We start from the raw sequence: 126,590 nt of genomic DNA, 5'->3' as shown, positions 1-126,590 counted from the left end.
TCTCCTTGCAGTCCAAGGGACTCTCAAGAGTCTTCTCCAACACCACAGTTCAAAAGCATCAATTCTTCGGCACTCAGCCTTCTTCACAGTCCAACTCTCACATCCATACATGACCACAGGAAAAACCATAGCCTTGACTAGACGGACCTTTGTTGGCAAAGTAATGTCTCTGCTTTTGAATATGCTATCTAGGTTGGTCATAACTTTTCTTCCAAGGAGTAAGGGTCTTTTAATTTTTAATAAGTAGTAAATACCAAGATAGTAAGAGGAGGAAATTAACAACAATAAAAATGAAATAAGAAACAAAAATAACCCCAATAAATACATATTTTTGTTGCCTGCCAAGTTCCTCTGTCCTAGGGATTTTCCAGGCAAGAATACTGAAACAGGTTACCATTTCCTACTCCAGGGGATCTTCCTGACTCAGGGATCAAACCTGAGTCTCTTGTGTCTCCTGCATTGGCAGGTGGGTTCTTTACCGCTGGCACCACCTGGGAAGAGAGGTAAAGCAACCCACAAAACAAAAATGCAGAGAAGAGAGGGAAAACTCTCGGTTCTGGAGTACTTCCATGGTGGCCCAGTGGCTAAGACTCTGCACTCCTGAGGCAGGGGCCCAGGTTCGTTCCCTGGCCAGGGAACTAGATCCCACCTGCCTCAACTAAGACACGACACAGCCACATAAATAAACACATTAGAAAGTTTGGAAGCTAGAAAGCAGAGACTGGCACATGACTGACTTAGACTCCAGATAATCCACACAATAAGCCAATGAGGAAAGCTGAGAAACTCAATTAAAACCTCTAACTGGATTGAACCCCTGAACCACAGCCTGAACCACGTGACCCACCAGCAGCCACAGAGCAGCAAAGTCCCTGGCTACCACAGCTCTCACTCCACAAACAGTGCCCTGGTGGTGGTGGGATCTGCCTGCAGCAGCAGCCAGGTCTCGGAGTGTCCCAGATCGCACACTATAATCAGGGACTGGCAGGCCCGGCAATGGCACCAGCAGGAAAAAGGCTATGCCTCCCTGACCTTCACCAGTGGCCAAAGGAGAGCCAGCCCCAGTATCTGCTGCTGTGGACATCAAGCAGCAGGCAAACTCAAGAAGTACATCCTGCCCCAACAGATGGCACCAGTCAGCACTGAGCAGGAGCCGAGCAAAGGACAAAGCTGACCACAATGCATGACAAGGATGCAGAAAACTAAACTGTCATTGGAACGGAATCTACAAAGGCAGACAGAAACCACTGACTAACGTGGTGACTGCCTGATAACATTGAAGATTAAGTGGGACTGAGAGTGCCCTCACAAAATAACCAAAATGGAAGAGTACCATAGAAAATCACTTGTCATACAAAGATGCAGGAAGACCACTGTCCAAATGAGAAAAGATAGTCAACTGAGGCCAATATGGAGATGAATCAGATGTTGGAATTATCTGACAATGATTTGAAAGCAGCTGGCATAAAAACCCAGATGGTCAATACTGAAATCAGATTGATTATATTCTTTGCAGTTGAATATGAAGATCTATACAGTCAGCAAACACAAGACTGGAGCAGACTGTGGCTCAGATCATGAACTCCTTGTTGCCAAATTCAGACTTCAGTTGAAGAAAGCAGGGAAAACCACTAGGCCATTCAGGGGTATGACCTAAATCAAATCCCTTATGATTATACAATAGAAGTGACAAATAGATTTAAGGGATTAGATATAATAGCCTGAAGAACTATGGACAGAGATTTGTAACACTGTACAGGAGGCAGTGAACAAAACCATCCCCAAGAAGAAATACAACAAGGAAAAATGGTTGTCTGAGGAGGCCTTACAAATAGCTGAGAAAAGAAGAGAAGCAAAAAGCAAAGAAAAGGAAAGATATATCCATCTGAATGCAGAGTTCCAAAGAATAGCAAGGAGCAATAAGAAAGTCTTCCTCAGTGATCAGTGCAAAGAAATAGAGGAAAACAGTAGAATGGGAAAGACCAGAGATCTCTTCCAGAGAAGGCAGTGGCAACCCACTCCAGTAGTCTTGCCTGGAAAATCCCATGGATGGAGGAGCCTGGTAGGCTGCAGTCCATGGGGTCGCGAAGAGTTGGACACGACTGAGTGACTTCACTTTCACTTTTCCCTTTCATGCATTGGAGAAGGAAATGGCACCCCACTCCAGTGTTCTTGCCTGGAGAATCCCAGGGACAGGGGAGCCTGATGGGCTACCGTGTATGGGGTCGCACAGAGTCAGACAGGACTGAAGTGACTTAGCAGCAGCAGCAGTAGCAGAGGTCTCTTCAAGAAAATCAGAGATACCAAGGGAATATTTCATGCAAAGATGGGCACAATAAAGGACAGAAATGGTATGGACCTAACAGAAGCAGAAGATATTAAGAAAAGGTGGCAAGAATACACAGAAAAACTACACGATAAAGATCTTAATGATCCAGTTAACCATGATGGTTATGATGGTTAACCATGGTTAACCATGATCACTCATCGAGAGCCAGACATTCTGGAGTGTGAAGTCAAGTGGGCCTTTGGAAGCATCACAACAAACAAAGCTAGCGCATGTGATGGAATTCCAGTTGAGCACTTTCAAAGCCTAAAAGATGATGCTGTGAAAGTGCTGCACTCAATATCCTAGCAAATTTGGAAAACTCAGCAGTGGCCACAGGACTGGAAAAGACAGTTTGCATTCCAATCCCAAAGAAAGGCAATGTCAAAGAATGTTCAGAATACTGCACAATATTCTCATCTCACACGCTAGTATAGTAATGCTCAAAATTGTCCAAGCCAGGCTTCAACAGTTCAACCATGAACTTCCAGATGTTCAAGCTGGACTTAGAAAAGGCAGAGGAACCAGAGATCAAATTGCCAACATCCACTGGATCATTGATAAAGCAAGAGAGTTCCACGAAAACATCTAATTCTGCTTTATTGACTACACCAAAGCCTTTGACTGTGTGGATCACAACAAACTGTGGAAGATTCTTCAAGTGATGGGAATACCAGACCACCTCACCTGCCTCCTGAGAAATCTGTATGCAGGTCAAAAAGCAACAGTTAGAACTGGACATGGGACAATGGACTGGTTCCAAATTGGGAAAGGAGTACATCAAGGCTGTATATTGTCACCTTGCTTATTTAACTTACATGCAGAGTACATCATATGAAATGCCAGACAGGATAGAGGACAAGCTAGAACTAAGATTATAGGGAGAAATATCAATAACCTCAGATATGCAGGTGACACCACCCTTATGGCAGAAAGTGAAGAGGAGTAAAGAGGCTCTTGATGAAAGTGAAAGAGGAGAATGAAAAAACTGGCTTAAAACTCAACATTCAAAAAACTAAGATCATGGCATCTCGTCCCACCACTTCATGGCAAATAGATGGGGAAACAATGGAAACAGTGACAGAATTTATTTTCTTGGACTTCAAAATCACTGCAAATAGTGACTGCAGCCATGAAATTAAAAGACGTTTACTCCTTTGAAGAAAAGCTATGACAAACTTAGACAGCATATTAAAAAGCAGAGACATTACCAACAAAGGTCTGTATAGTCAAACTATGGTTTTTCCAGTAGTCATGTATGAATGTGAGAGTTGGACCATAAAGAAAAGTTGAGCACCAAAGAATTGATGCTTTTGAATACTGGTGTTGGATAAGGCTCGAGAGACTTTTGGACTGCAAGGAGATCAAACCAGTCAATCCTAAAGGAAATCAGTCCTGAATATTCACTGGATGGACTGATGCTGAAGCTGAAGCTCTAATACTTTGGCCACCTGATGCGAAGAGCTGACTCACTGGAAAAGACAATGATGCTGGGAAAGACTGAAGACAGGAGGAGAAGAGGACAATAGAGGATGAGATGGTTGGATGGCATCACGACTTGATGGACATGAGTTTGAGCAAGCTCCAGGATTTGGTGATGGACAGGGAATCCTGTCGTGCTGCAGTCCATGGGGGTCACAAAGAGTCAGACACTAATGAGTGACTGAACTGAACCGAACTGGCATAAAAACACTTCAACAATCAATTACAAATTATCTGGAAACACATGAAAAAAGTTTCAGCAAAGAAAAGCATTATAAAAAACGAATCAAATGAAAATTGTAGAACTGAAAAATACAACATCCCAAATTTAAAACCTCACTGAATAAACACAACAGTAGATTGGAGACGACAGACGATAGAATCATTGAACTTGAAGACAATCTGAACTACGGAGTAGACTGAAAAATAATAATCAGAGACTCAGGGACCTGTGGGTCTATAATAAAGGATCCATATAATCAGGGTTAGAGGAGCAGAGGAAGATGTGGGACCAAAAAAGATAATCAAAGAAATAATAGTTGAAAATCTCCCAACCTTGGTGAAAGACATAGACCTATAGTTTCAAGAATCAGAGAGAATCCCAAATATGAGAAAAAAAATAAATCCACATCAGGACACATCACAATTATACTTCTGTAAACTAAAAACAAAGGGAAAAAATTGAAAAAGCTAGAGAGAGATAATGTACTATTTATAAAGCAATAGCAATTGAAATAACAGTGGATTTCTGATTTCTCTTCTGAAACCATGGGGCCAGAAGGAAGTGGCATAACACTTTTCAAGTGCTAACTGTAAACTCTGAAGTGTAAATCTGTTGAAACTATCCTTCATAAAAGAGAAGGCAATTAAAAAATTCTCAGATAAAGGACTTCCAAGAGAATTTATTGCCAGCAGACCTATTCTTAAAGAATGGCTAAAAGGGAATTCACTAGAAAGAAAGGAAACTCATGACAGAAGAGACTGGGCCCTCAGAAAAGAAAGAAGAATGATACAATTAGTAAACAGAAGTAAACACAATAGATGATCCATTACCACTTGAGTTTAATTATATTTTATGGATGAAGCGAAAAAGTGCTATAATGTTTAATGTATTGACAGTATAACTTTAATGGGGGGCTTTCTTGGTGGCTCAGCTGGTAAAAAACCCACCTGCCAATGCAGGATATGCAAGAGATGTGAGTTTGATCCTTAGGTTGGGAAGATTCCCTGGAGAAGGAAATGGCAATCTTCTCGAGTATTCTTGCCTGGAAAATTCCATGGACAGAGGAGCCTGGCAGGCTACAGTCCAGGGGGTCAAAAAGAGTCAGACATGACTAAGCGCACATGCACACACACATATTGACAATTGCTTTTAATGTAAATAGTCTAAATACACCAATTAAAAGACAGACTTGGGGGAAAATACAGATTTGGAAGAGTGGATTCAATTCAGTTCAGTTCAGTTGCTCGGTCGTGTCTGACTATTTACGACCCCATGGACTGCAGCATGCCAGGCCTCCCTGTTCATCGCTAACTCCTGGAGTTTACTCAAACTCATGTCCATTTGAGTTGGTGATGCCATCCAACCATCTCATCCTCTGTTGTCCCTTTCTCCTTCCACCTTCAATCTTTCCCACATCTTTCCCAGGGTCTTTTCAAATGAGTTAGTTCTTTGCATCAGGTGGCCAAAGTATTGGAGTTTCAGCTTCAGAATCAGTCCTTCTAATGAATATTCAGGACTGATTTCCTTTGGGATGGACTGGTTGGATCTCCTTGCAGTCCAAGGGACTCTCAAGAGTCTTCTCCAACACCACAGTTCAAAAGCATCAATTCTTTGGCACTCAGCCCTCTTTGTAGTCCAACTCTCACATCCATACATGACTACTGGAAAAACCATAGCCTTGACTAGACAGACCTTTGTTGGAAAAATAATGTCTCTGCTTTTTAATATGCTCATTGCAAAGAGATCCAACCAGTCCATCCTAAAGATCAGTCCTGGGTGTTCTTTGGAAGGAATGATGCTAAAGCTGAAACCCAGTACTTTGGCCACCTCATGCGAAGAGTTGACTCATTGGGAAAGACTCTGATGCTGGGAGGGATTGGGGGCAGGAGGAGAAGGGGTCAACAGAGGATGAGATGGCTGGATGGCATCACCGACTCAATGGACACGAGTTTGAGTGAACTCCGGGAGTTGGTGATGGACAGGGAGGCCTGGCGTGCTGCGATTCATGGGGTCACAAACAGTCGGACACGACTGAACGATTGAACTGAACTGAACTGAACTAGGTTGGTCGTAACTTTTCTTCCAAGGAGCAAGCATCTTTTAATTTCATGGCCGCAGTCACCATCTGCAGTGATTTTGGAGCCCCCCAAATTAAGGTCCATCACTGTTTCCATTGTTTCCCCATCTATTTCCTATGAAGTGATGGGACCAGATGCCATGACCTTAGTTTTCTGAATGTTGAGCTTTAAGCCAACATTTTCACTCTCCTCTTTCACTTTCATCAAGAGGCTCTTTAGTTCTTCTTCACTTTCTGCCATAAGGGTGGTGTCATCTGCATATCTGAGGTTATTGACATTTCTCCCGGCAATCTTGATTCCAGCTTATGCTTCATCCAGCCCAGGGTTTCTCATGTTGTACTCTGCATATAAGTTAAATAGGCAGGGGGACAATATACAGCCTTGATGTGAAAGTGAAGTCGCTCAGTCGGGTCCAACTCTTTGCGACACCGTGGACTGTAGCCCACCATGCTCCTCTGTCCGTGGGATCTTCCAGGCAGGAGTACTGAAGTGGGTTGCCATTTCCTTCTCCAGAGGATCATCCTGACCCAGGGATCGAACCCAGATCTCCCACATTGTAAGCAAGATGCTTTACTGTTTGAGCCACCAGTGAAGTCCTCCTTTTCCTATTTGGAACCAGTATGTTGTTCCATATTCCATGTCCAGTTCTCACTGTTGCTTCCTGACCTGCATGCAGATTTCTCAAAAGGCAGGCCAGGTGGTCTGGTATTCCTATATCTTAAGAATTTTCCACAAACTATGGAAGAGTGGTTTAAAAAATAATAACTCAACTCTATGTTCTTTATAAGAAATTCACTTCAAACATGATGACAGAGTAGCTTCAAAGTAAAAAGATGGAAAAAATATCTCCAAACCCAGATGGCTTCACTGCATTATTTTACCAAACATTCAAAGAATTGATAAATGATTTTAATCTATTTCAGAAAATAAGAGAGTTAGGACACCTTCCAACTAATTTTATGAGCCTATACTATTCTGATCCCCAAATCAGACAAAAATAGCACAACAAAGAAAACCACAGATCATTATTCCTCATAAATTTAGATGCAAAAATCCTCAGAAAAATGTAGCAAATTAAAGAATATATAAAAAGATGATATACCACAACGAAGTGGGGTTTATCTTTCCAGTTATAAAGGTTGGTTACATATTTCACAACCAAGACTGAAGGTCATATGAACATTTCAAATTACACAGGAGAAACATTTCACTAAATTCAACAAGTTCATCATTCATGATAAAAATTCTATGTATTCCATTAAGTCCCATAAAAAGGACTTAGTATCATAAAGAACATTTACAAGCCAACAGAGAGCATCATACTTAATGGTGTGACTTTCCCCATGAGACTGAGAAAAGAAGGCAACAATATCTGCTTTCACCACTCCTACTCAGCATAATACTGGAATTTCTAAACACTGTCACAAGTCAAGGAAATGCCAAAAAAAAAAAAAAAAAAAGACATCCAGATTGGAAAGAAAGAAATAAAACTTTCTCTACTTGCAGACAACATGCTTGTTTATGTTGTAAACTCCAAGGAATGTATAAAAACATCTAGAAATAATAAATGAGTTCAGAAAGATGGCAGGATACCAAGTTACTATGCAAATTTATTTCTATAGCTGATGACATTCAAGTGGAAACCAAAATTAAAGATACCACTTAGAATTGCTCTAAAGAAATGAAACAGGTATAAATCTAACAAAACATGCCCAAGATCAATATGTAAAATTTATGAAATGCTGATAAAGAGACATAACTTGTTCAATATGTGAAAGATTCAACATAGCAAAGATGCTAATTCTTCTCAAACTCATTTACAGATTTACCACAATCCTCAACGAAATCTCAACAAGATTTCTTTTTATAAATATAGAAAGGCTTATTCAAAATTTTAGATGGAAAGGCCCTAAAATAGCCAAAACAAATTATAAAAAGAAAAGAGGGAGTAATCATTCTTTTAAATGTGAAGTGTTTGCTACTAGCTACAATAATATTAATAGTATCATATTAGCAGAGGGATAGTCATATAGATTAATGGAACAGATAGAAAATGAAGAAATAGATCTATACAAATTTGTTCATCTACTTTTAACAAAGGAAAAAAAATCATTCCAGTGAGAGAGAGAGAGGGTTTTCAGTAAATGGTGCTAAAGTAGGTACCTATAGCAAAAACAAAAAAACCTTAAACTAATCCTTCAACTTTATACAAATTTTAACTCAAAATGGTAAGTTTTCACAAGTATATAAAATGTAAAACTTCTAAAAAAAATAGGATAAAATATTCAAGACCTATTAGGCAGAGTTCTTAACCAAAAGTATGATTCCTAAAGGAAAACTTGATTAATTGAACCTTATACAATCTAAAACTTTTGCTCAGCTATTGACCCCATTAATGAATATGAAAAGACAAATTACGGACTAGGAAATATTTGCAAATTACATATTTGACAGAGGATTTGTGTGTGGAATTTACAAAGAACATCTCAAACTCAAGATTTAAAAAGACAAACAATCTAAATTTTAAAACAGGCAAAAAATATGCATAGATGTTTTATGAAATAAGATATGCATATGGAAAATAAGCACATGAAAAAGCATTCAACATCATTAGGAAAATGCCAAATAAAACTGCATACCAAATAGAACTACACTCCATTCATAATTACAGAAATAAATACAGTAATAACACAAATGATGGTGAGGATGTGGAGAAACTGGATCCATGATTAATTGCTGCTGGGACTATAAAATAATACGGAGTAATATAATTTTTGTAAATGATATCTTGACCCCTTTTTGATGCCCTGGCTAGAGGTTGGTCAGTTTTCCTTCTTGAACACCCAATTATGCCCAAACTCCCAACTATTGATTTACTGGGCTCTCATTCACCTAACCATTATTTGTTGTTTTTGCTGTCAGTCACTAAGTCATATTCAACTCTTTGCGACCCCATAAACTGCAGCACGCTAGGCTGCCCCTGTTCTTCACTATCTCCCAGAGTTTGCTCAAACTCATGTCCATCGAGTCGGTGATGCTCCTTCTCCTTATGCCTTTAATCTTCCCCAGTATCAAGGTCTTTTCCATGAGTTGGCTCTTTGCATCAGGTGGCCAAAGTATTGGAGCTTCAGCATCAGTCCTTCCAAGGAATATTCAGTCTTACTTTCCTTCTAGGATTGACTGGTTTGATCTCCTTGCAGTCCAAGGGCCTCTCAACTGTCTTCTCCAGCACAATTCCAAAGCAGCAATTTTTCAGCGCTCAGTCTTCTTTATGTTCCAACTCTCACATCTGTACACAACTGGAAAAAAACCATAGCTTTGACTATAGGGATCTTTGTCAGCAAAGTGATGTCTCTGCTTTTTAATATGCGATCTAGTTTTGTCATAGCTTTTCTTCCAAGGAGCAGGTATCTTTTAATTTCATGGCTGCAGTCACCATCCACAGTGATTTCGGAGTCCAAGAAAATAAAATCTGTTCCTGCAGCCACTTTTACCCCTATTTGCCATAAGTGATGGGACCAGATGCCATGATCTTCGTTGACTGAAGGTTGAGTTTTAAGCCAGCTTTTTCACTCTCTTCTTTCACCCTCATCAAGAGGCTCTTTAGTTGCTCTTCACTTTGTGCCATTAGAAGGGTATCATTTGCATATCTGAGGTTGTTGATATAGCTCCAGCAACCTTGATTCCAGTTTGGGAGTCATCCAGCCCAGCATTTCACATGATATATACTCTGCAAATAAGTGACAATACACAGTCTTGTCCTGCTCCTTTCCCAATGTTGACCCAGTCCATTGCTCCATGCATCTTTATTGGATTTTAACAGTCTGCAGGGCGTGCCTCTCGCCCCTATGCTGTGACCTTACTCCTGGCAGGCTGGAGCCTGATTCTTCTCTCTACCCTGGTTGGAGCACAGGGCCTTGGCCACTAGTTAATTAATGCGCCGTCATGCAAACATAATCTATCAGCTCAGTCCTTTCTCTGCTCATTTTCAACCACCACCTTAATAGAACATCTTGATCTTTGAACACATCTCAGGACAGTTACATCCGGCTAGGATCCCACAATTGTCCTTGAATTTACTGGACTGAACGATCAATTATGGACTGAAACGGGCCATTAACTATTATTTTCTGTATATCTGAGGCCAGAAAAATCATTCACGACTAAATGTCTTGTCTTTGGAGAGATCAACATACTGGCTAAGCTCAAAAGTCTGAAAGCCTGTCCTGTCTCCAAGAAACTGACAGGCCAAATGAAAGGGAGGAAGATCAAGGAAAAAATGAACAGCCTGAGACCGAAAAAAAAAAAGAAGAAAAAAGAGTTAGTTGGAAATAGTAGGAGCGTTAAGAAGATGATTAAGTAGAAACGACAGGCAGTAACAAGCGAAGAGAGCGAGAAGAGAACTCAGACCCTGAGAGGCGGGCACTGGTCACTGCGCCCCAGAGCCCGGGACAGGGAAGAGAGAGGGCGGGGCCTGCGGAAGCGGCTAGCGGAGAGCGACCGCCCCGGATGCTGAATGGTCGCGCCCTGCGGCGGTGGCCAATGGGCGCCCGGGATGTTGGAGCGGCAGCGTCAGTCGCGGCGCTCTCTCGCTCGCTCGCCGCAGAGGGGGTGAGTTGGGGGAGGGGGACGGCGGCCGCCGCCATGATGCTTGTTTGCTTTCAATGAAAACAAGGGGGACGCGGAGGAGGAGGAGGCGGCGGCGTCGGTGGCGGCGGCGTCGGCTGCGCGGAGGCGAAGGCAGCGGAGGGTGCAGCGCAAACGGAGAGGCCGGAGGCCGAGAGGCCGAGAGGGCGTAGTGGCAGCTCGTCGAGGAGGCTGAAGCGGGCGGCTGACGCGGTGGATCTCGGAGGGGGAACAAAGAGCGGCGGCTAAGGCGGCAGAGGAGCGGCGACGGCGGCGCTGCAGCTGCGGGCGGGACTGGTATGGTGGTTCCACAGGTCAGACCCCGCTGCACTCACAGGGAGGAGGCGGCGGCAGCGGCGGAGGAAGGCGGCGCACCCCAAGAGGTGAGCGAGACCGGCCCGAGGCCCAGCCGGGCGCTGCTCCTCGCACTGGCGGCGCACGGGCCGCTCGCAGTCGTGTCCCGGGGACCGTAGCGCGGGGCACTCCAGCGAGAGCACCTTAAGTTTTGTGGGCGGCGGGCCTGCAGCTTGGAGGAGATGGCGGCTGTTGAGGGGTCCCTAGATGCGCGGCTGTCGCGATCCCGCTGATTCCGGGACCGCGCCCCCGCGCAGAGTCCGGGGCTGAGGGGTGTTGATTGACGGCGAGCGTGGGGGCGCGCAGGGGGGTGCCGGGGTTGCAGGGAATGCCCTGGCTCTCGACTCTGGCTCTGGTCACTCGCAGGAGGAGAGTTGGTGTCTTGGGACTCTTGGCCAGGACGGGTGGCAACTTTGGAGAAGTGGCAGTGTGGGATTGCGCGAAGTGTAGTATGGAACTTCGCAGTTACCACAGAGCTGGAAACTGTTTCCCTCAAATGTGTTTAAAATTAAGTTTTAGGCAATTATCTTTTTTTGGGCGGGGGGGAATGGATTGGGAGGATGGGAATGGCATGGTTAAAGAAGCCCTTAGCAGCAGATGGAGAGATTAGGATATTGCTGAGGACTCAGAGATACAATTACTTGAAGCTTTTATGTTTAAATAACCTAAATCTTATCTTTCCTCTTTTTTCTAAGTACCAGTCATTATTTTCTTCGGAAACTTTTTTTCTTTTGACTCTTCTTCTGTACCTTTCTTAAAGAGCTTGCTAAGCAATGCCTGTGACCGTTTCTTGAACTGTTAACTGTAAAAGACCGTTTTGTGAATGGTCGTTTTGCTTGTTATTTTTGGATGTGTTATTGTGCTAAACTGACGTTTAAATAATTTCCTTGAATATGAGTTCCCATATTTATTTCCAGGTGGATTGCCTCATTAGTGGCAGTGCAGAATCTTCTTGTCTCTTTGTATCTGGGGATTTTATTTTTGCGGAGGAAGAGAGTGAATATGAACAAGAGAAAAATAAAATGGCATATAATACTTTGTGTTTTTCTGAATGCACTAGAGTTTATCACCCCAAAACAGTTTTGTAGGCTATAGGACCTGTGTCCATTGATCAAGAGGGTTTGAAGGCTTGTTTTGTAATTGCTATCAGAGTAATTATTAAAGTCTTTAGAATATGATGACTTTTAGAATAAAATTTGCTTAATATTTTTAGACCAGTGATGTGGTCCAGTCGACTTGCTGTAAACAAAATTTTTGAATAGCTACTAATGAGGAAACAAACTTAGAAAGGTTAAAGCGACTTGCCTAAGACATTACAGTTAAGAAGGAAAGGACCAGGTTTTGTGTAAGTGTGAGAGCACATGAGAGTGATGTACTTGCCAAAGATTAATTCTTTGGGGAGGGCTGCTGCTGCTGCTGCTGCTAAGTCACTTCAGTCTGACTCTGTGCGACCCCATAGACGGCAGCCCACCAGGCTCCCCCATCCCTGGGATTCTCCAGGCAAGAACACTGGAGTGGGTTGCCATTTCCTTCTCCGGGGGAGGGCAGAGTGTGTTTTAATAAATGGAAGTTATTTGAGATAGTTGAGTCTGATCAGTTTCAGTAAGTGAAAAAGATAGTTAATGAAATGGTCAAAAAGTGAGGATGTGACAAAAGACAAAGTTTCTTGTGAAGTTAAGAAGATTTTGCATAGTTTCAGAAGTGTCTTCATCAGTGGTATGTGTTAATAGATGAAGAAACTCTTCTGAATGCTTGTTTGTAGGGATTTTCAGTTTTCTTAGGCCTTGGTGGCAAAGTAAAACTTCTCAGACTCTTGAATAGACATGAAGTTGGTTATAGAACTTAGTCCTGACTACAGATACTGGCATTTGCTTCTGTACTTGTGGTTTATAAATAATGTATTTTGGTTAGTGCTTAGACATTCCGCTGTGTCCATATTAGCCTTTTTTTTTAATGTTCTTTAAAGCATGAACCTTTTTCATATTGTAGTGCAGCAGAAAGGGGTAATATGTGTAAGGCATACTGGAATAAATGGTCAAGGCTGCTCACAACTTGTAGCTTTTGGGTCATAAAGCATGAGGACTCTTTAGCACCCTTGTAACTTTCTCATACTTAAGGTACTGGTTGAAAAACTGCTTTTAAAGTATTTATTTGCATATAAGGTGGGGGCTCATTTAGGCTGCCTTAATTTTACCCTTCTCTGGGCTTTACCTCTCCCTCATCCATTTTTATTGTCTTGGTTACTTATGTGCAAGGAATAGTATATGCTGGACATAGTGTTGGATCCTGAGAATTAAAAAGTGAATAATAGTTGCTGTCTTCTTGTTTCTGTAGTCTTAGTAGGTGTACAGAGGCTGTGGGAGAACAGGAGAGAATGATTAAAATTTGTAGAAGGTGTGGGAGCAGTTTACAGAAAATAACATGGAATTAGGTTTGTCAGGCTGGGGAGACAGGTCATTTCAAACGTAAGGAACTCTGGGTGCATTGAGATGCCAAATGTTGGGGTAAGGCCAGTGGTGACATGTTACTGAAAAGGAGAGTGACTGGAGATGAGCCTGCAAAGGTATATCCATCCTCGATTTTGAAGACCCATGCTTATTAAGCTAAAAGTGAGGTTTATATCTTTATCCTATAGCAAAGGAAAGAGCGAAATATTTTTCAGAGGGGAGCAATGTGATTTAGAGATCATTTAGGCATCAGTGTGGACAACTAAGTGGAGGCCCTACATATAAGAAAGTCACATTTGAGATAGTGGAAGTTAGTGAATCTGAATCTGTTTTAAACTTGGATATATAGGGTATTTTGTTTCTGTGATCCCTTTTGTAGTGGGCTTGAGGACTCAGTTCAGTTGCTCTGTATTACAGGGTAATTGAAAATGTTTTGAAAATTAAGAGCATTCAAAACAATTAAACCCATATAGTGGTACTGTAGGCAGGCATTCAGGCTTTCAGAACTTGTCTTCTCAGTTAGGCTGAGGCAGATTGTAGTAGTTAAGCTGGAAAAATCAACCCTTTGCTCACCAGAAGTGAAATCCACCAAGCTTAAAGGTTATGGCTATCCTGATGGTCTGTGAGGATATGGACTGTAAGCATTTTGTGAAATTGGGTGGAGGACAGAATTTTCCCTTCTGTATGGTGGTGGTGGTTTAGTTTCTAAGTTGTGTCTGACTCTTGAGACCCCCATGGACTGGGGTTCCTGCCAGGTTCCTCTGTCCATGGGATTTTCCCAAGCAAGAATACCTGAGTAGGTTGGCATTCCTTTCTCCAGGGAATCTTCCCAACCCAGGGTTTGAACCCAAGTCTCCTGCGTTGGCAGGTGGATTCTGAGCCACCAGGGAAGCCCAGAGCAAGATACAGGATCCTAAAAGTCACCATGATAGGCAGAATTGTGCAGTAAAAACTATAGGCCTTTTGGGAAAAATGGTACTGGAACACAACAGTCAAAACATTGTCAGTGACTTTATTTTTTTAAAAAGGAACCTGATAAAAATGGTAGCATAGTTTTAATCCTAAATGATTAAGGAATACATAAATACCACAGGTGCTGGAGAAGACTCTTCAGAGTCCTTTGGACAGCAAGGAGATCAAACCAGTCAGTCCTAAAGGAAATCAACTCTGAATATAGATTGGAAGGACTGATGCTGAAGCTGAAGCTCCAGTGTGAAGCTGATATGAAGAGCTGACTCATTGTGAAAAGACCCTGATGCTGGGAAAGATTGAGGGCAGGAGGAGAAGGGGACAACAGAGGAGATGGTTGGATGTCATCACCGACTTGATGGACAGGAGTTTGACCAAACTCCTGGAGATAATGAAGGACAGGGAAGCCTGGGGTGCTGCAGTCCATGGGGTTGCAAAGAGTTGGACACAGCAGCTGAACAAATACCATGATAAATGTGTCACTTTACCTTGAAAAAGACCTGGTTTGCTTGTGGAAATGGGCATGAGAAGGGTTGCTGCTTGTGCGTTATTATAAAGTGATGGAAAGAGGGTTACCTGAAATCAAATGGAATGTTATAATAATACCAAATGTGGATAGGTGTGGCTCAGCATATGTGTTCGCACAGACTGAATTGATGGAGCTGGTGTTTTCAGGTGTGTGTATTTTGTAAATTTCTATGTAGCTCTGTTCAGCCAGGGGCAGGTTTCTACCTTTTTCAAGTGTTTTTCTCAGACAAAATCGTATGTAAGCAAATGGGAATTTTGTGTTACGCTTTGGAACAGATTATTTTCAGAATAAAAGATACAGCAGAACTAATTACACTTCAACATAGTATTTTAAAGTAGTGCTAAAACTCACTTCCAAAAATACCTGAAACATGCTATTGTAGACTTGCTACTGTAATCGGGATGGTTGGAAAGTGTCACTGACTCAGTGGACATGAATTTAGGAGATAGTAGAGAATGGAGGAGCCTGGTGTGCTTCAGTTTATGGGGTCGAAAAGAGTCAAGACAGCGACTGAACAACAACAACAGTAGTAGGGCTTATGCTTTTTTGTTTCAAGTGGGCTTATAATGGTGCAGAGAGAAAAACAAATGAGCCAATAAAGTGCTCATCAGGTTACATGAGGAATACACAAAGTATTTGGGGGATGCTAAAGAAGGAGCAGAGGCTTCCCTGGTGGCTCAGTTGGTAAAGAATCTGCCTGAAATGCAGGAGACCTGGGTTCAGTCCCTGGGTTGGGAAGATTCCCTTGGAGAAGGGAATGGTTACCCACTCTAGTATTCATACACGGAGAATTTCATGGACAGAGGAACCTGGCGAGCCGCAGTCCATGGGTTCGCAAGAGTTGGATGTGACTTAGCAACTAAATCACCACCACCAAAGAAGGAGCATCTAATTCTGCTTTGGAAACAGGGGATTCATCTCAGAGGTCTTTGGGCTGAATTTTGAAAGTTGACTAGAGGTTTGTTAGACTGAGTGGGGCATTTCAGTGGGAAGAAAGAGCATGTGCAAAGACAAGTTACATACAACTTGGACTGTGAAACAGGTTGCAAAGATGTAAGGGACAGGTGGAGTTGCCAGAAATAGTCTGTGAATGGTCTTAGGCTCTTTCTTAAAGTGTTGGGATGTAAGTTTGTATATAATAGGGATTCATTGAGAGTTTAGGTGGAGGGGGTGGGGAAATTGTGTGTGTGACATACTTTTTCAGGAGGCATAGTAAAAATGTGAAGGCTTGATAAAGAGGGTCAAGAGACTGGGGTCAGAAAGTCCTTAGGACTTCACTTAAGTCCTTGTAAGAGAAATACTCTAGAATTGTTAAAGCCTTCATGATTTTTATGGTCAGCATTTTGTGAATGATTTTCTGTCTTAGTTTTCAGGGGGAAAAAGGACTAGAGGGTCAAAATTGATTTCTAGTATATTAGAACTTCCCACAATGATTGTATGTATGACTTAGCAGCTAGAATAAATGTTGAATGTCTCAAAAGGCCAAAATTGCAATGAGATATGGTGTGGTCACTCACGTAGAGCCTGACATCCTGGAGTCTGAAATCAAGTGGGCCTTAGGAAGTGTTACTACAAACACTAGTGCTAGTGCTAGTGGAGGTGATGGAATTCCAGCTGAGCTATTTCAAATCCTAAAAGATGACGCTGTGAAAGTGCTGCACTCAATAAGCCAGCTAATTTGGAAAACTCAGCAGTGCTCACAGGCCTGGAAGAGGTCAGTTTTCATTGCAATCCCAAAGAAGGACAGTGCCAAAGAATGTTCAGACTACTGTACAATTGAGCTCATTTCACAATGCTAGTAAGATGTTGCTCTGTATCCTTCAAGTAGGAACTTCCAGATGGACAAGCTGGATTTAGAAAAGGCAGAGGAACTAGATATCAAGTTGCTGACATTTGTTGGATCATAGGGAAAGGAAGGGAATTCCAGAAAAACATCTACTTCTTCATTGACTATGCTAAAGCTTTTGACTGTGTGAATCACAGCAACTGTGGAAAATTCTGAGAGAGATGGGAATACTAGACCCCCTTACCTGCCTCGTGAGAGACCTGTATGCAGGTCAAGAAGCAACAAAACCTTACATGGAACAACTGACTGGTTCCAGATTGGGAAAGGAGTATTGTCACCCTACTTAAATTGAACTTATGTGCAGAGTACATCATGCAAAATGCCAGGCTGGATGAATCCCAAGCTGGAATCAAGATTACAGGGAGAAATATCAACAACCTCAGATACACAGATGATACCACTCTAATGGCAGAAAGTGAAGAGGGCTATAGAGCCTCTTGATGAGGGTAAGAAGAGAGTAAAAAAGCAGGCTTAACACTCAGCATTCAATAAACAAAGATCTTGGCGTCTGGTCCCATCACTTCATGGCAAATAGAAGGGAAAAAAGTGGAAGCAGTGACAGGTTTTATTTTCTTGGGCTCCAGAATCACTGTGGATGGTAACTGCAGCCATGAAATTAAAAGACACTTGCTCCTTGGAAGGAAAACTATGACAAACTTAGACAGCGTTTTAAAAACAAAAATATGTTGCCAACTAAAGTCCATATAGTTGAAGCTGTGGTTTTCGCAGTAGCCGTGTATGAATGTGAGAGTTGGACCATAAAGAAGGCTGAGTGCTGAAGAATTGATGCCTTCGAATTATGGTGCTGGAGAGTCCTTTGGACCACAAGCAGTTCAAACCAGTCAGTCCTAAAGGAAATGAACCCTGGTGCTGAAGCTGAAGCTCTGTCTTCAGCTAGAGCTTTGGCCTCCTGATTCAAAGAGCCGACTCATTGGAATAGAGCCTGATGCTGGGAGAGACTGAAGGCAAAAAGAGAGGAGGGCAGCAGAAGAAGAGAGAGATAGAGAGCATCACTGAGTCAGTGGACATGAATTTGAGCAAACTCCAGGAAACAGGGAAGGATAGGGAAGCCTGGCGTGCCACAGTCCATGGGGTCATAAAGAGTTGGTTGCGACTTAGTGAATGAAAGACAACAAAAGGGGATAGCTATAATAATGTGATCGTAAGAGAAGGAAGAGCAATTAGATGATTGAAAATCTGGCAAAAGATAAGAGATGAAAAGGTTTCTGTTGGCAGCCATCATTGTTGGATTGGTTGTTGCTTGTCTCATGCTACGAGAAAAGATTTAGATTTAATACCAGTGGTTGGCTTGCCTTACCTTTTTGATCTCAGTGATGTTTCACCACACAAATTTTGACTCAACTCTCTTCATATTAGTTGGCATTCAGCTTTGTTGATTAGATCATAAATCATGATTGTCTTAATATATTCTTTTGCTCTGTACTTCATATTTGACTTAAAATATAGAAATTAAGATTTCTACACTAAGAATTTGTATTTTAAATTGAAATTTGTGGATGACCTGTATTTAGTGTACCTTTGTAGTTATATTTTGAGTTGATTTATTGAATTGAATTTGCTAGTATTTGACCATTTTTGACCTTCAACATTGGTAGTTTTTCCTGTGGTGTTGCAGTACACTCTCACTTCTGTCTGTATTTTATATTCAATCATGTTATTAGGCCCAGGCCCATGGTTAGAATTGCATTTTATCAGCAGTCTGTCGTGGTGGTTGGTGGTTTAGTTGCTAAGTTGTGTCTGACTCTTGAGACCCCATGTATTGTAGCCTGCCAGGCTCCTCTGTCCATGGAATTCTCCAGGCAAGAATGCTGAAGTGGGTTGCCATTTCCTTGTCCAGGGGATCTTCCCAACCCGGGGATCAAACCTACACCTCCAGCATTGCAGGCAGATTCTTTACTGCTGAGCCACCAGGGAATCACCCTTAATAGCAGTCCAGTAAACTCTTACAGGCGGTTGGTTATTGACTGGGCACTGCAGATACAGATGGGTATGCCAGTCTTCTCCTTTGAGAAATTAGACTACTACATCTGCTGTTTGACTCTATTTGAAGGATTATTTTATCATAATTTAAAAATCTTTTTTGCAGACGTTTTACTGGTTGTTTTAGTTAAACCAATATGAATTGAAAGTGAGAATTGTTAGTTGGTCAGTCGTGTCTGACTCTTTGCAACCCAATGGACTGTAGCCTGCCGAACTTCTCTGTCCATGGAATTTTCCAGGCAGAATACTGATGTGGATTTCCATTCCCTCCTTAAGTTCATTTTCATTCTCTGTGAGACAGGGATTTAAGGAATTGAGATTTTGGGATGCAGGAGAAGGTAGCTACTGAAACCTTAAATTTTTAGAAATACCACTGCAATGTTATTTGCCTTTTTCATTCTCATTCTCTTACGAGTATACTGTGTAGTTTTTCATAGACTGACAGATGTGTGTGATATCCGATAAATGGAATTCAGAGTAGACAGGCTGTCTTCCAGCATATTAGACCTTAAAGATTTGCGAAAATGTGAGACAGTGTCACTCTTCTTGCAAAATTTTGCTTTGTTTTTGAAAGTAGTTGCTTTTCATTAAAATGCTGTGGTTAACATGTGCTAGGTTTATTATATTTCTTGAGTTAATACATGCCGGAGTCCAGCTCCAGCAGCCAGGGAATCAGCCTGAAGAGATGAGTGGTGTTGGCGGAAAGTGATGCAGCCTCTGACTCAAGGTGTGGGACTGCCTGCATGTTTATTTCAAACTTCAGGTTTTCTTTTATACTTTGACAAAGCATTAGGTCAGAGGTTTGACATTTTCAGTTCCCCCTCACCCAGATTCTTGTCTCATTGTTGCCCTTCAAACAGAGTTCCTGCTTCAGCCGTGAGACTCGTGTTTACCTGTGATTACATTGTAACTCATGCTTATGTCTGGGTTGCATACCACATTCCTCAGTTTATTTCTTATCTTTCTAAATCCTGCTTGCCTCTAGTATCTTAAGCTCACTATCTCCTAAAAAGGCTTTTAGCTATTAATATCTCTAAAATTCCTAACTATAGTAAAATAAGCTAACACTACAACATTCCTTAAACTTTTAGCTTCTAACTATTCTGAATTATTCCTAAACCCTAAACTCAGCAAATTTCCGTTGCCATAAACATTCCCCTCACAAACAGGTCTCAGATAGCAATTCTTCCCATGGCCTCGAGCTGCGGCCTATGTGCTCATCCTGGGACATTCTTTGTAAAGATCCTTGAACAAATGTCAGTGGTTACTTTATGGATTATTTTCTGGGCACAACTGCAGAAGGCTTTGTGCTTTCTCATGCTTCTCTCAAGAACAATAAGCTCCTTAACAATTTTCCAGCCAGCTCAACCTAAGAAAGGAAAAAACAAGTCAGAATCACAAGACCTAACTCCTACATCCCGAGACCGTGCCTGTGGGACGAGGAGAGGGGATTGGGGCCGTGCCTCCATTTTGTCAGTAATGCCTAACGCGCCTCCCGACAAATACACTTTTAAATTCCTTAGTTCTTATTTCTAATACAGTAAATATTGATAGATAGAACTCACATACAAAAGGTCTTTGAGGGGTCTGGTGGAGCGCAGGGGGCATGTGAAGACCACGAGGCAACTGGGAGCGGCTGGTTCCCCAGCAGTGCGCGCCTCGGCTGGGCCGGGAGCCGTGCCAGTCGATGCCCCCAGCAGAGCAGGGTCCGCCTCCCTCCCAGAAATCAGCTGACCGGAGCATGACCAGAGGGCATACCGGATCCACCAGAGGCGCTGCCGCCTGCGCTCCCAGGCCGTGGGTGAAAAAGAAAACACGGCCTCGCTTGGCCCGGAGCGAAGAGGTGGCCCGGAGCGAAGAGGTGGTCCCGAGCGAAGAGGTGGTCCCGAGCGAAGAGGTGGCCTGGAGCGAGGAAATGGCTGCAGCCGGGCTCAGTATGACCGTCACCCACAGCAATGAGAAGCACAGTCTTCAAGTTACCCCACAAGAAGGCAGTAGTGAGCCAGTTGTCCAAGATCTGGCCCAGGTTGTTGAAGAGGCTACGGGAGCTCCACTGCCTTTTCAGAAACTCATATTTAAGGGAAAGTCTTGAAGGAAATGGAGATGCCATTGTCAGCACTTGGAATACAAAATGGTTGCCGGGTTATGTTAATTGGGAGAAAGAACAGTCCAGAGGAAGAAGCTGAACTGAAGAAGCTGAAAGATTTGGAGAAATATGTGGAGAAGATAGCTGACCAGCTGGAAGAACTGAATAAAGACCTTGCTGGAATCCAGCAGGGTTTTCTGGCCGAGGGTTTGCAAACTGAAGCTCTCTGCAAACTTGATAGGAGAGTAAAAGCCACGATCGAGCAGTTTATGAAGATCTTGGAGGAGATTGACACACTAATTCTGCCAGAAAATTTCAGAGACGGTAGAATGAAAAGGAGGGGTTTGGTGAAAAGGATTCAGGCCTTCCTAGCTGAGTGTGACACAGCGGAGCAGAACATCTGCCAGGAGACAGCGACTGCAGTCCACAAACTTGGCCCTCGCTGACTGAGCTGAGGTGGAGAAGGCCGTGCCGCGCTGAGGAGCAGCCCCACCAGCTCTGCCATCTCTGGAACAGAAGGCACCTGCTTTCCCCAGGGCTGCTGGGGGCAATTGGCCCATTGCCTTTTCCTTCTCTTAAAACCTGCTCTCAGTGAACAAGTGTTGTCTGTACAATCTTGAGCCTCCTGTCAGCTTCTCGTTCTGTCTCTGTGGATCTGTGCTGTCCAGCAGCCCACCTTGTCTGGAGAGTGCCCCCATGACCAAGTCTTCCCAGCTGTGGACCTTTGGATGCTTTCTTTGGGCTGGTGAGAACTCTTCTGTATCCTAAGGTAGTTCTCAGTTTATTGGCCCCAGACCCATGAGGCCTTTTTGTGCTTATGATCCCATAAACCTGTCTGTGTAAACCAGAATCACCAGGTGCCGGGGGCCAGCGTGAGGAACTCCGCCCATGGCAAAGGTCATGAGGAAGGAGGCTTGGCATACGCAAAGGCGTGATCAAGCCTCAGGAAACCCCCTGTTCCCGAGCATCTAACCCCAAAACCAGAGTCTGTTTTATACTCTCACCTACACCTCTGACTTTACGGGGGGCTCTCCCCCCATAACCGTTTCTCTCTGAGAAGGAGTAAACGTGCAGCTCCAAGGCAATAAAAATTCTTGGGCATGACAAGAGTGTTTCAGCTTACGGACTCCTCTGAAGGTTATCTAGCCCGCCTGTATAGGTTCGTCCGGCCACTTGTGGTTGCTTACAGCCTCCCAACCTGAGAGGCACTAGATGTTTTAGACTTACTAAAGGCAAATTATTTTGGGGAGTTAAAATTATTAGTATAGTTGGTTAGGAATTATATTGGTGAAGGGTCTCTTCATTTGTTGTGTCAATAATTGCTGCTAATTCCCTGCTCTGGGTGGGACAAGGATGTCTCAGGTCAAACCTCTCTGCTGATAGACTAGCTTGTGTGACAGGATTATCCTTACTGCCGCCACTAGGCACATAATTGTTTACTACCTCTCAACCATAAACAGCACAGAGAGTTTTGGAGTATTTTGAGAGTCTTAATTAGCATAGGACTTTTTCTTCTTGTTGAGTCAATGATTGCCGCCAGGCCTTCATATCCTTAGGTACCTGGGAATATATTAATCAATGTATTTGGAATATAGCAAAGGAAATATGGTAGTTTTTGATGTTAGCAATACTAGACTTTTTGAGTTAATGGATTTTCTCTTTTGTAATAGATCACTGTACTTTGTTATATATCACTGTGTCCTTGCTGTGTAAAAATGTAGCTTTATCATATCTTAAGACTAAATAGATCTTAAGGGGAGCATTGGTGAAAGGATTTTCATTTGTTGGGCTGATGTTTGCTGCTAAATCTCCATGTTCCCTACTCTTATAATGAATATAACTAGCATATGGGAAGAAATAAGTATTAACCTTTAAGCATATAGGAGAAATAAGTATTAACCTTTAAGACTAATCATGGTAACCTTGGGTTAAATAAATTCCTTTCTTGATTGTGACTCACTACACCCTCATCCTATAGGAATATAACTTTATTTGGAGGGTGGTGCCTGGTTTAAGAAAAAACACCCTTGGAAGAAATAAGTTTTTTTTGGTTATCAGAAAGAAAGGATCATAAAATGTAAGCAGGTCTCACTCATGGCCAGAAGATGATGTAATATCCCTAAGACCTTTTTTTTATATACATTTATGTGAACACCTGATTTTGACAAAGGTCAGGACTGCTGACCCCCACGTGACTCTGTATTCATCCCTATGTGTAACAAAAGGTATATAAGCAAACCCAAAAATAAAGAAATCGGATCAGTTTCCGGAAAGACTGATTCCCCCATGTCGCTTCTTTCTTGCTCCCGTTTTTCTGGCTGAATTCCCATCTGGAGCATGGATGCTATTCCACGTAATCCAAGTTATTCAGCCTCTTTTTCTCCACTGATCTTCCTACTACACTATCCATTTCTAATCTCTCTATGTCTGTGATTAAATATGTATTTTTCCAAAGACGCCGACTCCGTCCCCACCTTCGAATCACCCTGGATCCACCGGGGCTGGACCCCGGCAACCAGGAGCCCGTGTCTGGTGAAGAAAGTCTGGAATGGGTCAGAACAGGTAGCCCGAGTGTCTCTCATATGACCTGATTCTGAAACAGCTGGCTGGTTGTGGGTTCATGACCCTATCCTCAGCTCCCAGTGACCCTGATCAGCCATAGGTCATGAGATCTCTGGTTCATTCCTGGAGTGGGGCTTGTGGTTGACATATGGACTGCCTTGCTCCCAAGCACATCTCTAGAAGGTTGGAACCCAGAGTTGACTAAGTCTCTGCTTGCAACCAGGTCAGACCCTGGCTTACGAGGGGCAGTGAGGGGCCAGAGTGAATGCAGCAGGCAGGTAGTGAGGGCAGCCATAAACCTCTCAGGAGTTCCTTCAAAGGCATTGTTACGAGCCATCCCCTTCTGAGATCTACATTTTCTTCAAGTTACTTTGAGGTTGTTTCTGTTTTGTGGTCCTTTCCCCCTTCATTTGTTATTTAAAAAATAAAGCAGTTTATATACACACCAGCAAGCAGAAAAAAAAAAAAGGTCTTTGAGGTACCTGAGTATAAGGATCCTGAGATGATAGCATTTGAGATCTGCTGTCTTAAGTATTAGGCAGAGTTTGGGAGTGGAGAACATGAGTGAAGAGTAGTTTGTAAAGATGATATATCTGAGAAGGCAGCTCAAGGACTCATGGTCTTAGCAACATAATATTTGAAGAATGAACCCAGAAGATCTTGGTTTCATCAGTGACAGAATTCTAGAGCTGTATGAGGCATTGGTGTACAGCTTGCAACTAGATTTTCCCAGGTTCAAATCCTAGCTCTACTATTAGGTTGGTGCAAACATAATTGCGGTTTCAGACTGTGAATCATTATAACTAGGCTGAAACACAAATCTTTATTAATCAAAATAGGAACCATTACAATCCACACATTTTTGCCAATAAGAAAAAGGTTTTGTTTATTCCTGTAGCATAAAAATCCATGCTTTGCGTTTTGAAAAACTCTTGGAAGTTTTTCCACCTGCTGGTTGTGGAAGTGTTTTCCCGGGAAAAAGTTGAGATGCCTGAAGAAGTGGTAGATGATTTATGAGGACAGGTGAATATGGCAGATGAGGCAAACCTTTGTAGCTCAATTAATTCTTCAGCTTTTGAAGCATTGGCTGTGTGATATGCGGTCAGGCCTTGTCATGGAGAATTGGGCTCTTTCTGTTGACCAGTTCTGGCTGCAGGCCTTGCAGTTTTTGGTGCATCTCATTGATTTGTTGAGCATACTTCTCAGATGTAATGCTTTTGCCCTGATTCAGAAAGCTGTAGAGGATTAGACTGGCAGGAGACCACCAAGTTTGGCTTTGGGAGAAGCTTTGGAGCTTTTTGGTTCAACCACTGTCGCCAAGTTGTTGTATAAAATCCACGTTTTGTTGCACGTCGCAATCCGATTGAGAAATGGTTCATTGTTGTGTAGAATAAGAGAAGGTGACACTTCAAAACTGTGATTTTTTTTTTTTTTTTTAATTTTCGGTCAGCTCATGAGGCACCCACTTACCGAGGTTTTTCATCTTTCCAATTTGCATCACATGCTGAATGACTGTAGAAAGCTGGACACTGAAGTCTTCGGCAACTTCTTGTGTAGTTGTAAGAGGATCAGCTTCGATGATGGCTTTCAGTTGGTCGCTGTCAGCTTCGGATGCTTCTGATGGCTGGCCACCACACTCCTCATCTTCAGGGCTCTCGTCTCCTTTGCAAAACTTCTTGAGCCACCGCTGCACGTATGTTCATCAGCAGGTCCCCAAGCCAAATGTGTTGTTGATGTTGAGAGTTGTCTCCCCTGCTTTACAACCCATTTTGAACTTGAATAAGAAAATCGCTTGAATTTGCTTTTTGTCTAACATCTTTTTCATAGTCTAAAATAAATATAAAATACATAGAAAGTAATGTCAAAAGCAAAAAAAAAAAGGCAAGAAATGGGTATTAAAATGATGTATAACATAATCATATTTATTTAAGAATATGTTGCAATATCAAACAGCAAATTTCAACAATGCTGAAACTACAGTTACTTTTGCACCAACCTAATACTAACCAAGTGTGTGTGACTTTGGGCAAGTTACTTAAATGTAAGAGCCTCAGTTTCCTCATCAAAAGTAAACAGAGGATAGTGTCTACTTCATGGGCTGCTATGAGAATTAAATTGAGATAATACAAGGAAATTATTGTATAATGGCTGAAGCACAGACTTTTGGATCAGATTTGAGTTAAAATCTCAGTTGTGCCACTAGTACCTGTGATCTAGGCAAGTGACTCTCTGACCTTTCCTTTCTTTATGTATGGAGAGTAGTAGTATTTATTTGCAGGAGTTGCGAGGATTAAATGGCATCATGGATGTGAAGGGCCTGCCAGTTGGTGAGTGCTCAGAGCGTGTTAGCTGTTGGGTGCCTGGTGCAGAGAGTGGTGGATAGGCATCCAGCAGTTGTGTTGTTACTGCCGCCTGTTTGAGGTTTGCTCTCATTTTGCTCTAGTTAATGTCACTAAGATCATACAGTTTTTACCTTTAAGTTTGGGCTTTCCTGGTGGCTCAGTGGTGAAGAATCTGCCTGCCAATTCAGGAGATGTGGGTTTGGTCCCTGGGTTGGAAAGTCTCCAGAGAAGGAAATGGCAACCTACTCCAGGACTGTAGCCTGTTCCCATGGACAGAGGAACCTGGCAGGCTACAGTCCATGGGGTTGCAAAAGAGTAGGACACGACTTAGCAATTAAACAACAACATTCACTGAGCACCTGCTATTTGCCAGGCTCTGAAAATATAAAACTATTTAAAATGTAAGTGCAAGGATCCTATAGTAGAGTAGGTGAATGAGATGTAAAAAAAAAATGAAGGTGGAATGAAGGTGGGGTTAAAGAGGCAACATTAGAAATACCTTCAAGATTCAGAATAGCTCAAAGCAGGAAATTATAGACTCCTGTGTTGGTGAGGAATAGGGAAGGAGTCCTAAATTAATGTTTGTAAAAGGAAAGGTTTGTAGTGTGATTACACTGTTGTAAGATTTCTGTTTGCACACCCCCCTCCCGCCCCCGTAGGTTAAGATCCAAGATCACGTGATTACACTGTTGTAAGATTTTTGTTTGCACCCACCCTACCCCCACCCCGTAGGTTAAGATCCGAGATCATGTACATATTTCCTGCGTATTCTTTTTTCCCAGCACCTGACAGAGTGCTTGAAACAGAAGCAGAAGGTGCTTAGTAAATACTTGCTGAATGGATGATTCTGTAAAGAAAGCTTCCTTAAGGAAGCATGATTCAGCTGTATTGAATTGCCTTTTTAAAAAAATTTTTTTTAGTTTTCTTTGAAAACCTGATTTTGAGTTTGAAGGAAAGAATGTTTAGACCACTGTATTAGTGTAACATGCTATGGACGTCCAGACACAGGACGCTGGGAGATAACAATTGGACTGATAAATGCTGAGTAAATGTGTGGTGTGCAGAGGAAAGAGGAGTGGATTTGTGCCTTTGTTGGGAAGGGCTTACAGGGGCTCTGATGTTAACTTGAGTTGCTGTGAAGGGGATGAGTAGGAGTTTCGAGTGAAAGTTGGTGAAAGGATTAGGATGTATCATTGAAAGATTGTCTTCGAAGAAGGTATGCTTTGATCAACTTCGGACTTGATAGAATGATGCATGTGTAAGTGGCTGAAGATGAGTGAGAAAATAGTGGCCTAAATCCAGGTTGTAAAGGACTTTGATGTTAGGGTTTTAACTAACTAGGTAGGCAGAAAGGGCCATGTTAGATTTTTAAGCAGGAGAGTTACATGGGCAGGCATCAATCAGGAAGATCCAGAGAAGGTTGTTTAAAAGTTGTAGCTGATAAATGAGGGTGTGAATTAACTTTAACAGCTGTGAAAATGGAAAAGACAGGTTTAGAAGTCCTGAAGAGGTAAACATCAGAAAAATTTGTTAACACCTAGTGAAAATTTGGATTGGAAAAAGTAAATTGGCACCAAGGCTGGTGGCACTACCTTTCGTATATTCCCTAACTTATAGTTCTTTGAGGAGCCTGATCAATAAATAAAAGGATCTTTCTTTGGGAAATGAGTCTGTTTCTCCTTTTTGCCCTTGTCTGCCTTTCCTCTGCCCCACTCACTCTTTTTCTTTGTGTTTCTGAAAGAAGTAAAATACCAAGAATGGAGGAGAAAATGTAACAAACAAGAAAAGGAAAAGAACTTACTGTTTTGGCTGTAATTTGAACTTGGTCATTTGTAGTGATATGGATGAACCTAGAATATGTCATACAGAGTGAAGTAAGTCAGAAAGAGAAAAACAAATACATATTAACATGTATGTGTGTATATATATATGTGTGTGTGTATATATATGTGTATATATATATATGGAATCTAGAAATATGGTACTGATGAACGTATTTGCAGGACAGGAATAGAAACGCAGACCTAGGCAGTGGACTTGTGGACGTGGGGAAGAAGATAGTGGGACACACTGAGAGGGCAGCACTCACATGTGTACATGGCCGTGTGTGAAATAGACAGCTAATGGGGAGCTGCTGTGAGACCCAGGAAGCTGTGCTCCATGCTCTGTGATGGCCTAGGGAGTGGGGCTGGGGGCCCTGGGATGGAGGCTCAAGAGGGAGGGGATACATATATACTTAAATCTGATTCATGTTGCTGTACAGCAGAAACTGATGCATTATAAAGCAATCATACTCTAATGAAAAAATAAAAACATTGGCTATGACTCAGCCTTATTTCCCTTGGGGGAAAAATCTGGCCATTACAATTAAATTATTTACCTTCAGAGTGTCTTTTAACACGTTTTTACACATTGCTGCAGTAAAATCTCATAATAATTTATTAATATTTCCAAATATGAACTAGGTATTAAATGTTTCTCCAGCTGTCTGCAGAATGTTGTTTGTTGCAGACTTGTGGATCATTCATTACAGCTCATTATATACATCTCTTCATTCTCTTCAAATCTATAATAGTTCTGACCCCAGCTTGTTGAAAGTAGCAGACCAGTTATCCTGGAGAAAGTCCTTCATTGCAGCTGCTGCTTTGGTGTCATCTAGCCAGTTGCTCTGGGCTTCCCGGGTACCTCTGCTGGTAAAGAATCCGCCTGCAGTGCAGGAGACGCCAGTTTGATTCCTGCGTCAGAAGTTCCCCTGGACGAGGGATAGGCTATCCACTCCAGCGTTCTTGGGCTTCCCTGGGGACTGAAACGGTAAAGAATCCGCCTGCATTGCAGGAGACCTGGGTTCGATCCCTAGGTTGGGAAGATCCCTTGGAAGAGGAAATGACAACCCATTCCAGTATTCTTGCCTGGAAATCCCCATGGACAGAGGTGCCTGGCGGGGTACAGTCCATAGGGTCGCAAAGAGTCGGATGTGACTAAGCACAGCACAGCCAGTTCCTCCAGTTCTGAAAAAGGTAAACATTATTGGTGTGCATTTCATGTTCTCTCAGATCAAAAGACCCACAGTATCTGGTTCTGCCCCTTACTAGTGTTGAGACGATTGATGAAGAGGTAATAGTTTATTCCTCTCTTGAACATTTTCTACCTTATAATCAAAAAACACCCTGGGTGGTGGTGTTACCTTAGCATTATGCCAGTGCCAGTGATTCATCCCAAGGTTTTAACTCAGTTTATAAGTCTCTGTTCTAGAAAGGCTCACTGGGAATTATGAAATGATGTTGTTTTTATTCTTCCATACTTCATTTGTTGTCTTTCTTTTGTAAAGTAGGACTTTTTTTCACCTGGGCCATTTGATGACTGAAATAGAGTGCCCATTGAAAGGATAGACACTTAAATCTTTTTCTTTAGTACTAAATTTCTTAGTTTAAAAGCTACCTCAAATGGTGGCTGCCTTGCAGTTAGGGACCCCCCCCCCCATCCCTTCCTCTCTCCTCCTCCTTTCACTTCTCTGTTACCCTTTCTCCTGTGTATGTTTAAGCCATTTCATAAAGTCTTTAATAATGTAAGCATATCTTTCTGACTGGTAAATAATGTCCTGCATTTCTTTAAGTTAAATAATTATTCTAAGATAATGAAAAACTATTCCTCTGAGGTCTAGCTCAGGAACAGATTTTATGCTGCCAGGATCAGTAATGATGTTTGGTATTGGATTGGGGAAGTTGAAGATGGACTAGTCTGGGGTTATACACATGCTCACTCTGGCCTAGCTATTTTTTAAAAGTCTTGTAATTTTCTTTGGCAGTTTTCCAGTCAATTTTGGAAACCTTTTACTCTTTTCAGATAGTAATCTGCAGCGACATACTGTATTTTCTAGAGAGCAAGATCTGCTTGTTGAGTTCAAAGTCTGGGGAAAAATCCTGAATTGTTTGTGTTCTTAGGCCCTTTTTACTACCTAGTTCCCAATACTATGTTCTGTTGGACGCCGATAAAAGTGGGCGGGGTTGCTTAGTGGGCAGATTTACTTCTCTAAAGGGCTTGATTGTCCAGCTTGCTACCATTTCTTTTGTTTTTATTTATTTTTTACCATTTCTTTTATTCTGTCATGTTCTTTTCACACTCTCAGGGATTTGGAAGATAAAGATTGTGCCTCTTTCAAGTTTAAAGTGATGTGCTGTCGCTTAAATTTTAAGACAACCCATCACGTGTCTTGAAAACTCCGAAAGGGAGTGGCTGGCTGCCTAGGCAGAAATCATGACTTTTGATGGAATGACCCCAGGTCTAGGACCTGGATTTCAGATTTCAGTTCGTTAATACTTTTATTTATTCTCTGAAGCATGATTGAACTATGGACATTGATTCACACTAAGCTCGCCTGAGATTGGTAAATTAGACTTCTGAACTTTCACTAAGAAGTCAAACGATTAATAACTTGAAGGGAACCCTCTTAACTGTTGGTGGGAATGCAAACTGGTATAGCCACTGTGGAGAACAATATGGAGATTCCTTAAAAACCTGAGAATAGAACTGTCATATGAACCAACAGTCTCACTGCTGGGCATACACACTGAGGAAACCAGAATTAAAAGAGACGCATGTACCCAAGTGTTCATTGCAGTGCCGTTTACAATAGCTGGGACGTGGCAGCAACCTCGATGTCCATCGACAGATGAAGAATAAGGGAGCTGTGGTGCGTACACAGTGGAATATTGCTCAGCTATAGAAAGGGATGCGTCTGGGTCAGTTTTAATGAGGTGGATGAAATTGGAGCCTATTACATGAAGTGGAGTAAGTCAGAAAGAGAAACACCAATACTGTATATTAACACATACATATGGAATTTAAAAAGGCGGTAATGATGATCCTATATGCAAGGTAGCAAAAGAGACAGATATAAAGAACAGACATTTAGACTATGGGAGAAGGAGAGGGTGGGATGAATTGAGAGAATAGTCCTGAAACATGTATATTACCATATGAGGAATAGATGACCAGTGCAAGTTCAGTGCATGAGGCAGGGCACTCAAAGCCAGTGCTCTGGGACAACCCAGGCGGATGGGTTGGGGAGGGAGAGGGAGTGGTTCAAGATGGGGGGACACGTGCACCCATGGCTGACTCATATCGATGTATGGCAAAAACCATCACAATATTGTAAAATAATTATCCTCCAATTAAAGTATATTAGTTTAAAAAAACAGCTCATAGGACCAAAATACTAGCCTTAGCTGAAAAGAGCAGCTTATCATTAAATTCTATTTTGAAAAGCCAGTGAAGATCAGATGGTTGCTTTGTAAGTAAAATCTAGTCAAAACAGTGGCATTTGAGTGACCCAGTACTTTGGCCACCTCATGCAAAGAGTTGACTCATTGGAAAAGACTCTGATGCTGGGAGGGATTGTGGGCAGGAGGAGAAGGGGACGACAGAGGATGAGATGGCTGGATGGCATCACTGACTCGATGGACGTGAGTCTGAGTGAATTCCAGGAGTTGGCGAACAGGGAGGCCTGGCATGCTGCGATTCATGGGGTCGCAAAGAGTCGAACATGACTGAGCAACTGAACTGAACTGAACTGAAGGACTCTTAAGGGATGTTGTCATTAAGCTCTGGTCGCCTTTCACAATGTTTTGTTATTACTGGTATATTCATACAATTCACAGTGGGCACTTGCTTTGCCAGCTTGTCCTCTAGGTGGAACAAGAACAGTTCTTGACAGTATAGCTCTTTGTTAGGTATGTTTTGTATTAGTCTAAAAATTTCAGTCATTGTTTTTCTATTCTGGAGAAATCAACATGTAGGAGAACAGCTTTATTAACAATATTTAACAAAACAAAAGCCAGATATTCTGTTTCTTGTGCAGGTGACTGGTCTCACTGTTTACTTACCTTCTTCAAAAAGGGATTACCCACCTCTTCCTGTGTTTTGGCTACATAGTCAAAACCATTTTTGTGTTTGAAAAATAGCTCTAGTTCTCATCAGTACAGAAGCAGCATAACATAATGAAAGTAGCGAAAAATTAGCTCGTTTCCAATTTTTTACTGTGTAAAATATACATGACGTAAAGTTTACCGTGTTAACCATTTTAAGTGTAGCTGTCAGTGCTTTAAATACATTGATGCTGTGCAGCGCTCACTGTCATCCTTCTTTGTAACTCCTTTCTTTTTGTAAAACTAAAACCTCAAACCCATTCAGCAGTAACTCCATTTGAGGTAAGTAATTGCTGACTGGCTCACTTTAACTTCATATGACAGTGGATTTTTCTCCAGCTTTGTTTAGCTGTGTAGATAGCCAGAGTAGATGTTCAGTTCAGTTGCTCGGTTGTGTCCGACTCTTTGCTACCCCCATGAACTGGAGCACGCCAGGCTTTCCGGTCTATCACCATCTCCTGGAGCTTGCTCCGACTCTTGTCCATCGACTCGGTGATGCCATCCAACCATCTCATCCTCTGTCATCCCCTTCTCCTGCCTTCAATCTTTTCCAGCATCAGGGTCTTTTCCAGTGAGTCAGTTCTTCTCATCAGGTGACCAAAGTATTAGAGCCTCAGCTTCAGCATCAGTCCTGAATATTCAGGATTGATTTCCTTTAGGATTGATTGGTTTGATCTCCTTGCAGTCCAAGGGACTCTCAAGAGTCTTCTCCAACACCACAGTTCAAAAGCATCAATTCTCTGGTGCTCAGCTTTCTTTATGGTCCAACTCTCACATCCATATGTGACTACTGGAAAGACAGTAGCTTTGATTAGATGGATCCTCGTTGGCAAAGTAATGTCTCTGCTTTTTAATATGAATTTTAAAATAACCACAAGCAAAATGAACAGTAGTCCCAGTATCAGCTTAGATATAATTCTTCCAATTTGTCTGATTCTCAGAAATGTTTTTTACACTTAATTGGTCACATTAGACCCAGATGAGGTTTATACATTGCTTCTGATTGCTGTGCCTCATAAGTCGTTTAATATCAGTTTCTTTTTCCTGTCATTCATTTGTTGAGGAAATTGGGCCTTCTGTCATGTAGAACTTTCTATTGTCTGCATCTGGCTGGGTGTATTCTTGTGGCATTATTTTAGAGTTAAGAAAAAAATTTTTTACTCATAGTAAAATATACATAGCAAAATATACTGTCTTAATAATCATTTTAAGTGTGCAGTTCAGTAGTGTTAAGTATATTCACATTATTGTGTCTTATGTTACTTTTACCATATTCCTCTGTCTCCCTTACTTGGTGTAAACTGGTTTTCCAGATCTAGAGAGGCTTATTTGAATTCAAGTTCAGTCTTATAACTTTTTTTGGATGAAGGGGCAAGAGTATACGTAGTTTTGACATATAAGTCTAGTTGTCCTAATACTGAGATGGATCCTTGGGATGAGTTCTTATAGCCTGATCTATTTAAATTTTTTCCATTGGGTATTTTTCACCTGATTTCCATTATTAGCCATTAATGGTCATCCATTTTTTCATTAGAGGTTGTGAAATAGTGGTTTTTCTCATTATGTAACCTTCTGCATTTACTAGCTAGAATTCTGTTAAGAACATTTCCTCAACTAGTTTCTGCCAGGAATGTTGGATAAATGCTTGATTCTTTCCCTTTATTTTCTAACTTCAGGTGACAGGGTTTTTTTTTTTTTTTTTAATCAGAGTTTTGGATTCATACAGTTTAAAATTGATCGCAGTCTTCCTTTTGTTGTTCAGATTGTCTTATCTTGGCCAGTGGGACCTCTTCAAGCTAACTCCTATGCCCTTCACACAGCTAGAGCATCTTTCTTAGTGTCCAGGCTTGATTATATTTTTCTAGTCCCATTCTTGAAATCTTCCATTTCTCTAAGGAGTTCCTACTTTGTTTTGGTGGGAAATTGTGTTTAGAGATCGTAATATGGATGTCTACTTTAAAAAAATACGTTATTTTCAGCTATTTGACTCTTTCAAATATTGATTGGTTTCTTTTCTTGATTCAACAGGCATGCCCAAAGAAAAATACGAGCCCCCTGACCCTCGGAGGATGTATACAATTATGTCCTCCGAGGAAGCAGCAAATGGAAAGAAATCTCATTGGGTGGAGCTTGAAATAAGTGGTAAGACATACACGGCTAAATTTATGGTTTGGAAGTTAAGATCTAGTAATGCCAATACACAGGGGAAGCAATGCTGTATGTTACCAATGCTGATTTGTCTTAGAAACTGAAATGTTCAGTAGAAAGAACATGGTTTGAGTCAAAATTCAGAATCCATTCATTGCTTATTTTCTCACTGTCAGTGTCCTTTTATAAAATGAAGATGATAATATCAAAGATGAAATGAAAATAGCATATGTAGTGACTAGTATACAAAAGTTTGTTCTGTTCCTTCATTTTCTGGTGACGTAGGGTAGGGATTTTTGTGTTATCCTGTTACAGGTTTCCACTGAGATGAGGAATGTCTGTTCTGCTGTAGATTCTGGGATAGATTTGTTTCTCCTTATTTTCTGAATTTGTGTTTCAGTCTGAGTCTCTGGGGACAGCCTTGTTCAGAAACACAAAATCTTGAAAGTTTCAAGCAGCTCTCAGGATTCCCTTCTACCTTTAATGCAAGTCTTCAAAAATATGGCCAAGGGATGTGATTGCGTCTTAAGGCAACCAGGGTTAAAGAAATTTTGTGTTCATGTTGTCCTAACATGCCTCCTCATGCTTTCCTTCTAGTTTTTCTTGACTCTTGCTTTCTGAAGTAATATTGACCAAATTTTCTTTTCTTGAGCCTGGCTGTCCTTGATATTTTTAGAAGTTTAATGCAACAAACATACTGAGTATATGCTATGTGTAAAACATTTTTCCAGGTGCTGTACTAGGCATATGTAAGATATATAGATGGGGGAAAAAAAAAGGTCTGTTTCATTCTGAAGCTTTTGGCATATTACGGAGTGAGAGGAAGGGACTATGCCAGTGTGAGTAACTAATAGACAAAATATAACTGTCAAGTCTAAGTAGAAAAGTGCTATACAGAAAGCAAAAGGAAGTAGTGATAGTAGCGTCTCTCCCTTGTCAGCTCAAAAGTTCTGATTAATTACTGAGTAAACCTAAACCCCCTCTTCTGCACCCATGGTAGAGGTTGGCACCTACACGGGTCTCTCCTGTTTTCCCTCTTCCAGTTTCTGGAGTGCTGGTGTAGAGTGGTGGGACAGTGAAATTTCTCTCTTTTTTTGCCTGTCCTGTCAAATTTGATTTTCTCTGTCAGAGAGCCTTTGAAGCATAGGCAATTACCTCTCCAACTTCCCCTTTTAATTTCTGCAGGATTGGTATTTAACTATATTTTTCTTTTTTCAGTCCGTATTAGCAGTTTTTGAATTACAAGTCGTTAGCTTCTAGGAAATTTGGATAATGTAGAAAGTGTTCACTTAGGTCAGTGAGGTTATATCTCTGAGGTGAAGGGGACTTTTCTCTGTCTGCTCACTCTACTTCATGTTGGGAACTTATTGGCAATTTTGAGTCATTGTTCTCTGCTTACTCTGAACTTTGGGAAGAAATCTGTGTAGAAGATAGGAATGAAAATGAGAGATTTTCCTTCAAAATAGCATTCTTAACAGTTTTATCTTTACCAAGTGTTGTGGAGGATAAGCTGTTGGTTGAATAGGTGTGGTGGAACAAGACTTTGTAATTAACAAAACCGCTATCAGGAAGGTCACTTTATCATGTTAATACATGAACATAAACTGCAGTGTGTAGAAATTTTCAAGACTGAATTCATTTCATGCTAAGATTAGGGTTATTTCAAGGCTAGAGTTGTCATGTATATACTCTAGCATTCCTTAAGATCCTATGATACAAAATTCTAGGGATCTGAGGTCATTGAATTCTGGACCTGAAATAATCTCATATAGTTTTCTGCTTCTGGGGAGATGGGTGGTTTGATCCTTGTGCCATTTGGAGGTAGCCAGATCATCAAAGAAGGCCATTTTTTTAATGGTAAAATGAAACACAGATAGAGAAAACCCCAGAAGCATATTAGTGAATTATTTTAAGGCCAGAAACCTAGTAATACCCAGGTAAAGAATTAGAAGTTTTCTGATCAGTCCAATAGGCATGAAACGCATGTGGCTACTGAGCAGTTGAAATGTACTTAGATTAGTCCAGGGCTTCCCTCGGTGGCTCAGTGGTAAAGAATCCTCCTGCCAGTGCAAGGGCCATGGTTTCCATCCTTGGTTTGGGAAGGTCTCACATGCCTTGGAACACCTAAGCCCGTACACCACAGCTAGTGGGCCTGTGCTCTAGAAAGCATGCTCTGCAACAGGAGAAGCCACCACAGTGAAAAGCCTCTGCTTGCAGCAGCTAGAGAAAGCCCATGTGCAGCAAGGACGATCTAGCACAACCAAAACTAAATAAATAAATCTGAAAAAGAAAAGAAGTGTCCTTAGTCCAAACTGAGGTGTACTCTAAGTATAAAACATATGCCTGATTTCAGAGACTTACACAAAAGAGATGTAAAACCCTTTGTTAATAACTTGACATTAGTGAAATAATAGAAGATTAAATAAAATATTATTTTACAGTTTAAAAAAAGGAATTAGAAGTTTTCACTTTTCCCAGAACCCCTTCCACACCACAGCCAAACACAATCCCTTCCCCACTGCCCAAAAGTAACTGTTACCCTAACTTTTATAGTAATGACTTCTTTTGTTTCCTTACAGTTTTAACATCAGGTTACATAAGGCTTGCCTGGTAGCTCAGATGGTAAAGAATCTGCCTGCAATGCGGGAGACCTAGGTTTGATCCCTGCGTTAGAAAGATTTCCTGGAGGAGGGCATGGTGGTATGGCAGTACATCTCCAGTATTCTTGCCTGGAGAATCCCCATGGATGAGGAGCCTGGCGGGGTTGCGCAGAGTTGGACACAACTGATGACTAAACACAAGTGTTAAGAGTTTAGTGCTCTCCTTTTTATTTGATATGTCTTAATTTACATGTTCCCCATCCATCCTTTTCTTCACAGTTTATCTGTTGAACTTCTTGTTACCCTGCAGTATGTATTCTCCTGCATGCAGTTCGAACTGTTTTTCATCCATATTAGCAAGTAGGATGCAGAGACTTGATCAAGAGTTGGATTTAAGACCCTTGACAGGACTGAAGACTGCGTTATGTGTGTGGTATTATTCTTTTTCTTTAGGAGGCACATAAGATACACAAGCCTTCTTTTCTACTGATCTTCAGTGTCTAGAGCCATTAATTCTTTGAAGGTTGCAAAATAGTGATAACTCTTTTTTTTTTTTAATTAGATGAGGTGTATAAGAGATACTTTCCCTCATCTTAAATTTTTATTTTATCTTGGGCTTCCCAGGTGGTGCTAGTGGTAAAGAACCTTCCTGCCAATGCAGGAGACACAAGAGAGGCTTGATCCTGGGTTAGGAAGATCCCCTGGAGGAGGGCATGGTGACCCATTCCAGTATTCTTGCCTGGAGAATCCCATGTACAGAGGAGCCTGGCGAGCTGCAGTCCACAGGCTTGCAAAGAGTCGGACATGACTGAGTGACCTATGGTGCACACAGTTGATTTACTGCCTCATTTACTAATTGATTGCTCAAGGTATAAATTTGTATAGGAGAGGTAGAAAAGAATGCTTCTTTCTTTCCTTTTATTTGCGAATTTTCGGGATAACCTGTTGTCCTTTGAAGGTGACCAATCAGATTTTTAAAGTTTCATTTTTAAAGTATCCAGTGGTTTAAGAATCTGACTTCCAATTCAGGGAATTCAGGTTTGATCCTTGGTCCAGGAACTAAGATCTCACATGCTGCAGGGCGACTAAGGCCTTGCGCCACAACTACTGAGCCGATGTGCCCCAACTGGAGAAGCCCCCATGCCACAGTGAACAATCCTGCACGCCACAGCTGAGACCCTACAGAGCCAAAAGTAATTAAAGAAATAGAGTATGTTACTAACTAGTATATTTGGGTTTCAAACACATGCCATGAGTTGTCATTATTTCTCTTTATTTTGTTGCTTAAAATTGTCCTGTTTTGCCGTAGGCTTGATGGCAGTCAGATTTTTTTTCATTATTCAGTTCAGTTCAATTTCCCAGTCATGTCCTACTCTTTGTGACCCCATGGACTGCAGCATGCCAGGCTTCTCCGTCCATCACCAACTCCTGGAGCTTGCTCAGACTCACACCCATTGAGTTGGTGATGCCATCCAACCATCTCGTCCTCCTTCATCCCCTTCGCCTTCTGCTTTCAATCTTTCCCAGCAACAGGGTCCTTTCTAATGAGTTGGTTCTTCATATCAGGTGGCCTGAGTATTGGAACTTCAGCCTCAGCATCAGTCCTTCTAATGAATATTCAGGACTGATTTCCTTTAAGATTGACTTGTTCGATCTTGCAGTCCAAGGGACTCTTTGAGAGTCTTCTCCAACCTCACAGTTCAAACACATCAATTCTTCGGGGCTCAGCTTTCTTTATAGTTTATTATTATTATTTTCTCTTTTTTGCTTAGATGCCCAAAGAATTTTTTACCCTTAAAGTTAGTAATTTTTACTTGAATATATTTTGGTGTTGGTTGTTCTACTTTGATATTCTTATGTATAATATGCTCTTTCAATGTGTAGTTTGAGTTTTTTCTCTTTCAATTTCAGGGAAGTTTCCTTGAAATTAAAATAGCTTAAATAGCTTTAGTGTTTGTTCTGATTCCTGTCTTCACTTTTTCTTTCAGAGAGATTTATTCTCTGAATTTGAATATTTACATATTTGTCTCAGAATCATTTTTAAAGACAAGAGTACAGTAAGTTCACTCCCTTACTGTCGTACCATTCCTTTACATGTACAGTCTGACACTCGTTTAACCACCATCACAATTACAATATGGAGTGATTCCATCACTGCAGGAAACTTCACCCTGCTCCGTTTTAGGCAGACTCTCCCGCCACTTTCAGCCCCTGCTAATGACTGAGTCTTAATTTTTTCTTTTTGACTAAACTGTATTGGGTTCATAGCACCTTTGATGTAAAGTACAATGTATGATCCTTCCACTGTCAACATCCCCCACCAGAGTGGTGCATTTGTTACATCCATGAATCTGCTTTCGCACCCAAAGTTCGTAGTTTACATTAGAGTTCACTCTTGCTTTTGTACATTTCTGGGGTTTAACTTCAGTTGCTCAGTCGTGTCTGAATCTTTGCGACCCCATGAATTGCAGCACGCCAGTCCTCCCTGTCCATCACCAACTCCCGGAGTTCACTCAGACTCACGTCCATCGAGTCCGTGATGCCATCCAGCCATCTCATCCTGGGTCGTCCCCTTCTCCTCCTGCCCCCAATCCCTCCCGGCATCAGAGTCTTTCCCAATGAGTCAACTCTTCGCATGAGGTGGCCAAAGTACTGGAGTTTCAGTTTTAGCATCATTCCTTCCAAAGAAATCCCAGGGTTGATCTCCTTCAGAATGGACTGGTTGGATCTCCTTGCAGTCCAAGGGGACTCTAAAGTCTTCTCCAACACAACAGTTCAAAAGCATCAATGCTTTGGTGATCAGCCTTCTTCACAGTCCAACTCTCACATCCATACATGACCACTGGAAAAACCATAGCCTTGACTAGATGGGCCTTAGTTGGCAAAGTAATGTCTCTGCTTTTGAATATGCTATCTAGGTTGTCATAACTTTCCTTCCAAGGAGTAAGCATCTTTTAATTTCATGGCTGCAGTCACCATCTGCAGTGATTTTGGAGCCCCAAAAAATAAAGTCTGACACTGTTTCCACTGTTTTCCCATCTATTTGCCATGAAGTGATGGGATCAGATGCCATGATCTTTGTTTTCTGAATGTTGAGCTTTAAGCCAACTTTTCCACTCTCCTCTTTCACTTTCATCAAGAGGCTTTTAGCTCCTTTTCACTTTCTGCCATAAGGGTGGTGTCATCTGCATATCTGAGGTTATTGATATTTCTCCCAGCAATCTTGATTCCAGCTTGTGCTTCTTCCAGTCCATCGTTTCTCATGGTGTACTCTGCATAGAAGTTAAAATAAGCAGGGTGACAATATACAGCCTTGATGTACTCCTTTTCCTATTTGGAACCAGTCTGTTGTTCCATGTCCAGTTCTAACTGTTGCTTCCTGACTTGCATATAGGTTTCTCAAGAGGCAGGTCAGGTGGTCTGGTATTCCCATCTCTTTCAGAACTTTCCACAGTTGATTGTGATCCACACAGTCAAAGACTTTGGCATAGTCAATAAAGCAGAAATAGATGTTTTTCTGGAACTCTCTTGCTTTTTCGATGATCCAGCGGATGTTGGCAATTTGATCTCTGGTTCCTCTGCCTTTTCTAAAACAAGCTTGAACATCAGGAAGTTCGCAGTTCATGTATTGCTGAAGCCTGGCTTGGAGAATTTTGAGCATTACTTTACTAGCTTGTGAGATGAGTGCAATTGTGCGGTAGTTTGAGCATTCTTTGGCATTGCCTTTCTTTGGGATTGGAATGAAAACTGACCTTTTCCAGTCTTGTGGCCACTGCTGAGTTTTCCAAATTTGCTGGCATATTGAATGCAGCACTTTGACAACATCATCTTTCAGGATTTGAAACAGCTCGACTGGAATTTCATCACCTCCACTAGCTTTGTTGGTAGTGATGCTTTCTAAGGCCCACTTGACTTCACATTCCAGGATGTTTGGCTCTAGATGAGTGATCACACCATCGTGATTATCCGGGTCGTGAAGATCTTTTTTGTACAGTTCTTCTGTGTATTCTTGCCACCTCTTCTTAATATCTTCTGCTTCCGTGAGGTCCATACCATTTCTGTCCTTTCTCCAGCCCATCTTTGCATGAAATGTTCCCTTGGTATCTCTGATTTTCTTGAAGAGGTCTCTAGTCTTTCCCATTCTGTTGTTTTCCTCTATTTCTTTGCATTGATCGCCGAAGAAGGCTTTCTTATCTCTTCTTGCTATTCTCTGGAACTCTGCATTCAGATGCTTTTATCTTTCCTTTTCTCCTTTGCTTTTCGCTTCTCTTCTTTTCACAGCTATTTGTAAGGCCTCCCCAGACAGCCATTTTGCTTTTTTCATTTCTTTTCCATGGGGATGGTTTTGATCCCTGTCTCCTGTACAATGTCACGAACCTCATTCCATAATTCATCAGGTACTCTGTCTATCAGATCTAGGCCCTTAAATCTATTTCTCACTTCCACTGTATAATCATAAGGGATTTGATTGAGGTCATACCTGAATGGTCTGGTGGTTTTCCCTACTTTCTTCAATTTAAGTCTGAATTTGGCAATAAAGAGTTCATGATCTGAGCCACAGTCAGCTCCTGGTCTTGTTTTTGTTGACTGTATAGAGCTTCACCATCTTTGGCTGCAAAGAATATAATCAGTCTGATTTCTGTGTTGACCATGTGGTGATGTCCAGTCTTCTCTTGTGGTGTTGGAAGAGGGTGTTTTTTGGGGGGTTAGACAAATATATAATGACATGTATCCATCCACCACTGTCACATCATACAAAGTAGTTTAACTGCCCCAGAAGTCCTCTGTGCTTTCCCTGTTCATTCCTACTTCACTCTCCCTGAACCCCTGATCTTTTTACTCTTGCCATTGTTTTGCCTTTTCTATCCTTGGGATCAAACAGTGTGTAGACTCTTAGATTGGGTTCTTTGACTTAGTAATACGCATTGAAGTTCCTCCGTGTGTTTTCATGGCTTGAAACTTCATATATTTTTAGTGCTGAGTGATACTCCATTGTCTAGACAGATCACAGTCTGTCCATTCACCTGCCGAAGGACATCATGGTTCTCTCCAAGTCTTGGCAGTTATGAGTAAAGCTGCTGCAGATGTCAGGTTTTTGTGTGTGTGATGTAGGTTTTCAACTCCTGGGTAAACGGCAAGGCGCCTGATGGTGAGAATGTTTAATTTTTTTTAAAAAATGCCAGACTCTTCCAAAATGGCTGTATTATTTGGCATTTCCACTAGAAATGAATGAGAGTTCCTATTGCTCTACATCCTCTCCAGCATTTGATATTGTTCTGGGTTTTGTCCATTATAATGGGTATGTATAGTGGTATCTCAGTGTTATTTTAATTTTCATTTCCCTGATGATAAATGATTAAGAGCATCTTTTCACATATATATTTACTGTGGAGATACCTTCATTGGCAAGGTGTCTGTTCAGGCCCCCCCCCCTTTTTTTTTTTAGATTTTTTTTAAAAAAATTATTTTTAACTGGAGAATAATCGCTTTACAATATTGTGTTGGTCTCTGCCATACATCAGCATGAATGAGCCATAGGTATACATACATCCTCCTCTTGAACCTCCCTCCCTCCTCCCACCCCATCCTGCCCCTGCATCATACAGCAAATTTCCATTGGCTGTCTGTTTTACATTATGGTAATATATGTGTTTTCATACTATACTCTCAATTCGTCCCGCCCTCTCCTTCCTCCACTGAGTTCGTAAGTCTTTTCTCTGTCTGCAGTCCTTTGCTGCCCTGCAAATAGGTTCATCAGTACCATCTTTATTAGATTCCAGATATATATACATTAATGTACAATACTCTTTCTGTCTTCACTCTATATAATAAGTACTAGATTCAGTCATTAGGACTGATTCAAATGTGTTCTTTGCTGTGGCTGAGTAAAATGTCATTTAATTTAGATGACCATTACTACTGTAGGCAAGGATCCCTTAGAAGAAATGGAGTAGCCTTCATTGTCAACAAAAGAGTCTGAAATGCAGTTTTGGGGTACAGTCTCAAAAATGACAGAATGATCCTGTTCATTTACAAGGCAAACCATTCAATATCACAGTAATCGAAGTCTATGCCCCAACCACTAATGCTGAAGAAGCTGGAGTTGAATGGATCTATGAAGAACTACAAGACCTCTTAGAACTAACACCAAAAAAATAAGATGTCCTTTTCATCACAGGGGACTAGAATGCAAAAGTAGGAAGTCAAGAGATACCTGGAGTAACTGGCAAATTTGGCCTTTGAGTACAAAATGAGGCAGGCAAGGGCTCACAGTTTTGCCAAGAGAACAGACTGTTCATATCAGATACCCTCTTGCAACAATACAAGAAACAACTCTATGCGTGGACATCACCAGATGGTCCATACCAAAATCAGATTGCTTACATATTTTGCAGTTGAAGATGGAGAACCTCTATACAGTCAGCAAAAATAAGACCTGGAGCTGACTGTGGCTCACATCATGAACTCCTTATTGCCAAATTCAGACTTAAGTTGAAGAAAGTAGGGAAAACGATAAGACCATTCAGGTATGACCTCAATCAAGTCATTTGTGATTATACAGTGGAAGTGACAAATAAATTCAAGGGATTAGATCTGATAGAGGGCCTGAAGAAATACAGATGGTGGTTTGTAACATTGTACAGGAGCTGGTGATTAAGACCATCCTCAAGAGAAAGAACTGCCAACAGGCAAAATGGTTCTCTGAGGAGGGCTTACAAATAGCTGAGAAGAGAAGAGAAGCAAAAGGCGAAGGAGAAAAGGAAAGATATATCCATCTGAATGCAGAGTTCCGAAGAATAGCAAGGAGAGATAAGAAAGCCTTCCTCAGTGATCAGTGCAAAGAAGTAGAGGAAAACAATAGAATGGGAAAGACTCGAGATCGCTACAGGAAAATTAGAGATGGCAAGGGAATATTTCATGGGAAGATGGGCTCAGTAAAGGACAGAAACGGTATGGACCTAACAGAAGTGGAAGATATTAAGAAGAGGTGGCAAGGATACACAGAAGAACTGTATAGAAAAGATCTGAATGACACGGATAACCATGATGGTGTGGTCACTCACCTAGAGCCAGACATCCTGGAGTACAAAGTCAAATGGGCTTTAGGAAGCAGGAAGCATCACTATGAACAAAGCTAGTGGAGGTGATGAAATTTCAGCGGAGATATTTCAAATCCTAAAGGATGATGCTGTGAAAGTGCTACACTCAACATGCCAGCAAATTTGGAAAATTTGGAAGTAGCCACAGGACTGGGAAAGGTCAAGTTTCATTCTAGTCCCAAAGAAAGGCAATGCCAGAGAACGTTCAGACTACCGCATAATTGCACTCATTTCACATGCTAGCAAAGTAATGCTAAAAATTCTCCAAGCCAGGCTTTAACAGTAGGTAAACTGAGAACTTCCAGATATGTAAGCTGGAATTACAAAAGACAGGAACCAGAGATAAAATTGCCAACATCCATTGGATGATAGAAAAATCAGAGAATTCCAGCAAAACATCTGCTTCATTGACTACACTAAAGCCTTTGACTGTGTGGATCACAACAAACTGTGGAAAATTCTTCAAAAGATGGAAATACCAGACCACCTTACTTGCCTCCTGAGATATCTGTACGCAGGTCAGGAAGCAACAGTTAGAACCATACATGAAACAAGTGGACTGGTTCCAAATTGCGAAAGGAATATGTCAAGGCTGTATATTGTCATCCTGCTTATTTAACTTATATGCAGAGTACATTGTGCAAAATGCTGGGCTGAATGAAGCTCAAGCTGGAATCAAGATTGCTGGGAGAAATATCAGTAACCTCAGATATGTAGATGACACCACCCTTATGGCAGAAAGTGAAGAGGAACTAAAGAGCCTCTTAATGAAAGTGAAAGAGGAGAGTGAAAAAACTGGCTTAAAACTCAACATTCAGAAACAAAGATCATGGCATCTGGTCTCATCACTTCATGGCAGATAGATAGGGAAACAGTGGAAACAGTGACAGACTATTTTTGGGGGTTCCAAAATAAGTGGAGCTGGTGAGTGCAGTCATGAGATTAAAACATGCTTGCTCCTTGGAAGGAAAGCTATCACTAACCTAAAGAGCATATTAAAAAGCAGAGAGATTACTTTGCTGACAAAGGTTCATATAGTCGAAACTATGGTTTTTCCAGTAGTCATGTACAGATGGGGAACTGGACCATAATGCTGAGCGCTGAAGAAGTGATACTTTTGAACTGTGGTATTGGAGAAGACTCTTGAGAGTCCCTTGGACCACAGGCAGATCCAGCCAGTCCATCCAAAAGGAAATCAGTCCTCAATATTCATTTGAAGGACTGATGCTAAAGCTGAACCTCCAGTACTTTGGCCATCTGATGTGAAGTAGTGAAGTGAAATCGCTCAGTCGTGTCCAACACTTTGCGACCCCATGGACAGTAGCCTGCACTAGGCTCCTCCGTCCATGGGGTTTTCTAGGCAAGAGTGCTGGAGTGGGTTACCATTTCTTTCTCCAGGGAAAAACTGTCTAATTGGAAAAGACCCTGGTACTGAGGACGATTGAAGGCAGGAGGAGAAGGGGACGACAGAGGATGAAATGCTGGATGGCATCACCAACTCGATGGACATGAGCTTGAATAAGCTCCAGGAGTTGGTGATGGACAGGGAGGCCTGGCGTGCTTCAATTCCTGGGGTCGCAAAGAGTCAGACTCGGCTGAGCGACTGAACTGAACTGAAAATGTCATTGTGTCTGTATACCACAGCAACTTCTTTATCCATTCGTCTGTTGATGAACATCTAGGTTGCTTCTATGTTCTTGTTGGTTTTCAGTCACTAAGTTATGTCTGACTCTTTGTGATCCCAGGGACTGCAGCATGCCAGGCTTCCCTGTCCTTCACCGTCTCCTGGAGTTTGCTCAAACTCATGTTCATTGAGTCAGTGATGCCATCCAACCATTTCATCCTCTGTCTCCCCCTTCTCCTCCTGCCCTCAGACTTTCCCAGGATCAGAGTCTTTTCCAGTGAGTCAGCTGTTTGCATCAGGTCTCCAGTATGGGAGCTTTAACTTAAGGTTTGCATGGGTCCTTCTAATGAATACTCAGGGTTGATTTCCTTTAGGAGTGAGTGGTTTGATCTTGCCGTCCAAGGAACTCTCAAGAGTCTTCTCCAACACCGCAGTTAGAAAGCCTGAGTTCTTTGGCGCTCAGCCTTCTTTTTGGTCCTGATACTGAGTCCAAGCTCAATCTGCTCATAGCAAGTCAGTGAAAATCAGATGAGGTATTGGGACCAGGAAGATGGCTGCCTACTGCCTCAAAAAAAACTATCATGTTGGGGCCTGGATATCAGATTCTTTTATGGATCAGGGATGCGGGGAAGGGAGGAAACAAAAAGATCGTTTCATTCCTGCAAATATCTCTTAGAATGGCAATACTCAGGTAGGGGGATATATTAGTTTCACTTTTTCACAGTCATTTCATGGGTAGTATGAAATGGAATATTGCCTGTCATATCAACAAAGATGCCACATTTATCTGTGATTCCGGCCTCTCGAATTGTGAATTTCTACGGCAAGCCTGTAAGCAGAAAATGAAGGGTGCCTCGTGCCCATGCCTCATGCTGAGCCATTTGCCACACAAATGATTTCAGTTGTCACAGTCCTTCACATGTGGGCTGGGTCAGGTTATCTTCCTGAGGCGCACCATTATGTATGCTTAATAACAAAACGGGTTAAAGTCACAGAAGCTGTTCCAGTGTAAATTCAAAATTAACCCTTCTTGGTTACAGTCCAACTCTAGCATCATTATGTGACTGCTGGAAAAACCATGGCTTTGACGATCCAGACCTTGTCAACAAAGTAATGTCTCTCCTTTTTTAATATACTGTCTAGGTATGTCAGAGTTTTCCTTCCAAGGGCCAAGCGTTTTTAATTTCATGGCTGCAGTGATTTTGGAGCCCAAGAAAATAGTCTGTCATTGTGTCTGTTTTTCTTCCTATTTTCTATGAAGTGATGGGACTGGATGCCATGATCTTAGTTTTTTGAATGTTGAGTTTTAAGCCAGCTTTTTCACTGTCCTCTTCCACCTTCACAAGAGGGTATTTAGTTTCTCTTCCATGGCCTAGCTGTATATAATAGTGCTGCAGCAAACATTGGGATACGTGCCTCTCTTTCATTTATGGTTTTCTGAGTATATGCCTGTAAAGGGATTGTTGGATCATATGGTGTGTTTTACTCCTGGTTTTTTAAAGGAATCTCCATACCGTTCTCCATAGTGGCTGTATAAGTTTATATTCCCACCAACAGTGCAAGAGGGTTTCCTTTTCTCCACTCCCTCTTGAGCATTTATTCTTTGTAGATTTTTTGATGATGGCCATTCTTTGATTTGCGTTTTACTAATAATAAGTGATGTTGAGCATCTTTTCATGTGTCTGTATGTCTTCTTTGCAGAAACGTCTGTTTAGGTCTTCAGCCCATTTTTTGATTGGGCTGTTGGTTTTCCAGATGTTGAGCTGTATGAGCCTTGTACATATTCTGGAGATTGATGATTAGTCAGTTGTTACTTTTGCAATTATTTTCTCCCATCCTGATCTTTTAATTTTGTTTATTGTTTCCTTTGCAGAAACTTTTAAGTTTAATTAATTCCCATTTGTTTATTTTTGTTTTTATTTCCATTACTCTAGAAGGTGGATCAAAGAGGATCTTGCTGTGATGTATGTCAGAGAATGTATTGCCTGTGTTTTCCTCTAAGAGATTCATAGTTTCTGGCTTTACATCTAGGTCTTTAATCCATTTTGAGTTTATTTTTCTGTATGGTGTTAGGAAGTGTTCTTGTTTCATTCTTTTACCCGTAGCTGTCCAGTTTTCCCAGCACCTCTTATTGAAGAGACTTTGCCCATTTTTTAATTGAGTTGTTTTCCTGTTGAGTTTTAAGAGTTCTTTGTCTAAATAACAGTCCCTTATCAGCTATATCTTTGCAAGTGTTTTCTCCCAGTCTGGCTTGTCTTTTCATTCTCCTAACAGTCTTCCATTGAGCAGAAGTTATTTTAATGAAGTCCAGTTTATTATTTCTTTCACAGATTGTGCTTTTGGTATTATATGTAGTCATTGGAGAAGAGTGAAACAGAGACCAGAAATAGACCCCCATGAATAGACCCCCATAAATACCAATAGACCCACATAAATATGTAGTCATTGCAAACTCAAAATCATGTAGGTTTTCTCCTGTGTTGCTTTCCAGGAGTTTTATGGTTTTGTGTTTTATGTTTAGTTCTATGATCCATTTTGAGTCAGTTTTTATGAAGAGTGTGAGGTTAGATTTTTTTTTTTTAACTCCTGGATGTTCCAGCATCTTTCATTGAGATTACTTTTCTCTATAGTATTGCCCATGCTCCTTTGTCAGAGATCAGTTGACGGTATTTATGTGGGTCTGTTTCTGGGTTCTTGTTCAATCTTTTGCCAATACCACAGTCTTGATTACTGTAACTTTATAGTATTGAAGTCAGGTAGCATCCAAATTTTATTCTTCAGTTTTATGTTGGCTATTCTGTATCTTTTTCTCCTCTGTATAAACTTTAGGATTAGTTTGTCGTATCCACAGAGTAACTTATTTGGCATTTAGAAGTCTTATTTATGTTCTTTTATCATTTCTTAATACCTTACAGCTCATTTTGAAATTGTAGGTGATAGTTTTTGGGTTGTGTTTGGTATATTTTTGTTGTCTATAGGGAGTTTTTCCTGCTCCATATATATATATATATATATATATATATATATATATATATATGTTTTCCTGTTCTTTATATATGTTTTTCTTATATAATTTTTAGAACTATATGACAACTTTTACAGGATTTGACCTTATAACTTCTGTTCATTTTTATTTAAATTTAATTTTTATGAACTTTTAGGTGTGATTCAGAATAGTCTTTCTAACTTTAGAGCTCCTCCTCCTGTGTTTTTTGTTTGCAGAGTGTTCACAATTGTGGTAACGTATTTTATTCTCTGAAACTTTCTGATTCTGTTCCCTGGACTTTTCCCCCCTTTATTTCTTTTATACCTGTCCTACTTTATTTTATTTCCATTTTTTTGAGCTTTTCTTTCTTTTTTCTCAGTGTGAGGCCTTGGCTGGTCAGTTTGGAGAAATTCTGGGGCCCAGGCTACTGTGAAATGAAATTATCTTCTGCCATATCAGTAAACAAGAAATGTCACAGCAGTCTGCAATTTCGGGCCTCCAGATGTGAGTGAGGGCTCTCAAAACAGAACACAGGGCAGTCCAGGGCCAGTTGCTGCCTTTTGCCTGCCCTGTGTGGTGATTGCTGAGGCGCTCAGGGGAATGGAGGCAGCAGCCATCCCCACTCCTTAAGGTGAAGGTGAACAAGGCATTAAGGATGTAAGCAATCAGGAAACTGGATTTGGCCGCAGATAGCTGAGGTGCATATGACAGGAATGAATTCAGTGAGCCCAGAAGCTTGCATCTTCCCTTACAGAGAGGAATACCAAATTCCTTAACTCAGTATCTGAGTTTCCTTACCTTGCAGTAATCTTTGATGTTCAGACTGCCTGCTCTCTTTGTTGCAAAGACTGAAATGAAGTGATTGAAGTGAAGTCGACGCTCAGTCGTGTCCGACTGTTTGTGACCCCGTGGACTATAGCCTGCCAGGCTCCTCCATCCATGGGATTCTCCAGGCAAGAGTACTGGAGTGGGGTGCCATTTCCTTCTCCAGGGGATCTTCGTGACCCGGGTCTCCCGCATTGGAGGCAAACGCTTTAACCTCTGAGCCACCAGGGAAGCCTGTTTGTTGCAAACTTTGTTGCAAACTGACTCCTCCTTCAGCTTCTTTGGAGCAGTTTTCTTGGGCTACAGAGATGCTGCCTCCCAGGATTGGAGTCCTTAACATTCCCGCCAATAAAATAACTCTCTGCTTTTTATTTTTCAGTAAACACTGCTTTCAGGCTTACAGTGGGCACTGTGGAGTAAGTGTCCCTAACTCATTCCTGAGTTGCAGTAAACTCTTCCCAGTTGTGATACTGTGGGTGGGTGAAAGTGTCCTCTTTAGATCTCCAGAGCTTTCAATCTGTGTAGTCTCTCCTCTTTGGTGCTTTGCCCTGTCACCTGTAGCCACCTTGGCATCTTTGGACTCCCAGCATCATCTCTTCAATTTTCATAATATTGCCAGGCTCCATTTGGCAATGTACTATTCCTTGTACTACCTTGGAAACTGTAGCAGTAAAATGGAACAGACTTAAGGGCTCACCTTGTTTTCCGTCTCATCAGAGATCACTGTCCTGTGTTGCCTATTGTCTGTCCAGTGCCTGAAACACAATATCTCATATATTTGTCCGGTTTTTTAGTTGCTTTAGGTGGGAGGGTAAATCCAGTTCATGTTACTCTATCTTGCTGAAAATCAAGTCTGTCAGTTTTTTTTTCTCTTTAAGATTGTGTTTGGTAACTCCAGTATCTAAATCTCCTGGGCGTTCTGCTTTGTTTTTTCTCTTTTTCTTCTGTTTTTCATTTGTTTGGTCTGACAATTTTTATTAAATAATAAGAATTATATGTTAAATGGTAGAATAATTTGATGGTCTGGATGGTATTCTCTTTCTTAGGAGTGAATTTTCTTTTTAGTTTGTCAGACAGTTCTGTAAGAAGTGACCTTAATGTAATCAGGGATTCATTCATCTCATTTAAACTTGGTGTTGGCAGTGGTTTTAAGAGTTGACTTACTGCAGAGTTGCCCCTATTCCATTTATAGATGCCAGCTGGAATCTTGATGGTTAACAGAATCAAGTTCCTCAGTGGTTCAATTCCTGTTTTGCATTCCCAGCTGTGTAAGAGGACTTAACGTTGTGCTCAACACTTCACCCTCCTGGCCCCAACTTTGATTTCATCTGCTTGCTTCTGCTGCTTGTGACTCAGTGTATTCTTTTGGAAGTAATGTGGTGGGATGTGTCTCCCTCATTACTTCTGTATTTGCTTCCCTTTTCTCCAGGTTCTTTGTCTCTCATGTCTTGCTGCCTCTGTAGTCCTCCATTTCTTTTAAACTCATATTTGTGGTGGTTTTCCTCTTTTTTTACTTAGTTTTTCTTTTGCCCAGTGGGATTATTGGTCAGCAACAAATGACTCTCATTAGAGTGTTGGAAATGCTCTCAAACGGTGTTGCAGGAATAAAACAGAATTGAAAATGGCTCTGCAAGGTGGTCTTTACTTCTGCAGAAGGGTGTGCTGCAGACTCAGGCCTGGGAGCAAGCACACCAAATGGGAAATCCGCTTGGTCTATTCCTAAGATGCAGATTCCCTCCCCTGGCTCCTCATAGACTGAGGACCACAGAGTTTTACAGTCTTTCACAGACATTGCCTAAGTTTTTTAGTAGACAATTGATAACTGTTTTCCCCACGCTTTTAGTTCTTTGCGCATGTCCAGGATAAAGCCCGCAAACTTAGCCTGACAAAATGTTCTTATGAGGAAAGAGAATCAGGACTTGAAAAGAGGAAAGGCTTGATGCCGAGCCACCATTTAGGAATCTTATTCGCAAGCCGGCTATTTACCTTTCTGTTCAGCTATTCTAAGAGTGAAGCACTTCTTTATTTTTTATACCTCTCCTTTGATAGAAAAGACCATAAAGTGAAAAGTGAAGTCACTCAGTTGTGTCCGACTCTTTGGGACCCCATAGACTGTAACCCCACCAGGCTCTTCCATCCATGGAATTTTCTAGGCAAGAGTACTGGAGTGGGTTGAAATTTCCTTCTTCAGGGGATCTTCCCAACACAGGGATCAAACCCAGGTCTCTCTCATTGCAGGTGAATACCATCTGAGCCACCAGGGAATCCCAGAAAAGACCATAACTTTCTTAAATAATTGGAAACAAATACAGACGTGTACTAATTTGAAAATTCTGCTTAAAGAATCTGCAGATACCAAACTTCTTTCCTGTTTCTCATTTGGTGGTGGTCTTACTGTTTTTTCATTGTGTGGGGTAACACTGGTTACCTGTATTTAGGTACATCTGTAGCCCAGAATAACTGCTTATTCCAGGCTCTCGAGGTAGCAGTGTAGGGCAAGGACAATATACGGACTAGAACTGCTCCCAGGAGTCTTCCAGGAAGTAGAGCCTTAAATCTGCACTCCTTGGTAGTCATTAAATGATCTTAGAACTAGGTGACCTGGCTGTAGGTTGCATATCAGTCTTAACTACTTTGTGACATTTTCCAGCATTTTGAAAGCTTGAGTTTATCTTGAAGTTAATCTCTATTCAGACTTAACTGTTTTCCACTGGAAAGTGATAGACCATGTCTCCCAAATTCTGAATCAAATACTTCTGATTAAAAAAAATTTTTTTTTAATATTATTTTTGGGTCTTTGATAATGTGGTAACTTCAGAGTCAGGTAGCTTTCATTATGTTATCAGCTTGTGCATGCCCACCCTCTGGACAACCCTGGTGTCTGCTGTATGGAAGTTCATAGTGGGAATGGGTAAACAGGAGAGGAGGGAGACCCAAGTAGATACAGCAGATACTGAATGGTGGCTCTGAGGCCATCACTAGAATCACTTATATGTCACTCATTCATTTATTGAAACTTTGATGGGACAGAAGATTTTAGTAATCCAGCAGACTGTAGGAAGAAATTCCTTCAAGAAGGTACTTAATCAAACCTTGATAAATACAAGGGAGAAAGCTTGAACTGTTTGTCATTTTTAAGATTGTCTTAACCAGGAATCACAGAAAGCATCCTTAAAATAGCTGACTTTAGAGTTAATGATATTAGGAGAGAGAGGAGTTAACAGCATCTCAGGAAGAGGAGACATGGAGAATATAAAATACGATGGAAGTCTCTGATCCCCCTGTTATACTCCTAGAAATCACAGGCACGTGACCATTCAAATATAGCTTTATTAATTTCTTTTGCATCCTTTTAGAGTCCCTCTGTGTATATACAAAATAAGTTCTTGTTCCATCCCTTATTTTTAACTCAAAAGGTGTAGTACATTATATACAAACCTGCACTGTGCTTTCTTTTAATGTAACGTGTTTTAGAGAGATTTCTTAACACGTATATAGATAACTCTCCTGTATGTTTTAAACTCCATAATATTCTGTCACATGTGTACTGTAATTTCAGTGTTACGGTACTGATGTCTGACAAACAGTGCTGTAGTAAATATACTTGTAGATGATTTTGTATTTCTGCTAATAAATCTATAAGTCAAAGGGTATATGCATTTATAATTTTGACAGATATAACGTAATGATTGGATGGGAAGAAGAATAAAACAATGATTTCTTACTCTTTCACTATAGGAGTCAAGTGTAAAAGTGAAGCATGCAGTTAAAACTGTAAAGAATCTAAGCTTTAATGTTTTGTAGAACTTAGCTTAACTATAGAGGGATTTTAGAAAATCTTTTGTAGCAAAAGAAAACAAAGTTTGAAGGTCTGTATTTCCATTATTTTTTCATTTTTTCTTTTATTAAATCAAAATTAAAGAAGCTTTCAGTCCATTTTCATTGCTTTTTATATTAACATATTAATGTGATACAATGGTAGTCATGCTAGGTGATAGAACTTTGGTTTTTTAAAAATGATGCTGTGTTACCATGTGGTAGAGCTACTTAGTGTTAGTTCAGCTCAGTCACTCTGTTGTGTCCGCCTCTTTGCAACACCGTGTACTGTAGCTCTTAGTGTTAGAGCACAGACTAAAACGTAAGTCCCCTGACTTGAATGCATCATTCTTTTCCTTTTTTTTTTTTCTTTTTCAGATATTTTAAAACTTTCATTGTGTTTTTTTTCGTTTTTTTTTAAAATATTTTTTTAGTTTTTTATTTTCTAAATTTTAATATCTTTAATTCTTACATGCGTTCCCAAACATGAACCCCCCCTCCCACCTCCCTCCCCATAACATCTCTCTGGGTCATCCCCATGCACCAGCCCCAAGCATGCTGCATCCTGCGTCAGACATAGACTGGCGATTCAATTCTTACATGATAGTATACATGTTAGAATGTCATTCTCCCAAATCATCCCACCCTCTCCCTCTCCCTCTGAGTACAAAAGTCCGTTATACACATCTGTGTCTTTTTGCTGTCTTGCATACAGGGTTGTCATTGCCATCTTCCTAAATTCCATATATATGAGTTAGTATACTGTATTGGTGTTTTTCTTTCTGGCTTACTTCACTCTGTATAATTGGCTCCAGTTTCATCCATCTCATCAGAACTGATTCAAATGAATTCTTTTTAATGGCTGAGTAATACTCCATTGTGTATATGTACCACAGCTTTCTTATCCATTCATCTGCTGATGGACATCTAGGTTGTTTCCATGTCCTGGCTATTATAAACAGTGCTGCGATGAACATTGGGGTACATGTGTCTCTTTCCATTCTGGTTTCCTCGGTGTGTATGCCCAGAAGTGGGATTGCTGGGTCATAAGGTAGTTCTCTTTGCAATTTTTTAAGGAATCTCCACACTGTTCTCCATAGTGGCTGTACTAGTTTGCATTCCCACCAACAGTGTAGGAGGGTTCCCTTTTCTCCACAGCCTCTCCAGCATTTATTGCTTGCAGATTTTTGGATCGCAGCCATTCTGACTGGTGTGAAGTGGTACCTCATTGTGGTTTTGATTTGCATTTCTCTAATAATGAGTGATGTTGAGCATCTTTTCATGTGTTTGTTAGCCATCCGTATGTCTTCTTTGGAGAAATGTCTATTTAGTTCTTTGGCCCATTTTTTGATTGGGTCGTTTATTTTCTGGAATTGAGCTGCATAAGTTGCTTGTATATTTTTGAGATTAGTTGTTTGTCAGTTGCTTCATTTGCTATTATTTTCTCCCATTCAGAAGGCTGTCTTTTCACCTTGCTTATAGTTTCCTTTGTTGTGCAGAAGCTTTTAACTTTAATTAGATCCCATTTGTTTATTTTTGCTTTTATTTCCAGAATTCTGGGAGGTGGATCATAGAGGATCCTGCTGTGATTTATGTCTGAGAGTGTTTTGCCTATGTTCTCCTCTAGGAGTTTTATAGTTTCTGATCTTACATTTAGATCTTTAATCCATTTTGAGTTTATTTTTGTGTGCGGTGTTAGAAAGTGATCTAGTTTCATTCTTTTACAAGTGGTTGACCAGTTTTCCCAGCACCACTTGTTAAAGAGATTGTCTTTACTCCATTGTATATTCTTGCCTCCTTTGTCAAAGATAAGGTGTCCATAGGTGTGTGGATTTATCTCTGGGCTTTCTATTTTGTTCCATTGATCTATATGTCTGTCTTTGTGCCAGTACCATACTGTCTTGATGACTGTGGCTTTGTAGTAGAGCCTGAAGTCAGGCAAGTTGATTCCTCCAGTTCCATTCTTCTTTCTCAAGATTGCTTTGGCTATTCGAGGTTTTTTGTATTTCCATACAGATCTTGAAATTATTTGTTCTAGTTCTGTGAAAAATGTGGCTGGTAGCTTGACAGGGATTGCACTGAATTTGTAAATTGCTTTGGGTAGTATACTCATTTTCACTATATTGATTCTTCCGATCCATGAACATGGTATATTTCTCCATCTATTAGTGTCCTCTTTGATTTCTTTCATCAGTGTTTTATAGTTTTCTATATATAGGTCTTTAGTTTCTTTAGGTAGATATATTCCTAAGTATTTTATTCTTTTCATTGCAATGGTGAATGGAATTGTTTCCTTAATTTCTTTTTCTACTTTCTCATTATTAGTGTATAGGAATGCAAGGGATTTCTGTTTGTTGATTTTATATCCTGCAACTTTACTATATTCATTGATTAGCTCTAGTAATTTTCTGGTGGAGTCTTTAGGGTTTTCCATGTAGAGGATCATGTCATCTGCAAACAGTGAGAGTTTTACTTCTTCTTTTCCAATTTGGATTCCTTTTATTTCTTTTTCTGCTCTGATTGCTGTGGCCAAAACTTCCAGAACTATGTTGAATAGTAGCGGTGAAAGTGGACACCCTTGTCTTGTTCCTGACTTTAGGGGAAATGCTTTCAATTTTTCACCATTGAGGATAATGTTTGCTGTGGGTTTGTCATAGATAGCTTTTATTAGGTTGAGGTATGTTCCTTCTATTTCTGCTTTCTGGAGAGTTTTTATCATAAATGGATGTTGAATTTTGTCAAAGGCCTTCTCTCAATAGATGCAGAGAAGGCCTTTGACAAAATTCAACATGCACAACAACGCAAAACCTGTGGGGCACTATACAAGCAGTGCTAAGAGGAAAGTTCATAGCAATACAGGCATACCTCAAGAAACAAGAAAAAAGTCAAATAAATAACCTAACTCTACAACTAAAGCAACTAGAAAAGGAAGAGTTGGAGAACCCCAGAGTTAGTAGAAGGAAAGAAATCTTAAAAATTAGGGCAGAAATAAATGCAAAAGAAACAAAAGAGACCATAGCAAAAATCAACAAAGCCAAAAGCTGGTTCTTTGAAAGGATAAATAAAATTGACACACCATTAGCCAGACTCATCAAGAAGCAAAGAGAGAAAAATCAAATCAATAAAATTAGAAATGAAAATGGAGAGATCACAACAGACAACACAGAAATACAAAGGATCATAAGAGACTACTATCAGCAGTTGTATGCCAATAAAATGGACAACGTGGAAGAAATGGACAAATTCTTAGAAAAGTACAATTTTCCAAAACTGAACCAGGAAGAAATAGAAAATCTTAACAGACCCATCACAAGCACGGAAATTGAAACTGTAATCAGAAATCTTCCAGCAAACAAAAGCCCAGGTCCAGACGGCTTCACAGCTGAATTCTACCAAAAATTTCGAGAAGAGCTAACACCTATCCTCCTCAAACTCTTCCAGAAAATTGCAGAGGAAGGTAAACTTCCAAACTCATTCTATGAGGCCACCATCACCCTAATACCAAAACCTGACAAAGATGTCACAAAAAAAGAAAACTACAGGCCGATATCACTGATGAACATAGATGCAAAAATCCTCAACAAAATTCTAGCAATCAGAATCCAACAACACATTAAAAAGATCATACACCATGACCAAGTGGGCTTTATCCCAGGGATGCAAGGATTCTTCAATATCCGCAAATCAATCAGTGTAATTCACCACATTAACAAATTGAAAAATAAAAACCATATGATTATCTCAATAGATGCAGAGAAGGCATCATTCTTTTCTACATCACACTGTGGTGGTCATTTTATTTTCAACTAACATTGTCATCTTTCTCTCAATTTTTGTGTTTTTCCTAATACTTAGTTTTTGTCTTCCCATTCTCCAGTTCTAGGCTTTTTACCTTGAGCTGTAATCTTTTGCTTAAATCATATGTGTTTAATTTGAACAAGCTGCATCTTTCTGTTGCTATTAGGACATGAATTCCTTCACACGAGAGTTCAGCGATGTGTATATATACCTTCGCGATTGCGTTTTCCTTTATGAGCTGAAATTTTTGTTAAATGCTTGGTGCATTAAGTTCATTTTCTCCCTCGCCAATCCTGCTATTTTTAAACTAAGCATTATTACTGTATTTAATCTGCCAAGTGTTTTCCTTAGCACCCTTTGTGTTATTTTAATCTGGTCTCTTTCCTTCCTTTTAATCCAATTTGCAAATCTTAAAACTGAATCGTCCTTTTGTAAGCTTGCAGTTTCCCTTGCTAGAAGCCTGAAATCCTAGTCTTGAACGTCAACAGGAGTTTTGACTGGAGAAAAATTCAAATTACCACCGTTTCCAATTATAGTTGCTTCTCATTATTCACTGTAGTCATGTTCTGTATAACTACCTCAATTAGCAAATACTGAACTGTTACTCTCAGATGGAATCGTTAGGTTCCTAGCAACCTCTGGTGGTAATATTTCTGTCAGCTGATGGTACATAAGCTGTTTGATGTGTGTTTCTATTTAAAGACAACTTTTTTAATGTATGTTGTCACTCATTAACATTAAACTCATGACCAGCAACACTGTAACTTGTGCCTGAAGGAAGCTTATCTAAGGCATATCATACAGCCTTGTGTTTAGCACTACACTTAGGGGCTGTTATCACTCATAAAGCAAAAAATGCAAAAACTGGCAGCAAATAGTGACAAAGATAACTTGTTCACATTGTGAGATCAGTGACAAGAAAGAGTATTGCCTGTTGGACCTCAGCTGGAACCTTAGGCAACTCCAGTTTTTACTACTCTGTGCTTATTTGTGAATGACTATGAAATTGTAAGAATTGATTTGGCAATTAGAAATAAATTTGAAGTGAAGTGAAAGTTGCTCAGTTGTGTCCATCTCTTTGCAACCCCATGGAGTGGGTAGCCTTTCCCTTCTCCAGGGGATCTTCCCAACCCAGGGTTTGAACCCAGGTCTCCCACATTGCAGGTGGATTCTTTACCAGCTGAGCCACCAGAGAAGCCCGAGAGTACTGGAGTGGGTAGCCTATCCCTTCTCCAGCAGATCTTCCTGACCCAGGAATTGAATCAGGGTTCTCTCCATTGCAGGCAGATTCTTTACCAGCTGAGCTATCAGGAAAGCCCAGGGAATAGGCAGATTTGCAAATACAGAATCCAGGAGTAATGAAGCTCAGCTGTAATACCTGATTCTTCTAAAATATTAGAGTTTCAGTCAAGATTTCTTCCTTGATTGATCTCAGTCTGCAAATGGGAGGTAGTGATTTCTCTGTAGATAATCCTAATTATAACACCCAAAAAAGGTGTCCTTTTCATTATAGGATACTGGAATGCAAAAGTAGGAAGTCAAGAAACACCTAGAGTAACAGGCAAATTTGGCCCTGGGGTATGGAATGAAGCAGGGCAAAGGCTAATAGAGTTCTGCCAAGAGAATGCACTGGTCATAGCAAACACCCTCTTCCAACAACACAAGAGAAGACTCTACACATGGACATCACCAGATGGTCAACACCGAAATCAGATTGATTATGTTCTTTGCAGCCAAAGATGGAGAAGCTCTGTACAGTCAGCAAAAACAAGACCAGGAGCTGACTGTGGCTCAGATCATGAACTCCTTATTGCCAAATTCAGACTTAAATTGAAGAAAGTAGGGAAAACCACTAGACCATTCAGGTATGATCTAAATCAGATCCCTTATGATTATACAGTGGAAGTGAGAAATAGATTTAAAGGACTAGATATGATAGACAGAGTGCCTGATAAAGTATGGATGGAGGTTCGTGACATTGTACAGGAGACAGGGATCAAGACCATCCCCATGGAAATGAAATGCAAAAAAGCGAAATGGCTGTCTGGGGAGGCCTTACAAATAGCTGTGAAAAGAAGAGAAGTGAAAAGCAAAGGAGAAAAGGAAAGATAAAAGCATTTGAATGCAGAGTTCCAAAGAATAGCAAGAAGAGAGAAGAAAGCCTTCTTCAGCGATCAGTGCAAAGAAATAGAGGAAAACAATAGAATGGGAAAGACTAGAGATCTCTTCAAGAAAATTAGAGATACCAAGGGAACACTTCATGCAAAGATGGGCTTGATAAAGGACAGAAATGGTCTGGACCTAACAGAAGCAGAAGATATTAAGAAGAGGTGGCAAGAATACACAGAAGAACTGTACAAAAAAGATCTTCACGACCCAGATAATCACAAGGGTGTGATCACTCACCTAGAGCCAAACATCCTGGAATGTGAAGTCAAGTGGGCCTTAGAAAGCATCACTACAAACAAAGCTAGTGGAGGTGATGGGATTCCTGTTGAGCTATTTCAAATCCTGAACGATTTGGAAAACTCAGCAGTGGCCACAGGACTGGAAAAGGTCAGTTTTCATTCCAATCCCAAAGAAAGGCAATGCCAAAGAATGCTCAGAACTACCACACAATTGCACTCATCTCAGACGCTAGTAAAGTAATGCTCAAAATTCTCCAAGCCAGGCTTCAGCAATACGTGAACCGTGAACTTCCAGATGTTCAAGCTTGTTTTAGAAAAGGCAGAGGAACCAGAGATCAAATTGCTAACATCTGCTGGATCATCGATAAAGACAAGAGAGTTCCAGAAAAACATCTATTTCTGCTTTATTGACTGTGCCAAAGCCTTTGACAGTGTGGATCACCATAAACTGTGGAAAATTCTGAGAGAGATGGGAATACCAGACCACCTGACCTTCCTCTTGAGAAACCTATATGCCAGTCAGGAAGCAACATTTAGAACTGGGCATGGAACAACAGACTGGTTCCAAGTAGGAAAAGGAATACGTCAAGGCTATATATTGTCACCCTGCTTATTTAACTTATATGCAGAGTACATCATGAGAAACGCTGGGCTGGAAGAAGCACAAGCTGGAATCAAGATTGCCAGGAGAAATATCATTAACCTCAGATACACAGATGACATCACCGTTATGGCAGAAAGTGAAGAGGAACTGAAAAGCCTCTTGATGAAAGGGAAAGTGGAGAGTGGAAAAGTTGGCTTAAAGCTCAACATTCAGAAAACGAAGATCATGGCATGCGGTCCCATCACTTCATGGCAAATAGATGGGGAAACAGTGGAAACAGTGTCAGACTTTACTTTTGGGGGCTCCAAAATCACTGCAGATGGTTATTGCAGCTATGTAATTAAATGACGCTTATTCTTTGGAAGGAAAGTTATGACAACCTAGATAGCATGTTAAAAAGCAGAGACGTTACTTTGCCAACAAAGGTCCGTCTAGTCAAGGCTATGGTTTTTCCAGTGGTCATGTATGGATGTGAGAGTTGGACTGTGAAGAAGGCTGAGCGCCGAAGAATTGATGCTTTTGAACTGTGGTGTTGGAGAAGACTCGAGAGTCCCTTGGACTGCAAGGAGATCCAACCAGTCCATTCTGAAGGAGATCAGCCCTGGGATTTCTTTGGAAGGAATGATGGTAAAGCTGAAACTCCAGTCCTTTGGCCTCCTCATGCGAAGAGTTGACTCATTGGAAAGACTCTGATGCTGGGAGGGATTAGGGGCAGGAGGAGAAGGGGACGACAGAGGATGAGGTGTCTGGATGGCATCCCCCACTCGATGGACATGAGTTTGGGTGAACTCCGGGAGTTGGTGATGGACAGGGAGGCCTGGTGTGCTGCAATTCTTGGGGTCGCAAAGAGTCAGATACGACTGAGCGACTGAACTGAGCTGAACTGAATTATACCTAATCTCTTTGCTAATCATCTCTTTGTTTTCAGGGAGCACCAAGGAGATTCTTTCTGTTTCCTGGTATTTAGAAATTAAGAATTCTCGGCACTTTAGAATGAATTTGCCTATCAAAACAGAGCTCTTAAGTTAGACGGGGATAATCCCAGTGTTTCTCAAGTCACTATAAACTGCTTAAAATTGAAGGCAAATTTTTGAGTGCTCATGAGTATGTTCAGTTTTTATAGAAAATTAAATAGATATCATCAGAACTTCAGAAGGTCTGTATTCTTTGAGCTCTGTCAGAAAATTAGGAACCTTAGTTTGCTGAATAGCCTAGTTCTGTCAGTAGAGATTTACCTTTCTCTGCAGTATGTTGCATTCTTTTGCTTTTATAACTGTTGATCTTTAAACCAACATTTTTTCCCAAATGGAGTACTGTAATGTTTTGAAATTTGCTTTTTTCCTCTTTTTTTGGTGACCATCTTTCCATATCATTATATAGCTCTACCACATTCTCTTTAATAGCTGCAGCATATCATTGTGTATATGAGTCATAATTTAAGTATACTCTATTAATGATCATTGGTTATTTCACATTTTTCCCTACTACCAATAGTATATATTTCTTGGTATTCTTGAATATATTTTTATAAGGTAAACCTTTAATTGTAGAATTGTGATAGGGCAAAGAATATTCAAAGTTAAAATTTAGTAGCTATTATTACAAGATTGGTTTAAAATATGGTTGTATTTTTCCCATAATGAATGTGTGTTTCCCTCTTAGCCTTGCCAGTACTGGGTATTAATCTTCTTATTTTGCTATTTGCATTGATAGAAATGTTTTATTTAGATTTGTATCTCTTTTATTACTGGAACTTTGTAAAATGACTGACCCTTTGTTTTTTATTGATTAAGTTACTTGTTCTTATCTGTTGTTCATTTTCCTATTGCTGATTGCTATTTTGATTATGGAGCTCACATAAAAAAATCCCGAGGTTGGGAGCTTTGTCTTATTACCATTCTGTTTCCACACCATACTAGTCACTAAACGTTGGCTGAATTAATGGATGTTGTCTCTTTAGCTGCCAAACATGTTGGCAACTCCACCATATACAGTTGAGCCTTGAACTTGCCTGTTTGAACTTCATAGGCCCACTTAGGTGCAGATTTTTTTCAATAAATGTGTACTACAGTACTACACCATCTAAGGTTGGTTGAATCTGAACAGAACTGCACATTAAGAGGACTGGCTGTAAGTTATGTGTGGGGGACTCCGCATTGTTCAAAGGTCAACTGTAGAGGTTGTCTCTTCACTTACCTAGGACTCCTTTCATCTTTTTCAGCATTCTTTTGTAGTTCTTAGTACACTTGGATTCTGGGTTGCTGTTGTTGTTGTTGTTGTTGTTTTTGGTCAGATTTGTCCCTAAGTGTTAACATAAGTTTGATAGATAATTAATATGTAACTGTGGATAATTCTTCAAGAGATGGGAATACCAGGCCACCTTACCTGAGAAACCTGTATGCAGGTCAAGAAGCAACAGTTAGAACCGGACAACGGACTGGTTCCAAATTGGGAGAGGAGTATGTCAAGGCTGTATATTGTCACCCTCCTTATTTAACTTATATGCAGAGATCATCATGTGAAATGCTGGGCTGAATGAATCACAAGCTGGAATCAAGAGTGCCAGGAGAAATACCAAAAAACTCAGATATGCAGATGATACCACCCTCCTTTATGGCAGAAAGTGAAGAAGAACTAAAGAGCCTCTTGATGAAGGTGAAAGAGGAGAGTGGAAAAGCCGGCTTACAACTCAACATTCAGAAAAACTAAGATCATGGCATCCGGTCTCATCACTTCATGGCAAATAGATGGGGAAACAATGGAAACGATGACAGATTTTCTTTTCTTGGGCTTCAAAATCACTGCAGATGGTGAATGCAGCCATGAAATTAAAAGAGGCTTGTTCCTTGGAAGAAAAGCTATGACCAACTTAGTAAGCATATTAAAAAGCAGAGACATTACTTTGCTGAGAAAGGTCTGTCTAATCAGAGCTGTGGGTTTTCCAGTAGTCACGTGTGGATGGGAGAGTTGGACCATATAGAAAGCTGAGCACTAAAGAATTGATGCTGTTGAACTGTGGTGTTGGAGGAGACTCTTGAGAGTCCATTGGACAGCAAGAAGATCAAACCAGTCATTCCTAAAGGAAATCAATCCTGCATATTCATTGGAAGGGGTGATGGCTGAAATTGAAGCCCCAGTCCTTTGACCACCTGATGCAAAGAGCTGACTCATTAGAAAAGACCCTGATGCTGGGAAAGATTGAAGGCAGGAGGAAAAAGGGATGACAGAGGATGAGATGGTTGGATGGCATCACTGACTCCATGGACATGAATTTGAGCAAGCGCTGGGAGTTGGTAATGGACAGGGAAGCCTTGCTGTGCTATAGTTCGTGGGGTTGCAAAAAGTTGGATACGACCTAGCGACTGAACTGAACTGAATTGTAAATGCTACAGTTTTAAAATTTCAATTCCTCATTGTTCATTGCTAGCATGCAGATATACAGTAGATATTTTTGTATATTGATCTTTGCTGTACAACTTTGTTAAAGTCACTTACTGGTAGCATTTTTATAGATTCCATAGGATTTTTTTACATATATGATTTGATATTTGCAAATAAAGATTTTTATATCTGCCTTTTAAATTTTTCTTGTCTTGGAATAGCTAGAACCTACTATATAATGTTGAATGGTAGTGGTGAGAGTAGATATATTTGCTTTGTTTCTGACCTTAGGGAGAGAATTTATTTCTTTATCACTAAGCTTCTTGTAGGTGTCCTTCATCAAGATTGAGGAAGTTCTTAGTTTACTGAGCATTAAAAAATTTTTTTTCGTGTATGAGGATTTATTTTTATTAAAATTAAAATTCTTATAGAGGAAACACGCTGTTTACAGTTATTGTATGATATTGACTATAATCTCTGTGTTGTGCAGTCCATCCTTGTGGCGTTTCACACAGAAGTTTGTGCCTCTCACCCCAGTATTGCCCTCCCTTCCCACTGGTAGCTGCTAGCTTGTTCTCTGAGTCTGTGAGTGAACCACCTTTTTATTATTACACTAGTTATATGTTTTTAGATTCCACATATGAATGATAGTGTACAGTATTTGTCTTTCTCTGTCTGACTTAACTCACTTAGCTCAATACTCTCTAAATCCATCCATGTTGTTGCAAATGGCAGAATTTCATTAATGGCCAAGCAGTATTTCACTATATATATATATATATATATGTATATATCTCCATTCATCTATTGATGGACAGTTAGGTTTCTTCTGTATCTTAGCAGTTGTAAATAATGCTGCTATAAACATTGGAAAGCATGTATCTTTTGGAATGCGTGGTTTTGTTTCTTTTGGATATATATCCAGGAATGGAATTCTGGGTCCTATAGCAGTTCTATATTTATATTTTTGAGAAACCTCATAGGCTTGTCCACAGTGGCTATATCAGTTTACATTCATACAGCATTGTAGAAGGGTACCTTTTGCTCCTCATCCTTGCCAACATTTCTTATTTGTGTTCTTTTCAGGGATAGCCATTCTGATAGGTGTAAGGTATTTCATTGTGGTTTTGATTTAAGAAGAAATAAATGAATTATTCTGAAGATAGTTATCCCATTTTCTGAAACATGACATGATGGGGAATTCATAATTCAATAGTCAGTCGTTTTTAAAAGGTAATGAATGCTGCTGACCATGACAGTATGCCCCTTCATCTTTTAAATTTGGCTGACTTTTCTCATTTCACACTATCCCTTACTAATCAGATAATTTAGTTAATTTTCAAGTAAATCCACTCAAACCTATCTTATTTTTCCTTTTATGCTCAGTCTTTGTCCCATTAGAAATATTTGAGGGGCTTCCCTGGTGGTCCACTGGTTAAGACTCCATGTTTCCAATATATGGAACTCAGGTTCAGTCCCTGGTTGGGGAACTAAGCTCCAGCATGCAATGCAGTACAGTGAAAAAAAAGAGAGAGAGAAAGCGGAATATTTGAAATGAAGAGTAAAGAAGGTAAAATGCAAGACTGTAAGACATGGGAAAGTTGAGACTAGTCTGATTAGACAGCTTCCTTTTAAATACCCAATCAAATCCTACATTAAAATTTGCTTCCAACTGCTCTGGTCTGAATATTTATTTCCCTAAATTCATACAGCATCCAACTAGTCCATCCTAAAGGAGATCAGTCCTGGGTGTTCTTTGGACGGAATGATGCTAAAGCTGAAACTCCAATACTTTGGCCACCTCATGTGAAGAGTTGACTCATTGGAAAAGACTCTGGTGCTGGGAGGGATTGGGGGCAGGAGGAGAAGGGGATGACAGAGGATGAGATGACTGGATAGCATCACCGACTCGATGGACGTGAGTTTGAGTGAACTCTGGGAGTTGGTGATGGACAGGGAGGCCTGGCGTGCTGCGATTCATGGGGTTTCAAATAGTCGGATGCGACTGAGTGACTGAACTGAACTGAATGATAAGTGATGTTGAGCTTCTTTTCATGTACCTGTTGGCCATCTGTATTTCCTCTTTTGAAAACTGTCTATTCAGTTCTGCCCATTTTTTAATCAGGTTGGGTTTTTTTTTTTTTTGGCTGCACTGGGTCTTTGCTGCTACTCACGAGCTTCCCCTGGTTGTAGTGGGTAGGGGCTGTTCTCCTCTTGGTGTGGGGGGGGCTTCTTGTGGCGGCTTCCCATGTTGCAGAGCACAGTCTGTAGTGCACACAGACTTCAGTAGTTGTGCTCCATGGGCTTAGTTGCCCCGAGGCATGTGGACTTCTCCCAGACTAGGGATCAGATCCAAGTCTCCTGCACCGGCAGGTGGATTCTTCAACCACTCAACCATCAGGGAATTCCCGGTTGGTGGTTTTGATACTGAGTTGTATGAGCTGTTGAATATGTTGATATTAATGTTAATAATATGTTGGTAGGTCATAACATTTGCAAATGTTTCCTCCCATCGATTAGGTTGTCTTTTTGTTTGATCAGTGGTTTCCTTTGCTGTGCAAAAGCTACTTAAGTTTAATTAGATTGCTTTTGTTTATTTTTGCTTTTATTTACTTTGAGACAAATCCAAAATAAAAAATATTGTTGTGATTTATGTCAAAGAGTGTTCTGCCTATATTTTCCTCTGGGAGTTTTTCAGTATCTGGTCTTACATTTAGATCTTAAATCCATTTTGAGTTTATTTTTGTACTTGGCGTTAAAGAATGTTCTAACTTCACTTATTTACATGTAGGTCTCTAGTTTTCCCAGCACCATTTATTGAAGAGATTGTCTTTTCTCTGTTGTATACTCTTGACAGAGAAGGCCTCCTTTGTCATAGGTTGACCATGAGTGTCATAGGTTCACATAGCTTGTCATGCGTGACATAGCTTGTCATGAGTGACATAGATTAACATAGGTTGTCATGAGTGTCATAGATTGTGTCATGAGTGTCATAGATTAACAAAGGTTGTCATGAGTGTGTTAGGTAAAAGTCCAGGACACCAAAAAAGTGTCTAACAGGCTTTTTAATGGCAAAGCGCTACCGGGTGGCGTTCCCGGACCGGAACAAGGCAGGTCGAGGAAGTCCGTGCCCAGACCATGTTGGGGGTGGCTTTTATACGTCGTTGAGAGGGATGGTCAGGCTAGATGGGCGGGGGTTCGGATAGGTCGCCAGGCCGAGGTGTTGCGGGCTGACAGGTCCTTCTGTGTGGCTGGGGTGGGGCGGCTTTAGCTGGTGAAGTGTGCTGTCATTGGTCCCCGGAATCTGGGAGGCTCCTTCTGTTAGGGACGTCCCCCGCCAGCGGGAGCGAAGGAGGGGTGGCCCATCATGGCCCCTGGGGTCCGGCCTTACATTCTGACCCTTTTGATAGGATAAGGGGCACCGTTATTGCTTCTGGCTACTTCCTGCTGAACTGGGGCCTTGCTGGGGCTGAGGGTCGTGGCTGGATCCCGGTGACCTTTAGGGGGCCTCAGGGTGTCTGGACGGGAGCTTGGAGTACGCGGCTACCATCAACATCTGTCCAGTAGCCGTCTGGGTTAGCCCCCTGACCCTCCGGAAGATGATCTGAAAAACACAAGGTCTTATCGACAGGATGAGGAACGAGGCTGCGAGGGGTCCGAGAAGTGGGAGAAGCCATTTTGCCCAAGACGACCTCCACCATCCCGAGAAATCGAAACCGTCTGACTCGGCCAGTCCAAGTCTGATGCTCCCTCTCAGCTCTCGGACCTTGTTCTGGACCATCCCTGAGGCATTACGAAAAAAAATGTCTTCCCTTAGGAACTGACAGGTTCCCCCTTTTTCAGCTGTTGGCAGGTCTAGGGCCCTTTGATTTTGGAGAGCCACTGATGCCAGAGAGGTTATCTGGGTTTGTAATGCCATTAGGGAATTTGCCACCTTGTCCAGGTCTCGATTGAGGTCTGCGGACAGCTCATAGTAGAAGTGTGTGGCTGCTCCCAATCCTCCTGCCCCCAGTCCTAAGGTTGTGAGTAAATTTCCTCCTGGGAGCAGGGGAGCTGCAGCTAATGCCCTCTGGCGGCAGCAGGTTGGGTGGATCTGGTCTTCCATTGCCGGAGGGTTTGGGGATAGGGGGTCTCGTCTCGAGCCATCACAGGCCACTGTGGTTAATTAGATATCGTTGGCCAGAACACAAGGGGCATTGGCTGGGAGGTACAGTATCTCAGTGGTCAAGGGCCCCATTGACAAGGTTACTTCTGTGGCATTTCGAGTGAGATTTTGGGCCTCTACCCATTTCCTGGGGATCCGTTGGGCAAGGAACGGTCGAGGTTTCAAGGGAAGACAGAGCCAACATGAGAGGTTTGGCGAGGTTTCAGTCAGGGTCTGTTAGGTGTCATTGAGGCCGGTGAAAATTTGGGATGAAAAATCTAGGGGTTTGAGCGCCTGATGAACCTGGTCTAGGAGTTTGTTGGGCTTATGATGTGGACCAGAGGCTTCCGTTGCCAACTTTATGAGGTCCCAGTTTGGAACCAGTGGCCTGCTATGGGGTTGGGGCACTGAATACTACAGTGCTGGCATAAGGCCTTTTTGCAGGAGGTCGCCATTAACCCCACCATAGTTTGGCCTCAGTCCAAACAGAAGAGAGGGAATACAGCCCCACCTGTCAACAGAAAATTGGATTAAACATTTACTGGACATGGCCTTGCCCACCAGAACAAAAGACCCAGTTTATCCCACATCAGTCTCTCCCATCAGGAAGCTTCCATAAGCCTCTTATCCTTATCCATTAGAGGGCAGAAAGAATGAAAACCACAATCACAGAAAACTAACCAAACTGATCACATGGATTACAGCCTTGTCTAACTCAGTGAATGAGCCATGCCACATAGAGCCAACCGAGACAGACGGGTCAGGGTGGAGAATTCTGACAAAATATGGTCCAGTGGAGAAGGGAATGGCAAACCACTTCAGCATTCTTGCCTTGAGAACCCCAGAAACAGTATGAAATGGCAAAAAGTGGTTGCACTCACCACCAGACTGGAATGATGGGGATGACAAGTGAACATGGGGATTTCTGACATGTTTCAAACGTTAGCAGAGATTTTGGAAGACACTGAGTCAGGGCCTTCTTTCTCCCAGCTGGTGCATGATCACCGATCTCAGCTTTCAAATAAGTTTGAGAATTACTTCCCAACCACAAAAGACCCTGACCTGGGAAGGAACAGATCCACAACCCATCTGTGAATAAGACAGGTGAAACGACTTTGTCCTTGCTAGAAAAGGATCAATTGCTTGAGATAGCAAATGACTTGGCCTTTAAAGTATGTTTGAGACAACTTCAAATCTCCATACATTCTGGATTAAAATCAAGGTGGAATATCCTGAGATGGCCACAAACGCACTGAAAAGCCTGCTTCCATTTCTAGCATCCTATCTTTGTGAAAAGGGGTTTTCTGCAGTGACAGCAACTGAAACAAGATTACAGAGTAGACTGGACACAAGCAACACACGGTGGGCATCACTGTCTCCCATCATTCCAGATGGCACCATCTAGTTGCAGGAAAACAAGCTCAGGACTCCCACTGATTCTGCATTATGGTAAGCTTCTAACTGGACATGAACAACAGACTGGTTCCAGATTGGGAAAGGAATACGTCAAGACTGTATATTGTCACCCTGCTTATTTAACTTATATGCAGAGAATGTCATGCGAAATGCTGGGCTGGATGAAGCACAAGGTGGAATCAAGATGACCAGGAGAAATATCAATAACCTAAGACATGCGGATGACTCCACCCTTATGGGAAAAAAAGAAAGCAAAGAGGAACTAAATAAAGAGCCTCTTGATGAAGGTAAAATAGGAGAGTGAAAAAGCTGGCTTAAAATTCAGCATTCAGAAAATGAAGATGATGGTACCCAGTCCCATCACTTCATGGCAAATAGATGGGGAAACAGTGACAGACCTTATTTTTGGGGGGTTCCAAAATTACTGCAGATGGTGACTTCAGCATGAAATTAGAAGATGCTTGCTCCTTGGAAGAAAAGCTACAACAAACCTAGTCAGCATATGAAAAAGCAGAGACATTACTTTGCTGACAAAGTCCATCTAATAAAAGCTATAGTTTTTCCAGTAGTCAAGTACAGATATGAGAGTTGGACCAAAAAGAAGGCTGAGTGCTGAAGAATTGATGCTTTTGAACTGTAGTGCTAGAGAAGACTGTTGAGAGTCCCTTGGACTGCAAGGAGATCAAAACAGTCAATTGTAAAGGAAATCAGTCCTGAATATTCATTGGAAGGACTGATGCTGAAGCTGAAACTCTAGTACTTTGGCCAACTGATGTGAAGAACTGACTGATTGGAAAAGACCCTGATGCTGGGGAAGATTGAAGGCAGGAAGAGAAGGGGATGACAGAGGATGAGGTGGTTGGATGGCATCATGGACCTAATGGACATGAGTTTAGCAAGTTCCAAGAGTTGGTGATGGACAGGGAAGCCTGGAGTGCTGCAGTCCATGAGGTCACAAAGAGTTGGACATGACTGAGCGTCTGAACTGAACTGAAAGAAACCAACAAGCCATCTAGTCATGGCAGCCACTCTGTCCCTGCATATGCAGATAAAGAATGACCAATTCTGTCGCTCTGATGTGTAATCATTCTTGAATAGTTCTGCAGCTGTGATGTTGGTTGCCAGCAAAAGTGCGCGTAACGTATCCTCAGGCACGTATCACACAGACAAGCACTTTTGTCCTTTTGTCAACGTCAGTAGACTTTCAACCTGGATTGTATACAGCAGTGATCCTTTCTAACAATCGTGCTGTTTCATCCATTCGTCTGCTTACGGTGCTAGCCTAAAGGGAGCTCGTGCCACCTTTTGATCTGCAGCATCTTCTAAAAGTTCATGATAAATGAACTTTAGCAGCAGTCAGGATCAACTCTTCATCAATAGTAAAGGGCTTTTAGTTTTAGCAATGTAGTTAGCCACTGAGAAGGATGCTCTCAGTGCAGACACATTTGATGACATGATGGCCTTCAGTAATTGCTTCTGTTTTTCATATTTTCATGTTTATCTTTTAACTCTAAAGCCTTGTTTTTTAATGACGTGTGCTTGGTCTCCATATGGTGAAGCAGTTCTCACAGCTTCATGGCTTCTTGGATAACTGGTTGCCACATATTACACAAAGTGGCCTTGGAGAATGTGAATCACTTACTGCAATGAACCCCTAATTTAAATAGGACTCTGGTAGTTAAAATACAGCTTTCTTTTTGTTAGTAGTCTTGGAGTCTTCTGCTGTCTCATCATTGGGTCTCTCGCGCTGTTCAAAGACGCTCTCCAGCAATGTTTGTGTTTTACTCACTTTGGCTGGGATTACTTTGTGGGCTTACCATAATTGACTGAGACAGTACGCAGTTCAGGAGAGAGGCACAGATGGAAGTGGTAAAGAAGATAATGGGCGGGCCACTCATGGGCTAAAGTAGTATCGAATTCTGACTTAAAGCCTGCCGCCAGATGCAGCTGTATAATTGAAGTATGTCAACTCACTTGCAGCCATAAACCCTGACACCAGATGCAGCTTAATTGTCACTGGCCACTCACTGGTAGGGATTTGGTAGGAGTCTGCAAGCAATTGATTTATTATAGTCTCTGTGCAGTCAAACCTCTCTGCTGATAAGAATCTGTGTTTGCAGCTGCTCCTCAGTGCTAGCATCACTGCCTCAGCTCCACCTCAGACTCTCACAAGGAGCTCACAGTGTAGACCCCTTGCATGTGCAGTTAACAGTAGGGTTCTTGCTGCTCTGAGACTCTAGTGCCACTGCTGATCTGATAGGAGGTGGGACTCAGACGGTGGTGTCAGCAATGGGGAGAGGTTGTAAATACAGATGAAGCTTGCCTTGCTACCCCAGCCATTCATCTCCTGCTGTGTAACCCAGTTCTTAACAGGCCATGGAGCAGTGTGAGGATTGGGGATCCCTATCTTAGAGGGAATGCTTGCAGCTTTTCACAGTTAAGGATGATGCTAGCTGGAGAGAACCCACAGTCTCTGGAGAGATTTTTTTTGGTCATAAATGGATTTGAATTTTATCAAAAGTGTTTTTGCATCTGTTGAGATAATCCTATGACTTGTAAAAAGATTTATTCATTCATTTATTTATTTTTGGCTGTGCTGGGTCTTCATTGCTGCATACGGGCTTTCTCCAGTTAACTGGGAGGGGGGGGTCTGCTCTTCACTGTGGTGCTGGGCTTTTCACTGCGGTAGCTGCTTTCGTTGCACAGGCTCCGGGGTGTGCGGGCTTCGCCGTTTGCTGTTCTCAGGCTCTAGAGCACAGGCTCTGTGGTTGTAGCACATGTCGGGTCTTCCAGGACCAGGGAATGTTGCTGTACTCTTGAAAAGAATGTTTATTCTCCTGCTTTCAGATGGAATGTTCTATATGTTTATCAACTGCGTCAGTTTGTCTAATGTGTCATTCAAAGTCTTTGTTTCCTTATTGATTTTCTCTCTGATGCCTTGTCAGTTGTTACTGTTAGTTTCTCCTTTTATGTCTGTTGACACATTATTGACCAGGGGAGTTTTTACAGAAATTAACGCCTGTGGCTGGTGATTGTAAGTGTATGTTGACATGCTCATGTTGGAGTAAATACCAACAAGGTTTTTTTGCACTTAATGTATTTATTTGAAACTTTGTACATGTGTTACTAAAGCCTCCTAATATTTTGCTAGCATGTGATAGACAGCACAGCAGGCGTCTCTGTGCAGAGGAACAGAACATCTATTACAAATACACCATTTCACTGCTTTCCCTGGGAAGAGCAGACTCTCCACTTTCTGGCAGGATTCTTTTTCAGTCCTGTGGGTATTATTTCCTCTAGAACATGTTCTTTTATTTCACCTGATAGTTAACAAGGTGGATCTTTGAAGGGGGCTCTTTTTCAAATGAGAAATTTTGTGATATGTCATTTCTGATAGTTTTACAGTAATAAACTTGTGTTTATAATATTTAGAAGGTTGGAACAAAATCTTAATGAAACAAAATGTGAATGATAATGATAACCACAAGTTGTATAATGAACCCTTGATAAGTTTTAAGTTCTAACAACTTCACACAGTGCTGTTAATTGTACCACTCTCTAAAACTACTCTCCCTGGTCATTAACGCACAGGTAACAAAAGACACATTAATGTGTCGTTGGTCAATACTCTGTTAGTATTTGCGTTACGTATTGAGGTGCTCCTATGTTTACAGTTGTTATAAACATTCCTGGATTGATACTTTAATCATTATGTGGTGTCCTTTTTTGTCTTTTCTGACAGTCTGTATTTTAACGGTGATTTTTTTTTTTTTTTTTTTTTTGGTATGATAAAAGTATTACTGCTCTGGCTTTCTTTTGGTTTCCATTTTGCGTACACTTCTGTTTTTCATTCAATCACTTTGTGTGTTATCATTAGTTCTGAAATGAGTGTCTTGTAGGCAGTATATTTATGGATATTGCTTCTGCATCCACTCATCCACTCTTATTTTTTGGTTGGATCATTTAGTCCATTTACATTAAGGTAATTATTGATTTATATATAATCAATTTTACCATTTTGTTCATGGTTTTATTGTTTTTTTAGGTCTTTTTACCCTTTTATTCTTAATGATTGATGACTGTCTTTAGTGTTGTTTCAGTTACTTCCTTTTTTGTGTGTATGTCTATTTATACTTAGTTTGCAGTTAACCATGAAGTTTTTGTATAACAGTCTACATTTGGCCCCAGTAGCTCAGCAGTAAAGAATCTGTTGGAGATGCAGGGGACACAGGTTTGATCCCTAGATCGGGAAGATCCCCTAGAAAAGGGAATGGCAATCCACTCCAATATTCTTGCTGGGAAAATCCCATAGACAGAGGAGCCTGGCAGGCTATTTAGTCTATGGGGTCCCTATAATTTTTAAAAATAATTTTAAAGTTATTTTTAAAATAAAAAATGAAAATTTTCAGTTTCTGCTGAAAAATCAGCTGATAGGAGAGGTTTTTAAAAGTCAGAAATGGATACTGATTTTGTCCAATGCTTTCTTTTCTGAGACAACATTTTTTTAATGATATTTTTTAAATGTTCAACAAACCTAGCATTTTCTGTCACAAATCTTACTTGGTCATTATCCCTTTTAATGTATTATTGGATTTGTTTTCGTTACATTCACATTTATGTTCATGAGGAGGTTGTTTTGTAGTTTTCTTGCCCTAGTGTTGTGTGGTTTTGGTATCAGGGTGCTGTTGACCTCATAACGAGTAGGAAAGTATCCTTTTCAGGTTTCTGGATGAATTTGTATAGAACTGTTTTTAATTCTCCTTTGAACGTTTGGTAACACCCACCAGTGAACCCATTTGGTTCCAAAATACCCTGGATGGGAAAGTTTCTTAGATACATTCATAGTGTGCGTTTGCCACTGCCACCCATCTCCACAGCTCTTTTCATCTTGTAGTTTGCCTTCACTTTTGAAAATGCCTCGCTGGGCTGCTAGATTGTGGCATTATTGTGGGGATTTTTCTGCCTACGTGTGTGTGTCTGTCTCTCTCTTGGTGGCAGCTATAATTGTTAACAGTATAATTCACACAGTTCACCCACTTACAGTACAAATTCGGTCATTTTTATATATTTTGTAGTGCACCCCTTACCACAGTTCATCTGAGAACATTTTTATCATTCCCGGAAGAAACCCTGAGTACGTTAGCAATCATTCTCCATTTCCTCTTAACCATGGTGTTCAACTTGAGAAGTTCAGTATGAGCGTCTGTGCTGTCTCGTTCAGTTGTCTAGCTTTTGACAGTATGGAATATAATTAAAGTAACTTTTAATATCTACTAGTTGTATCATTGTTATCTCTTGTGGACTGGTCTTAATTGACTGACTTTTCATTATGGATATTATTTTACAGTTTCTTTGTGTACCTAGTAATTTTTAATTAGGTGCCAGATATTGTGGATTTTACCTTATTGAGTGCTGTGTGAACTTGAGTGATGTGTGAACCTAGGGATTATTACCTCTGCTCCTTTTGGGTGTTTTTTTCCTCTGGTTCAGGCAGTTTCTCACATGCATCTGCTGATCAGTTGGTAACTTGGGGAGGAAAGTCAAATCTCTAAACCTCTCTCTTCATCTCTCTCCTCTCTGGTACTCTGCCTTTATAAATTCTAATCATCCTGGCCTCCCTGGACATGTGCTGTGTATCCTGTACTTGGGGGAGATCAGTGTTCTTCCCCTGGAATCCCCTAACTGTGCTGAGCTGTTCCAGAAGGAAGCTCAGATAATGGTAGACCTGACTTGTTTGTTTCCCTTCCTTAACGGATCACTCCTGCATTGATGGGTGTCTGATCTCTGAAATTGGTCGATTCATGTATATTAGACTTACTACTATAAACTACTCATACTATTTCTTTTCATAGCTGAGGCTAATTAAAGGATAAAGTCTTTTAACTATTGTGCTCTTTAAAATAACAATGCAATCTACTGATATATTACCTTAAATGAGTTGTGGTTAGTTTGCTAAGTGGAGAGTTTATAACTTAATCCTAGCAGTGAATTGTTCTAGAATCAATAAGGTGTTGACCCCTTTCTCACAATTTTTTGTATGATAAGTTATTACTCAATAAAACATCTAAATGTTACTTAATCCAGAGACCAAATTGTAGAGTTAATTCTTGTCCCATTTTTTTTTTCTCTTACAGGAAAAGTAAGAAGCTTAAGCTCATCTTTGTGGTCACTAACTCACTTGACAGCTTTGTATCTAAGTGACAATTCCCTGTCCCGCATTCCTTCAGACATTGCCAAGCTTCACAATCTGGTGTATCTGGACCTGTCCTCTAATAAAATCCGAAGTTTACCGGCAGAACTCGGAAACATGGTATCACTCAGGTATACAGACCCAACTCAGTGCATAGTTATATACCCTTAAAACAAAACATTATTATATCCTTAGGAAACACCACTTTGTTAGGAAACAACGTTGTCAATTTAATGTTATTTGAACAAAATTAAACATGAGGTAAAGTTTTCTGGGAAAATTGAATGTCAGCTAACAAATCATAAGTCACGTAGATCCATTGCCTAGCATTTATTTTATTGCTGTTTTGTGTAATATGCTTCATATTTGAAACAAAATTTTAAGACGAAGTGGAACAGCTAGAACGTGCTTGTGTTGTTCCATATATGCACTTACTTGTGACACAGTTGAGGTGCTTTTTCTCCACTAAATTCTGGGGCCCCTTATCCTTAATACAGGATCTAGGAAGTCATTGCCAATTAGTGATACCTTTTTGACTGTCCCAGGGCTTCTGTGCATAATAGTAACAAAGATGGGACTTGAAAGAAGCTAGAATTAGTGATTGAATGTGGGGGACTTTAGTGTGGAGTATAGGAGGCAGATAGAATGTGGAGTCATACAGAGTTTAGATTAGAAACTTTGTCATTTATAAATTGTGTGATTTGGAGCAAGCTTCTTATAACCTTGTTGAGTGTTCCTTCATCTGTGAAGTTGCTGTAATAGGGACCCAGCTGAGATCAGCAATATTTGGGATACTGACTAAAAAGCTATTAGCAACCCTGTTTGGCAAATACTTTATTAGTAAATGGTAATTCCTGTAACCTCTATTTTCTAAGATAGATGAGATTTGCTCAAGTTGAATATAAAGTCAATTTCTAGCTATTGTGTTAATCCTAATGGAAAATCTTGTACCATTTCATATTATTTGCCTTAAAAAAAAATTCCACTGACTTTTTCTGCTGCTTTCTATCATTTGCTGCATAATAAAAAAAAAAGGTATAAGGACCTTGTGAGAGGTGGTTTTTTTTTTTTTTTTAAACCTCTTTTGTTTCCAGACCAGCCCTTTGACAATTTCAGGTTTGAGTATATACCATGACTTTTAATCCTCTGAACCAGATTTACTTAAAGGACCTCCTTTCCTATGTGATATATTTGGAAATAACAGGTATTCAGAACAAGTTTTTCTTGTTCATTTTATGGCTTCACCAACCTCTGGTTTTACTCAGTAGTAACCAAGCTTCTTTTAAATTCTAAGGACCAAGGATTTTAGAAGTAGTTTTCATTCACAGGTAAAAATTGACAAAACTTACTATTATAGGATATTACCAGTATCTTCCTATTGGATCTTTCTTTTTTTCCTACTGAAGGTGTCTTTAATAGTTACATTTTCTATGCAAAACAAATCATTAAAATAATCAGTTGTTATTAATATAGCTGCCAGTATTCATAAAGTGAAACATTAGTAAATTTGGAAAAATATTAATCATAAACTTACTGTGCAGCTACAGTAAAGTATTTTGTTTCGGCATGATTTAAATTCCGTTTTCACAGTTTGCATGTCAGGCAGGGTTTTCATTCCCACTTTCTGAAATATGTGTGGGAGACATCCACCTGTGCTGGCCAGGCAGTCTCTGGACTGTGCCGTTTCAGAGTGTGTCACCAGCTTGCAGTGAGATTCGCAGCATGCATCTGTTGAATCTCATGCTCTTAAAAAGTGGGCTTATATTTTGTTGGTCTTTTTCTTTCTCATTTTTACAATAATTGATTCCCTCCCCCCCCCCCCACCGTGTTTTATAAATGTATGTCTTTGGCAGTTTGTGATTTTTTTTTTTTTGTTGTGTCTTTTTTTTTTTTTAACCACATGAGAAGCACTGTACTAGACATTAGCATATAATACTAAATTTATATTAAGAATTTATATCTTTATATTCCTAGAAATCATATTGTTGATTTTAGCTGTTAAAGTTAATATATCTTTTGACTTCCTGGAATTTTTACATCTACAGGGAACTCCATTTAAATAACAACCTGTTACGAGTTCTACCTTTTGAGCTGGGAAAACTGTTTCAGTTGCAGACTTTAGGCCTGAAAGGTATGACTTCCCATATTTGTGCTGCTTATGGTTTATATGTATGTCTTTGAGTCTAAAGAAGGCATGAGGGAATCTTTGCCAGGGATTTGCAGGTTCATTCTTGCCCAGAGTTCATCAGTTTGTTAGATGTAGCCCACTAGTTTTTTCTCTTTTTCACTGATAGATTGGCTGCTAGTCTTTTTATTGTTTTTTCCTCCTAGCCCAGCATTGCTTTTCTTGCCCTTATTTCAGTCACCTCTATGTTTTGGTTATACATTCTTGATGTCAGACTTTATTTCATCATGCTGTAAAACAGCTTATTTCTTTTTATAATGTTCAAATCTCAAAAAATGGAGATTCTTACAAAGTGCAGAAAGCAGTTAGAAAATTTTGATCCATTTGAATCCTCTAATATAAAGACCAGTATTTAAGCATTTTTTAAAAAATCAAAAAAATCAAAAATAAAATTGATTTATAAGGGCTTCATTAATATGTTAGAACTTGGGGACATAATTGACTTAGTAAGAAGTATTGAGAAATATTTTTTTTAACCAGCAAGGTTAAAAGTTACATGTAAGCATATGTTAATACCTGCAAATTTTTTTTTGTCACATTATGGTTCTTGACTAGTCTTGTAGATGTAGCCAGCTTACTCTGTAGTTGATTCCTAAATAGAGAGCGCAGGGAGACTGCCTTCTCATCAGGTGGCTGTGGCTCTGCCCTTGTACTGAAGGGGCCTGAGTTCCGTCTCTGGTTGGAGAACTCAGATCCCACATGCTGTGTGTTGTACCACCCTTGCCGCCCCAAAATCTTCAAGAATTTTATTTCTTAAAGATAGTTATAGAATGAGGTTTTGTTGATATAAATCCATGTCATATTATAAAATTTAATGTCATTGTTCACAAAAGCAATTGGAAGAATATAAATAATACCTTTACAAATATATGTAAATCCATGTTCAACAGACATCACCTTTATAAATGATTTTTTGGAAAGGTTTTATCTATAGGGTTACACTGGGTGAGTCCTCTTAAAATGGATGTCAGGGAAATGTGAGTTGCAAAAGCCTTTTTCTGTTCTATTTCCCTATGGTAAGTCTGATTTATTCTTATTTTCTTGTTTTTAAATTTGAAAAACAGAAAAATATAAAATGTAGCCAAGTGTAATCCATAGAAGGACTACCAGAATTAGCAATATTTTGTCACTTTTGTGTCTGTTTTTTTTTTTAATGTAAAAGAAAGAAAACGTTACAGAATGTTAAGGCCCTCTTCTTTGTTCGTCTTCTAGTCTTTTTCTCCTCTCAGGGGCAGCTTATGTCCTTCTGGTTTAAGGTTTTTTTGTAATCTTATAGTATATACATATTTACAAACCTTAGCCTGTATTCATTTCTCTAAAGATTTTGCTGTTTTTGTTCAGTCACTAAGTCATGTCTGACTCTTTGTGACCCATGGACTGCAGCATGCCATGCTTCCCTGTCCTTCACTGTCTCCTGGAGTTTGCTCAGATGCACGTCCATTGAGTCTGTAATACTATCCAACCAGCTCATCCTCTAAAGATTACAAACTTTATTTGAGGTTAGGGTCATTGGTCACAGGTTTTATACTGATTCAATGTATGTAAAAGCCCGTGAAAGTAAATGCTGGGGATGGGTAGGAAAGTCTTTATGGCACCTTCCGTTTTGATTCATTGGTCTTCCATTTCAGAAAGAGCCTTTACTATTTGATATTTGTGCTGTTATGTTTCTCTCTTGGAAGTATAGTTTCACTGAGATGTTTGTATATCTCAGCAATTCTGTTGGACATTGTTACATATCTCTCTGTAACAAGTCTTTTCACTTAATTTCACCGTTTTCAGACAGATCTCTGTTATTTTCCTGAGCTTTGCAACTTTGCATTTTAATGTACTAGCTACTAAAAAACGGTTACATTACCCTTACTCTATGAAAACTTTCATAATTTCTCATATCACTGTTCATTATTTGAAAGAGAAAATGTATCACTTTGTTCAAAAATCAAGTCTGTTTGCTATATCATCCATTCATACAGAGCCAGAGTGTTTCTCCCATGTAAATCAGTTCATACCATTTTCTTTAAAGTTGTTTGCCTAAGGCTAGCATGTGTCACTTTTTTTTTTTAAGTTTTTCCATGTTCTTCAAAATTGTTCTACTGTGAAAGATAGGACTATAACCTTAGATGCACATTCATTTTTTAAAAACAAATTTTGAGGTACTTAAAAGATTCGCATGAACCTGTAAGAAATAATGCAGAGAACAATTCATGTGCCTTTACCAATGTCCCTCCAGTGATAACATCTTTCAAACCTATAGTACAGCTTCACAACCAGGGTATTGGTTGGGAAGCTCCCCTGGAGAAGGGAATGGCTACCCACTCCAGTATTCTTGCCTGGAGAATTCCATCGACAGAGGAGCCTGGCGGGCCACGGTCCATGGGGTCACCAAGAGTTGGACACGACTGAGCGACCAACACACACATGCACAGTCAAGGCACAGAATGGTGCCCTCACCAAAGGATCCCTCTTGTTGCCCTTTAATAGCCACACTTGGTTCTTCTTGCCCCGGTTCACTCCTTAATTTGTTACAACCACTAAAAAACCTTTCTGTAATTTCGTTATTTCAAAAATAATATGTAGAACTTCCTGGTGGCTCAGTGGTACAGAATCTGCCTGCCAGTGCAGGAGACAACCGTTTCGATACCTGATCTGGGAAGATCCCACGTGCTTCAGAACAGTGAAGCCCATGTGCCACAACATTTGAGCCTGTTTTCTAGAGCCTGCGAGCCTCAGCTCCTGAGCACAAGTGTAACAACTACTGAAGCTCAAGCACCCTAGAGGCACTGCTCTACAACAAGAGAAGCCACCTCAATGAGAAACCCGTGCTCCGCAGCTGGAGAACAGCCCCTGCTTTTTGCACCTACAGAAAAGCCCGCACAGCAGTGAAGACCCAGTACAGCCATCAAATTAATTAATTAATTAAATTATTTTAAAAATACTATGTAAATAGAATTATGCTGTGTCTAACCTTTTTTTTTTTTTTTTTAACTCAGGTTAATTCTTTGGAAAGTCGCCAAGGTTGTTGGGTGTTTGCTTGTTTATATTGATGAGTAGTATTCCTTGGTATAGATATATATCTTCATGGGTTGTTTAACTGTCTTGCTGGGTTTTTATGGAGGCTGCATTTTGTAGGTCTAGTTGATTAGATCATTGGCTGTTGGTGTTTTGTCCCTTCTGGGGGTGGGACTGAAAGTTCCAGTCTTCTAGTCACATAATAGTTCTCTTAGCAATGAACCCTATCTTTCAAAGAAATCCAAATATCACCTCATCAACATGAAGCATCTTTATGAATCTCATCACTTAGGAAATTTCAGAGGTTTTAGGATCTATGTACCAGGAACACCAGACAGAAAGTAAATATATATTCCTTATTATAAATCATACTGTCACACAGGGTATTTTATATAGCAAAAGTCTTAAATTTTGATAAAGTCCAGTTTATCAGTTTTTTTTGTTTTTGGAGCTTTCTTTTGGTGTCCAGTCTAAGAGCTCTTTAAAATAGCTCTATATGCCCAGGTGTCCAGCACCATTTGTTGAAAAATTTATCCTCCATTGAATTGCTTTGGCACTGTTTTCGTAAATCAGTTGAACATATCTATGTGGATTCTCTTCTTTTCATCAGTCCCTGTGTCTGGCCTTCTGCCAATATCACATAGTTTTTGGAACTTGAAATAGAGTAATAAGTCTTAATAGATAGATTCTTCTTGTCTGTGGTTATAAGAAAATATTGCTGGGATTTTGATAACTTGTATCAAACTGGGGAGAACTGACATCTTTACTAGGTAGTGTCTTCCAATCAAGGAATGTGCTATATCTTTCCATATATTTTGATCTTCTTTGATCTTTTTCATCAGTTTTGTATAGTTTTGGTATGTAAGTCCTGTAAATATTTTGTTAGACTTAATACTTCTCTTTTTGTTTGTTTCTTTAGAGTGAATATAAATCATAATGTATTTAAATTTTCCTGTCTGTGTGTTCATTCCAGTATGCGTGTGGTGTGTTATTGGCTTGAGTTGTGTCTTGACTCTTTGTGACCCTGTGGACTGTGGCCCAACAGGCTCCTCTGTCCATGGGATTCTCCAGACGAGAATGCTGTTGCAGTACCCTCCTCATGATCATTCCCTGTATACAGAAATAGGATGGATTTTTAAAGTTTTATTTTATATCCTTCTACATCGTAGAACCCCATTTTAGTTTTAGGAGTTGGTTTTTCTTTCTTTTTTTTTATAATAGGTTATTTGGTAATTACAAAATTTTTTTCTATGTAGAAAATTAGTTACTTGCAAACAAGAACAAGTTTATTTTATTTTTTCCAATATGTATGGTTCCCCTGCCTTTCTCTTGCCTTATGGCACTTACTAGAACTTCCAGCGCTATGTTGAGTAAGAGCTGTGATGCAGATATCCCTCCTTTTACCTGATCTTAGAAAGTATTGTTTTCATTTATGAGTATAATGTTCAGTTCAGTTCAGTCACTCAGTCGTGTCTGACTCTTTGCGACCCAATGAATCGCAGCACGTCAGGCCTCCCTGTCCATCACCAACTCCCGGAGTTCACTCAGACTCATGTCCATCGAGTCAGTGATGCCATCTAGCCATCATCCTCTGTCGTCCCCTTCACCTCCTGTCCCCAGTCCCTCCCAGCATCAGAGTCTTTGCCAATGAGTCAATTCTTCGCATGAGGTGGCCAGAGTACTGGAGTTTCAGCTTTAGCATCGTTCCTTCCAAAGAAATCTCAGGGTTGAGCTCCTTCAGAATGGACTGGTTGGACCTCCTTGCAGTCCAAGGGACTCTCAAGAGTCTTCTCCAACACCACAGTTCAAACACATCAATTCTTTGGCGCTCATCCTTCTTCACAGTCCAACTCTCACATCCATACATGACCACTGGGAAGACCATAGCCTTGACTAGACGGACCTTAGTCGGCAGAGTAACGTCTCTGCTTTTGAATATGCTCTCTAGGTTGGTCATAACTTTTCTTCCAAGGAGTAAGCGTCTTTTAATTTCATGGCTGCAGTCACCATCTGCAGTGATTTTGGAGCCCCCAAAAATAATGTCTGACACTGTTTCCACTGTTTACCCCCATCTATTTCCCATGAAGTGATGGGACCGGAGGCCATGATCTTCATTTTTTGAATGTTGAGCTTTAAGCCAACTTTTTCACTCTCCTCTTTCACTTTCATCAAGAGGCTTTTTAGTTCCTCTTCACTTTCAGCCATAAGGGTGGTGTCATCTGCATATCTGAGGTTATTGATATTTCTCCCGGCAATCTTGATTCTAACTTGTGTTTCTTCCAGTCCAGCGTTTCTCATGATGTACTCTGCATATAAGTTAAATAAGTAGGGTGACAATATACAGCCTTGATGTACTCCTTTTCTTATTTGGAATCAGTCTGTTGTTCCATATCCAGTTCTAACTTGCTTCCTGACCTGCATACAGGTTTCTCAAGAGGCAGGTCAGGTGGTCTGGTATTCCCATCTCTTTCAGAATTTTCCACAGTTTATTGTGATCCGCACTGTCAAAGACTTTGGCATAGTCAATAAAGCAGAAATAGATGTTTTCTGGAACTCTCTTGCTTTTTCCATGATCCATCGGATGTTGGCAATTTGATCTCTGGTTCCTCTGCCTTTTCTAAAACCAGCTTGAACATCTGGAAGTTCACGGTTCACGTATTGCTGAAGCCTGGCTTGGAGAATTTTGAGCATTACTTTACTAGTGTGTGAGATGAGTGCAATTGTGCGGTCGTTTGAGCATTCTTTGGCATTGCCTTTCTTTGGGATTGGAATGAAAACTGACCTTTTCCAGTCCTGTGGCCACTGCTGAGTTTTCCAAATTTGCTGGCATATTGAGTGCAGAACTTTCACAGCATCATCTTTCAGGATTTGAAATAGCTCAACTAGAATTCCATCACCTCCACTAGCTTTGTTCATAGTGATGCTTTCTAAGGCCCACTTAACTTCACATTCCAGGATGTCTGGCTCTAGGTGAGTGATCACACCATCGTGATTATCTGGGTCGTGAAGATCTTTTTTGTACAGTTCTTCTGTGTATTCTTGCCACCTCTTCTTAATATCTTCTGCTTCTACTAGGTCCAGACCATTTCTGTCCTTTATCGAGCCCATCTTTGCATGAAATGTTCCCTTGGTATCTCTAATTTTCTTGGAGATCTCTAGCAGTAGGAATTTTGTAGATTCTCTTTATCAATTTGAGAAAATTTCCTTCTGTCCTTTTTCTGAGCATTTTGAATCATGAATGGGTATTAAATTTTGTCAAATATTTGTTTTATATCAGTTGATATGATGTAAAATGTAATTTTTCTTCTTTAGCCTGGTAACTAATTTTTGAATATTGAACCATGCTTGCATTCCTGGAATAAAATCTGCTTGATCATGATGAATAGTTTATTTATTGCCCATGTGTGTATCCTAATATTTTTTTAAGGATCTTTGACTCTCTATTCATGAGAGATGTTTGTATTTTTGTTTTTTGTTTGCTTTTACTCACTTTGCCTGGTTTTGGTATCAAGGTGATATTCAATTCAGCTCAGTTGCTCAGTCGTCGTGTCCGACACTTCGTGACCCCATGGACTGCAGCACACCAGGCTTCCTGGTCCATTACCAACTCCTAGAACTTGCTCAAACTCACGTCCATCGAATCAGTGATGGCATCCAACCATCTCATCCTCTGTGGTCCCCTTCTCTTCCTGCCTGCAGTCTTTTCCAGCATCAGGGTCTTTTCCAATGAGTCAGTTTTTTGTATCAGGTGGGCAAAGTATTGGAGCTTCAGCTTAGCATCAGTACTTCTGATGAATATTCAGGACTGATTTCCTTTAGGATTGACTAGTTTGATCTCCTTGCAGTCCAGGGGACTCTCAAGAGTCTTCTCCAACACTGCAGTTCAAAAGCATCAGTTCTTTGGCGCTTAGCTTTCTTTATGGTCCAGCTGTCACATTCATACATGACTACTGGAAAAACCGTAGCTTTGACTGGATGGACTTTAGTCGGTAAAATAACGTCTCTGCTTTTTAATATGCTGTCTAGGTTGGTCATAACTTTTCTTCCAAGCAACAAGCCTCTTTTAATTTCATGGCTGCAGTCACCATCTGCAGTGATTTTGGAGTCCAGGAAAATAAAGTCTGTCACTGTTTCCATTGTTGCCCCATCTGTTTGCCATGAAATGATGGGACTGGATGCCATGATCTTAGTTTTATGAGTGTTGAGTGGTAAGCCAGAGTTTTCAGTCTCTTCTTTCACTTTCATCAGGAGGCTCTTTATTTAGTTCCTCTTCGCTTTCTGTCATAAGGGTGGTGTCATCTGCATATCTGAAGTTATTGATATTTCTCCCAGCAATCTTTATTCTAGCTTGTGCTTCATCCAGTCCAGCATTTCACATGATGTACTCTGCATATTAGTTAAATAAACAGGGTGACAATATTCAGCCTTGATATACTAAAATTACACTTGGAGACATTAATACCCCTCTCTCAAAAATATTTTGAGTTTTGTTACTTGATGGATACACATTCAGAATTGCCACTTCTTCTTGAGGATCGGCCCTTTGTCATTACACAAGACCACACTCATGCTGTGGTAATTTTCTCCCAAATGTACTGTATTTGACATTGATCTAATCGCTTCTGCTTTTATTTGATTAATATTTGCATGATTTTTTTCCATCCTTTTCCTTTCAACCTGCTTAGACTGGTCTATTTGAACTGAGTTTCTCGTTTATAGCATATAGTTGCGTCAAGTTTTTAAATCCACTCTGCCAGTCTCTATCTTTTAATTGTACATTTAGACCATTTACACTCACTGTAATTATTGATTTATTGGGGCTACAGCTGCCTCTTCATTTTTTGTTTTCTTTTTTTTTCTCCTTGCTTTGTTTTCTGTTTTCTGTTTCTTGCCTTTCTGTGGGTAACTTGAGCATCTTTTTATATTACCATTTTAAGTTGTCTAAGTAAACCAAGGCTATGGTTTTTCCTGTGGTCATGTATGGATGTGAGAGTTGGACTATGAAGAAGGCTGAGCACCGAAGAATTGATGCGTTTGAACTGTGGTGTTGGAGAAGACTCTTGAGGGTCCCTTGGACTGCAAGGAGATCCAACCAGTCCATTCTGAAGGAGATCAGACCTGGGTGTTCTTTGAAAGGAATGATGCTAAAGCTGAAGCTCCAGTACTTTGGACACCTCATGCGAAGAATTGACTCATTGGAAAAGACTGATGCTGGGAGAGATTGGGGGCAGGAGGAGAAGGGGACGACCCAGGATGAGATGGCTGGATGGCATCACGGACTCGATGGACGTGAGTCTGAGTGAACTCCGGGAGTTGGTGATGGACAGGGAGGCCTGGCGTGCTGCGATTCATGGGGTCGCAAAGAGTCGGATGCGACTGAGTGACTGAACTGAACTGAACTGAAGTACATTTGAATGATCTATTTGTATATCTTCTTTAGTAGTTGCTCTTTATTTCTTTGGTGTTTAGCTGGAATAAAGATGCTGCTATCTATAAGTTTTGTTTTGTTAGGTTGCCGTTTCCTGGTCCTTTGGCTTTTGTTGGATTTTTTTTCCCTTGTTCCCATTTATATGTTCAAGTTGCTGGCTTCTTCAGTTCTGTATCTGGAGTATGTTAGGCAAATAGTGAATTCAAGGAGTTCTCTACTGTGTTCCTCAAGTCCTGGTTGTTCTGCCTTCTTACCCACATTTCATTCAGTCTTATGTTTCTTTACAGAGGCGTTAGTTGTTTTTGGTAGGAGGAATAGGGAAAAGTATGTTTACTTCATCTTTTCAGAAGCAGCTTCTTTCACTTTTCTTCCTCAGTTTTAAGGGCACAACATCATGTTTTAATTGCAGAATTGTGTTGTACTTTTTAAGTTTACCCTATGTATTTTTCCAGGCAATGAAAAGCCAGATTAATTATAAATTTAAAGGAATTTCAAAAAAGTACTCTTATGTTGTGGGAAATATACCATTTGACTTCATCCATTTATTGTTGTTATTCAGCCACTCATTCATGTCTGATCTTTTGCAACCCCATGGACTGCAGCACACCAGGCATCCCTGTGCTTCACCATCTCCCAGAGTTTGCTCAGACTCACGTCCATTGAGTCAGTGATGCTATCCAACTGTCTTGTCCTCTGTCGTCCCCTTCTCCTCCTGCCTTCAATCTTTCCCAGCATCAGGGTCTTTTCCAGTGAATTGGCTCTCTGCATCAGGTGGCCAAAGAAATGGAGCATCAGCCCTTTCAATGCATATTCAGGGTTGATTACCTTTAGGATTGACTGATTTGATCTCCTTGCAGTCTAAGAGACTCTCAAGAGTCTTCTCCAACACCACAGTTTGAAAGCATCAATTCTTCAACTCTGCCTTCTTGATGATCCAACTCTCATCCATACATGACTACTAGAAAAACAATAGTTTTGACTATAGGGACCTTTGTTGGCAAAGTGACGTCTCTGCTTTTTCATAATGCTGTCTAGGTTTGTCATAGCTTTCCTTTCATTGAGCAAGTGTCTAAGTTTCATGACTGCAGTCACTGTCCTCGGTGATTTTTAGAGCCCACAAAAATAAAATCTGTCACTGTTTCCACTTTTTCCCCTTCTGTTTGCCATGAAGTGCTCGGACCAAATGCCATGGTCTTAGTTTTTGAATGTTGAGTTTTAAGCCAGCCTTTCACTCTAATCTTTCACCCTCATCAAGCGTCTTTAGTTCCTCTTGCTTTCTACTATGAGAGTGGTAACATCTGCAAATCTGAGGTTATTGATGTTTCTCCTGGCAATCTTGATTTTAGTTTGTGATTCATCCAGCCTGGCATTTTGCATGGTGTATTCTGTATATAAGTTAAATAAGTAGGGTGACAGTATTTAGCTTTGACCAACTCCTTTCTCAATTTTGAACCAGTCCATTGTTCCATGTCTGGTTCTGTTACTTCTTGTTGACTTACATATAGATTTCTCAGGAGACAGCTAAGGTGGTCTGGTATTCCCAACTCTTTCAGAATTTTCTACAGTTTGTTGTGAGCCACACAGTCAAAGGCTCTAGCATAGTCAATGAAGCAAAAGTAGGTATTTTTTCTGGAATTCTCTTGCTGTCTCTGTGATGTTGGCAGTTTGTTCTCTGGTTCCTCTGCCTTTCCTTTTTTTTTTTTTTTTTTTACTTACATATTAGGTTTATACTTTACATAGTACTTCTCACCATGGAGATGTTACTCAGTTAATATAAACATTTTTTGTTTTTTGTTAAATAATAGATCTCTTCTCCATTTCAATGTAATATATTTTTTTTACATTAAATCTCTCCATTTCAATGTTAGATACATTGGATACATTTTCTGAACTTTTTCCCACACAGAGATAAGTTTTAATTTCTGGCCAACTGTATTTAATGTCTAGGTACAGTATTAACTTGGGAGATAACAAAAATCCAATAAAAATATGGAGAAAAAATTTCTCAATGATGCAGGAGGCAGTGATTATAACTGAACAGTGGCAATTTCCTAGGATTCTGGGCAAGAGTTTCCTTCTTCCTACTGAGAATTCTGAAACTATGAAATATTACTTAGGCAAATTTCAGCAAATGCAAATTACAGATTGCATTTTCCAGTTCATTATCTGTTATGACAAAAACATGTTGTTTTCCCTTTAACACAGTATATCAATCTGTTCCTTTTTATAGGAAAATAGCCAATAATATAAAACTTCTCTATTAACTGTTTCTTGGGAACTTTCAGACACCAAAGCTCAGTTCTGAAACTCAATAGCACAAAGATTTTCAGAGGAAGGTTTGATTCAGGAGGCCCTTCAAAGTCACATCTGTCCATTTCTTTTTCGTGCATACACCCCCAAACAAGCACAAATGCCTGTCATGCTGAGAATCACACCTAACAAGAGAGCAGTTGCATCTCCGGCTTCTACTGCTTCAACAACAGGCAGCACCAAAAGCAAAGAAAAGAGGGCTAGGAACAACTGTGTTGAAACTGAGATCATGATGTGGCTGGTTCTTGAAGGATGAAGATCTCAAAGAAGGCGGTACTGAATTCTATCTGACTCCCTTCCAGTAGCTCCGGATGCTGAGGCTAAGAGATTCCACGTGACAGTGCCTTCAAGGAAGCAGCCATTACAAAAAATCTGCCTTTCCTTTTTTATATCTGGCTTTTACATCTGGAAGTTCTTGTTTCACGTACTGCTGAAACCTAGCTTGAAGGATTTTGAGCCTTCAAACATAACTTTGCTTATGCATAACCTTCAGCATAACCTTGCTGTCATGTGGTATGAGGGCAGTTGCACAGTAATGAGAACTTTCTTTGGCATTGCCTTTCTTTTGATTTGGAATAAAAATTGACCTTTTCCAGTCCTGTGGCCACTTCTGAGTTTTCTGTATTTGCTGACATAGTGATTTCAGCACTTTCTCAGCATTATCTTTTAGGATTTTAATTAGCTCAGCTAGAATTCTGTAACCTCAGTGATTGCCTTTAAATATTTTTTATGCTAGAAAGTAGTAAAAAAGACAGCGTTAAGTGTAATCTGGTTAGAATGGGATGCTTACCTGGTACTGAAATTTTTTTAGTTGACTTCATTTTCTCAACACACCCACAGGGTCCTGGTAACTTTCAAGTTACAGCTACCTGTTTCATAGGATTGTGACTAGATGAAAGTTTCAGGACTCTGGTATCTGTGGGGCTTCCCTGGTGGCTCAGAGGGTAAAGCGTCTGCCTGCAATGTGGGCGGTCTGGGTTCGATCCCTGGGTTGGGAAGATCCCCTGGAGAAGGAAACGGCAACCCACTCCAGTATTCTTGCCTGGAAAATCCCATGGACAGAGAAGCCTGGTAGGCTACAGTCCGTGGGGTCGCAAAGAGTTGGACACGACTAAGCAACTTCACTGGTATCTATAAAGAGCTGTACACATATGTTGTAACTTGTCTTCCTGCAATTAATACTTCGCATTTATAGGAGCACATTTTTACCTTTACAGTTACTAAAATCGTAGAGCTCTTAAAAGCCAACTAATTTAGCTGTTCTTCCCACCCGTGTAATCTGGCTTTTTGTGAAGGATATTCCACTATCTCACAGGTCAGGGCATGTTATCTTAAATAGTTCTAATGCTTACCATCCACTTCTCTTCTGAGCTGGCTTTCTATTAGATCCTGCCCCTTGTCCTCGTTCTGCGTTTTGTGTCTATTCTTTCACAAGAGAAAAGAATAAATGCAAATTACTTTTTTTTCCTCTGTTTGGTGGTGATTCTTAAATTCCATCTTAAAAAAAAATTTCAAATGACTAAAATGTCTTATTATTTTAGCTATCTTCAGTCTATAGAATTTACTAGTCTTTCTTAAAATGGAACATGGATAGGAACTTTGGTTTTAAACAGTGTACTGTGTTGTTACTTCTCGTATGTGAGAAACCCTTCTGAGAGAATTTCAGACTCTTAACAGTACATGTAAATCATTGCATTTGCTTTCATTTGGGGCACTTATGAAACAATGATTGAATTTGCTGTTGGAATACTGCTCTGGGGTTTTCCTCCTTCATTAGTGAGTTAATCTGAATTAACTTAATTAACTGTCTCATTTTGCTATTTCATTCTTTAGAATTTTAAAAAATCTAAGTGCTAGACGGCATTTTTCAGTAGGATATTTCCTTATTAACTCTGTAGCATTCTTCAATTACGATTCTCAGGCTGATTATATTGGCTCTCACCTTTCCTTCTCCTAGTCCTTCTTGCCACTGTTCTCCAGTCCCGTTTTGATCTTTATGAAAGTGTTGAAGCGGCAGGGTCAAATGCAGAGCACTATTAGATATCTTCTAGATTGACGTCAGGCCATTAGTAATCATTTTTGGGTACTTCTATGTAATGTGGTATGAATTATTTTTACTCTTCACAGACTGAAAAAAATATTTTTTTTCTAGTTTGATATATTGAGTTACTATATATATATATTTATATATGTGGTTAATATATACAATTACATAGTTAATACACAAATGATCTGATAGTTTTGGTATATTTTTAAGTTTTGAAATATTTTAACATTTGTCTTTGTTTCATTTTACCTATTTTAAAAATATTTCCAGGAAATCCACTTACCCAGGACATATTGAACCTCTATCTGGAGCCAGATGGAACAAGAAGGCTACTGAACTATTTGCTTGATAATTTGGCAGGTACTGCAAAAAGAAGTAAGTGGTCATTTGATTAAACCATATTTTTAGAAAGACATCTAAGAATATTGTTTAATTTTGTGTTTTATGTTCAACTAGTTTCAACAGAACAGCCACCTCCAAGATCTTGGATTATGTTACAAGAACCAGACAGAACACGGCCAACTGGTTGGTAACCTGATTTTTGTTTTAATCTTATTTTTACTTTGTCTTTATAAACCTAATAGTATTGTTGGTATGCTTTAGTTTATGGGCAGTATTACAGTAGAACACTTAAGGTTGATTTGGTTTGAAGATGATAATAAAGGCTTGTGTGAGTGAAGTGGAAGTTGCTCAGTCGTGTCTGACTCTTTGTGATCTCATGGACTGTTGCCCGCCAGGCTCCTCTGTCCATGGGGATTCTCCAGGCCAGAATGCTGGAGTGGGTTTCCCCCTCCAGGGGATCTTCCCAATCCAAGGATTGAACCCAAGTCTCCTGCGTTGCAGGCGGAATCTTTACTGTCTGAGCTACCAGGTGTAACTGGCCTCTATATAATCATTGTCGAGGAAAGTTTGGTATAAGGCAGTACTTCTCAGCCAGGGGCGGTTTTATCCCCCAGAAGACATTCAGCAGCGTCTGGAGATATTTTTTCATTGTCAACAAGTGGTAGATGTGCTCTTGGCATCTTGTGGCTAGAGATCAGAGATGCTGCTGTGCATAGCACAGCCCTCAACAACAAAGAATTACCTACTCGTGATGTCAGTGGTGCTGCTTTTGAGAAACTCTGTTCTCAAGTATTGGTCAAATTCAGTTATACACCCACATCTTTCTATATTGTAATTTCCCAAATTCTGCAGTATTCCAGCTGTATGATAATACAAAATTATAAGAAAGCGAAAACACCTACTTGAGAGAGAAATCAAACTAATGACCTCTAATCTTTTAAAATTGTATGAAGATAGTTTGGGCACTTCTGTTGGGTGTGCAGTGGTGTTTTTCTTTCATGTGAATTAATAGTTGCTTTGTAGAAGAAGAGCAGAGATGGCTGTTAAGAAAAAACGTATGTTTTCTTAGATAAATGTCAGATTACATTCTACATGAATAATTGATGAAGTGGTGGAGGGAGCATAGAAATGAGGAGCCTTGGTCTTAGAAGCTGAAGGACTCAAGATCTTAGTCTGTTTCCTTTTGAACCTTCTGTCTGTACTTATGTAGTGGGAAACACAATTATTATTTATATTTGTTCATATATCTGTTCTTCCTTTATTATCTGACTTATGCCATGTCTGGCATATGGTAGCTTTTCTGTGAGGATATTATTGAATGAATAAAGTCAAACTTAGTTTTAAGTGAAACAAAATTAATTTTCTTTTTCTGCCACGTGTGTGAATAAGTAAAGTTATCTTTCCTACAGCCTTGTTTTCTGTCATGTGCTATAATGTTCTTTGTGATAAATATGCGACCCGGCAGTTATATGGCTACTGTCCATCATGGGCACTAAATTGGGACTACAGGAAAAAGGCCATTATTCAAGAAATCTTGAGTTGCAATGCTGATATCATAAGTCTTCAGGTAAGTCATCAGAAGAATCCTTGTTTAAATTGCAGAAATGCCCCTTGATCAAGCAAGGAGTAGCTTGAGTATGCATTACATTAACACATTTGAAGTCCTGGCTTTCGCAGTTCTTAAAATACAGACTTTTCCTGTATTGACTGAATTCTGGGAACATTCGCCGCATCCTGTGCTTTTAGCATTGTGCTGCCAAATTAAGCAAATGGGTTACGCTGGGTGTTTAGGTGATTGCTATTACAGCTAAATGTTTACCTGCTCCTCCTTTATGTCCTTCCACACTATTTTTAATCGGGTGGCACTGTCAAGGTATAATTTTGCTTTACTACCAGTGGTAATTGAATAATTAGGGCCAAGTGGAAAGAACATTGAATCTGGTAGACAGTAACTGGGTTCTCAGTCCAACCCTCATAATAACTTACATGACCTTTGGCAAGTGACTTTCTCCTTGTGGTCTGAAACTTGATCTGTGGAGTTCCTTCTCCTGTTCTGATTTTTGTTTATACCAGTTTTAATATAAGGAAATATATATATCAGGAAATATAAAATATAAGGAAATACATATGCATAGGGGTATATGGCTTTCCATTCTTTACTCCTAAACAGCAAAGAGGTACTTTATTAACAGGTACCTGTAAAATGACAAGTAGGTGTTGTGACTGATTTCAGATAAATTACATTGAAAAGATGTAATTCTTCATTCTTCAGATCAGTCCTTTGAATTTATTTTAAGGTCTCAAACTGTACATATAAAGATAGTGCATAGGACTGGTTTTTGTCTTATGAAATAACTGCTGTTTACAATTTTTCAGGAAGTTGAAACAGAACAGTATTACAGTTTTTTTCTGGTAGAACTGAAAGAACGTGGCTATAATGGATTCTTTAGTCCTAAATCTAGAGCTAGGACAATGTCAGAGCAAGAAAGAAAACATGTTGATGGCTGTGCAATATTTTTTAAAACAGAAAAGTAAGTCATCTTCTTTCTTTCTTCTTTTTCTTGGGGGGTCCATGCCATGTGGGGATCTTAGTTCCCTGACCAGTGATCAAACCTGTTTCCCTGCAGTGGAAGTCAGAGTCCTAACTACTGGACCACCAGGGAATTCCCCAGTCATCTTACTCTTGAAAAGAAAATATTCTCTGAATTTGCAGGATGAGGGTCAAGGGAATGGAAATTAGTTGGCAGCTAAGAGAATGAGGCACATTTTATTTCTCAAGAAAACAGTACTATGATTTAAAGGGTGTTTTGATTCATCAGAAAAAATGTTTTTGGAAGACATGTTGAAAGTTCTGCTGTTTTTTCAGGTGTCTTCTAGGGTTTAACTCCAGTTGTTAATTGAAACACTTTGTAATTGCATTCCCTCTGGGATGGTAGAGAGATTCTTAAGCCCATACTTTGGAAGAAAATTATTTTAAAATTGTAAGATGGAATATTCCAGCATGAAACCTAAATAGAAGATGACTGTATTGTCTTAAGATGACTGTATTATCTTAAGTTGTAAAAGTTTCTCAAGATGTTATTTGTATCTGTGGCAGACTGAGAGCAACTGAAATGGACACGGGAAGCTTAGTGCTAAGTGTGGAGGATTTTCTGTAATGTAATTTACATGTCATCATGTCTGTTAAGGAAGTTGGGGGGAAATTGCATTTACCACAAAATGGATGTCTTGGTATCCCCAATTTTATATTTGTGTGTGTTTTGTTTTAGATTTACTTTGGTTCAGAAACACACTGTTGAATTTAATCAACTAGCAATGGCAAATTCAGAAGGGTCTGAAGCCATGCTGAACAGAGTCATGACGAAAGATAACATAGGAGTGGCTGTACTGCTAGAGCTTCGAAAGGAACTGATTGAAGTATCATGTGAGTGACCTTTTCACTTCCTATAAAATCTGGCCTCCAAAATGGAATAGACGACACAAAATGTTTCATAGTAATACTCTTGTCTAATGCCTGAAGAAATTCAGAATTTAAATCTTTTCTAAAATCTCATCCAGTTTTCTCTACCGCAAAGCTCAAGAAGAGGAAGCATTGCCTAGAAAAGTATTTCAAATCTTAAAAGGCATACACAAGGTTTTTTCTGCTCGAGAATTTGTCACATAAAATACTGAAGTAAATATTAGTTAAAATAACTGCTCAGAGAGAAGAATTCTGTACACGTAATACAATTTCTTGGCAACAAGGATATTTCTGTGTTGACTTCTCTCCCTGACCTGCTTTTAGTCATTATTTTAAAGGTCTTAAGTCTTGGAGAAATGGACCACCTATTTCAGATTAAATGTATATTTAGAGAGTGATCATCATGGTAAGAACTGAGACTTCTTTCACCTGAGGAGCAGCTGGAAATGGGGATATATAATCTGAGGGATAGAAAAGATGGAAGATGGAACTTAGTGACTTTTTAAAATGTTTTTTTAAGAAAAAGGATGTCCGTTTAATTTTGTGATGCTCAGTTTAGGACATCTAGAAAATCAGAAGTTTTAAGGAGCTGGAACTATTTAAAAACCAAGCTGTCCCAAATAGTATGGGCTCTCTGTTCAAAGAGTGAATACCCTGTGCTGGAAGTCCTCATCCCAGAGGCCAGATGTCTGTTTCTCAGGTTTGTTGCAGAGGGTAGATCAGTTTTTAGATGGGAGATTTTCAACCAGATTTTAGCATTTTTTTTAAATTCCCGGGACTCTGAGATATTACTTGCTTTCAGACCATGTGAGAATATATGGGCTTTGTTTCTTTTCTTTTTATCTGATATAGCTGGAAAGCCACATCTTGGAACAGAAAAGCAGCTTATTCTCGTGGCTAATGCTCATATGCACTGGGACCCTGAATACTCCGATGTGAAGTTGGTTCAAACGATGATGTTCCTCTCAGAAGTGAAGAATATTATTGATAAAGCCTCGAGAAGTCTCCAGTCCAATGTATTAGGAGAATTTGGAACTATTCCACTAGTGTTATGTGCAGATCTTAATTCTTTGCCGGACTCTGGTAAACAAAACAATGCTATCTTACATAGAACACTTGCTGACTTAAAATGTTTTTGTAATGTGTTGTTTCTGATAATTCCAAATCTAGTCAAAATGAAAATTCAGTTTATAGTGGCCGCTATCAATCAGGTTAAAAATCTTTTGTGTGTGTGGAGTAGGGAGACCATTTTGAAAATGAAATGGTATTATTACCACTTCATTATAAAATGAAATAGTAAATGGTAATGGTATTATCCTCTGGATATTATCCAGATGTTAATCATCTTCAGAAAACACATGGGCATATATTATTATCCCCATGTTCTATGTATTGCAGACTCTGAAAAGGTTACTAAGACAGACTCTGGGATTCCAGCATGTGGTAATCTAATCCAGTTTAAATTTGACCGTATATCACCCAGCCTCAAATTTTGGTAGACTCGATTAGAAACATTGTGCACCTCAGTTGGAATTTGAGATTTTTCTGTTTACACAGGTCAGACAGTGGTTTTAACAAAAAAAGGATCAAGAATGTTGATATTTAGTCACAGAGTGGAAGGATACAGAAAGCCTTAATCTTAAACTTTTCCATAGATAGTACAGTGAGTAACAACCGTACTTTCTTGGATACTCAAGAGAACTTTCCCTTGAACTTACTTGCATGCCTGAATGCATGCATTCACACACACACACACTTGGAGTAGTTAAATTCAGTAGCATATTGCTGCTGTCACAATAGATGAAAGAAAAGATAATGAAACAGAATTTATGTTAAAATCTGTTTTGGGGGGAGATAAAGGTGCCTAAGATCCATAATTCTTTAGTCTGTCTCATCAAAGCCATCTGGGGATTACTGGAAAGTTCTTTATTTGCTTTTCATCCTCTTTAGCTACAAAATATGTGAGGGGCAAAGAGAGACTCTTGTCGCATGATACAGATCTTAAGACTCATTTCTATGTTGCATTGTAATAACAAAACACATGGAAAAATGTCTAGTTTTGGTAAGTGATTAAATGAAAGTTAAATATTTGCAGAGCCCACCTTATGCCTGTGTGTGTGCTAAGTCACTTCTGTCATGTCTGACTCTGTGATCCCATGGACTGTATCTGTCCAGGCTCCTCTGTCCATGGGATTCTTCAGGCAAGAATACTGGAGTGGGTTGCCACACTCTCCTCCAGGGTATCTTCGGAACCCAGGGATTGAACTCAGGTCTCCCACATTGCAGATGGATTTTTTTACCATCAGAGCCACAAGGGAAGCCCCACCTTATGCTTAGCACACTGGAAAAATAGTGTCCAGAGATGGTGAGATGGCTCTGTCATTCTTTCATAATTCATGTATTCATACGCACAATGAATCCTAATGTTGGTATTTCATGCTGACCCTGAGCAGAAGCCTACATACTAAGATGTTGATTGTGGTGTTAATTAAAAAAAAAAAAAAAGGAATAACGTGAACTTTAAGAAATAGGGAAATGGTTTAACAAATACTATATGTCAGCCCTGTTGTGTTACACAATTATTAAAAAAAAATAATTGAGATGACATAAGTTCATGTGGTAAAGTGTAAAATATTCACTGTGATTAAAACCATGGAAAAAATGTGTTTATACAAGTTTTGGCAAAGGTGGAAAATAGTGAAACATTTTAAAAAGTGAGAATATGTGTGATTTAAAACTTTACTCTTGAATTACCTGTTTAGTTACGTATTACACATTGTATATTATACTTAACAATGCAGAAAGTACATTTATATTCTTTATAGGTGTTGTAGAATATTTGAGCACTGGTGAAGTAGAAACAAATCATAAAGACTTTAAGGAACTGAGATACAATGAAAGTCTTACGAACTTCAGCTGTAATGGGAAAAATGGGACAACCAATGGAAGGATCACTCATGGCTTCAAGTTAAAGAGTGCCTATGAGAGTGGCCTGATGCCTTACACCAACTACACATTTGATTTTAAGGTGAGTTTTGAGATGAAGAAACATTTAAAACTCCATTTTTTTTTTCAAGAGCATTTTATAATTTTGTGATGGCTTTAAATGTTAACACTCAGAATGGAATTAAGCCATCTCAAATTAGCTGACAGCAGTATTCTTATGTAGAATTCCATGTGATTAGAATTCCACCCCTACTTTATAGATATTATTAGAATCATTTCTAAGGTTAGAGATCAGATGAAATAATGATATTAAATCCTGAGTTATCTGTCATCTCTTTAGAGCTTTTTTTTTTTTTTTTTTTTAATGGGCTCATTACTAACAGCTGGATATGCAGGACCATTGTATTTTATTTGATGTTAGTTTGATGTTCCGTTTCTTCTCTTTCAGTTTAACTGAAACTGTACTATTTGGGAACCAAAATGTAGTTTACTGTTAGCTGTTGTAAATTTTCTAATACACATATTGTTTATATGCCTTCTTATACAATTAATGGATTATTACAATGTGGAGTTTTTTTCCTAGTAATTCTCCTCATTTTTATTATCTGTGGTTGTTTAGGACTTGTGTTCAATTGTCCTTTTTTGCCATCTTTTGCATTTTTGCTCTCTTAAATCCTAGTTTTCCATTTCTAACCTGCTGAAAAAATAGTCATTCAGGTTAGATTGTCTATTAGAATAGTGCAAATACTTGTGTTAACTGTTGCTTAATTTTAGAGGGGAGGGTTATTTAGACTCCTTTGAGAAACTTTTGAAAACTAAAAAATTTTTTTATTTGACTTTCGAGGATCTATAGAACCGTAGATAATGATTTAACACTGGGCAGAGATGAGTATGTATAGTTAAAGAGAGACTAGAGTAGACTGGGCAAAACTAACATGTAAATGATGATAGTAATCAAAGAGGTGGAAAACCATGACAGTATAAGGAACTTAAATGCCAAGGAAGGAAAGCCTTTCTAGGGAAAGAGGAGTGAGTGTTAAGCTTCAGAAAGATTTGCTCAGAGTTGTCTGTAGAGGTGTTCAGAGAAACTAGAATACAATGAGTTGAAGAGTAACTGAGCAATGAGTGAAAAAACCAGCTACAGATTTTCGTTTCAAGGAGGTTGATGGCAGAAGAGGGGAGGATGATAACCACAAGATGGGAGAGATTAGAGGTGTTTGCCTTCTGACTACTGTTACTGGTAGAAAATTAGGAAGAATTTAGAATGTGCTTAAATACTTTTGGCCAAGAGCATGTAAAGGACAGACTGTTACAGTTACTGGACAGAGAGGAGCAAACTAAGAGTATCCTAGCTGTGTGCCAGATGCTGTGCCTGAGTGCTGTTGAAGGTGTAAAAGGCAGAGATGTGCTTGGCCTTTGTGACATCATAGTCTGGTGGGAACATAGATTTCAGCCGCACAAATGAGTATATAGTTGCACTTAAGGGTGTACATTAGCAAGGGAAAAAATCAGGTGGTAGCTTTAAGTGGATAAGGGTAGGATTCCAGAAGGCCTTGGGAAGGTAATTAAACTTGGCACTTGAAGGTTAAGAGGGATTTAGTCAGGTGACAAGTAGAAGAAAGTGTTGCAGACACGTGTGCCGGCCCTGGAGGAGGACGGAGCTTCTCACCTACAGGAGACGCACCTCAGTTCACACCCTGCTTCCCAAAAAGGGCTAGTATGGCAGTGGAGTAGTGAGCAAGGAAAAGTGTCACAAGTTAAGTTAGGAAAAAGAAGCAGAGGCTGTATCGTGAAGGATTCTTTAGGTCTCGTTAAAGATTTTGAAACGATCTACATAGGAGGAAGAAGGATTACCATCCCTAAGGTTTCTTCATTCTCAGTTTGGGGTTGTTATTTGATCTATGTAATAACTGCCCTTTTCTGCAGCCTAGTAAATTTCTTTGTTTACCAAACACGACTGAGGATATGTCTTGAAAGTTCTCAGTATTTCAGTGTCATTTTATGTGTCATTTTCTTATTTTTCTTTTTGCCTTCTGTTTTTCAGGGTATAATTGACTACATCTTCTATTCTAAACCTCAGCTGAACACTTTAGGCATTCTGGGACCTCTGGACCACCACTGGCTAGTTGAGAACAATATCAGCGGCTGCCCACACCCACTCATCCCCTCTGACCACTTCTCACTTTTTGCACAACTGGAGCTCTTACTGCCTTTCCTGCCCCAGGTTAATGGCATTCACCTTCCTGGCAGGAGGTAGTCAAGTACCTTCAGAGGATGACCTCAGTTTTACTCATAAACTTGTAAAAATTCTGAATATAGGGGAGTGAGGTATGGCCACTAAGATTTGTTGGTTTGTTTTTTCTTAATGATGATTTGAGTTTTCAGTCTGATCATTTGATAAGGATATAGTATGAAAGCCAGGTGCTAGCAAACAAATTCTGAGCCCAGTATGCTTTATATACTGTTAGACAGGGATTGGTGTGTTTGCACCTATCTTTAATTTGTTGCAAATAATTTTCCTGTTTCTTCTATCCAATATAATATTTTCATGCCTTGAAATAGGAAACTGAACAGCATATTCTCTTTGCACAGAAATCTGTAGCACTACTTTTTTGAGGCCAGTAATAACATCCAGAGATCATTCTTCCGTACTTTACTCCCTCCTTTTTCAGACTTGTTTGTAAAATATAGAATTTGAATTTAGCCTTTATGATTGTATATGATCCACAGAAGACCTGATTTATGAAATTTTGTACTAAAAAAATCAGATTTGGAAATGATTGTATTGTAATCTAAGGCTAAGGTTTTTTTTACCTGTTTCATGTGTTATAAAGCTTGTAAAAGAAGTTGCAACAGACTTTCTCTGCTGATGATTTGCACTGTTAGGGTTTTGTTAGCCCTTTTGTACTACTTTGTTTTTAAATGGAAAACATTAAATTTAACTCTGTTTAAAGTTTAGGACATTTGCTTGGACTAGAGACAACTTACCTATGAATTCCTGGATTTTTGCAAAAAACTATTTACCAGGACAGATAATCTGAGTAGTGAATGATCCGAAGGCATTTATGGACTGAATGTGTAATGGTTGATGTATGTACATTCTGATATTTTTAAATCCTTAACTTTTTTAAGTTAAAAAATTATGGCTGCTTAGGTACAGCTTCTTAACTCCTTTTCGAGACACTTCTTGTCCTATCTCCACTGTGCCTGCCTGAATTTGTTCCCACCAAGCACTGCCTGTGCATGCAGAGAAAATCTGTGCATCCTCTTTTGTATTTTTTAAATACTGTTTAACATTTGTGAGAGTTTTATGAAAATCCTTTTGTATGAGCTGTGGGTTTTTTCCATTGTGAAGCATTGAATATCACATTTTGGAACGTGTTCATAGGGTGGGGATCCCTGGGTCTTTGTTTGCCAGACCCAAGCACTGCTTTTTGGCGTCATTGCACAGTGCTGTTCATCACCCAGAGTACTACTATCATGTGAATTCTTTTTGTTTTCCATGTATTCCTTAGTTTCCATGTTTTTAAAAAATCATTCCCTTTTTTTAAAAAAAGAAAAAAAGTGATTTTCCGTTTATGAAGCAGTATAAAATAAATGAGATGTATTTTCAAAACAGGTCCCTAAGACAATACTTCAGATCATTTTTAAAGTGACCAAGTCATTTTAATATGTCAACCAAGATAAAAGATATTATACCTTGTATTTTGCCTGTAGTGCCATTAGTAGGATAGAGATTAAAGCCAGCTTTAACTTTGCAAAGTGAACTCCTATATGTTCTGTTCTCATTCATTCATTCTCTCAAAAAACAAATGAATTCAGAGGGAACTTGGTCTAACTGCTTTTGTTTCAGCTGCAGGCAGGGAAGCAAAAGGACACCATGTATCCAGTGAGCATTAAGAAGAGAAATTGTTGATTGTTAATAACAGTTTTTATACAGAGAATGAGTCATTTTGGATAATGACTTAAAATTTTATGAAAAATGTTCAGCACTTAAATGTGCTTATTCTAAGAGAAAATAAAATTACACACTGTTTAAGTAAAAGATTCTTTTTTTTTTCCTTTAAAAAAAAATTCTACAAAAGGTTTTGATCTTGAATCTTTGTCTGGGACCTGGTTTTTCCTTTGAGGTTTGCTTTTTCTTTCTTTTTTTTTTAAGATTTTGTTGTGATAGTTTTTTATTTTTTGCCTTTTGTTTTACGTTGTGCTGACACCAAACACATCTGGTTTATAATCAGTACATTGGAAAGCTGGTATTATTGATATAGAACCAATGCATAGCTTTCTTTAGGGTTTCTTTTTGGGTTTTTGGTTTTTGTAAAGTGTGAATAAAAGATGTTTACTCATTTTTCCTAAACACTGTGTTGGTAGTGTGCATCATGACAGTTTCCAGCAAAGGCAAGCTGGAGCTGGTTGGACTGATGAGATGAAGGAAACTGCTTGAGCTTTATGGAAGAAGGGGAGAAGCACTTACTCTGTTTTTAATGGAGGATGTATTCTTTTCATAGATGCTGGAACTAGAGTGCACTTGTTAGATGCTAAAGGTTTGAGCTTTACACAAAATATTTTCATCTGTATTTGTTATTGTCTACAAAATATTTTAATTTGGAACCAGCATACTAAGATACAATGGCTGTTTATGTCTTGAAAATATTTGTTCTTGCCTCTTCTAGGCATACTGCATTCTGTGGGTCAGTTTGAACAGCTTCTCCACCTTATTAGATAGTGGTAAATTGAACCAGGAGTATAGATTTACAACCATAAGCTTCAAAAGAGAAAAAGTGTTTTCAGTCTATAGTGAATAAATGATCATACCAAAATAGACTGAAACTTCGGTTAAGCAAGGTTTGTGTTTTAAATATTTTCTGTGTTCTGGATAATTTCCAGTAACCTGTACTCCCTAAAATGCAGTAAATAAAAAAAAGAAAAACTAGTAAGTTTTCACAGTATAGGTTTTCTTCAAAAATTCTGTAACAAACATATTTAATGTGGTGTTGCCATAATGTAATTTCAGTGTTCTTACAGGATAAACCCATCTTATGAATATTTTGCAGAAAATTTGGGGTATATTTTCTTTTTAATGATCAGAAATTTACAGGTGCTCAATTCCTTGTAAAATCTCTTGAAGTACAGTTTACTGTATTAGTGACTGATTATTTATGCTTTACGAACTTAAATAATGTTCATCAAAATTAACTTATGGCATAATTTTAAGTTGTAGAAATAAATTGTTGATTGCAACTTAACAGTCCTAGAAGATAAGCAGGGAACAACTCCAAGAAATGTTTTCTATTTTACTTGATTTAGTGACCACCAGGAAAACTTGAGTTAGCACTTTGAAACCTAAGGACATGATTAAATTGGGTGGAATGCACTTCTAAAGGTTGAAATTAAAATTTCAAAGCTCTTCTAAGATGTCAAGTTTTCAATAATAAGTTTAAGTTTCTGTATTCCACTTTTTACTACTTAAACTTACAGAATTTCCATAGTAACTTTTAAGGTTTGGGGGTTATGCTATATAAGTACAAGAACCATCCTGGGCAAAACAACAATTTACAGCAGATTTGTTCTTTTAATGAAACAATAAGAATAACCAGCTGCAGAGAATTCAGAGAACCTTTATGGCAAGTGTTTATCCCCCACTTGTAAACAGTGTTTTAAGATGTTCACTTTGCTCTTCTCGGTTACATAAATTTTAGTAACCGTTCTATTGAAATAGTGTCTAAAATAGAGTATCTAGTCTTTATTCACAGTACATTATATTATGTAATGCACTGGACTAACTTTTGTTTACCATTCATGTAACAAAACCCAGCACGTTATCTGCACTAAACTCAAGGAATGTCCCATTTGCCTAGGCAGCTCTTTAATAAGGGTAATGGGAAACTGAATATGACCTATGGACTGATGGTAACAAGGGCTTTTACTGTTCTTTTCAGTGGAACCTTCATTGTAACTAGCTAGTATTATATTTATATACAGGGTCTCTTTTCTTTACTGATGTATTTTCCTACTCATAGCCAACCAATAAATTCAATTATCTGTTTCAAATATTTTTAAAGTGTAATTTGTATAGCTGTAGTACTGAGGTTTGAGGAGATGCATGTTAATCAGCAGACCACCTATTTAAAATTCTGAGTTCTCTGGAACAGAGTTGTAACTCTTTGAAAGGGAAGAGTGAACAGGGCCCGTGATGTGGGGAGATGATGTGAAATTAAGGATCTCCTTATTGCTGTGTTATCCTGTGTAACACATCTTTGCCAAAGATCAGTTTTATATTTAGGCAACTGATGGTCCTTTTGCATTTGGGTTTTTTGTTGTTGTTACCATATACCTCATAGCATAAGAAATGGGCTCGTGTGTCTTTCATCCTTTGGAATGAGCTTGACATATTTTGAATAAATGCTTTTAAATACAGTAGCAAACATTGTATTGGTGGGGTTATACTAATTAAATGTTTTAATTGTTACATGTATATTTTGTTGTATATATAAACTTTTAAAATGTCTGATTTCTCAACTCTTCAGAGCATTACGTCTATTTACTTTTTAGAAACTACTTCTTTAATAAATAAATGTACATTTTTATGTAGATGCTGGGAAAAAAATCCTTTAAAACTACAGCACAATTTAGATAAAATGTTCGCTGAGATGTCCAGTTTTTAAAGCAGACATTTTCTACATAATCCTTAATATATAATTTTACCTCTAACAGAAGAATTTTGCTAGATGTGAAGAAAGATGTCTGGGATTACAAGGTGACTGAAGACCAGTTTCTACAGTTACTTTAGCAACGTTAACATTTTAAATCAGATGAGTATGGAGATGTCCATTTTCTCATTTTCTTTGAACTGTTCACTTCAAATAACTTGAATCTGTTCAAAAACTATTGAATTATTTTGGCCTGTTCACTATACCAACATGACTGTTAAGTGATCCCAAGAGCTGTTACTGCCAGATACTTTTCAGGCTTACCAGTAGAGTGCGTTTAAGCTGTGGGATCTCAGAGCCTGATTAATTAATTAATTAATTAAAGACTTTTGACTCTCATCCTGTAGCCCTGGTGATTTTGGTATCTCCCCTTCATGGCAATCCTGCTAGTAACTTTTTTTTCCCAAGCTTTGTGTAATTCTTGAAAGTATGGTCCTTGAAAGACGTTGAAAAGGGATGCTGGTGTGATCACATTCAGGCAGAAGAAATCTGCAAAATCGTAGGACTTGCTTTCCTTTTAATATTCATAGTGATGAAGATGTGAGGGGTGTGTGCTCACATTCTGAGCTTTATATGGGAAATAACTTTCTCCCCTCCCCATTAACATGATGCTTCCCAGTGGTGACTTTGAACAGACCTGATGAGTGGGAGAACTGTGTGTACTTGGTCCCTTTTGATGAATCAGTTTTCATTAATCTACTTTTCCTACTATACTGATAAGCGTTACTAGTACTATACTGATCAGTGGGCTTCCCTGGTAGCTAAACGGTGAAGAATCTGCCTGCAGCTCAAGAGACCTGGGTCTGATCCCTGGGTCAGGAAGATCCCCTGGAGAAGGGAATGGCAACCCACTCCAGTATTCTTGCCTGGAGAATTGCATGGACAGAAGAGCCTTGCAGGCTATAGTCCATGGGGTCACAAAGAGTCAGACACGACTGAGTGACTAACACATACATACATACTGATCAATACTCACTTGGAATTTCTTCTTTTCAACCCCATGTTTAGATTGGAAATAGAGATTTATCAGACATGTCCTCTGACTTTAGTTGTTCATGGGTCATTATAATCTAGTGTGATATGTGCTGAAGATATACCAGGTATGAAGGGAACAAGTCTCTGTTTACATGGGTCTATAAAGTCTTCCAGAGGTGACTATAAAGCTGGTTTTAAAGAACTAAGCTTGTTTACTGTATGACTAATAGCTGTATTAATTAACATGGTGTATTAATATAGTAGGAGCTGTATTAATTAACAGGTATTATATTAACATGGTGAAGATCTTTCAGTGGAAAGTGCCCTAGTGTATTATCTGGAACACAGTGGGCATTTTTGAACTTTAAAGCATGTACTAAAGTTTGAATTTCATCCTGTAGGTGGTGGTAAAGAGCCACAAAGGGTTTTCAATGGGAGTAGCATTAGCCAGTTTGTGTTCTAGAAAGGTCCTTCTAGCAGTACCGTGCAGGGTGGATTAAAGCGATTACTGTTAGCTGATTTTCTTGTGGTCCATTTGTCAGATGATAAGCTGAGAAGAGATTGCAGGGCAGTAAGAGTAGAAGGGAAATTTGACATATTTAGGAAATGGCATCAGTGAGAAATTTGATTCCTGCCTGCCTTGTGGGAGAAAAGACAGGTAAATGAATTTTGCTCATTCATTCTTTATTCCATTAGAAAAACCCTGACTCAACATCTCTTAGGTCTTTACCACCAAGGCCCTTGTTTTTCAGGCCCTTTACTGGCCTGACAACATTTAGTCAAACATTTTTTTCTCAAGTTTCATTCTACTTCATTTCCCATTATAATTCATTCAGATTTTAGTCTGCAGAAGAGATCCAGTGTGCCTCTACTAGACAGTTAAGTAACTCTGGAAAATAATAGGAGATAACATTTGATGCTAATTTGATTGTTTTAGCCTGTTTCTTCTAGGCTTTTTATGTCCTTGAAAATGCCATGTGTATAAAAAGTTTTTTAAATCTAGGTTACTAGGTAAGATTATTCTTTAGGAGATACTTCAATAGAGGAACCCTTAAATGGGAGGAATCCAGCCATTCTAAACCCACTTGTTTTCCCTCATGCAATGAATTAGACTGTTCAATATGATACCGTCTAACCACATGGTGTTTGAGCACTTGAAATATGGCTAGTGTGAATGGAGCTGTAAAATGCTTTCTGTTAAGTGAAACTAAATATTTCCCTTTATCTCTTGCACTGTGCTTGTTCATACTACACATAAACATCATCAGTTGATGTCAAAAAACTGGTTCCATTCTAATTATGATTTACTAACCAAAGTAATAAGTGTTCATCTGAATGCTTTATGCAAGCAGCACAAGCCACTGTGCCTATGTGGATCACAGTTAGTAATTGAGATGCTTATATTCATTTTGATATCATTAAATTATTTTTTCTAGTTCAAAAATAAATATGAACAAATTGCTAAATTTAAAATCAGTTCTACTAATATAGAACAGCTATTACCACAACTGGAAAAGACTGGGAGATATAAATTTTACAGTGAAATATTAATAATTGTAATTTGTGTACCAGAGCAAAAGAAAAATTTTTATGCAAAAAAATGTAATAAAATGAACAATATTAAGATATATTTTGTTCAGGTGCATATTGGGTTTATTGTTTTAACAGTCAAAAAAGTATGGATGAAATTAATCACCTGAAATCAGAATTAAAAGTCCAACAGAGTAAGAGGATAAGAACTTACATACTTGGCTAGCTAAAAAAGATCTTGTACTCAGGCAAAGAAAAAATTTTTTTAATGGATTTATGGTTTATATTATGGGAATCTTCTTGGAAATTGCAGAAAAGACTGTTTTACAAAGATGAAATATATTCAGTTAAGCAGATTACCTATAGACTATAAGACCTTTCTGATAGTATTAAAGATTAGTTAATTCAAAACTGAAAGTATTGGGTTGCCCCAAATGTTTGGGTTTTTCTTTAAGTAATAAGTTACAGAAAAACCTCAATGAACTAGGCCAACCCAGTATTTTTTTTTAGCTTTAGATGAGCTATGATGTAAAAGACACTGCTTAGTTAACGGTTTGTATGCTTTGTCTTAAAGGAGTTCCAAACATACCCGAAAAAGGTGAATTCTCAGCCTAAAAAAAAAAATCACTTGTGGCATATTTTTGCATCTTTGATATCTGCTGAAGAGTTTTGCTAAATATGAAGAAAGAGGTTCCTACCACTACAGAAAGTGTTTCTGCTATGTCAGGTCAAAAATCTGGATTTCTTATGACTTTTTAAATAAGCCTGGATTTCTCTTACTGTTTTGTTTCATCTAGTGATGCTTATTGCAAATAACTTTTCTGAAATAGACACTTTGAAGAGCGTCACAATTGTCAAAACTTGATCAGTATATAGGTTCAAACCCAACTGCTATAACCAGTTTGTGATAAAAGACAATTTAATGATCTTGTCTACCTTAATGCTCACTGGTTGAATTGTTAATTTCTAACAATGATTTATTATTTTGTTAATCCCAGTTTTGGATTTTATTGCCAAATATCCAGTAATCAAAAGCAAAACATGTCAGTATAATACACATTTTCTTGCCTATATCACAGAGTATATTAGTGAGCCAATACTGAAACTCCAAGGAAAGGAAAAACCTGTCACATTCATAGCCAGGTACAAAAATCTGTCTTGAAGCATGATGATACAGATCAAGAAATGGTGATTGTACATATTTTCTGACATTATTTAAAAATTTTCATTGTAATCGGGCATTTTGTAAATTTGCAACAAAAGCAACCAGAAAAATTTGAAGAACACTGTTGGTATTAAATAAGTTTAGAGTTTCTTTACAAATTATGCAAATACCTTTTAAAATTTGATTTAATCTAGAGTTGACAAGGATTGATACTTAAATAGAAAAGTTAACTAATTTGGAGAAAAATTGATAACCTTTTGCTAAAAAGTTAAATAGGTTCTTTTACAAAATGTTTTGTTGCTGTGGATCCCAAAAGAAGGTCTTAATGACTTTCAAGTAGTTGATTCAGTTGTGGGAAAACAAGTATATTTCGAGCAATTTGGATATATGAGTCTACTTTTTCAACTGTAAACTCAATTATGAAATGGAGAGCAAAATTTATAAAAATTAAACGGTTACACTGGAAAATACTCAACACAAAAAGGAATAAATGAACAGCAACCAAAAAAAGCATGAGATGCTAAAAAAAAGTAAAATGGTGGACCTAAGTCCAGTAGTGTTAAATGTGAATGGATTGCTTCTATCAAAACAGATCAGACTGGATAAACATGATCCAACTATTTGCTGTGTATAGGAGACATTAGATTTAAAGATACAAATAGTGAAAGTAAAAGGATGGGAAAAGGTATCAGGCAAACAGACTATCAGAAAGTCGGAGTGGCTATACTAACATATAATAGGCTTAAAAACAAAATATGCTATTAGAAATAAAAGGAGGCATTTTATAACAATGAGCAGCACCAATAAGCAACCTCAAACTACAGGAAACAAACTGACAAAATGGAAGGGAATAATGGACAATTGAACAGTGATAGTTGGACACTTTAATCATTGTTGCTAATTAATCACTAAGTTTTGTCAGATTCTTTGTGACCCAATGGACTGTGCCCCACCAAGTTCCTCTGTCCATGGGGTTTTCCAGGCAAGAATACTGGAATGGATTGCCATTTTCTTCTCCAGGGGATCACAGGCAGATTCTTTACCCCTGAGCTACCAGGGAGGCCCAAACACTTTAAATACCCCACTCCCTGGTGGCTCAGATGGTAAAGAATCTGCCTGCAATGTAGGAGACCTTGGTTTGATCCCTTGATTGGGAAGATCCCCTGGAGAAGGGAATGGCTACCCACCCACTCAAGTATTCTTGCCTAGAGCATTCCATGGATCACAAAGAGGCAGATACGACTGAGTAACTAACACGCTGTCAATGGATAGAACCAGGGAGACCAACAAACAGGAGACTCTAACAGCACTGCAAGGCAACTATAGCTAACCGATACTTGTAGAACACGCCACACTAGAATGCACATTGTGCTCGAGTGCATGTGGGACTTCAGTATTCCATAGGCTACATCAAAAACAAGCTTCAAAATTTTGAAAGAACTAAAATGAAAAGTATATTCTCCAATCATAATGAAGTTAGATGCTTTGGAAATGTATGGAACTTTGGAAATACATGGAAATTAAACAATACACTCCTAAAAACCAAAGGGTCAAATGAAGAAAGAAATTAGCAACGCTTTGAAATAAATGAAAAAGGATAACGTACCAAACCTGATGGGATGCAGTCAAAGCTGCATAAAGGGAAATTTGTAGGCATAAAAATCTAGATTAAAGAAAAAATAAGAACCCTAACCTTTCAGTTTAAGACACTGGAAAACAAAGAGCAAAGTAAACCCCAAGCAAGCATAAGAAAGAAACTAATGGTTAGAGCAGGGAATAATGAAACAGAATAAGAAGACAAATGAGAAAGAAACAAAACAAAATTTGGTTCTTTGGAAAGATCAGCAAAATTGATCAAAGAGCACTCAAATTAGTGAAATCAATAAAGGGGAGCATTACTACCAAATTTACAGAACAAAGATTATTATGGAATACTATTGTAAATAACAGACAAATTCCTAGAAAGACACACTATCAAAACTGATTCAAGAAGAAATAGAAAAAGTTGAATAAACTTCAAAAGAGATTGAGTTAATAATGGGAAAAAAAGCTATGAAAAGAAAATTTCACACAGATGGCTTCACTGGTGAATTTTAAGAAAAGTAATTCTTCACAAACTCTTCCAAAAATTTGAAGAAGGAACACTTAACTCATGTGAGGCCAATATTACCTTAATACCAAAACCAGACAAAACTATCACGAGGAAAGAAAACCACATGCTAACATCACATAGGAATATAGATAACAAAATTCTTAATCTAGCAAAACAACCCAGCAAAATGTTAAAAGATCATACACTATGACAAAATACAATTTACCCCAGGAATGCAAAGTTGGCTTATGATCCCCAATTAATCTGATAGACTGTAATGTATGCAAAAATGATTACTATAACAAAGCTAATGGAGGTGATGGAATTCCAGCTATTTCAAATCCTAAAAGATACTGCTAAAGTGCTGTATTCAATATGCCAGCAAATTTTGGAAAAGAGTAGTGGCCATAGGGCTGGAAAGGGTCACTTTTCATTCCAATCCCACAGGCAATACCAGCTGCACTTATTACACATGCTAGCAAGATAATGCTCAAAATCCTTCAAGATAGGCTCCAGCAGTATGTGAACAAAGAACTGCCAGATGTACAAGTTGGATTTAGAAAAGGCAGAGGAACCAGAGATCAAATTGCCAACATCTGTTGGATCATAGGAAAAGCAAGGGAATACCTGCCCCCCCAAATCTGCTTCATTAACTATGATAAAGCCTTTGGGTGGTGTTGGAGATTGCCAGTGAAATGACACAAAGACACACAGGAGACGGACAAAGATACAACTCCGGCGGAGGAAAAAGAACTGCGCGAGCAAGCTTGCAGTTTACTTTTATATAGCCCCCCGGGCAGAATTCCAGACTATGACTAAGCCTTCTCAGTATAGCGCATGTGCATAAATGTTCTCGTACAGCAAAAGGGAGTGAAATTCCTGCTTATTGCAGAGTCTGTCCAGAGCCCTCTCTTCCTCCTTATCACAGGAAGGGAATGTTCCCTTGTTTGCAAGGGACCATTAAACTCAAGGCTGTGTCCAGATTCCTTGGCAGAACGCCTCATTTGCAAGCACGTTCAGCCCGGGCAGAGAGTCCCGTTTGCAGGCACATGTCTGCTACCCTATTGTGGCTGCATTAACCCTTCAGTGAGGATCACAACAAACTGTGGGAAATTCTTAAAAGAGATGGGAATACCAGGCCACCGTGGCTATCTGCCTCCTGAGAAATGTGTATGCATGTCAAGAAACAACAGAACCAGGCATGGAATGATGGACTGATTCAAAATTTGGAAAGGAGTACGTTGAGGCCACATATTGTCACCCTGCTTGTTAACATATGCAGAATACATCATGTGAAGTGCTGAGCTGAATGAATCATAAGCTGGAATCAAGATTGCCAGGAGAAATATCAACTGCAGATGACACCACTCTAATGACAGCAAAGAGGAACTAAGGAACTTCTTGAAGGTGAAAAGGATCGTGAAAAAGCTGGCTTAAAACTCATTCAAAAAACAAAGATCATGGCATCTGGTCCCATCACTTCATGGCAAATAGATGGGGAAACAGTGACAGACTTTATTTTCTTGGGCTCCAAAAATCACTGCAGATGGTGACTGCAGCCATGAAATTAAAAGATGCTTGCTCCTTGGAAGACAAACTATGACAAACTTAGGCACCATATTAAAAAGCAGAGACATTACTTTGCCAACAAAGGTCTGTCTAGTCAAGGCTGTGGTTTTTCCAGTAGTCATGTATGGATGTGAGAGTTGGACCATACAGAAGGGTGAGTTTCAAAGGAGTGATGTTTTTGAACTGTGGTGTTGGAGAAGACTCTTGAGAGTCTCTTGGACAACATGGAGATCAAACTAGTCAATATTAAAGGAAATCGATCCTGAATATTCATTAAAAGGACTGATGCTGAAGCTGAAGCTCCAGTACTTTGGCCACCTGATGCAAAGAGCTAAATCACTGGAAAAGACCATGATGCTGATAAAGACTGAGGGTAGGAAGAGAAGGGGGCAACAGTGGCTGAGATAGTTGGACGACCTCACTGACTCAATGGACATGAGTTTGAGCAAACTCTTGGACACAGTGAAAAACAGGGAAACCTAGTATGCTACCGTTAATAGGTTTGCAAACAATTGGGGTCGCAAAGAGTTGGACACGACTGAGCGACTGAACTGAACTGAAGCAGTAAAATACTTAGGAATAAATGTAACAAATGCACAACTTGCACACTGAAAATGAAAACATTGAAAAGAGACGTAATTGAATGGAAAGTCTTTTCACACATTGGCTGTAGTGCTTCGTTTTTCATATTCATCCTTAGTTTACTGTGGAATTTTAGAGGTAACTTCCCTACTGCTTGCCAGTGCCCTCTCACCTTATAACCTTTAGGGTTTTGAATGACGTGTTTTGAAAATCTTAATACTGTTAGGATGACAGTACTCCCCAAATTGATTTATAGAGTCATTTCCATCCCTAACAAAATCTTACTGGCTTTTGTTTGTTGCAGAAATTGACAAACTGATCTTAAAAATTCCTACCAAAACCTAAGAGACCCCAACAGCCAATCTTGGAAAAGAACAGATTTGGAAGACTCAAATTTCTTGATGTCAAAACCTATTACAAAGCTACAGTAATCAACACACTGTGATATTGGCATAAGGAACATATATAGATGAGTGGAACTGAATTGAGAGTCTAGAAATAAACTCTTACATTTATGGTCAATTGATTTCAAACAGAGATACCAAGATACCTCAATAGGGAAAAGAATATTGTCTCCAAAAAATGATGCTAGACAACTGAATATCTACAAGTAAAAGAATGAAGTTAGACTTATACATCATATATTTACAATTAACTCAAGACAAATATATAACATTAAATGTAAAGGCTGAAACTACAAAAACTGTTAGGAAAACACAGGTATAAATATTCATGACATTGGACTAAGGTAATAATTAACTTAGATAAGACAACTTTTAAAGCACAAGTCAGTCAGTTCAGTCGCTCAGTCATGTCCTACTCTTTGCAACCCCATGAATCGCAGCACGCCAGACCTCCCTGTCCATCACCATCTCCTGGAGTTCACTCAGACTCACGTCCATTGAGTCCGTGATGCCATCCAGCCATCTCATCCTCTGTCATCCCCTTCTTCTCCTGCCCCCAATCCCTCTCAGCATCAGAGTCTTTTCCAATGAGTCAACTCTTTGCATGAGGTGTCCAAAGTACTGGAGCTTCAGCTTTAGCATCATTCCTTCCAAAGAAATCCCAGGGCTGATCTCCTTCAGAATGGACTGGTTGGATCTCCTTGCAGTCCAAGGGACTCTCAAGAGTCTTCTCCAACACCACAGTTCAAACGCATCAATTCTTTGGTGCTCAGCCTTCTTCACAGTCAACTCTCACATCCATACATGACCACAGGAAAAACCATAGCCTTGACTAGATGGACCTTAGATGGCAAAGTAATGTCTCTGCTTTTGAATATGCTATCTAGGTTGGTCATAACTTTTCTTCCAAGGAGTAAGCGTCTTTTAATTTCATGGCTGCAGTCACCATCTGCAGTGATTTTGGAGCCCCCAAAAATAAAGTCTGACACTGTTTCCACTGTTTCCCCATCTATTTCAAGCTGGTTTTCAAAAAGGCAGAGGAACCAGAGATCAAATTGCCAACATCCGCTGGATCATGGAAAAAGCAAGAGAGTTCCAGAAAAACATCTATTTCTGCCTTATTGACTATGCCAAAGCCTTTGACTGTGTGGATCACAATAAACTGTGGAAAATTCTGAAAGAGATGGGAATACCAGACCACCTGACCTGCCTCTTAAGAAATCTGTATGCAGGTGAGGAAGCAACAGTTAGAACTGGATATGGAAGAACAAACTGGTTCCAAATAGGAAAAGGAGTACATCAAGGCTATATATTGTCACCCTGCTTATTTAACTTCTATGCAGAGTACATCATGAGAAATGCTGGACTGGAAGAAACACAAGCTGGAATCAAGATTGCTGGGAGAAATATCAATAACCTCAGATATGCAGATGACACCACCCTTATGGCTGGAAGTGAAGAGGAACTAAAAAGCCTCTTGATGAAAGTGGAGAGTGAAAAAGTTGGCTTAAAGCTCAACATTCAGAAAGCACAAGTAACCAAAGACAAAAATAGATAACCTGAACTTAAAAACTTTTGTACTTCAAGGGAAAAAGTAAGACAACCCATAGAAAAGGAGAAAATATTTGCAAGGCATGTATTTGATGGGTCTCGTCCCCAGAATATATAAAGAACACTTACAGCTCAACAGTGAAAAGACACCTCAATCTAAAAATGGTTGAAGGATTTGAATAAACATTTCTCCAATGTAGAGCGACATCTAAGGGGGCTGATATAAATGTCCTGAGATTCAGTAGTAGTGAGGATTGCACTACTCTGAATATTCTAAAACCTCTGAATTTACTTTTAAAAGGGTAAATTTTATGGTATTTGAATTATCTCAAAAATAATAACATGTATTAAAATTATACAGTATGAGAGTTGTGAGTTAAGTTTTATTTGGGCCAAAATGCAGACTATAACCCAGAGAGAGCACCTCAGAGAGCTCTGAGAAACTGCTCCAAAGAAGCAGGGGGGAAGATCAGGATATATGTGGTCTTTTTTTGCTTTTTGCTTTTTTTTTTTTTGAAGAGGGAGTACATGCAATCAGTCACTTTTGTGTGTGTGTGTGTGTGCGCGCAGGTTTCTGCTAGTTACCATGAAGGATTTTAGTGTTTTTCTAGATGTGAGTATCAACAAGAATTGGGTTCATAAAATTAGCTCCTGAAAGTATCTAACTCTCTGAAAACTTGTTCTGCCTGTTTTCCCAGACCACAGAGTGCCTCAGTTCTGCTCTCTGCAGTGAGCTCCTTACCATGGGGTGTTTGAAAATCAGCAGCTGCAGCAGCTCATGATTTAATCCTTGTAGATGACAAGTGCCAATTTATAGTTGACAGGGTCCCCTCTACTGTAATTTGTGAGGCATTTCATGACCATTTTGTCCCACAGTGCTAGGAAGGCTCATTTCTAGGTCTGGCAAAGATTTCACTAACTCAATGTGCTGTTACTGAGCTAGGTCTTATCAAAAGTAACCAAAGGACTCAAGACTGTTTTACTAATCTGTTATAGTCCAGGAAAAATTCCCTCTTGTTGTGTCTTCCCATAACTAGAGTAATACTATTGCAATCATTGATCTCAAATAAAACTACATATTTTTGTCAGAAGCTCAGTCACACATTTGGTAATGCAAGAAACAGCAATTTAATAAAACAGGCAAAGTACAAATAACATCACTAGCAGTATTATTAAAGTCATAAGTAATAATTAAGTGAAGAACTTCCGTTAGGTGCTGTCCAGTATATTCTCAGGTTGTCTAAATTAGTCTATTTTATACCAGTCTTTTTCTTTAGAGGGAATTATATATTAGTCCTGTCCATCAGTTTTCAAGGTGGCATAGTGGTAATGAATCCACCTCCCAGTGCAGGAGGTGAAAGAGCTGTGGGTTCAACCCCTGGGTCAGGAAGATCCCCTGGACGAGGAAATGGCAACTCTCTTCAGTATTCTTGCCTGGAAAATTCCATGAACAGGAGAGTCTGTGGCTTACAGTCCATGGGGTCACAAAGGGTTGGACGTGACTGAGTGCACGCACACACACTGTCCATATGGCTCCCAGTCTTGTTTCCTAGTGTTATTAGACTGGTTATCCTTAGCACAATTTCATTATTCGCAAGATAAAGAGGGGGGGTCTTAAAACTTAAGTGAACACAGCTTGATTTTAACCACTGAAACATCTTTTTCTCTCTAAAATCACCTGCATTTTTACCAAATATATCCAAATTAAAGACTAATATGTTTGTAAAATATGTCCAGTGTCAAAAAACTTGGCCTGATAATTTATATAACTATAATTGATCATACAGGCCTTTTGCTTTCCTGAAACTTTTATGAGGCGTCTCAGACTGAACTTTTAAAATATCACTCAGAGCTAGGAAGCTCATGCCAATGGCTTATCACAGATCCCACCTAACAGATTTAGGTGAATTCCTTCCTTTTCAAGGTCCCCAAAATACCTTGAGGGACTTCCCTTGTGTCTCAGTGGTAAAGAATCTGCTTGCCAAGCGGGAGATACGGATTTGATATCTGGATCAGGAATATGCCCTGGAGAAAGAAATGGCAACCCACTCCAATATTCTTGCCTGGGAAATCTCATGGACAGGCAGGCAGGTTACAGTCCATGGGGCAGCAAAAAAGTTGGACATGGCTTTAGTGACTAAATAGCAACTACAACAAAATACCTTGAGGTTTCTGTACCTGCTAGTGAGGTAGCCTTCACAATTTATCTGACAAACCTGCTGGGGCCCTAAGAGTTTAAAAATCTCTGGAGGGAACAGATAGAGAAAAAAACATTTCAATTCTGCTTACAAATGTATAATTTACCAAATTACTGTGAATCATAATTAGTTTGAGGGAAAAGTTTCCTTATACATAGAAAAAATTTAAACCAAATCGAAACCGTAAAAATTATGACCATATTCACCAGTTCAACCAAATCGAAACCGTAAAAATTATGACCATATTCACCAGTTCACTCAGTCTTATGTAACTAACTCTTTTTGCTAACAGTTTATGAAGCCATCAGTTTTCTCATTAGGATTTTTAATTCTCTTAACTAGTTCAGCATTATGGTCTAAAAGTCAGAAACTTCTATTTATCCAAAAGTTCTTTCTGTTAATCTTGGAGGGGAAACATTTCCCCAAAGGCATTATAATCAAACCACAACTGCCTATAATGACAAAAAGACTTAAGACATATTTAAAATCAGATCGCAATGCAATTGACAAAGAGACTTGATTACTGCTGTGACATATAGCACTTTAATAACTAGGATTATGACATAGCATTTACAAGGATATGTCATATCTTTAGAAATTCCATATAATTTCTAGAATGTCTATATTAGTAAGCATTTATCCTCAATATAACCTGAGAAGATTCATTACTCATTTAACAATACTTCCCAGGTAATTTAACATATCAAATACAACTAATTAATATCTCTCTTTGGGATGTTTCAGGGGCCCTTTGAAGTATCCTAGAGTTAGCAAGAGGGCAAAGGACTTCATTAAATTTTGGTTTAGGAAGTTTTGTCAATAAATATCAAAAAGGTTTAGAATACTCAGTCAGATAGGATTATATGTCACTGTGAAAAATAGTTGTTCACTTAGCCAAAGTAACAAAGATTTCAAAGCAAGTACAGACTAGATCACTTAAAGGGTAAACAGCTTAAAATCAGTTATCAAAGGCAGTTTGCTGCTGCTGCTGCTGCTGCTGCTGCTGCTGCTGCTGCTGCTAAGTCGCTTCGGTCGTGTCCGACTCTGTGTGATCCCATAGATGGCAGCCCACCAGGCTCCCCGGTCCCTGGGATTCTCCAGGCAAGAACACTGGAGTGGGTTGCCATTTCCTTCTCCAATGAGTGAAAGTGAAGTCGCTCAGCCGTGTCACATCTTAGTAAAACTTATCCTCTTAACAGAGAGAAAAGCGAAGTTCAAGTTTTATACAGCTTACTTTAATTTTTTTAACCTATCAGTAATTTTTTTTGCATTTTTAAACAATTATTTAATTTAATTGGAAGATAATTACTTTACAATATTGAGAGGGTTTTTGCGATATATCAGTATGAATTGGCCATAGGCATACATTTGTCCCCTGCATCCTGTACCATCCTCCCAAATCCCTCCCTACTCCATCCCTCTAGGTTGTTACAGAGCAATGGCTTTGTTTGCCCTGTGTCATACATCAGACTCCTAATAGTTGTCTGTTTTGCATATGGTAATATATATGTTTCGATGCTATTCTCTCAAATCATCCCACCTTCTCCTCACACTAAGTCCAAAAGTCTGTTCTTTACATCTGTGTCTCCTTTGCTGGCCTTGCATGTAGGGTTGTGAGTATGATCTTTCTAGATTCCATATATATGCATTAATATATGATATTTGTCTTTCTCTTTCAGACTTACTTCACTTTGTATAATAGGCTCTAGTTTCATCTACCTCATTAGAACTGACTCAAGTGCATACCTTTTGATAGCTGAGTAATATCCCATTGTATATATGTACCACAACTTACTTATCCATTCATCTGCTGATGGACATCTAGGTTGCTTCCATGTCCTAACTACTGTAAATAGTACTGCAATGAATACTAGGGGACGTGTTTTTTTCAGTCTTGGTTTCCTTAGGGCATATGCCCAGTAGTGGAATTGCTAGGTCATTTGGTATTTTTTTCCTAGTTTTTAAAGGAGTCTCCATATTGTTTTCCATAGTAGTTATATCAGTTTGCATTCTCACCAACAGTTTAAGAGAATTCCATTTTCTCCAGCATTTACTGTTTGTAGGCTTTTTCATGATGACCATTCTGACCAGTGTGAGATGATACCTCGTTGTGGTTTTGATATGCATTTCTCAAATAATGAGTGATGCTGAGCATCTTTTCATGTGTTTATTAGTCATCTGTATGCCTTCTTTGGAGAAATACCTGTTTAGGTCTTCTGTCCACTTTTTGATTGGGTTGTTTGTTTTTCTGGTTTTCAGCTGCATGAACTACTTATATATTTTGGACATTAATCCTTTATCAGTTGTTTCATTTACTATTATTTTCTCCCCTCCTGAGGTTTGTCTTTTCACCCTGTTTATAGTTTCCCTTGCTCTGCAAAAACTTGTAAGTTTAATTGGGTCCTACCTATTTAGTTTTGCTTTTATTTCCATTTCTCTAGGAGATTTGTCATGGAGGATCTTGCTGTGATTTATGGCAGAGAGTGTTCTGCCTATGTTTTCCTCTAAGAATTTTATTGTTTCTGGGCTTATATTTAGCTCTTTAATCCATTTTGTTTATTTTTGTGTATGGTGTTAGGAAGTGTTCTAATTTTATTCTCTTACATGTAGTTGCCCAGTTTTCCTAGCACCACTTGCTAAAGAGACTGTCTTTTCTCCATTGTATATTTTTGCTCCTTTGTCAAAGGTGTCCAAAAGTGTGTGGATTTATCTCTGGACTTTCTGTCTTGTTCTGTTGGCCTATATTTCTATTTTTGTGCCAGTACCATACTGTTTTAATGACTGTTGCTCTGTAGTATAGTTTGAAGTTGGGATGGTTGATTCCTCCAGTTCCTTTCTTCTTTCTCAAGATTGCTTTGGCTATTCAGGGTCTTTTGTGTTTCCAAACAAATTATGAAATTATCTATTCTACTTCTGTGAAAAATACTGTTGGTAGTTTGATAGGGATTGCATTGAATCTATAGATTGTTTTGGGTAGTGTAGTCATTTTCACTATATTGATTCTTCCAATCCAATGCTGGCCAGGAGAGAATGGTGGGATATACTTAAAGTGATGAAAAACCTACAATCAGGATTTCTCTACCTAGCAAGGATTTCATTCAGATTCGATGGAGAAATAAAAAGTTTTGCAGGTGAGCAAAAGCTAAGAGATTTCAGCACCACCAATGCAGCTCTTCAATAAATAGTAAAAGAACTTCTCTAGACAGGAAACACAGAAAAAGCCCTTAAGCAAACCCCAAACAATAAAGTAAATGGTAAGGGGATCATACTTATCAATAATTACCTTAAACAAAAATGGGTTAAATGCTCCAACCAAAAGACATAGACTGGTGAATGGATACAAAAACAAGGCCCCTATATATGCTATCTACAAGAGACCCACCTCAAACCTAGGGACCCATACAGACTGAAAGTAAGGGACTGGAAAAAGATATTCCATGCAAAAAGAGACTAAAAGAAAGTAGGAGTAGCAATACTCTTATCAGATAAAATAGACTTAAAAATAAAGACTGCTATAAGAGACAAAGAACATTACATAATGATCAAGGTATCAATCCAAGAAGAAGGCATATCAAGTATTAGTATATTTGCATCCAACATAGCACCTCAGTACATAAGGCAAATGCTAACAACTATTAAAGGGGGAAATCAATTATTACTAAAATAATAGTAGGGGACTATAATACTCCACCCACACCAATGGACAGATCATCCAGATGGACAAATAACAAGGAAACAGAAGTTTAAATGATACGTTGGACTTAACCAACATCTACAGGGCATTTCACCCCAAAACAATGGAGTTCATCTTTTTCTCAAGTGTACATGGAACATTCTCCAGGATAGATCACATCCTGGCCCACGAATCAAGACTTGGTGAATTTTAAAACACTGAAATCAGTTCAAGCATCTTTTCTAATCACACAGTAAGATTAGGTATCAACTACAGAAAAAAAATTATAAAAACAAAACCACATGGAGGCTAAACAACATGCTTCTGAATAACCAACAGATCACTGGAGAAATAAAAAAGGAAGTCAAACTATGCCTAGAAACAGGACAATGAAAACGCAACAACCCAAAGCCTATGGGATTCAGTAAAAGCAGTGCTGCTAAGCAGGAAGTTCATACCAATACAAGCCTACCTCACGAAACAAGAGAGACATCAAATATAAACCCAACCTTACACCTAAAGCATGTAGAAAAAGAAGAACACAACCCACAAAGTTAGTAGAAGGAAAGAAATCATAAAGCTTAGAGCAAAAATAAAGGAAAAGAAATGAAGGAAACCATAGCAAAGATCAGTAAAAACTAATAGATGGTTCTTTGAGAAGATAAATGAAATAGACAAACCATTAGCCAGACTCATCAAAAAAATAAAAAGGGAGAAGACTCAAATCAATAAAATTAGAAATGAAAAAGAAGTTACAACAGACAATGCAGAAATATAAAGGATCATAAGAGACCACTATGAGCAACCATATGCCAATAAAATGTGCACTTAATTGGCATAACTGAAGGTTCATAATTGTCATAGGTAGCCCATTTTTTCTTAATGATTGTGAAAAGTTGGTCAGCCAGTGTAATAAGGACATTTTTATATAACTCTGACCAACTTAGACTGTCTTTTGACTAGAGTAGCCAAGTACTCATCTAGGTCCAAATCCTCCATTTATGAAGTGTAGTTAAGCAAAAGATCATTTTGGTTAGAAAATGATTTAAATGTCAAGTCAGAATATTGCTTTAAGGTTTTTTCAAGCATTTCACAATAGTTCAGAATTGATTCATCTGATCTTTTCTGGCACTGTTGAATCTGTCCAGTCTACATTTTTTGAAAAAGCTCTGGGGTAAGTTTGAGTAATTTCTGTGCGAATTCCTTGCATTTATTGCAAGCCTGTTGTTCAAAATACATTAAGGGATTGTCCCCTCCTGCTTTCTTTATTCATTCCCTTGCTTTGTTTTCAGAAACTAACTTTATTAGTTGATATATTAATAGATTTGAATACCCAGGGTCATAGGACTGGGTGGTTAACTCAAATTCCTTAGCAAATTCCAATGCATCCTGACTTAGCTAAGGCTAAGCTCTAGGTTCTGTTTGGGTCCAGGGTGTGTACATAAGGACTAAGGACAGGTCACCTCTTCCTATGATAGACTTCTCCTTAAAGGGAATATAATCACTTCTGATTTTTTAAATCCTCCTTTGCTGAAGAAAGGGGACAGCAGGAGGTTGAAGAGTTGGAGGAGATAAAAAGATAGTGTCTGGGCCAGACAATTCAAACAGAAGAAGATACATGGGAGGAACAGTACTTCTAGTGACCTTTTAAAATTCTGATATAGTTTCAATCAATCTTGTTGGTTTCCTGCAAAGAAATTACTCCACCATTTCCTTTTTAGGAAACTTCTAAATATAAATAAAAATACCAATCTATTCAATATGTTGATCTTATGGCCAGCATTGTCTAACACATGTGCAAAAATATCTATTTTGGAATATCAAAAGAACCTCAATTTGGCCATTTTAGGTTGACATCTTCTTTAGTATAATTTTCCCAATTAACTAGGTACTTGCAAGTATGAGTTTTGTATGTTCATAACCCTGGCCAAGGTGTTAGTTAGAGGTTGACTTTCTGATGGCCCTTATTTCTGTGTTTGAGAGGTGCTATTTCCCATTTTAAAGTTGGATTTGTTAGGGATAAAATTTGCTAGTGAAATTGTGTGGTGGACCAGTGTGGTGCTTGTGAGCTTATCTCCTCTGTCATCACTCTCTATAGTCATTTCAGCCCTCTCACATGTCTTGGTTTTTCCCTCAGCAGCTTAAGACCAGCATGGGTGGTTGCATCATTGAATGCAATTGTTATTTGTGATCCCCGAGGAGCAAGTGTTTTAATTAATGAGTGGGTTTCCCTGTGGGACCACTGCACAGTATGAGGACTCTGCCTCCACCACTCCTGTAAATTTTTCAGTTGCCTGAGAAAGCCAGAGCCTGCTGGGAGTCTTGTCACTCTTCTCCAGAGCAAAGTTCTCATATCTTTCCTTTTATCTTGACAAATTCTATTAAGGCAGCTGAATAGGGGAAGATTGCCGAATCAGCCTCTTACCTAACCACTCAGCAAAGACAGCTGTCTCCTGCAACTTAGAAAACTCTGAAATCTTTCAATCAAGCCTGTCCCCCCAGTATCTTTCACCTGGGTGGGTATTCCCTGGTAACTTTCAATCAGCCCCCTTCTCTGCCTGCCCCCCCCCCAACCCCAGTTTCCACTGGAAAGAGTAACCAGTATCTTTCAGCTGGCTCCCTCCCCCCAGTATCTTTCAACTGGGAGGGGGCAGATATCTGCTATACAACACCAAATAAAGTCCAGGATCATCAACCAGTATGGGAGATCCAAGAACCAGGACAGACTTACCCAAGTTTCTCTGGACTTTCTGAGGAGGCAGATGGGCACAAGGGCCTCTGCTGCTACAAAGTCTCCAGTTCTTCACAGAGTTCAGGTGAAGGAGAAGTCCACTGTGGGTCTCTTCGTGGTCACTGTAAAACTTTCAACCTAAAAAAAAAAAAGCACAATGTAAAGGCTGTGAGTTAAATTTTATTTGAGGGCAAAATAAGGACTGTAGCCCTCAGACAGCACCTCAGATAGCTCTGAGAAACTGCTTCAAAGAGTCAGGGCAGGGGGCAGGGAGATAGTTTTGGTGAAGGGGGAGCACATGCAATCAAGCACAAATTTTTTTCGCAGAAGATTTCTACTATTCACGAGGAGCAGGTGTCACCATGAAGGATTTTAACGCTTTTCTAGATATGAGCATATACAAGAATTGGGTTCATAATGTTGCTCCTGAAAGTCTAACTATCTGAAAACCTGTTCTGCCAGTTTTCCCAGAGCACCGAGTGCCTCATTTCTGCTCTCCATCTTGAGCCCCTTACAGTGGGGTGTTGAAAATCAGCAGCTGAAGCAGCACATATTTCAAGAATCCTTGTAGATGTCAATAACGAGTGCCTACTTGTAGTTGACAAATGAAACCATTTTGTATGATTTCTTCTGGGACTTGAATTCTTTGGTCACTGAATTTTTGAGCTTCATTCATGTTAATACATGCAGTTGTAGTAGCTAATTTGTTTTCACTGTGTATTTTGTGAATATTCCAAAATATATTTATTCATTCTTCTCTGCAAGTGTCCTTGTGTTGTTGTTTTTAGTTTGCTTCCTCCTTACCCCTGCTCTTAAAAAATCATTCTGCTCTGAACATTTGGTAGGTGTTGGAGTACAAGAGCTTCTCTGAAGTATTAACTTGAGGGTTGGAATTGCTAGGTGGTAAAGCAAGCACATGTTTGACTTACTAGGTATGCTTACATTTGTTCAAAGTGTTTGTTCCCATTTACTCTCCCATTAGCAGTATGTGAGGCTTTTTTCATCATCCACAGCTTGCTGTTGTTCAGTCGCTAAGTCGTGTCCAACTATTTGGGACCCCATGTGGTGAAGGCCTTCACCACAACTTAGCCAATGCTTGTTTTTGTCTGATTTTTAATTTTTGGTAGCCTGGTAGGTATAATGATATTTCATTGTGGTTTCAATTATATTTCAAGTTCCTCTTATGATTTTATGCCTATTGAGTGTTTTCTCCTTTTCTGGTTGATGCGGAATTCTTTGCATACTCAGGATACTAATCTTTTATCAGTTATGTGTGCTGCATATATTCTCTCACGTTCAGTCTTTTTATTTTTTTGACTTTGTGCTTTGAAATGTTTCCAACATATGCTGTAGTGTAGAGAACAACCGAATGAACTTGATTCACGCATCATCAAGCTTCAATTACCACTACATAACTAATCTTAATTTCAACTAGCCTATCTGTTGTGTATACCCTGGGCTATCTCAATGCAAAGTCCAGACATCGTATCATTTAATCTGTAAATATTTCAGTAAGTATTTTGAAGTGATAAGCATTTTCAAAAAATGTTTATCAATTTTCAGAACATTGAGTTGATTTTCTTCTATCTCTGTTACCACGGAGAAGGCAATGGCACCCCACTCCAGTACTCTTGCCTGGAAAATCCCATGGACGGAGGAGCCTAGTGGACCGCAGTCCATGGGGTTGCTAAGAGTTGGACATGACTGAGTGACTTCACTTTCACTTTTCACTTTCATGCATTGGAGAAGGAAATGGCAACCCACTCCAGTGTTCTTGCCTGGAGAATCCCAGGGACGGGGGAGCTTCATGGGCTGCCATCTATGGGGTCGCACAGAGTCGGACACAGCTGAAGCGACTTAGCAGAAGCAGCAGCAGCAGCTGTTACCACACAAACTATTTCCCCCATATCAAAATCATATGGGTTTGAAGAAGCTGGATCATGGAAAAAGGAAGAGAGTTCCAGAAAAATGTCTATTTCTGCTTTATTGACTATGCCAAAGCCTTTGACTGTGTGGATCACAATAAACTGTGGAACATTCTGAAAGAGATGGGAATACCAGACCACCTGACCTGCCTCTTGAGAAACCTATAAGCAGGTCAGGAAGCAACAGTTAGAACTGGACATGGAACAACAGACTGGTTCCAAACGAAAAGGAGTACGTCAAAGCTGTATATTGTCACCCTGCTTATTTAACTTATATGCCGAGTACATCATGAGAAACGCTGGGCTGGAGGGAAGCACAAGCTGGAATCAAGATTACATGGAGAAATATCAATAACCTCAGATATGCAGATGACACCACCCTTACGGCAGAAAGTGAAGAGGAGCTAAAAAGGCTCTTGATGAAAGTAAAAGAGGAGAGTGAAAAAGTTGGCTTAGAGCTCAACATTCAGAAAACTAAGATCATGACATCCAGTCCCATTATTTCATGACAAATATATGGGGAAACAATGAAAACAGTGGCAGACTTTACATTTTTGGGCTCCAAAATCACTGCAGATGGTGACTGCAGCCGTGAAATTAGAAGATGCTTACTCCTTGGAAGAAAAGTTATGACCAACCTAGACAGCATATTAAAACAAAGAGACATTATTTTGCCAACAAAGGTCTATCTAGTCAAGGCTATGGTTTTTCCAGTGGTCATGTATGGATGTGAGAGTTGGACCATAAACAGAGCTGAGCACCGAAGAATTGATGCTTTTGAACTGTGGTGTTGGAGAAGACTCTTGAGAGTCCCTTGGACTGCAAGGAGATCCAACCAGTCCATCCTAAAGGAAATCAGTCCTGAATATTCATTGGAAGGACTGATGCTGAAGCTGAAACTCCAATGCTTTGGCTACCCGATGGGAAAAACTGACTCATTGGAAAAGACACTGATGCTGGGAAAGATTGAAGGTGTGAGGAGAAGGGGACAATTGAGGATAAGATGGTTGGATATCATCACTGACTCAATGGACATGAGTTGGTGATAGACAGGGAAGCCTGGCATGCTGCAGTCCATGGGGTCGCAAAGAGTCAGACACGACTGAGTGACTGAACTGAACTGAACTGATGCTTCAGTAAAAAAATATAATCCATGTTGGATCCATTATTTTATATATATAACTATATCTATTCATTACTATGATGTTTTTCTGATTTAAAGCAAAATGCAATTGAAACCTTTCCATGTCCTAAGTGCATCACTGGTCCTTAGCTCTTCTCTGGACATCACGTATCTTGCGGAGAGCATCAGCCCTGAATATAAGTAACTGGAGAACACCTAGCACGTTGTCAGAGAAGCTCTCTGGGCCTCTCCCAGCTTCTGGTATGTATCTTTGCATTCTGCTCATGAGCCAACTGTCTTGCTGTATCTCACTGTATTCACTGTTCACTGAACCCAGGGTAGGCAAGGCTAAAGCTAAGATGCTGGAAAAAGACTTGAGGAGCCATAGGAATTGCAGACACCTTGATTCTCTCCTGGCTGGCTCGGCAGCCGTAGCATAACCCAACACTACACAACCTCTCTCCTGGCTGACACAGCAGCCATGATAGTATTCTCTCCTCGCTGATGCGGAAGCTGTGGCAGTTGACACACTGCATTCTCTCCTCTCGTGGCGTGGCTGACACAACAGACACAGCCATGACGCAGCGTTAAACCCGCAACTTTCTACGTGGAGCTCATGTAGCCCGTGACCAAGCGTGACATGCATGCGCGGTGCTACAAATGATCCCAGCTGTTACACAGTCATCGTTTACAAAACGTGGGGTGAGAGAGCCTGAACACGCCGTCTTGGCCCATTTGCTCTCTCCCCACACTCCACCTGCTGAGGGTCTCTCACCTCATATTCTATGCACCGTCCATCTGCGATGCTCCCTTGACGAGTAACTCTGACCCTTGGACTTACATCCTGCAACAATAGTAGCTACAACAACAAACAGTTACATCTCCAATACATTGCAAAACGCAGCGCCGGGCATCACCTGGAACTCGTGTTACAGTCCTTGCACTCATGGGGCTAGAAGAGCCACCCACCACAGGTGCAGTGCCTCTATCTTCCATGGCCAAGTTCAGCCTACTGTCTGTCCGTGTGAAATTGCAGGACCATCTCCACAGGGGCAACTCCACTGCCGTGAGATTTTTTTTTTTTTTTTTTTGCAGCGTTCCCAGTCCATTCACATGATCACACTTGTCTAAATCTGAGGACACAGTCTTTCTAATGCACTGTCTACATCCTAGGACACAGCCTCTACAGTACTCTGTTCTAAATCTGTATCACAGGACACAGCTTTATAGTACACCTTCACACAAATCAGCCCACATTGCATCCGCATAACCCAGTGGGACCCCTGCCAGCTCAGGCCCCCTTTGGGATCTTCACATTTTCAAACTGGAGTCTTGCATGCCATCCCTCTACTTCTCTCAGTGAGGACCCACAAACCCCCCATAGGTTCTGGGCCCACCCCTGTGTTCCAGAATCTCAAAAGGCAAGCTGCCGAGGTTTCCCCTTGCTTTTTGCCAAAACTGCTTACCCAAGTCGACCAATTCCTCCTGAGTATATAGATGATACGTCATGAACTCAGTCACATTGGTGCCCCTTGAGGATGCCCCTCCTGGGCCATAAGGTGCTCACGCTTCACTTTTTGCTGCACAATGGGCCTCTCTGCCAAGTGGGAACCCTCAGTCTCATAACGTTCATCATCACCGTCACTTACTGCCTTGCTGTCAGAGATGCTGGGTTCTTCAGTGCCACAGGGTTCTTGCTGTAATGCTTATATACGTTACTCTAGTTCTTCCAAACGTCTCTGCACGTCATGCACTAACATGGCAACACATAGGGCATGATCCATATTTGCCTTCAGGTCAGTC

The 126,590-nt window shown here is 39.7% G+C and overlaps 2 protein-coding genes and 1 pseudogene across 4 annotated transcripts; 2 read left to right on the top strand and 1 right to left on the bottom strand.

The window, feature by feature from the left end:
• The first annotated feature begins 10,750 nt into the window (after positions 1 to 10,750).
• On the top strand, positions 10,751 to 27,658 carry LOC132659788 (BAG family molecular chaperone regulator 1-like; annotated as a pseudogene).
• CNOT6 (CCR4-NOT transcription complex subunit 6) lies at positions 10,751 to 103,608 on the top strand. Of its 3 annotated transcripts, none has more exons than XM_015095724.3 (12): positions 10,751 to 11,118; positions 33,824 to 33,937; positions 74,780 to 74,966; positions 76,881 to 76,966; positions 90,082 to 90,171; positions 90,268 to 90,336; positions 91,563 to 91,720; positions 92,530 to 92,684; positions 93,423 to 93,577; positions 94,466 to 94,696; positions 96,439 to 96,641; positions 98,604 to 103,608. In XM_015095724.3, the coding sequence occupies exons 2-12, from the start codon at positions 33,826 to 33,828 to the stop codon at positions 98,814 to 98,816; spliced, it is 1,659 nt and encodes a 552-aa protein (XP_014951210.1). In that variant the 5' UTR covers positions 10,751 to 11,118; positions 33,824 to 33,825; the 3' UTR covers positions 98,817 to 103,608. The 3 variants fall into 3 exon arrangements, with proteins under 3 accessions (XP_014951210.1, XP_014951209.1, XP_060271322.1); XM_015095723.3 differs by having other exon boundaries at positions 90,082 to 90,186; XM_060415339.1 differs by lacking the exons at positions 74,780 to 74,966; positions 76,881 to 76,966 and having other exon boundaries at positions 90,082 to 90,186.
• Positions 87,710 to 88,137, bottom strand: LOC114114805 (small integral membrane protein 30-like). The gene has a single exon (XM_027969267.3). It carries the CDS (start codon positions 87,993 to 87,995, stop codon positions 87,816 to 87,818), a length of 180 nt encoding a protein of 59 aa, XP_027825068.1. The 5' UTR covers positions 87,996 to 88,137; the 3' UTR covers positions 87,710 to 87,815.
• Positions 103,609 to 126,590: the final 22,982 nt, after the last annotated feature.

The sequence above is a fragment of the Ovis aries genome, chromosome 5 (genome assembly GCF_016772045.2).
Source record: "Ovis aries strain OAR_USU_Benz2616 breed Rambouillet chromosome 5, ARS-UI_Ramb_v3.0, whole genome shotgun sequence".
Classification (NCBI taxonomy): domain Eukaryota; kingdom Metazoa; phylum Chordata; class Mammalia; order Artiodactyla; family Bovidae; genus Ovis; species Ovis aries.
Note: the sequence above shows the minus strand (reverse complement) of the source record. Positions and strands in the feature narration are given on the sequence as shown.

Excerpts from the sequence above, each read along its gene's own strand:
- CNOT6 (XM_015095723.3), top strand. The coding sequence starts at position 33,826 with ATGCCCAAAGAAAAATACGAGCCCCCTGACCCTCGGAGGATGTATACA. Across the intron at positions 74,967-76,880 it reads GGAAACATGGTATCACTCAG|GGAACTCCATTTAAATAACA; the intron begins GTATACAGACCC and ends TTACATCTACAG. Across the intron at positions 90,337-91,562 it reads AGACAGAACACGGCCAACTG|CCTTGTTTTCTGTCATGTGC; the intron begins GTTGGTAACCTG and ends TCTTTCCTACAG.
- LOC114114805 (XM_027969267.3), bottom strand. The coding sequence starts at position 87,995 with ATGATCTCAGTTTCAACACAGTTGTTCCTAGCCCTCTTTTCTTTGCTT.